Source organism: Mycena indigotica (assembly GCF_014461135.1).
Source record: "Mycena indigotica strain 171206Taipei chromosome Unknown Mind.scaff0018, whole genome shotgun sequence".
Lineage (NCBI taxonomy): Eukaryota > Fungi > Basidiomycota > Agaricomycetes > Agaricales > Mycenaceae > Mycena > Mycena indigotica.
In genome coordinates, this window is record NW_023503017.1 from 188,753 (window position 1) to 328,716 (window position 139,964).

The 139,964-nt window shown below is 51.8% G+C and overlaps 22 protein-coding genes across 22 annotated transcripts; 12 read left to right on the top strand and 10 right to left on the bottom strand.

Annotated features, from left to right (window-relative positions):
* Window positions 1–3,217: 3,217 nt before the first annotated feature.
* MIND_01404100 (MYND-type domain-containing protein) lies at window positions 3,218–4,535 on the top strand (the record flags this gene model as incomplete). The annotated part of the gene is made up of 3 exons (XM_037370442.1): window positions 3,218–3,796; window positions 3,854–3,977; window positions 4,027–4,535. Exons 1-3 carry the CDS (start codon window positions 3,254–3,256, stop codon window positions 4,533–4,535), a joined length of 1,176 nt encoding a protein of 391 aa, XP_037213034.1. The 5' UTR covers window positions 3,218–3,253.
* Window positions 4,536–7,050: 2,515 nt separating this feature from the next.
* On the top strand, window positions 7,051–8,460 carry MIND_01404200 (uncharacterized protein; the record flags this gene model as incomplete). The annotated part of the gene is made up of 9 exons (XM_037370443.1): window positions 7,051–7,107; window positions 7,155–7,306; window positions 7,353–7,437; window positions 7,493–7,624; window positions 7,674–7,737; window positions 7,788–7,814; window positions 7,865–8,000; window positions 8,057–8,336; window positions 8,392–8,460. The coding sequence occupies 9 exons, from the start codon at window positions 7,051–7,053 to the stop codon at window positions 8,458–8,460; spliced, it is 1,002 nt and encodes a 333-aa protein (XP_037213035.1).
* A 319-nt stretch (window positions 8,461–8,779) lies between these two features.
* MIND_01404300 (F-box domain-containing protein) lies at window positions 8,780–10,732 on the top strand (the record flags this gene model as incomplete). Its single annotated transcript, XM_037370444.1, has 4 exons — window positions 8,780–9,303; window positions 9,352–9,616; window positions 9,670–10,647; window positions 10,700–10,732. The coding sequence occupies exons 1-4, from the start codon at window positions 8,798–8,800 to the stop codon at window positions 10,730–10,732; spliced, it is 1,782 nt and encodes a 593-aa protein (XP_037213036.1). The 5' UTR covers window positions 8,780–8,797.
* A 4,236-nt stretch (window positions 10,733–14,968) lies between these two features.
* On the bottom strand, window positions 14,969–16,284 carry MIND_01404400 (uncharacterized protein; the record flags this gene model as incomplete). The annotated part of the gene is made up of 5 exons (XM_037370445.1): window positions 14,969–15,301; window positions 15,357–15,507; window positions 15,554–15,752; window positions 15,805–15,869; window positions 15,917–16,284. The coding sequence occupies 5 exons, from the start codon at window positions 16,282–16,284 to the stop codon at window positions 14,969–14,971; spliced, it is 1,116 nt and encodes a 371-aa protein (XP_037213037.1).
* Window positions 16,285–17,211: 927 nt separating this feature from the next.
* Window positions 17,212–18,140, bottom strand: MIND_01404500 (uncharacterized protein; the record flags this gene model as incomplete). Its single annotated transcript, XM_037370446.1, has 3 exons — window positions 17,212–17,623; window positions 17,841–17,913; window positions 17,966–18,140. The coding sequence occupies 3 exons, from the start codon at window positions 18,138–18,140 to the stop codon at window positions 17,212–17,214; spliced, it is 660 nt and encodes a 219-aa protein (XP_037213038.1).
* A 687-nt stretch (window positions 18,141–18,827) lies between these two features.
* Window positions 18,828–21,236, top strand: MIND_01404600 (uncharacterized protein; the record flags this gene model as incomplete). Its single annotated transcript, XM_037370447.1, has 12 exons — window positions 18,828–18,962; window positions 19,011–19,125; window positions 19,175–19,356; window positions 19,406–19,469; window positions 19,536–19,611; window positions 19,662–19,869; window positions 19,918–20,056; window positions 20,103–20,315; window positions 20,370–20,561; window positions 20,608–20,871; window positions 20,933–21,002; window positions 21,050–21,236. The coding sequence occupies 12 exons, from the start codon at window positions 18,828–18,830 to the stop codon at window positions 21,234–21,236; spliced, it is 1,845 nt and encodes a 614-aa protein (XP_037213039.1).
* A 16,431-nt stretch (window positions 21,237–37,667) lies between these two features.
* Window positions 37,668–39,035, bottom strand: MIND_01404800 (uncharacterized protein; the record flags this gene model as incomplete). Its single annotated transcript, XM_037370448.1, has 5 exons — window positions 37,668–37,699; window positions 37,753–37,869; window positions 37,923–38,828; window positions 38,872–38,920; window positions 38,964–39,035. The coding sequence occupies 5 exons, from the start codon at window positions 39,033–39,035 to the stop codon at window positions 37,668–37,670; spliced, it is 1,176 nt and encodes a 391-aa protein (XP_037213040.1).
* A 552-nt stretch (window positions 39,036–39,587) lies between these two features.
* On the bottom strand, window positions 39,588–41,162 carry MIND_01404900 (F-box domain-containing protein; the record flags this gene model as incomplete). Its single annotated transcript, XM_037370449.1, has 4 exons — window positions 39,588–40,256; window positions 40,302–40,533; window positions 40,581–41,017; window positions 41,073–41,162. 4 exons carry the CDS (start codon window positions 41,160–41,162, stop codon window positions 39,588–39,590), a joined length of 1,428 nt encoding a protein of 475 aa, XP_037213041.1.
* Window positions 41,163–41,802: 640 nt separating this feature from the next.
* Window positions 41,803–43,951, bottom strand: MIND_01405000 (uncharacterized protein; the record flags this gene model as incomplete). Its single annotated transcript, XM_037370450.1, has 3 exons — window positions 41,803–42,483; window positions 42,539–43,846; window positions 43,895–43,951. The coding sequence occupies 3 exons, from the start codon at window positions 43,949–43,951 to the stop codon at window positions 41,803–41,805; spliced, it is 2,046 nt and encodes a 681-aa protein (XP_037213042.1).
* A 131-nt stretch (window positions 43,952–44,082) lies between these two features.
* Window positions 44,083–46,061, bottom strand: MIND_01405100 (uncharacterized protein; the record flags this gene model as incomplete). Its single annotated transcript, XM_037370451.1, has 2 exons — window positions 44,083–44,739; window positions 44,790–46,061. 2 exons carry the CDS (start codon window positions 46,059–46,061, stop codon window positions 44,083–44,085), a joined length of 1,929 nt encoding a protein of 642 aa, XP_037213043.1.
* A 345-nt stretch (window positions 46,062–46,406) lies between these two features.
* On the bottom strand, window positions 46,407–48,435 carry MIND_01405200 (uncharacterized protein; the record flags this gene model as incomplete). The annotated part of the gene is made up of 4 exons (XM_037370452.1): window positions 46,407–46,978; window positions 47,035–47,787; window positions 47,835–48,245; window positions 48,294–48,435. The coding sequence occupies 4 exons, from the start codon at window positions 48,433–48,435 to the stop codon at window positions 46,407–46,409; spliced, it is 1,878 nt and encodes a 625-aa protein (XP_037213044.1).
* A 1,786-nt stretch (window positions 48,436–50,221) lies between these two features.
* MIND_01405300 (uncharacterized protein) lies at window positions 50,222–50,700 on the top strand (the record flags this gene model as incomplete). Its single annotated transcript, XM_037370453.1, has 3 exons — window positions 50,222–50,300; window positions 50,358–50,483; window positions 50,552–50,700. The coding sequence occupies 3 exons, from the start codon at window positions 50,222–50,224 to the stop codon at window positions 50,698–50,700; spliced, it is 354 nt and encodes a 117-aa protein (XP_037213045.1).
* A 450-nt stretch (window positions 50,701–51,150) lies between these two features.
* Window positions 51,151–51,660, top strand: MIND_01405400 (Hydrophobin 2). The gene is made up of 3 exons (XM_037370454.1): window positions 51,151–51,260; window positions 51,318–51,505; window positions 51,566–51,660. The coding sequence occupies exons 1-3, from the start codon at window positions 51,225–51,227 to the stop codon at window positions 51,645–51,647; spliced, it is 306 nt and encodes a 101-aa protein (XP_037213046.1). The 5' UTR covers window positions 51,151–51,224; the 3' UTR covers window positions 51,648–51,660.
* Window positions 51,661–74,072: 22,412 nt separating this feature from the next.
* MIND_01405500 (Fe2OG dioxygenase domain-containing protein) lies at window positions 74,073–75,562 on the top strand (the record flags this gene model as incomplete). The annotated part of the gene is made up of 3 exons (XM_037370455.1): window positions 74,073–74,120; window positions 74,181–74,514; window positions 74,565–75,562. 3 exons carry the CDS (start codon window positions 74,073–74,075, stop codon window positions 75,560–75,562), a joined length of 1,380 nt encoding a protein of 459 aa, XP_037213047.1.
* A 4,936-nt stretch (window positions 75,563–80,498) lies between these two features.
* On the bottom strand, window positions 80,499–81,518 carry MIND_01405600 (Glycolipid transfer protein; the record flags this gene model as incomplete). The annotated part of the gene is made up of 6 exons (XM_037370456.1): window positions 80,499–80,666; window positions 80,720–80,855; window positions 80,909–81,030; window positions 81,081–81,139; window positions 81,193–81,277; window positions 81,330–81,518. The coding sequence occupies 6 exons, from the start codon at window positions 81,516–81,518 to the stop codon at window positions 80,499–80,501; spliced, it is 759 nt and encodes a 252-aa protein (XP_037213048.1).
* Window positions 81,519–91,093: 9,575 nt separating this feature from the next.
* Window positions 91,094–92,497, top strand: MIND_01405700 (Glycolipid transfer protein; the record flags this gene model as incomplete). Its single annotated transcript, XM_037370457.1, has 3 exons — window positions 91,094–91,312; window positions 91,362–91,488; window positions 91,539–92,497. 3 exons carry the CDS (start codon window positions 91,094–91,096, stop codon window positions 92,495–92,497), a joined length of 1,305 nt encoding a protein of 434 aa, XP_037213049.1.
* A 395-nt stretch (window positions 92,498–92,892) lies between these two features.
* MIND_01405800 (uncharacterized protein) lies at window positions 92,893–94,178 on the top strand (the record flags this gene model as incomplete). The annotated part of the gene is made up of 5 exons (XM_037370458.1): window positions 92,893–93,098; window positions 93,154–93,432; window positions 93,486–93,728; window positions 93,782–94,024; window positions 94,082–94,178. 5 exons carry the CDS (start codon window positions 92,893–92,895, stop codon window positions 94,176–94,178), a joined length of 1,068 nt encoding a protein of 355 aa, XP_037213050.1.
* An 8,406-nt stretch (window positions 94,179–102,584) lies between these two features.
* MIND_01405900 (uncharacterized protein) lies at window positions 102,585–106,181 on the top strand (the record flags this gene model as incomplete). Its single annotated transcript, XM_037370459.1, has 4 exons — window positions 102,585–103,046; window positions 103,099–103,485; window positions 103,538–105,328; window positions 105,378–106,181. The coding sequence occupies 4 exons, from the start codon at window positions 102,585–102,587 to the stop codon at window positions 106,179–106,181; spliced, it is 3,444 nt and encodes a 1,147-aa protein (XP_037213051.1).
* Window positions 106,182–112,992: 6,811 nt separating this feature from the next.
* On the bottom strand, window positions 112,993–117,079 carry MIND_01406000 (uncharacterized protein; the record flags this gene model as incomplete). The annotated part of the gene is made up of 9 exons (XM_037370460.1): window positions 112,993–113,422; window positions 113,480–113,714; window positions 113,761–114,360; window positions 114,405–114,828; window positions 114,871–115,281; window positions 115,326–115,405; window positions 115,708–116,452; window positions 116,490–116,674; window positions 116,725–117,079. The coding sequence occupies 9 exons, from the start codon at window positions 117,077–117,079 to the stop codon at window positions 112,993–112,995; spliced, it is 3,465 nt and encodes a 1,154-aa protein (XP_037213052.1).
* A 4,495-nt stretch (window positions 117,080–121,574) lies between these two features.
* On the bottom strand, window positions 121,575–124,420 carry MIND_01406100 (uncharacterized protein; the record flags this gene model as incomplete). The annotated part of the gene is made up of 8 exons (XM_037370461.1): window positions 121,575–121,865; window positions 122,350–122,614; window positions 122,663–122,885; window positions 122,930–123,292; window positions 123,595–123,818; window positions 123,865–124,069; window positions 124,120–124,329; window positions 124,387–124,420. 8 exons carry the CDS (start codon window positions 124,418–124,420, stop codon window positions 121,575–121,577), a joined length of 1,815 nt encoding a protein of 604 aa, XP_037213053.1.
* Window positions 124,421–132,572: 8,152 nt separating this feature from the next.
* On the top strand, window positions 132,573–133,308 carry MIND_01406200 (CxC2 domain-containing protein; the record flags this gene model as incomplete). The annotated part of the gene is made up of 3 exons (XM_037370462.1): window positions 132,573–132,601; window positions 132,646–132,969; window positions 133,029–133,308. The coding sequence occupies 3 exons, from the start codon at window positions 132,573–132,575 to the stop codon at window positions 133,306–133,308; spliced, it is 633 nt and encodes a 210-aa protein (XP_037213054.1).
* A 4,869-nt stretch (window positions 133,309–138,177) lies between these two features.
* MIND_01406300 (uncharacterized protein) lies at window positions 138,178–139,801 on the top strand (the record flags this gene model as incomplete). Its single annotated transcript, XM_037370463.1, has 6 exons — window positions 138,178–138,253; window positions 138,301–138,477; window positions 138,523–138,658; window positions 138,715–138,884; window positions 138,940–139,446; window positions 139,491–139,801. The coding sequence occupies 6 exons, from the start codon at window positions 138,178–138,180 to the stop codon at window positions 139,799–139,801; spliced, it is 1,377 nt and encodes a 458-aa protein (XP_037213055.1).
* Window positions 139,802–139,964: the final 163 nt, after the last annotated feature.

A 139,964-nucleotide genomic window follows, 5' to 3' on the forward strand; every position in this document is an offset into this window, starting at 1 on the left:
AACAGCTGGTTCAACCTCAGAGCGGCTAGTGATAAATATGGAGGCATATTGTGAGAGTGTTAAAAGGGATTTGGCAATAACAGCAGGATCAATAAATTCATCAAGAGCATCAACCAAGATATATGCATGCTCTGTGCTTTTCAAAAGCTTAATAATCAAGCTTTCCAGATTCTTATAGCTGAGATGGGATAAGTTAGGAGTGTCTTTCATCCAGGTATTGCTGACAAGCTTGAGGATTTCTGGGTTATACATAAGTTGGTCCAAGATTGCAGCAAGTAGATTGTGAATATGCTGTTTTGTGTGATCATTGTACTCTCCAAAAAAGAATATAACTGGGATCTCTGGATTATTTTGATGCTGATTTTGAAGTGTGTGAATGATTACTGAGCTGTCTCAAATACATATTAGTATAGTGAGTCATATATAATATTACCAAAGGGTTGTTTTCCCTACACCAGCTAAAGAAAAATATTGAGTACAACTTGAGATCTTGCGTTAGTCTTACACACGTTTGGAATGACACCATAATATACCATGTTCTTGCTTTTCCCATGCTTGAAAAACAGAATTTCCTAAGATCCAGCAGTAAGGCTCTTGATAGGCAGCCAGAGCAGTTTGATATTTTTCCCAACAATTTGGAGCATCAAGTAGCTTCCGAAATCTTTCAATCTTTGTATCTAGTCAATATAAAAATAAGTGCTGAATCATCAAGAGGAGAAAGATTTACAAAAAGATATTTCACTAGCTCGATGCTCTTCCTCTTCCAGTTTCTGGGCTAGTTGGGCATACATTTCTCTATCTTGCTTCATAGTCAATCTATCCTCATGCTTGACCTGCATCTCAACCTGGACACGGTGCTTCTCTAGGTGTGCAGTAATTGTAGTAAGCTTGGTTTGAAAGCCTCTCAAAGATATTGCTAATGATGCTAAGTAAATAATCTTTAATTTGCCAAGATCTTTTACCACTGAAGGAGGCTACTCACATCTTTGGTGACCTGTTGAGTCAATAAATGTATCATGCACTATCAGAAAGATAGATAAGATATCTTGCAAAACCTGTGTCACTGCCTTGAGATACAAGAATCAGTATGATCTTCATGATGAAAAGCTAATAGAAGCCTGCCTTGTAAACCTTGTCAGATGTAGAATAAATATTGATCATATAGTCCTGGAAAATAGGCAGCTCAATGGAGATTGTCTCTAGTGTATCTGATATGAGTGTGAAATAATCTGTGTATTTGTGAGAAACCTAATTAAAGCTTTTAGCCATGTAGATTAAAATGAACAAAGCTACAGACTGCCAGAACCAGCTTGAGTGCTCCCCAGATTGATGCAATTAGCATTCCATCAGATGAAAAAATTGGGTCCATGGCATTCAAGAATGGATTTAAGGCATCAGCAAAGTGCCGCACCCGTGTAAATAGTTTGCGAAGATGGCTGCTTTCTCGATGCTGCAAGTTCAGTGCTTCCAACTCAGATACAACTGCTGCCCAGCAAGTATCTGAGTCCTTAGTTGTGGCAAGGCTCTGCAGCCAGGTGGCCTGCTGTGAGCTGAGAGTGGCCAAGAATTGTTCCAAGATGGCATCGATGCTAGAGGGAGGCATGCTTGGAATGGAGGGCGTGTGCAGGAGATGAATAGAGGGATGTGGCAGAAGCGGCTTTCGTGTGAACCTCCTTATAAATACATACACTATCTGCTGATGGTCGTAGCATGCATCATTCAGTTTCCCGACTCGGAACTTCTTTGCCCATGGAGAAACTAAAGACCCGATGAACTATGATTTTTTTTGAGCACAGGCCAGGACCGCCAGGTAGCAGCATCCGACGATTCTGACCTCAGGTTCTGAGTTATGGACTGAGTCAGTGCTGATTAAGACCGATCACTGTGACTAAGAAGTTCTAGTCACATCTTCGTGTCACATCTTCGTGTCACATCTTCGTCAACGATGACTACTGTAGTATTTTACTCAGTTCGCATGTCACGCGTCACACTTGCTATAAAATTCGAATTTTTTTCGCATGTCACACCGTTTTGCTCAAATTTGTGTCCCAAAAAGGCAATTTATGACGTTTCCGGGCGCCTCCGGCGCCAAGAACTTCCTAATTAGGCAATAATTCGAATTCAAAATTTCGTATCAAATGTCACGCCATTTTTGGCATTCGAATTGAGTAAAATACTACAGTAGTCAACAGCGCCGTTGGATTTCCTCGACCGTCAAGGCGGGATACCGCCACTCCCTAGTCTGTGAACGACCTAGAGCGCAATGCGCCCGCTCCTCAGTATCCATGCCCTTGCAAGTCTTTCGAGCCCTGCCCGTGGGCCGTCTTTCCAACAAGTGCTTCGCTCGGATGGCTGCTTTCGCTAGCGGTGAGTTAAATGTCTACTTTACACAGTCCATTACTTACCTTTCTCAGCTTCTTTTGCACTTTGGGCTCCTCGACTCCATGCCTACTACGTCGACTATAACCAGAGATTAACCGGCTGCCCACCGGCGTGTGCGTTGACTACTTGCGCGTTTCGGATGAATCGGATCTGCAACTTGAATTTAACACTAACTTTAAGTAACTTAGCATCACGCAGTCGACGCGGCAAGTGTGTCGCGCGATGCTTGGGATGTACTACACGCGAAACTTAAGCTTCAGAAGCTGGATGCGGATAGTAGATATGTTGCAGAAACCTCCCTGTTGTTCACGACAACCTTGGCCCCGCTCGCATCCCTGACGACGTCGACCAAGCATTGGAGGGGAGGTGCATGCGGAGAACACCTATGAAATCGGCGTACGAATCTCTCCGAATTCTCGCCGGCTCCAGCAAGTTTCCAATGTGGCCAGTGCACTGGACTTATGGTCGGGTGCCTGGCAGTGGATAGAGTTTATGCAACGAGCGCGTCGTTGGAAGTAGGAAGCCCCATAACGGAAGCATTTGCGACGCTTCTGTTCCGCCTCTTTCACTTCGGCGCGTTGGCGACACGTACGCAGTACAAAGCCGCGCCTAGTCTCCACGGGGTCTTCGCCCGAATCTGGACTCGGATGGCTTTGACTTCGATGCCAAATAACCGCTGGGGTAACATAGCACCGATGGATTATGTTTCGTCCTCGCGTATTACTACAGCGACTGCGACAGCGTGGACCAGCTCATCGACAACTTCGAGTCCCTGGGTACATTCGGCTCCATCGTGCTCAAGCACCTTTCGCAAGTCATTGAGGGCTGTGCCGACACAGCTACTGCCTCTAAGGTCAACGCTCATGCGCACATGGCCAAACATCTCGCGGAAAGGCCTTCCGGGGCGCGAGTGTTAGCGGAGACTGGCGGCGTCCCTATTCTAATTCGCGCACTCCATGCAGCATCTACCAAGTTTCTCGACCTATTTGAGGGGGAGAATACTATATACGACATCCTCTCCTGCCTTGTCTTGATCTTCTCCTCTCGACCATTCTACCCCGACGTTGCTGTCGCTTTTGAGAACAACCTTATCCCCGCAATAATGGCTTGCGCGAGGTCGCAACGGATGCGACCACTGTCCCGAGACGCATTGAACCAACTCAAACTTTTACTAACCAGAACACTGCCCGCGGCAATGGTCTACTCCTCCGTTGTACGTGCCCTGGCTCAAGGCGAGAAAGCGATGCTCAGCACAGCGGACTACTGGGAGCCAATTGGGACCGATGAACTTCTGGGTACTCCACTACACGAGGAATATAAAGGATTCATGGTGTTACTTGCCACCCGTCTGTGCGACTATGACATATTCCGGTCGGGGGCGCATTCGGATCTTAGGGCTTGCGATAACCACCTTGTAAGATCGGTCACATTCGCTTGCTTTCCCAGTGGTGACTAATATTGAAAATGATAGTGTAACATCATTCAACCTACCGCCAAATTCAAACGATGTGCCCAATGCGTTGAGTCATATTATTGCTCTTCCATTTGCCAAAAGGTAGCATGGCGTCAAAACGGACATCGCACACGATGCACCCGTAAGTTTTCCGTTCGACCTTCCGTGTTATCTAATTTTTTCTCGAATAGCATTATCACATACTCCCCAAAAGTTTCCTGGCAGTTCTGACACCTTGCTGCACAAGCGGGACGACCGCTTCCTGCGGCTGATCATCCAGCAACATTACATGCGCTCTTCATTTGAGCTCCTCCAGCAACAACTGGCGTATATTCGCGAAACCCGGCGGACGGACTTTGTGCTGGAGTTCATCTTTACCGCCGGTCACCCGGTCGAAGTGCAGGTGACGCATTTGCCGTTCAGACAGGAGGACGGCTTCGATCGTTGGCCAGCGGATGCGCCGCCGCTGACGCGTTGTCTTGTTGCGCTCGACGCGGGCGGCGGGCACGGTAAAAAAACGGAGATGGTTGTGCGGACATATCTGCTCCGGCGGGCCCCGGGTGCTTCAGAGGAGCTAGCGCGCCGGATGGTGAAGCTTGCATCGGAGATGCAGAACGGGGACATCTGCGAGGAAGGCAGTGTAGTGTATAGGAAGTTGCAGCAGATCAGTGTGTTGGATGTGGTGGAGGTTGTTTGCTGATATGTATGTTTCAGTCTGTTGAATCTTTTTCAATCGCATGCGAGGAATACTAATTGCCCCTTTCGATTCTCAATTGTACTATATGGTACATTGTCGTGAATCCATTAATATTGCGCGCAAACTTCCCAGTGGTCGCAATCTGCTGTCCACAAAGTTGACTCCATGTAATGCGGGAGGAAAACTTACGCAGGCGTTGTCAAGAGTGCATAGCCCTGCGACTTGGATTCGAACTAAGTATAAGTCTGTGAAAGATCGGGAGAAGCGGATGGTTGATGGAGATGGGCAAGTTGGTGATTATATTTATAGCTCTCGTCTCAGACTCCCAGGTCTGGACTGTGGACCACGCAAAACAAATCGCAAATGCAATAGTGGGAGCTGCCCAGAAAGTATCAGCCGGATCCAGCCCGAGGACTTGCTGAGGAGTGGCATCTGCCAAACATCATTTTCTGGTGACGGATAAAATTGGACTGGGCGTCGTCATGCAACTGCCTGCGCAGAGCAACGCCGAACACGATCAACCGCCGACATCTCAGCTCGGCCCATCTTGTCTTCGCAGATGCTTAAGCGTGGGTGCCGTACGAGTTCGTTGCGATGTACGGAGACGAGTAGATTGCCCGAAAAAAAGCACCAGACTACTCATGATTCCAAGCCTGTGTTGCATCCAGCCCCTATCGCGCTGTCGATCGATCGTCCAATGCCAAGCCACTGAGTGGGCGGACTTTCGGCGCATCAACCCGAGCCGGCGGGCATCACTGGTTGCTCACTGCCGCGGATCATCTTGGTGACCCACTCCCATGACGCCGGTTGACGGTCGCAAGCTTATAAACGCCAGCCGATTGTTTCGCGAGGCTTGGCTCCCTTCACGTTCTTGGCCCTCGGTTGCCTGCGTTTTTCCCACCTCTTCTCCTCCCACCACATTCCCTTTTTGATTTGTTTGCGGCGAGCCTGAGGCAGCCCCCGCGCTAGACGCCAGACGCCCTCCACCGGTTGGACGCCTTCCGTTCCTCGACTTCTTTTTCCCTGTTCTTGATCCTGTCGCCATCGACATTCGCTCGTTTCTGCCAATTGTCATAGCGTCGAAGATGGCAGTCCGCCTGTCCACCATTGTGCTTGCACTCTGTCTCCCTCTCCCCCGCCCTTGCCGCGCCCCACCGCGCTCGCGCAGAGCTAGACTCCACTGTCAAATGCGCCAGCGTCGATGATGATGGCTCCGCGCTTGTCTCGTCAGGCGTTTCTGATGCCTCCCTCCAATTTTCGGTCTGCGAGTACAAGGATGCGGGAATATGCCAATACTTTGCTGCAGTACGTATCCTCGAGATGTTTGCGATGAGGGGAGGCTAAATTGGTCTAGGACGGGTCGTTTTCCTCTGGATCAAGCACTTGTCCGCAAGGGGAGCCCCAAGATTTGAATGTCTTTGGCAAGAAACAGCAGCAGAAAGCTCCTCCGCCCCCGCCACCACCTCCGCCACCACCAAAGACCACGACAACGTACGTGCAAGTGGGAAATATCTTGATGTGTGACTAATTCATCTTCAGTAAGAAGGTCGAGACAACGAAGCCCCCGCCACCACCACCTCCCAAGACAACCAGCACAACGTCGACCAAGGCGAAGATGACCACTTCGCCCCCTCCACCGCCTCCTCCGATGACAAAGGAGAACAAGATGACGAAGGAGAATCAGATGACGAAGGACAAGGGGATGATGACCACCAAGGGGATGATGACCACCAAGGAGATGATGACCAAGGACAAGGGCATGATGACCACCAAGGAGAAGCAGATGATGACGACCACAAAGGAGAAGGACATGATGCCGACCAAGGCACCTATGCCCGACCCTGCCCCTCCCCCTCCCCCTCCCCCGCCACCACAGCCAAAAACAATGACCATGCAAGACAAGTCTCAAAGCAGTAGCGCCCCAGCTGCTGCTCCGATATCAACTGGTGCACTCACCCTTATTGACCGGCCTGCTGAGACCGCGGATGCTAATGGTGATGGAGCGGGCGCGGCTGCGTCGGGTGCTTCATCGCCAGGAGGGACACCAGCTGCGGCCGTCGCTGGCGCGCCAGATCCAAATGCGAGCGGGAAAACGAGCGGCGCTGTCAGGGCCGGTGGGGTTTCGTGGGCCGTGGGCGGTGTTGCGCTTGCGCTGGGTGCTGTAGTGCTCCTGTGAGCAATGTAGGGAAAACAGGGAGCAGAGAAGTGGGCGGACTGGTCTCCGCTGTGTCCGATACGGTATACCCGCCTTTTTTGGTCTTGTATGTCGTTGTCGTTTTGCTTTCGGACTTTCATGGCTTTTGTCGTTCTTTTTGTAGCATAACAATACTAGCATTTTGCGCATTGGACATTATTGCTGAGTTGGGTGGAAGAGAAAGGCAAAGCTGATAAGAACATTGTACTTGGTTAAGGGTGGACTGCTGAGTCATGCTGACGTACACACTCCCTGTTTCGCTCTTTCCGCCGCTGCGGATGTTCCACCTGAGGACCAGAGGCGACCCCTTCTCCTTCCTCTGCCATGGATGGCTTGCCAATCTTCTCGAGTGAGTCCGCAGCGTATGTCATTGGACCACAAGTGAGTCCATCCATTCAATGATTTCGTATTCTGCTGAGCGGCGTCAGCTTGTGGGTTGGTCCCTCGGCGCAGTTTTAACAGGCGTCGTCGGGTACCAATTCGTCAAGTATCTCAGCACCTTCCCGGAGGAGCCGCTACACCTCCGCGCCTACGTCGTCTTTCTCATCATCGCGACCCTCGCCACGGCAATACTAGACTTGTCGGTGTGCTCTTCTGACTCCGCTGCGATGCTCAAGCGGTTGTAGCATGCAGAACTGGTACAAGCTCATACTTGGGGAAGGGTTCTTTGGACACCCCGACCTGCCTATCGCAGCTTCGCACTCCATTATCGTGCGTGGTTGCTTGACTTTCGGCGCCAACTGGTGACTACTAAGGACGCCCACAGATCGCTTTTATCACCTTTTATGTGCAGGCCTTCTACCTCCACCGGCTCTATCTCCTCTCGAAACACAACTGGCCCCTCGTCGGGCTTTTAGCGACCCTACTTTTTGCGGCATTCGCCTTGAGTCTCACCGCCGTATGCAGTCTAGCTGAGTAGCTTCTTTGTCGTTGATGTATTTCCGCAGGTAAGCCGACGACTGCTCCCCACGGCCACGGACGAAGACGACAACGCCAAGAGTTTGCTCCTCTGTGCGTAGCTTTTCCCTTACTTGTTTATGGCTCTCGGCTTATTCTCCTAGATAACATTCACATCGCGTTCATTCTCGGTTGGTCTACTAGTACATGCAGACCGCTATCTTTCACTGATTTCTGGTAGTCGGGGACATCCTGCTGACACTCACAACAGTCGGGTACCTCGTGTACTACCGAAAACAGGTACTCCCGCTCAGCGCCGGGCTCTTCACGGCGCTCATCCGGGCGACATTCCAGTCCGCCGCACCCGCAACCTTGTGGTCTGTTTATCATTTTTCGACACAGTTACAAGGGGGTAGCTAACCGGTGGATGTAGCATCATCATACAATTTGCACTCTCGTTGACCTACCCGAACCCGCCGTTTGCGCCATTCGCCCGCGTCTCGGCGGGGATCGGGCTGAACATGGTGCTGTCAAAGCTGTGGGCGATGTCCCTCCTGGGAACGCTCAACTCGCGTGCGGAGGAGAAGACGCGCAAGACGCCCCACGGCACATCGCAGTCTTCGCGGCGGGAGCTGGCGCAGAGCGTGTATGTCAACCCGGCCAGCACGCGGCCCGGGAATAGCGTCGAGAATGAGACGCACAGTACTTCCTTGGTGTGTGTTTTTGTTTTTACCGAACCGGAAGGGACTGATGGGAATGCAATGTTAGCAGGCGGAGGCAGGGAGGCGGCGGGACCGCAAGTCGATGATGTTGCCCCGCCGCGTTAAACAAGGTTGAGTAGTGAGGTCGATTCTGAGGAGTAGATCCAGTTAGGTTTTGTATGCTGTACCAGTACTTGTATTATTGCTTTGATTCCGGAAACCTTGGTAAAATTCTAAGTTTTCCAGCGGGCTTCGCCACGTGGCAGGGACGAATACTAGTAGTAGTTTAAATTATGGGTTTATCATTCCAAGAAGATCAACTTGAGGCCGAATTTTTCGTGGGTTCCTCGGCACTTGAATCCTTATAATGCTTTCAAATTTAAAACAGAGACATCCAGGATAATGACCATTCATAATTTGGCATCAAATTCAATGATGAACACGTGGTGTGCGATCCCTTGCATCTCACCGCCATGGAACGTCTCAATTTTTTCGACATCCCGCCCGACATACTTGAAGCAACCCTTCTATTACTCGCACTACCCTCTCTCCTCACGCTGAGGGCCACCAATCGCTTTCTCAACGAGTTCATCCATTCGTCTATCCGGCTGCGATACCATTATCACCTTGAATGCTTCGGTTTGGAGGAGCAGCACGGGGACAGGGCGATTTCGATTCAGGAGCGCATGACGGCACTCATCGAGCGCGAGCGGCGCTGGCTCAACCTTCTGCCTTGTCAGAGTGTCAAGTTGGATGTTACGGGTCAAACGTCGCTGTACATTACCGACCGGGTCATGCTGGCCATCTTCAACACAACGAATTCAGACCCGCGGAAGACCTTCGCCAGTGCGGAGACCATGCCAGGACCGGAGACTAAGAGTGTCGTTGCGCAGCCAAAGTGGAGGCCATCTGGGAGTGCACGGAACTTGCGGGAAGTCCACGCATGTGAGGCCAACGACTTGCTCGTCGTCCTGGAATAGTGTGTCTCTGTGTCAACGCCTTTTGCCGTACTCTAACCGTGTGCTAGCGATGCCGTTGCGCCAAACTCCGAAATCTATGCGGCGGACCTTCGCTTTCTGCAGCTTTCAACAGGCTTGCCTCATCCTCACGCCTCGCAGCCTACCATGCGACTAGTGGAGTACGACTTGAGTAACATAGCCGACCACAGTCTTCCAGCAATGCTCCAGAGTGCGGGCTCAAACTTGGCGATAATTCTAGACACTACGGACCACGAGACTGAAGATCTATTCCTATTATATATGGTAGATTGGCGGCGCGGAGCTCACCTTACGGTGCGTTGGATACCCTTTACATTGCTTGTCCATACAAACACTAGTTGTTATAGGTGCCATTTGCCTGCTCAACATCTGCGCTCGCTTTTCTTAGCCCAGATACATTTGTTCTTGCGAACGCAGTGGATCTTTCCCTCGACGTCTTCCGCATTCCCCCCTGGGAAATTGACCTCGTCGAACTCGAGAGGTTTGCTTCACTGTCCCTCCCTCCGATGCCTCGGAATACCCGAGATCTGTCGACCCTTGGCAGTGTTTTTCGGTGCAGTTCGACCATGTCATGGGATGACCCCCAGAATTCCGCGCGTAGTGCATCTTTCCCCCAGCCCCGTTTCCATTTCAGCCCCAAGAAGCAGCATACTGTTTTTTTGTTCATATACCTCATCGCCTCCGCCCACCCCTCGCTTGCCGACACCAGAATCAACTTCGTCGTCCGGAGCCATGATTTGCTCGCGCTGCTGGGCCTCCCTACCTCAAATCAATCATCGCACCGATCTTATACGCCAGAGGACTGGGTTCCGCGATGTGCCCGTTGGCTCGCTCCCGTCCCGTGGCCCGACGCCAACGACAATTTGTTTCTGATGTCGTCAAATGCTAGCGTTGCCAATTCGGGGGCCCGCATCATTGGATTCCGCGAGCGCGAAGGCCGCGGCGCCATATCTCATCCGCGTCAGGTCGTCGTCCTTGACACAAACCCATGGACGGTCGAAATAGTGCGGCGCGCAGCAGCAGCAGCAGCGGCCACCACCGACTATGACAACGCAGACGGCGACAACGTCCCGATCTGGAAGCAGCTCGGAATCCTCCCAGGCGTCGCGGCCGACGGCACCCTCCGCACGGAGAGCGGTGCCGTCCTCCGCTTGATGTCGTCACAGTCCGGGTCCTCTGCCGGGAGCTATGCCTCTGCGGGGACTCTTCCACACGCGTGGGCGTCCAACCTGGCGTATGTCGAAATAACCTCGGCCACCACACACGACTACTTGATCCTGCGCATCAACAACGAGAGCATCGTCGGTTATAGCGGCGGCGACCCGGTATGGACTAGGGAGTGTTTTCTGTGCGGACATGGAATTGACTTTCGTTCAGGATCATTCTTCGGAACTCTTGTTTTTTGGGTGACACTTCGAAGACCTGGGTTTTAGATGGAGATAACTGTATCCTTTCAATCAATCCAAATGCCACTGTGAGTGCCAGTGTGATATTTGAAGTCTTTGTGGCAAGAGGATGCCAAGATGTGTATAGTGAGAGAGTCCTAAGGATCATAAACCTCTGCAACACACTGGCATATAAACATGGATAAATTTTCACCTTTGTACATTTGGATTTCCTCCCCAGGGGTACTAGTACAGTCGAGTTCCTCATATGGAATCACCCCATGTGGAATATCCTCAATATGGAATGAGTTTTGGCCTTCCACTCGGATACGCGGGGGCATCGTAGCGGTATGCTTGGGAGAAGTAAATATTCCACAATTTGTGTTCTGGAATATGGAATGGCCTGATTGTGCAATTATTCCATCTAAATTTGGGTGGAGAAGCAGTTAAAGCACCAAAATTATGACCATAAATACAAATGTATGACATCTTCTAGCCATCTTTAATCCCACCAATTATTATCTATACTACATTAAGTAAAGAACACTCTTTAGAAAGGTGATTATGCTTGAACCAAAGGCTAGAGAGACTCAGAGAAACATTCCATCATACTTTACTGTGTACACAGATCATGTTTATATGCTGAGCATGCTAAAACTAACAGAAAAAGAAAATATAAAATAAAAATACAATAAATGAATATAAGACATAAAATCAAGATAAATTTCATATGGAATATCCGCAATATGGAATAGGGGTAGGGTTTCCACCAACATTATTCCATATGAGGAACTCAACTGTACATGGGACTATATTCTTCAAATGGAGTATATTATATAGCTTTATAAATATACTAACATTCACACCGGTGGCAATGTCAAAGGCGGCCGGCAGATGGCGGCTGGCTGACAGGTCCACTGACAGCGTGGCTGGCAGCCCTTATGGCAGAGCCAACGGCGGTTCGACTGGGGGCCAGTAACAAAGAGAAGTTCTTTGTAACAATATTTCATTTATTTTACTGGCAATCAGGCATGCATATGAGGCATGCACATGTAAGTAATTGAGAGCCTGTCAGCGTCAGGCCGCGTTAGTGTGGGTCACGGTGGGTCCCCGGTGGTGTCAGGCTGGTTGATCTACACTTCCGCGCCAGCTGCCAGTGCAGAGTTGTGCTTGGGACGACACTCGAGGTGCTAATGCCCGCATGCAGCCCTGAGCCATTCATCGCCACAAACACGGTCTACGCGAAAATCACAGTCTTCGTCACTGCCCGTGACGATCCATATCTCTCTCTGCTGCCAACCACCATCTCTGATGACACACCAGCTCTCCTCCGCCCAATCCTTCTCCCTTTGACTGGAAACTTGCTAGGCAATGCCATGTCACCATATCCCATCGTCCTTGAGAACACTGACCCATTTCGATCAATTCAGTGGGCCTGTGACCCGTGACCATTTGGCCGAAATGTCCAATTCGGCCGCAGGCCGAATTTCGCGTGACCTACTACCCGATTAGGAAGTTCGGCGCACCGCAGGCGCCGAAAATTTGAAAATCTTCCCGATTGGGACAGTTTGGGACCAAAAGATTTGGCTGTGACCTGTGACCCGCCGAAATATTTCGGCCAAAAAAACCGATGTGACCGTGACCCGCCTAATTGAATGAAATAGGTCAGCACTCGGCAATGAGTCGGCATTCTGACTCGGAAGGCTGCGCTGTGCTGCGCGCGAGGCACTCGACGTCAAGCCTATCACTCGCGGTCAAGCCTATTCTGGCAAAGATTCAACGCAGCGCGCTATGGAGGGGCTCACTTGGCACAGAAATATGCAAACAGCATCTTCTCCACACTGGCTCCGTGGCTACTAGAGGTTTCGGGGTCGCGGACTGCTGCCCCGAAGCATTGCGGTGGACCCTTGGGGCGATCTGCATGTTGTATTCGGGCCAGCGCAAGGCACGACTTTGGCCTAGTCTTCCCGGAAGTCGCCCGTGGACGCGTTCTAAACATCTGGGGCCGACTCTGGGCAGACCCGAATACACCACAGTCTCTGGAAGCCGTTGTCACCGTTGTCCGCGTTGTGCGCGAGATCAGTGAGCGCCGAGCGCATTAGTTACCCGTTCTGGCTGAAATCTTCAGCGCAGGTAGCGTCAGTCTCGCGCCCTTGTTACTGACATTTTTCAAGACGAACAGCGAAGCGGCTGGGTCTGCACGCAGTGGACGCTGTTGGGCAAAACCCGAGGACGGCGGGCCGAGTTCTTGTTTATTCCGCCTGGGATTCTCAGGGAGGAGAGCACAAATATCTCCCTCCGCCTTCTCAAAATACCAAGCAGAACGGGCCAGCGACTGGCTCTGCGCAGCCCGGCCGGCATTTTCCGAAGGGAGCCGCGTCCCAGCCCGCCTCGCGCGCGTTTGGTCTGGAAAGGAGGCCGCGGGCAGCGCGCTATATGCGTCCATCTCCAGCAAATCCTAAGCGAAAGGATCCAGTCATCGTGCTGCATCGCGCCGTCTCGTCTAGGTGAGTAAACTCAGTCTTTTGCTGAATTCAAAGGCTAAATTCAAACAACCATAAGTCCAAAGCCATCCTTGGCGCAAAATGGGGCCCCTCCTGCCCACTTCCCTTCCCTCATCACGGCCGTGGCCCCGGACGACTGCGGCTTACTCAACTTGATCTAGCTTTACGATGTCCAGGGTTGAGTTCGAAGCGGCGGGCGGCGGCAAGGGCCGGCGAAACCTAATTACAAACATATCCGCCTGGTGTAGCGAGCAATGTCGCAGGGCAGCAGCAAGTTCATACCTGAACTACGTGAACAGGACAGCCGAACCCATCTGCAGTGTACAGGCTTCATGTCTTGTCCTTGATGGCATTAAGTACTGAGGACATCGAGAGCAGCAACAAAGCCAGTTTTTTTCGCTGCACCGCTTCTGACCAGTATGCCTTCGTCTTGCCCACCACCGACCTTGCCCCGCGCCCCTGGCCCGCTGATTTCGCCCGCTCTTCCGCGGGCCCCGACTTTCGCCCCCGCGGCCACTATCTCGATGTTCCCGCTGAATAACGGCCTCTCCACCGTCCCTGGGCTGCCCGGTGTGGTGCTACGGACTTGGCGCCGTCTACGCGATCACCACAGTCCACTCCATCCGCTCATTTGGGCTGCCACACAGCTCCCAAACGGGCCAAGACCTCTAGGATGCGTTGTACTAGCATAAATGAAATGCTTTTCTTTGATGTACTCTATTCTAGACAAAGAGTTTAGACAAAGAGTTTAGACAAAGGAACCCTGACTCCCGTTGAAACCGCCGTTGGGTCTGCCTTGTGGTCTGCCTCATGGGGTGTCAGTCAAACTGCCATCTGCCAACTGCCATTGACATTGTGCCCGGTGTCAGAGCTGGGGTGGAGCCTGTCTAGTGTACTTATAGTCACATTTGAGTGGAATATAAGGTTCAATTATGCACCAAGTATATGCTTATGAGGATACTAAATCACTTTTGTAACTTACCTGTACACGGGGGGTTTTTTTTTTTTAATAAAGCCTTCTCATTACCAGTGTGAATGTTTTTAAAAAATGCCTCTAATTTATGCCCCTGCCAAAAGGCGGGTTTTATATAGGGAAATGAGAGATCAAAAAAAGGTTTAAAAAGTTGAAAGGCCATGTCAGGGTGGGCAGTGTGGTAGCTATAAGGCCCCAGACCTGACGAGTGGAAAATTCCTTAAGTATGGGGAAAATACTGAGTAGGGGAAAGGCCAAAAAAAGATGAAAAAAAATGTTGATGGCAAGGTGCCAAGAAAGATACGGAGTTTGACAGCGTGGATTTTATTAAAATAAGGGGACAACTTGTAAATCACTGATGTTTTTTAAAAATGTTAATATTCTAATTACAAGGGATCTTTTTTTAAAAAAACCCCATATATGCCTGTGTAACTTTCTAGAAGGTTCACACAGCTTATGACCTGATTTACTTGCTTGCTACTCCACTGCCCAAGACTGAGCTGGTGACTGGTAACAAAAAGCAGCAAAGAACCTCTCTAAAAACAACAAATCAGGGTTGGAATCCTTCTCGTTTGAAATCGTTTCTGAATCATAAGAAGTCAGACAGTATATACCGACGAGCCAAGTAACGACAGTGTTACTATACGTTGTGAAAATAGATACAATGAGCAGCACTGAAGCTGGGGATGGATACACGGGGTAATACGTAGTGCAAGAAGTCTAGTACATGAGCTCAAGGTTACCAAGGCGGCTGTCAACAGCATCTGTTCGGCGGCCAAGAGTCCTAAGCCGCCACGGGTCTGTTCGCGAAGCTGTACCGCACAACCGCTAACGCGTTCCTCCATTCTACGATGCTCAGCACGCTCAACACATGCCAAATCGCATGGGACCCGAGGCCAATCGAATTGAAAGCGCGAGCGACCTTGCCACTAGGGTCGAGGAAGCGCTCGGGAAGGTGGTTGGAGTAGAACACGATGCCGAGCGTGCTGAGGAGGATGGACCGCAAGAAGGGGGAGAGGAATTCCTTCATGCCTTGGAGGCCAAAAAGCAGCCAGATGCCGGCGATGGGCGTGATGGCGAGGACTTCGAGGCTCATGAAGAACAAAATTCGCCAGCGCTGGAGGGTGCATATGAGTGGGGCAAGGGAATGTGGGACAGGAGACGTGACTGACGCGGTACTCGTGCGCATTAAACCAGGACATCATGGGAAGCGTGCTGCCCGCCACCGCCATGAGGAGAGACACCCCCAGTGACGGATAGGCGATGCTAGGGTACGACGCATAGCCGTAGAAGACGAGCGACGCGTTGCATGCACAGATGAGCCTACGAACAGGGTGAGATGCAACATAATATACGCTGGTTGACTCACCACACAATTCCAATGTAGTCTATCCGACCACACATTTGCATCGTCCCTTGATGCGCGCAACCGGACATCAGGTGGCCGATAACACTTGCAGCAAGACAAAAGAGCACTGCGACGAAGACGATGGTCTCGCCAAGGTCTTTAGTGGGGTAAACGTTCCAGCACGTCCAGACAAATGTGGCCACATGGGTGTGAATGTTGACTAAGTAGATAGTGAGGACTCGAAAACGAAAGACTATATCAGACCGACGTACGAAACTCGTTATGAAGGGCAAACATGGAGAGTAGGAGGGCGGCCAAGCGTTCTCGTGGAATGAATCTGAAGTTTTTGTGAGCGTGAAGAGCCCATGATACACGACAACGCACCGATAGCCTGAGGTAATGAGCGGAGTGGCGCGCCATGGAGCAGGGAGATCGTCGTAAGAGATGAGACGGTGTCCATTGCACGATTTGTGGAGAGCCGACTCCACAGTTGGCTCAACGAACTCAGGCTGCTTCTCCATTTGAGCTGGAGCCTCTTGCTGATGCTTCTGTTGAGCAGCCCTAACGCGGGAAAACACGGCGGCAAAACGAGAAAAGACAGAGGAGTTGTTGGCAAAGAGCGCTGGGGCTACAGAGTGCTGCACATGCTGAGACATGGCGATTTGTCGGCGTTGGGCGGACGCGCTGGCCTTGGTGTTCATACTGTTGGACCGTTTGCGGGCGGTACGACGGCGGTTAGCGCGCGATGCCATAGACGGGGAACGACGCAAAGGATCGAGGAGGGCCGAAACTGCGCAATTTCGAGGCGGACTCCATATATACCATGTGGAAGATAAGCGCGTGGAGAACACATGGCGTCGAGTGTATTAGGCTTTTTGAATTTCGTTGATCACCCCGAGATCTGCGTTGTTTTGATTGTAAAGCCGGGGTCGCGGCGTCGCGCGGCCAGCTCGCTTCGGTCCCTGGGTTATAGACTTTTTCCGTCAACTTGAGGTGAGACGACGTCAGGGCGACGTGAAAATGCTGGGCAGCGAGTGTCTATATGTACTCGGAGTTCTTTCAGTTCTGGCCCGGTTCTTGCCATGTTTGCAGTGGTCTCTCTGTGAATTGCCACCCTACGTGTTGCCTCGACGATGACGATATACTATAAGCGAGTTCCCTTCTCGATGCCCATGTAGGCAAACACCCGATAGCATCCCTACAAGTCAGGCGAATGTGTTTCGTTTCGGTCAGCGCCAGGGTGTAACGACTGCAGACCACGGCGAGCTCGAGTGTCAGTCGTCTGGCGCAGGGTCATGACCTACGCACCGAGACACCAGCCGAGGAGCATCCAAACACCGGTGATTGTGCAGCTGCGATCATCTTGTGGGCCAAGCAGACAACGTGGTCAAGAGGAGGTTTGTAGCCCAAACAATGACGGATCATTCACGGCTTTCGCGCTAATGTTTGCCTAATATGGAACACTTGACGTCGTCATACGGTAGGCGAGATCGATCAGGATGAATTTTGACCGTTCGGTTGCCGGTCGGCCGGTGTCGGCCGGTGTCGTCCGGTGTCTACTGACGAATCTGCCTAAATTTTGGCGGACTTTCGAGGGCACATGACCACTCCGCCAGAATTTAGGCAGGATGGTATTTCTCATTCGAGCCTGCCTTGTGCAACAATGAATTCAGTACAAACTACTCCTTCAAGTTCTCTGGCCAATGCTCGTGTCCCAGCGCTTCCATCTTTGATGCCATGTCCGAGAAGACTTTCCAGCTGTTCTCCAACGTTAACAAGGGCTTGCCAATGGAATTGTAGACCAGAGTTGCAAACACATCAAACGATGGGCTTACCCACTCAAGATGCTGCTCTCTTGGGCCCACTTCTTCCGACAGTGTCTCACGAAGCTCATTGACCGTCGCTCTCGGCACTTGAATGAAGCAATCAATTCCGCCGTAAGCTTCGGGGTGTTCACGAGCGTCAGAGGGGACATGGCCGGATGGCATTAGCTTCTCCTTTTGGAATCGGACAGTGTGGCTGTTCCAGTACTGCTGAAATTCGTCGAGCTCAGCCTGGATAAGGGGCGGGAAGGTCCAGTTAAAAAGATGCCTAAGAAATGGATGTCTCAGTAATGAATGAGTGTAGAGCATAAGGAACACTATGTACCTATGAAGGGTCGACGCCTCATTGAATATCCGCTCATGCTTGCCCCGGAGAATATGTTCTCGAAGTCACACACGCGTGCGAAGGGTATACATCTGGATCATGAATGCACTGAAGGGGAAATTAACATCATACATTTAAATTTTGTCAGTGTTGGACACACCGTAAAGAATCTTGGATAGCCAACATCCAACCGATCTCTGAGCCCTTGTCGACAGTAATCTGCAATCCTATTCCTGCCAGTTCTTACATTAGAGGAGAGAGGTGATAAGTAGATACCATACTGACCGCCTTTTTCGGCTACAAAATCCAAGAACAAGTGCCCAATGGCAGCATTTGTTCTATCATTTGGGATAACATTGATTTTGAGTAGCTCCGTTGTCCATTTATCCTTGAAGGCATAAATAGGAAGCCCCACTCCACCCATCTGTAATGCTTGAGCCCCCGAGTTTCTCGTGTCCATCTGAGGAGATCTCGTGGAATGGTCCCAATGCTGTCAAAGGCGTCCGTGGAATCGTTGACTTGTTCCGGCCCGGATAACGGGTTGGGCTCCGAGGGGATACTCACGATGCATTATCGCTCGAATGCTGTCACTGTCAAAGAACTCATGTTTACCTGTTACTCACAAAGAACGCAGACACGACTCACCGTGGTACCATGACCAGCTTGTTCTTCAACTGTGTATACACATAATTGGGTCCGTTATTCAGTCCCAAGTCCTTTTCAGCTTCGTCAATGACAGCTTGGGCAGCAGCTTCTCCAGTAATTTTTGATCTCTTCATCGACGGTATCTCGAGCCGCCTCTCGATTCGATTCAAAGTTGCAATGCTACTCGATGACCGGTTAAGGGAAGAAGATAACATGAACAAGACACTAGACCTGATCTTCAACTTGTGGTCCTCAATGAGACGAAGCAGTTTGGTTTCTTGGCTGAGGTTTCGCTGCACATACCGGAGGAGCGTTTCCCTTAGAATGTCATCCGGTGGGTCTGAAGGGTATATGAGATTTTATTTGGACTAAAGAATATACTTGCAGGCCTTTGATTCATGCCCATTGTTGCCTGTCTTGTTTACCATGAAACTATTAAAAACGCGACTGGAGTCGACGAGTTACAAGTCACTGGAATTTGTGACCCACTTTTTTACGCACCATGACGGACAGTCCTAAGACACCTTGCGATGACTGTGGTGGCGAATTCCCCACTCGACAAGGCACTGGCCCTTGTCTCAAGTGCTCAAAGCTCTCAAAACACGCTCGCGACTCTGACCAGTACAAGGACATTTCAGTTTGTCCATTCATATTTCCTCTCACCTTCCCGCTCACTCGAGTTTAGCAATGGCCTCAGTGTGAGATGTGTGGTATTACTCGACGCAATATGCCTTCAACTGGGCCTACTCAGACCTGTAATGCACCAGCATGCAATCGTAACCCACTTGGGCCAGCCGCAGGTATATTTTATCCTCATTGATTCATGATGTGGAGCCAAAACTCTTCCAGGAGGAAAAGAGAATCTTCCCGACATTCAACGTGACCGTAATGCCATATTCTTTGCCCGTCTCCAAAAAAATTCGCCCATTACTGGTCCAAATCCCGGAACTGCCCTCACGACTGAAGAGCTTTTGAATCGGGAACATGGTGGTGGAATGCCCGGCGAACGTCAAATTCATATCGGCTGCCAGGTACGTTGACCTGAGGAGACCACACCTCATCTTACCGACAATTCAATAGATTCGTGTTGCAAAGGGCAACACTGCCAGAATCAATGAAGGCCTTGGATGGGTGCGCAAGGCTGGTCCGTGAATATGTCGATGCTTGGTTAGCTTTTTGTTCTGGTGATATCTTCCGGGTCGCTTATCAGCCAAAGATGTCAAGTCCCAGCTGCTCGACAATCTCAACACCAAATGGACTAAGACTCACAGTCACAAAATTCTCGAGTAAGTGGTGGCTTACTTTTAGAAAGTTTATAACGACAAAGTATTTTTAGCGAAGAAGTGGAACTACGGTTCCAGGGTGGACAAGATCTCCTTGGGGATACTGAAGCCTTGACGGTCGACCAGTTTTACCTCAAGTACTCCTCTCCAGCTCACCGGGGTGACTATCTGGACAACATTAGCAAACCTTGGGACAAGAATAGCTACGTGAAAGCGAAACGACCATTTTTGCCTATGGAATTACTCTTCCATCAAGAAATTGTGAGTCATTCCTCGGAAAATAGAGCAATGATTGATATTTTTACCTAGCATGAAGCCCGAATCAAGAAATCAGACAATGGAGATGATCTGACCTCCACCCACGTCCACCGACGAAAGCGGGAGCGTACCATGTCTGGAACTACCAGCACCACCAGTTTCAAAAAGCCCCGTGGATATTCCCACTTCCGTACGTTGATGTGTGTGACGGTCTGATCCTACTAACTCGACATAAGCTTCGATGGCTCCGGTTTCGCTTTTTGGCCTCCCTTCACGTAAAGATGTGACGGTCATCTCCAAACAGAGCTCGATTTCTTTCATCAAGGTTTCCGCCGTTACGGGCGGTCAGAATGGGGTCACGAAGCTCATCAATACCGGTAAATCATACCAAGGCACTATTGCAGACGAAGCCTTCAATCGTGGCCAGATGAAGCAAGCTCATGATGCAAGTGAACTTGTTTTTCACACTTTCCAATCTTACACTCTCTAGCTTACTATCTCAGGTATCAAGGACTCGTTTGTAGCTAAGAGGTTCTACCAGCTGGACGAGCATGGGTTGGAGGTGGATATCGCAGACAACAATGTCGAGATCCGGCTGGAAGCGACTCGTCAAAGTCAACTCAATTGGTTCTTGGAGTCATTCTATAGGTTTACGGGTACCCATGCTCAAGGTCAAGACGTGTCTGTTGATCAAAGTATGTCAATCTTCTTGCTCAGGAAGCGGAACTGACTAGGTTCTAGATATCACTGCAGCCGAAGTCTTCATTGCAAAGGAAGTCGAACAAGCTTCTCGTGCCTCGGGAATGCTACTTTCTGAGCTCAAGGAAGACGACGAAGCCATCGAGTGGCTCGTCGAAGAACGTCGGGCTCAGGCGGTCAAAAAAATTTCTGGCACTCTTTCGCACAAGCAGCTTGCAAATGACTTGGTATCTAGCACAGTCTCAGCCTTTGCACACTTTGCATTTGGATTCAGCAACCGTCAACTTGTATTTGCAGATCTTCAAGGTTTGTCTTCCTTGCATGTCCGGTATTGATCTCAGGCTCTCTCTGACCTGCAATCATGTAGGAACTCGAGCTATCGTCAAAGATCATGTTGGGCTGGTTCTCTTTGATGTTATGACTCACACTTTGGCTGGGTATGCGGTATACGCACATCTGAACATATGGCTGATTCCATTTTCAGTGATTCCGGCGTCGGAGACTTCGGAGAGAAAGGTATCAGGTCTTTCGTGGAGCAACACCAGTGCAGCCCAGTGTGCACTGGCTTTCAACTGGACCAGATGTATCCCTTGGAGCCTGCTGACTCGGACAAAGAAGACTCGGACGAGCTCACAGACTCCAATAATCTAGTTGGTTACGGGTCAGAATAGAAGATTGGGTAGATACGCCTTCCTTTGCCAGTTTCTGTAATTTTTGAGAAAAAAAAATGGGAATTTGTTGGCATATAGGTCAAGAGGCTTTGAATAAAGCGCTAGATACTCATTCAAAATGAGTTAATCAGCGGCCGTGGTAATTCAAGTTATCTCTAATGTGAGACACTCATGAAAAGCTTGACGGGTAGAAGTGGAAGAGGGCACGATGGTGTAACACCATATAGTGGCAATTCAGTGTAACACTTACTGTCCACACATGTGCCTGTCCACTGGATGGCAAGGAATGTCATGAGACGCTCACAAAGAGCTTGACAGGAGGAGCTGCCTGGATAGAGCATGATGGTGTAACACCATATAGTGGCATTTCAGTGTAACACTTACTATCCACAAATGTGCCTGTCCACTGGGTGGCAAGAGCATATACATCTCTGTTTGTCCAGAGAGTGGCCTCTCTCCATTCAAGACAGAGTGAATCGCCTATCTAGACTTTCTATGACTTAAGAAACAGTGAGGCCACACTGTATCCCAAGCCAACAGAAGGACTAAGCTGCCTGAGCCTCCCGACAGCAGTCAGAAGGCTGGGGAGTCCATGGCCGGAGCAGCCACTTATATAGGTTGCTGGAGCAGAGCTTTGACCGCTCCCCTTTGTCCAAAAAGGTGTGGTGGCACATTGTTTGAGAACAAGGCCACAGTGCCACTAAGACAAAGCACAACAACGCGTTATTGCGTCGAGCACGACGCGTCAATTTGATCATAATCTAGTCACATGGGCGAGCTTAGGCCCGGGCTGCCCGGTCTAAAGTGCTACCGAGCACAGCACTCAGTCTCCAAGTCTCGAGCTAGGATTGCAGAACCAAGGCCCTGGTCCAGTTGAAAGCCAGTGCACACTGGGCTGCACTGGTGTTGCTCCACGAAAGACCTGATACCTTTCTCTCCGAAGTCTCCGACGCCGGAATCACTGAAAATGGAATCAGCCATATGTTCAGATGTGCGTATACCGCATACCCAGCCAAAGTGTGAGTCATAACATCAAAGAGAACCAGCCCAACATGATCTTTGACGATAGCTCGAGTTCCTACATGATTGCAGGTCAGAGAGAGCCTGAGATCAATACCGGACATGCAAGGAAGACAAACCTTGAAGATCTGCAAATACAAGTTGACGGTTGCTGAATCCAAATGCAAAGTGTGCAAAGGCTGAGACTGTGCTAGATACCAAGTCATTTGCAAGCTGCTTGTGCGAAAGAGTGCCGGAAATTTTTTTGACCGCCTGAGCCCGACGTTCTTCGACGAGCCACTCGATGGCTTCGTCGTCTTCCTTGAGCTCAGAAAGTAGCATTCCCGAGGCACGAGAAGCTTGTTCGACTTCCTTTGCAATGAAGACTTCGGCTGCAGTGATATCTAGAACCTAGTCAGTTCCGCTTCCTGAGCAAGAAGATTGACATACTTTGATCAACAGACACGTCTTGACCTTGAGCATGGGTACCCGTAAACCTATAGAATGACTCCAAGAACCAATTGAGTTGACTTTGACGAGTCGCTTCCAGCCGGATCTCGACATTGTTGTCTGCGATATCCACCTCCAACCCATGCTCGTCCAGCTGGTAGAACCTCTTAGCTACGAACGAGTCCTTGATACCTGAGATAGTAAGCTAGAGAGTGTAAGATTGGAAAGTGTGAAAAACAAGTTCACTTGCATCATGAGCTTGCTTCATCTGGCCACGATTGAAGGCTTCGTCTGCAATAGTGCCTTGGTATGATTTACCGGTATTGATGAGCTTCGTGACCCCATTCTGACCGCCCGTAACGGCGGAAACCTTGATGAAAGAAATCGAGCTCTGTTTGGAGATGACCGTCACATCTTTACGTGAAGGGAGGCCAAAAAGCGAAACCGGAGCCATCGAAGCTTATGTCGAGTTAGTAGGATCAGACCGTCACACACATCAACGCACGGAAGTGGGAATATCCACGGGGCTTTTTGAAACTGGTGGTGCTGGTAGTTCCAGACATGGTACGCTCCCGCTTTCGTCGGTGGACGTGGGTGGAGGTCAGATCATCTCCATTGTCTGATTTCTTGATTCGGGCTTCATGCTAGGTAAAAATATCAATCATTGCTCTATTTTCCGAGGAATGACTCACAATTTCTTGATGGAAGAGTAATTCCATAGGCAAAAATGGTCGTTTCGCTTTCACGTAGCTATTCTTGTCCCAAGGTTTGCTAATGTTGTCCAGATAGTCACCCCGGTGAGCTGGAGAGGAGTACTTGAGGTAAAACTGGTCGACCGTCAAGGCTTCAGTATCCCCAAGGAGATCTTGTCCACCCTGGAACCGTAGTTCCACTTCTTCGCTAAAAATACTTTGTCGTTATAAACTTTCTAAAAGTAAGCCACCACTTACTCGAGAATTTTGTGACTGTGAGTCTTAGTCCATTTGGTGTTGAGATTGTCGAGCAGCTGGGACTTGACATCTTTGGCTGATAAGCGACCCGGAAGATATCACCAGAACAAAAAGCTAACCAAGCATCGACATATTCACGGACCAGCCTTGCGCACCCCATCCAAGGCCTTCATTGATTCTGGCAGTGTTGCCCTTTGCAACACGAATCTATTGAATTGTCGGTAAGATGAGGTGTGGTCTCCTCAGGTCAACGTACCTGGCAGCCGATATGAATTTGACGTTCGCCGGGCATTCCACCACCATGTTCCCGATTCAAAAGCTCTTCAGTCGTGAGGGCAGTTCCGGGATTTGGACCAGTAATGGGCGAATTTTTTTGGAGACGGGCAAAGAATATGGCATTACGGTCACGTTGAATGTCGGGAAGATTCTCTTTTCCTCCTGGAAGAGTTTTGGCTCCACATCATGAATCAATGAGGATAAAATATACCTGCGGCTGGCCCAAGTGGGTTACGATTGCATGCTGGTGCATTACAGGTCTGAGTAGGCCCAGTTGAAGGCATATTGCGTCGAGTAATACCACACATCTCACACTGAGGCCATTGCTAAACTCGAGTGAGCGGGAAGGTGAGAGGAAATATGAATGGACAAACTGAAATGTCCTTGTACTGGTCAGAGTCGCGAGCGTGTTTTGAGAGCTTTGAGCACTTGAGACAAGGGCCAGTGCCTTGTCGAGTGGGGAATTCGCCACCACAGTCATCGCAAGGTGTCTTAGGACTGTCCGTCATGGTGCGTAAAAAAGTGGGTCACAAATTCCAGTGACTTGTAACTCGTCGACTCCAGTCGCGTTTTTAATAGTTTCATGGTAAACAAGACAGGCAACAATGGGCATGAATCAAAGGCCTGCAAGTATATTCTTTAGTCCAAATAAAATCTCATATACCCTTCAGACCCACCGGATGACATTCTAAGGGAAACGCTCCTCCGGTATGTGCAGCGAAACCTCAGCCAAGAAACCAAACTGCTTCGTCTCATTGAGGACCACAAGTTGAAGATCAGGTCTAGTGTCTTGTTCATGTTATCTTCTTCCCTTAACCGGTCATCGAGTAGCATTGCAACTTTGAATCGAATCGAGAGGCGGCTCGAGATACCGTCGATGAAGAGATCAAAAATTACTGGAGAAGCTGCTGCCCAAGCTGTCATTGACGAAGCTGAAAAGGACTTGGGACTGAATAACGGACCCAATTATGTGTATACACAGTTGAAGAACAAGCTGGTCATGGTACCACGGTGAGTCGTGTCTGCGTTCTTTGTGAGTAACAGGTAAACATGAGTTCTTTGACAGTGACAGCATTCGAGCGATAATGCATCGTGAGTATCCCCTCGGAGCCCAACTTCGTTATCCGGGCCGGAACAAGTCAACGATTCCACGGACGCCTTTGACAGCATTGGGACCATTCCACGAGATCTCCTCAGATGGACACGAGAAACTCGGGGCTCAAGCATTACAGATGGGTGGAGTGGGGCTTCCTATTTATGCCTTCAAGGATAAATGGACAACGGAGCTACTCAAAATCAATGTTATCCCAAATGATAGAACAAATGCTGCCATTGGGCACTTGTTCTTGGATTTTGTAGCCGAAAAAGGCGGTCAGTATGGTATCTACTTATCACCTCTCTCCTCTAATGTAAGAACTGGCAGGAATAGGATTGCAGATTACTGTCGACAAGGGCTCAGAGATCGGTTGGATGTTGGCTATCCAAGATTCTTTACGGTGTGTCCAACACTGACAAAATTTAAATGTATGATGTTAATTTCCCCTTCAGTGCATTCATGATCCAGATGTATACCCTTCGCACGCGTGTGTGAAGAGCGTTCACAATACAATCATCGAGGCCTTTTGGCGCTGGCTGAAGACTAAACGCGGTCTCTCACTTCGAGAACATATTCTCCGGGGCAAGCATGAGCGGATATTCAATGAGGCGTCGACCCTTCATAGGTACATAGTGTTCCTTATGCTCTACACTCATTCATTACTGAGACATCCATTTCTTAGGCATCTTTTTTAACTGGACCTTCCCGCCCCTTATCCAGGCTGAGCTCGACGAATTTCAGCAGTACTGGAACAGCCACACTGTCCGATTCCAAAAGGAGAAGCTAATGCCATCCGGCCATGTCCCCTCTGACGCTCGTGAACACCCCGAAGCTTACGGCGGAATTGATTGCTTCATTCAAGTGCCGAGAGCGACGGTCAATGAGCTTCGTGAGACACTGTCGGAAGAAGTGGGCCCAAGAGAGCAGCATCTTGAGTGGGTAAGCCCATCGTTTGATGTGTTTGCAACTCTGGTCTACAATTCCATTGGCAAGCCCTTGTTAACGTTGGAGAACAGCTGGAAAGTCTTCTCGGACATGGCATCAAAGATGGAAGCGCTGGGACACGAGCATTGGCCAGAGAACTTGAAGGAGTAGTTTGTACTGAATTCATTGTTGCACAAGGCAGGCTCGAATGAGAAATACCATCCTGCCTAAATTCTGGCGGAGTGGTCATGTGCCCTCGAAAGTCCGCCAAAATTTAGGCAGATTCGTCAGTAGACACCGGACGACACCGGCCGACACCGGCCGACCGGCAACCGAACGGTCAAAATTCATCCTGATCGATCTCGCCTACCGTAGTCGTCAGCCGTCCTACGAATCCGGAAAGACCAGTACGGTCTTCCATCTCCTGTGATCTTCTTGGCCTTGATCAACTCTTCTATCGATACTTGGACAACAATACACGGAAGCTTTGTAGTATCAAGGGCTCGTGTCCAGAATTGAGACCCAGCTCAATAGCTCTTTCAACTTTTTCAATTTCAATGCCGCCTTAATCTGGCAGTCTTTTAGCATAGCAAAGTGTCTCCGCAACGGAGCGGGGCCCAGCTCGGGAGCGGCCTTGTTTTCTCTAACCCAACTGCACTTAGGAAATAGCACAGATAGGGGCAATCTGGATACATGGATTTTATCTGTATGGATACAGATACAGATAGAACTTTCCATATCCATGATACCCATGGATAAGTGAACACTTGAAGGTATGAGGGTAAATAGTGGGGATAATATAGTCCAGCAGCCTAAAACAGATATTGTTACATATTGGCTTGATGGTACATACTTAGGCATACAAGCATTTTTGTACTATCTTGATAGAATTACTATCTAAATATCTTCTGTTTCTATCCATATCCATGGATATGAGTACACAGTGTTGTGCCTCTAGCGCCGCTGACCACGGAAACCGCCATCCCGAGGCGGATCAAATGCTACAAATCTGAACTACGTCAGCATCCCGCTCCATCACCGGCATCAAACGCGTCTTGGCGTCTAGGCGTCTTACGGCGATGCGACGCCGCCTCCCGGACTCGTCGGGGGCGGTCCTGGAACAGTCTCCGACTGCGGGATTTGTGCCTCTACTGTAGTATATAAACCTGTAGCTATTTCCTTGCAACTCAGATCATTCTCCCCGCAGTTTCTATCTAGTTTCTGTGTGCTCTCGAGCCCGTATCTACTTCGTCTTTGCCCGCGCTTAGTCAGCCTCCGTCCCCGCTCTCACCGCGTGCCGGTCCGAACCTTAGTCGGAACCCTCGCACTTTCTTTTGTTTGTGTCAGCTGCCAAGCCCGACGCAAGCACATCATATTTTGGAGCCCACCACGAGGGTCTCCGTAGCACCATTGATTCATACTCGGCACGCAACCTTCGCGACAACGAGCTCCGAACTCTCCGACTTGAGTTGATTCGCGCTGGTCAAAATCCAAACAACCTTACCGACACCTCGACACATAGTCAAAACTCGAGTCCCGACGAGTTCTTGGTCCCAGTCCCCGTCTCCATCGCCCAGCACTCATACCTTCCCCCACTCTCGCCCTCTGATCCCTACTTCGCTTATTTCCTGCCGCTCCCGCCCTCGCGCCCGACATCTCCGACCATGGCAACAATTCCCATGCCCGCCCGAGGCGACCGAAACGCCCCCCGCTTTGACTCTGCCAAATAGTGTTGCTGCGGTGTAAGTCGAGCCGAGCCGGTGTGGCCAACTTCGTTTCAACTCTGTCAGTCGAGTTGATGCGAGTTCCACACCGGTGTGAACCAAGTTGACTGCCGCCGCTCACGTGGACTCGGCAAGATACCGTAGAATCTGAATACAAGTCCTTCGCAGCCCGCTTGTGGGTCAGTTGAGGTCGTTGATGGAATTTAAAGTGACGATACATGTAGCTACGATGAATCTACTCTATCAGGGAAAATATTCTTAACCAACTCAGCCAGTTCCTGGCCATGATTTGTTTCCAGCAGTTCTTGAATGGCATACTCAGTTAATGGACCCTCAATGGTGTAGTCCTCTGGTTTTGCGAGGAAGCGTGACATGAAGTCAAGACGCTCCTGTCGATAGATGAACTTGAGGAATTGGAGAGCCTCGAGCAGCTCTGGCGATATCCGGCTGCGTCGCATAGTACAGGTCTCTTTGCTTGAAGAGAACACGCGCTCGCAGGGCACTGAGGTGGCTTGGATGGGTAATATATCCATCGCAACCTTGAAGAGAATCGGAAATCGATGCTCGTTTAACTGAAAGATGTCACATGAATCTATGGAGAGAAATATGAAGTGGCGTACATCCCAGTATTTGACGAGGCGGAAAGTTTTTGAGGCGGGTTCAAGCCCTTCTCCTTTGTAGGCAGCAAGCTGGCGGATGGCTGATTGACGGTCCTCCTCAAGCAGTAGCGCTTCGCTTGCTTCTCGTTCTTCCCGTGACATGGAGGGTTCGCGCGTCAGTGACACTGGTGTTGATGGACTTGCGAGGCCAAGTAGTTCGGCATATTCCTCGGGCTGGTTGACAGGATCTGGGGCATTCTCTTGAGTCAGTGGGGCAGTCGGGTTTTCTTGAAGCTCCTTTAACATGGTCTGCGCCGCGATATTGATGATATGACCAACGCAGCTAAGAACAATAGTAAGTTAAAAGAATATAATAAGGCGGACCCCGCACCGGACACGATTTCCGTCTTCATCAAAGCGCAGAGAAGAGGTTATATCATTGTTGACAAGCTCTTCAAGTTCGCGCATGGCCGTATCGTTGTTTGAGGCATTGTCAAGTGTGATGGAGCCAAGCTGAAGGATGATTAGTGACAGAGTTAGCCAGACAAATAATATACCTTCGGAATGATTCCGGCATGTTTCGCAATGTCATACATGTATTTTGCAATGTTCTTGCCATCATGGGCACCTTCGACGAGCCGGAAACAAAGCAGTCGATTAACAATGACAAAATCACCCTTCTCATCGCGTGTACAGTAGTGAGACGAGAGTGCCTGGAATGACCGCAAATTTGGATCACTCCAAATATCTCCTGTCAGCGAAATTCGTCCATAAGCTCGCTAAACTACTTAGTCAATTTGCCAGCTGCGTTAAAGAATAATACCTTGAAGTCAGCAACGAGCGCCTCATACTCGCTTTTGTATTCTGCGATAACCATTTCCGTCAAAGCCGTACGATGAGGAAGGTCCTTGTCCGACATGTTCTCGCGCCCAAATAACGAATATGCACGAAACTCAGGGCAATCGACCAGGTTAAGAGCCTGGAACAATTTGAGTACATAGTTGTAACGGGCATAGTTCCCATACCTCGTCGTTGGCGGCGACCAACCGAATAAGGAGCTTTACATAGCCCTCGACCGTGAATGGTTCTGTGTTGTAATCCATTGTGGGTTGCATATCGGGGCGGTGTACCCCGGCCAGGGCTGTTACGGCTTCATAAACATCCTTATGTTTGTTCTTGAGATGTGTTCGGCCAGTGGTTACAAAACCATCTTGATTGGCATATGTTTTCCAGTCCCTGTTTTCAATCAGTGCGACGTCGGGAAAGGATTCGGGCTACCTACGAACAAAGACGGCATCGCAAGCCACAGAAGTGTCACGGATAAGACCCGGCCCGTCCGCTCCGGCGCTGGTGTCGGGCCATTGCGGGCCCGTAACACGCAGCACGTGACGACGGGGAACATGCGCCCCAGTAGGAGGAACGCACACGTGGGAAGCACGTGACCGAGAACGACGCGTCGAGCCGTCGCCGAGCCCAACTCGACACCAGGGGAATGGGGAGGAGTGCTAGGAGGTCAGGAGTAGCGCCTGGCCCGCAAGGGATGTGCGATCGTCCCCTCTGCGGCCAGGAACGGGAGCGAGGAGGAGGAGGAGAGGCCAGGGTGTCCGATCACCCCCTTTGCGGGCCCGCGTATATAATGCGCGATAGTGTACCCTGTACTCTATCGCTTAGATCGTCTGAAGAACTACCTTACTCCGTGCGAGAAGACGCTATCGACTCATCGGGCCCGACACGACCCGATTCGAACCTTCGACCACCGACTACGGCAAGGGACCGAGTTCACGGGCCCTTTCGGTTTCGATCTACCCCGCCCGCCATACTTGCGGGCCCGACTATCCGTCTGTTCTGTTCCGGGCGCGCGCTCTGAGGAGAAGTCCTCGCACGGCCCGACCCGCAGTCTGACAGAATCTAAGCGATCCCCCTACACCCGCAACAGAATGGACACTACCACCGTCATCGCACTCCCGGCGTGGGCTACGATAGTAGCTATCGTCATCGCCTCCCTTGCCTACCTATACGGACGCACTCTCGAAGCCCAACCCGTGGTCTTCAACCGCGTCCTCTACGGAAGAAAGGAGCCCGCCCTGAAGTGGGGCACCCCTAGGCGGGTCTCCTTGGACGAACACCATCGGCACATGGAACACGCTTGCCCGGCCCACGGTGCCGGGCCCGCCGCAAAGCGCCCGACGCCTCAACAACTCCCCGCCCCTCCCCACGTACGGCCGAACCCCGATCCGGATCGTCTCTGGACCGCCCGGGCCACCGGCACACTCGGCCTGATGAAATGGGACGCACCTCCCTCCGCACGAAGGCCCTGGGGGCCGTTCTTATCTCTCTCGTAATCTGCTCTACTTAATCTGTGGCGGGGCCTCTGTCCCCTAATAATAAATCTCTTTCTTCACCCATCACACTGGCACAACGGACGAGCGCAAGACAAATCGATCGATTACAGACAGCAGAAAAAATACAAAAAAGGGGAAAATACGCAGACAAAAACACGATACGATCCGAACCACCACGGGGGGCGCCCTACGGGAGAGGGCCGACTTGACAAGGCGCGCGAACGATGACAGCAAACCAGAGGGCGGGGATACCCGAACGCCGAGGCCCGAGTAGACGGGGAATCCCGGCTGATGTCGCGAAGAACGACCAGCGAGTCGCCGAAGCCTAATCCAGGTCCATCATGTCGAAGCTCAGGCCATCCTGACGGCACACGTTCGCATACACCTCTCGTTCAGCGGCCCGACGCTCTAAACCCTCCGGCGTTTCCCAGAATCCCGACCTCTCTCCTTCGGACCGGTGGATAGCCAGAAGAATGGCGCCCAGATAGCGGCACACGCCGGGCGACGTCCCGCGAGGCGGTCAAGGACTCCAGCGAGTTCACCAACCGGAGGTCTGCGTCCAGGGAACGATCGACGACAACTCCGCGAGTGCGCGGGTCCGAGCATCCGGGAAGCCCCCCGTCGGCCGAATGAACCGCCCGACTGTTGCAGCAACAGCACGCCCAACGGCGACAAGCGCTGATCGGCGGGTACCGACGGGTCCCCATGCAACCGGCGAGACTTGGCAATGGCCCGATCCAAGTCCCAACCCCTCCCGAACCACAGGGAGACTCGAGGGAACGAAGGCACCTGGAAACCCATGGTGGGATAAGAAGGAGGGTGGGTCTTACCCGCAGGAACGGATGGCCGGGACGATGCCTCTCCTAATGAGCGATCCGCGACAGGGGAGGCCGGCCGGCGGAAAGTGGGGCGAGGCCTCGGCGGGGGGCCGACTTGACGATGGTGGGGGAGACGGCGGCGGGTGCGAACTCGTTTCGCACGGGGACGGGGAGGAGTCCCGAGAAGACGCTGACGAAAGGACGACCGGGCGGCGACGACGGCCCGAAGAAGGCCCGACCGTCGGGGTCGGGCTCCCCCGAACCGATCCTCGTTTGATCGGGGCAAATAGGAGAACAAGAAGGATCGGTACGGGACCGATGCGGACAGCCCGACTAGATCAGCGAAGCGGGGATCGGGACGTAGCAGCGCAAACTCGCCATCCTCGACTTGACGCTCCCAAAACTCGAAGGAAAAATCATGCAGATCCGCGGAGCGAGCCTTGTACGCATCTGCAAAAGACCGCCAACGCAGACAGGCACGATGGAGCGGGCTGCACGCGTCACAAGCCCGACGCACGGGACCAGGGAGTTTCTGGGGAGAACTATCTGGGACGCCCCACACGGTGCACAAACGATCATGAGCGATGCAATACTCGCAGCGAGGGGAAAGGGATCGGATCACTGTTCCCGGTTGACGAGGGGGCTCCCCTCGGAAAAGCGCCAGCTGTCCAGTAGATTCAAGACGAGGGGCCAAGGGGGTGCCGAAATCCCGTTGCAACGGGGCAGGCGACACGGCTGGGGAGAAGGAAGGGTCGAGGGCATCCGTAGCCGACTCGTGTTCAGAGGCGTCGATCCCCACCGAAGACAAACGACGAGGGCCGGCGATCACCTCCACATCCGAATCCGAACCCGAGTCGGAAGGTAGGAAAAGCAGGGTCGAAACCGGCGGGGCACCATCCCGTTCCACGTCAACCTCCATCGAAGACGAAGACCGCGCCCGAACCACCGGAGTAGGGGGAACGCGCTTCATAACCGGGGCCGTCGACTCGGAACCCTCCGGATCACTCTCGGGGCTCGGAAATTGATCATCCAACCAGGCCGCCAACGGGAGGAAGCTGAACGAAACACCCGCTTCCGCCTCATCCAACGAGGGGCCGCCCGAGAAGGCAAACTCCTCCCGAGGATCAGGCAAGGAAACCACCCGGATGAAGGACGACCACCGGTCGGCATGAAGGAACGGCGGCACGAGAGATGGAGGGAGAGGACCCAGTAGTCGGGCCAGCGTATCGGGCCGAGCTACGTTCTCTTCGGGAAACACGCGAAAAGCGGCCACGTGGGCTAGGACGAGGAATCGGTCTGAGACGAAGGAGGGGAGGCCGACGGAAGCGGCGCAAGACAAGGCGTGAAGGATGAGGCGCTGAACGGAGCCAGTCAGCACGCGGCCGAAAGCGCACAGAGAAGGAGACATACCACCCAACGCCACAGATGGGGAAAAAACGAATCACTGGGCGAAGCAGTGTCGGCAGCGAGGAGGTGCGCAAGGAGGCCACGGCCCAGTTGTCCAAACAAAGGGCGAACATCCTGAAGAGAGCCGTCCTCGCGACGCCAGACGAAGGAGGAGGGGAACGCATCGAATAGAACACCGAAATAGAGGTGATGGGGCCCGAAGACAAGCGGCTGCCACAGACCGGCCTTCATTAGGCGGTCGAGTCGCACTGCCACAAGATTCGGCGGGGAAGACGACGGCCGCGGGGCGCTCGGGGGGACTGGGAGAGCGGGAGCTCGATGTGAACGGACTACGGGGGCCAACAGAGGGAGCAGCTTGGAGGAATAGTCGTCGGCTTGAGATGGGGGCAAGTCCTCCAACAGGCGCAGGGGCTCGAACGACTCCCGGTGCACGACGGGTCTCGCCCTTGCGCGATGGGCCAGGAAGCAGGAAACTCGACGAGAGACATAGAGGCGAAGCGGACGAACAGACGACCCGGCTCTGAGGATGGGGGAACCATCTGAGAGCTGAAAGGGGGCAACAACCCGGAGCGGTACAAGTTGGGGGACGACATAAAGAGGATTAGAAGGGGAAGCCCCGGCTTATATGGGGGAACGAACGCGTTCTATATCGAACTCGACCGAGGCGCGCAGCACAGCCTACTCGCAAGCAATACGAACAAAGGACGCGCAACTGAATTGAAAAAGACCTACGCTATGCCGCACGTGACCGCGGTGAAACACTTGATGGACAGGAAGGATCGATCTGCGGACGCCACGAGGCGTCAGAAGCCGCGGGAGATTAAAATGCGCAGCCGAAGCTTAGCTTAAGCTTATGGGCTGGATGGAATTTGCGATTGGAAGGACGAGCTAGAGTCAAAATTAAACCCGAGAAACCGGGGCGACCGAGCCACGCCGACTCGAGACGAGTTGTTCCTAGGGAGGGGGTGATGTCACGGATAAGACCCGGCCCGTCCGCTCCGGCGCTGGTGTCGGGCCATTGCGGGCCCGTAACACGCAGCACGTGATGACGGGGAACATGCGCCCCAGTAGGAGGAGGAACGCACACGTGGGAAGCACGTGACCGAGAACGACGCGTCGAGCCGTCGCCAAGCCCAACTTCGACACCAGGGGAATGGGGAGGAGTGCTAGGAGGTCAGGAGTAGCGCCTGGCCCGCAAGGGATGTGCGATCGTCCCCTCTGCGGCCAGGAACGGGAGCGAGGAGGAGGAGGAGAGGCCAGGGTGTCCGATCACCCCCTTTGCGGGGGCCCACGTATATAATGCGCGATAGTGTACCCTGTACTCTATCGCTTAGATCGTCTGAAGAACTACCTTACTCCGTGCGAGAAGACGCTATCGACTCATCGGGCCCGACACGACCCGATTCGAACCTTCGACCACCGACTACGGCAAGGGACCGAGTTCACGGGCCCTTTCGGTTTCGATCTACCCCGCCCGCCATACTTGCGGGCCCGACTATCCGTCTGTTCTGTTCCGGGCGCGCGCTCTGAGGAGAAGTCCTCGCACGGCCCGACCCGCAGTCTGACACAATTGAAGCCATTCACAGAGTAGTTCTGCCTAGACTTCATTTATGCTTACAAACCCAATCCTTCTTCCCTTATAACATATTGATTGATAGTCTCTTAATATTTAACCACTTATGCAAGCTGATAAGTCAAGGAGATAAATATCAAACCATAGTACTGAATAGTAGGGTCCCCTCATGAGTCATTTATTATGATTAATGAAATACTCCCAAAGTTATAGGATAGTTATATATGATCACTAAGTATTTGGCTACATATATCCCCAAGGAGTCTCAGGAGAACATCTATAAATACATTGCTAGATGAGATATTTCATTACATACTTCATTCATTTGGATTGATGCAGCGGTTCCTGAGTTACAATGTGTTTAATTGTTGTCTACTAACTTCAGGGTATTAGGTATATATGATTGTTAAAGACCTGTGACATGCATTTGGACTATTGAGTAGCTAATAAAATGGTCTCCTAAGTTATTCAACTTGGTCAGATAATTGGTAATGAACGTATAGCAGTAGGAACTATGCATTCTGCAAGGCCCTGGAGTAAGTTTACTGCCCTAGTTATTGCCAGCTATAGCATGCATGCAAAACATGCTAGTAGATATTCCATAGCCTACCATGTCACATATTTCTGCCCCAGATTCTCCTTGACTAGAGTAGTGGATTAGGACTACTAACTTCCATGCATTTATGGATATGGCATGTATATTATCTTCAATGAATCCCTTGAAAAAGGTGGAAGGGACCTAGTAGACTCTCTATGACATTGAAACATACATTAGTATGCTCTGGCCAGAAAGTGATGTCTACTAACTTTTGTGCAGTGGACATTGCATTAGTTCAAAGGGCCTTAGCTGTATAAAAGACATACCAGTAGACTTCCTATGGCCTGCATATCCTCCTAGCTACCTTGTCAACCAACCCAGGGGAAGACATCTACTAATCTCTACTCCAGGGGAGTTAGTAGACATCCTGGATCGCAAAGGGGGGCCTTGCAAACTGAAGGTGTCCACTAACTTCCAACAATGTAACTATTATAAATTTATAGCATAGAAGAGATCCAAGTGAGCTTTCCATTGCCAGACATGACACATGTCCTCCCCTCAGCCCAGCTGCTTTATCAACTAAAGGGTTGGAGGATATCTACTAACTTCCTGTCTACTAACTTCTGTGCCAGAGAAGTTAGTGGACATGGTCAACTACACTATCACAAATGCAGGACTTCAGCAGGATAAACTGCATTCCAGAAGACCTCCTATGGCCTTGCACGACACATGTCTCCCCCCTGTCTGCTTTTTCAACCAGTGGTGAAAGATGTCTACTAACTTCCATGACACAGAAATTGGTAGACATGCTTACCTATATTATTATGTGGACTTCAATGGTATAGGAAATATGCCAGTAGACCTTCCATAACTTGTCATGTCACGTGCCTCTCCAGCTGCTGCTTTCTCAATTCAAGTAGTGGAAGATGTCTACTAACTTCGGTGTAGGGAAGCTAGTAGACATGGTCAACTAAACTATCATCAATTTGGGACTTCAGTAGCATAAAAGAGACGCCAATGAACCTGTCATGTCATATATCCCTCCACTAGCTGCTTTCTCAACTAAAGTGGCTGAAGATGTCTACTAACTTCACAGGCACAGAAGTTAGTAGACATGCTCACCTATATTATAATGAATTTGGAACTTCTGCAGGATAAAAGTACTCCAAGTAGACCCTCCATAGCCTGACATCTCACACTTGTGCATTTTCAGCTGCTTCCTCAACCAAAGTTATAAAATATGTCTACTAACTTCTGTGCACAGAAGTTAGTGGACATGGTCAACTAAACTATTATTAATCCAGGACCTTAGTGCCATGAAAATATGCCAGTAGACCTTCTAGTCTGTAGTGGCAATATTATTCCTCTACCAGCTCCATCCTTAACCAAAGTGGTGAAAGATGTCCACTAACTTCTGTGCTAGGGAAGTTAGTAGACATGATTAACTATATTATCATAAGTGGAGGACTCCAGCAGGATGAAAGACATTCTATGGCCTGTCTGTCAACCCCCCCTCCCCTCCCCCCAGATGCCCTCCCAACCAAGGTTAGTGCACATCATAAATTGTAAGCACCCCCCTTGCTAACTATGTCTCAGATCCTCTACTGACAGTCCCAACACCTTCTATAGAGACTTACATATTGATACCCAAATAATAAATTGTCCTACATGCTCATACCATATTAAAATCCTCCAAATATCCCATATAAAAGATGTCTACTAACTTCAGACTCATCCATCACTAGATCAAAAGGCTTATATCTCCTTAACTACTTAAGCTATTGATAAACGGTTTGTACATTTAGTATCAGCAGAGCATTCTGCACAACTTTCGTTTTTTGATGCGCCATCAGATCGGGACGGCGGGCGGGACCATGGGCGACCCCAAGATCAACAGCCATCAGCAACTTTGATGGCAGTGATGGGATGAGGGCGGGGGAGGGCGGGCAGAGGGCGGGACTTGACAGCAGACAGCGATGATGACCTTCACTGTCATCGTGTCATCCAGTGATCATCCATTGATGCTCCGGCCAGCCCGCTCCCCAGCCCGCTCCCCCCAGCTGGCCTCCCCCCTTCCCCCCCAAAGACTCCCTGTCCACTAACATCCTGTCCACTAACATCCAGAAGGGAGTTTAAGGAAACACAGCGGATATTCATTATCCCCTCTAGTTAGAGCTTCACCCCCTGAGGCTCTAACTAGAGGGGATAAGTGGGCAGGTTAGGTGATTTTCTCTCAGAAAAAATCCATTCAAAAGTTTCAAACTTTTTGGGGCTAACCTTTCAGAGGGAGAAATTATAGAAACAGTCAGTGACTAGTATGGAGCATGACCTTGTCAAGTGACCCAGACTCCGGAGGCCAGTTTTGGCCAATGAACTGTCAATATGACTACACAATTAGACGACTCAACTTTTGTCAGACTAATTATACTAGTAGAACCTGGTATGTACCTGAGCAAGACTTATAGATCACATGTCTTAATCTTAAAAGCAAATTCTTTTCACTGACATTCTAGTAATTATTGACCCAGATTACTAGTAGTATTAAACCCTCTTGTTCAAATCGTACTCAGTGATGACCCCTTATTATCCTTATATATCTTGAAGGAAAGACCCTTTTGAACAATGCTAGGCTCTCCAAATAAGTGAATTCATGGCTACATACAGTAATAAATAATATGCCTGCGTGTCTCTGTATCAAAAAACTCTGATAAAAGGAATGTGGGAAGAGACTGGAATCATAGTAGAACGAGATAGTTAGATGGGACGACTGTGGAAGCACGTCAGCAATACAAACCACCCAGAATGTGGAGAAATACACACCTCCAAAAGTTCCATCGGCCTTCTTGGCTTGCCACCACTTGCCCTGCTGGTCCTCAATCTCAAGAATTTCACCTTTGGCGAAGGTGAGTTCGTCTGGGTCATCAGGCGAGCCTTGGTCTGGTGTATCGTCAGTCCCTTGAAGAATAAGGAAGTGTAAACGGCGGGCTTACAGGCATGCAACGCGCGTGCCCGGGGCAGAGGCACGGATCCGTTGTCGTCGACTTCCACCACGCTATTTGAAGCGGCCTTTATCGTTGACGACGACGGCGAGCGGGCGTGGTCGGGTACTTTGGGAACTGCGGGAATGGTGACACCGATGCTGCTACTGATGATAGATGGGACGGGGATGTTAATGCCAGACGAGACTCGCGCAGGGGACGACGAGTACGGGTAGGAGTGTTCAGGGATGTGGACGGAGGAGAGGGAGTGGAGCGGCATTGGAGGGATGTAGCCGGGGCTGGAAGGCGGTAAAGGGAGGTCCTCCTTGAGCGAAACGACGCTTTTGCGGCTCGACAGCGAGCGTGTGCCTGTGTTGCTCCGCTTGAGCACGGATGGGCCGGGAACAGCTGGGACCGGAGGCACGGATATGGGCGCGCTTGCCGTGTGGGTTGACATCATACTCCGCGCAATGCTCGCTCGGCGCACAATATCTGACGAGCTGATGCCCGCTCCCAACACATAATTGTCCAGGTTTGCCTCCTTGTCCATCCCGTTTCCTCTTCTTCTCCGCGTCAGACTCAGGCCGCCTCCCGCACCACCCTTTGTCATCTTGTTGAAGAGGTACATTGCCAATGAATCTTCCTCTGACGTGAAGTAGAGCACCCAGAGCAGGTCGATGATTGTGCAGAGGAGGTAGCCCACCCCCATAGCGTCAAGCGCGGACTCAGCCTTGAGCGGCGCGAATATCCCAGCATGTATTCCCTGGACCGAGAGCACTATAGCAATGCTGCCGAATACTGAGACCTGGAGACGCATAGCAGGGACAGAGTCCGTCGCGATGGCGAGAATGACACCAATATCGAGAAACGCTTGAAGGAAGATAGCGAACCATAACACGCCCACGGTGCGGTTCCCGACTGTCCACAGGTTAGCGCTGCGCGACAAGAGGTGGACGCGTACATTGAGCAGTTGCGAGTGCTTGTGAGACGAGTGTCAGAAACCAGACAACCTGACGGGTGTCAATGTCGTCGGCAAGAATTACGTCTACTCACGATCGACAGCACCACCGTCGTCAGAAAGAAATAGTGCGTCCTGAACGGCGAGAAAGAGAGGCGGGGTGCCATGGGCGGGGTGCCAGTGGTGGGGGTAGGAAACGAGTGGGAAGCGAAGAATCGCCAACCTCTACAGGAGTCTACCCACGGAATGACGCGGATCCTGAATTAACTACACTGATTGTTCGTCGCCTCCCGTTCGCGTGTGTGGGACTGTCAGCGTACATACGATAAGCTGGTGCTCCATAAATCACGCTCGTTCGTCGCTACGTGGCACGATGCTTGTGTTGTTATTGCTCGACGCTGGTTGCCTGCTGTCCAGCCCACCGGAGGCCATGATCGGGCAACAGTTGAGATGAGCTGGCGATTGTAGAAGTCAAGCAGAAGTCAAGATGCAGATATGATTGAGATGGAAAGAATCAATGGAGTGTGCGAACAGTCAATCTCGGAATCTGCTCCGAGTCACATGCGGTCACGGTCCATCAAATTAATTTAAGAACTTGAAAACACAGCGCGAAAGCTGCGATGACTTGCGCCTGTTCAGAGTCAACCGTAAACAAATGATGTCAACAGCAGCCAGCTTGAAGTACATTTAAGTTGATTTAACTTGCAGCGAACTTGAAATCATGTCCGCGCATACGAAATAGCCATCAGCATGCCCTTATGGTCCAGCAAGACCACCAAGCCCAGCGTGTCATCCAATGCGGCGAGAACAACCGAGCCTAGCATGATGTCGCCCACATCGAGACGCCTGAACTCGAAGGACTCCGCGTCCGGGGGAAGATGGAGCAGCGCGAGGTAGTCTGTTGCCTCGGTCGTGTCGCCGTCAACATCGCCATATCCGAGCAACAGCGCGTACCGCCCGCTCGAGCCGACTGCACACTGACGGACCTTGCTCACGTGTTGGAAGCATTTCGGTGCGTGTCTCCCCAGAACCAAGCGCGCATCCTCGCCGATGTCCGAGGGCCAGAAAAGAACGCAGGAGCGCGTGAGGTGGTCCTCATACGTGAGGCAGGTTATCGAGAAGACCCCGTAGCACGGCGCAGCGAGGGGCGCAATCGGCGGCTTGACGTAGGTGCCGAACAGCCCATCGGGCGGGTCGGGGAAGTCGAGCGGGGGCAGGATGACGCGGGAGCAGGTTAATATTTGCTCCAAGCGCAGGATTTCCCCTGGAGAGCCGTGGTCTGAGAGGTGGGACAAGTCGATAACGTCGAGCATCGGCCCGCGCTCGCTTGTCCCACCGTCAGAGACGTACAAATAATCTCCGTGACGAAAATGGGCTAGGATGACGCTCTACAAATATGTAATCCCTGCTTTTTCTCAGAGTATAGAGCGCACCTGTTGAGCCAGAGGATGGTCGTGAGGCTGTACAATGACAGCATCGGTCTCAAAGACCCAATAAATCAAGTGTGAGGTCGTGACCAGTCCGATACCTTCTTTAGAAGCGAAGAGGTATCTCCACGGATAGGAAACGTTGCTCACATCAGGGGAAATGTCGATTGTAAGCGTCACATTAGAACGGTCGGTGAAATCCAGCCAGATAGCTGCAAGATGTTGGATATTTTTCAGTCTAGAGAAATGTTACTTGATAAAATAAGCTGGAAATTCAACGCTCACCGAGGCTGCACACAGCCGATGACGAGTGCCTTCCCGGGAGTATCCATGCATACGCTGGAGGAAGCCGGTAAGAGACCCACGTTAGCCTGCTTTGGCAAGCTCGCGACACTTTGCGAGGTGAGCAGATCCCAGCAACTGATACCGGAGTAGCTCTCGACCAGCGCGAGGTAGGTGCCTGGAATGCAAATGACCCGTTTGATGAGCCACCCCGCGTGGAACTGCGTTGTAAACACAGGCACTGGCCCCTCTGGCGAGTGCAGATTCTGTAGCAGACGATGGGCGACCTTTACAGCGTCCACGAGCTGTTCAAGGCTTAAAGCAGCAAGATCTTGTGCATGTTGGAGCGGCAGTGGGTGTAGTTGGACAGTGCGCAACCGCCAGATGGCGTATATCCACAGCGCCTTGTGCCACTGAAGGTTGCGAATCACGCTGCATGTCTGACCACGCAAAGTCGGATGAGCGCGAGGCCACGGTTGGAAAGGTGCAACGTACGGACAGGAGACTGAACAAGTCACGTATATCAAGCCATTTCGCAAGCTCGAGTAAGAGGTCTTGCGGAAGCCCAGCTAAACGACTTTCCATCGGTGACCGAGGATGTGACTCTACGTCACATGTCACACTGCCTATAAAGGGCAGCGGAAAATTTTCGCAAGCCTTCGAACAAACCATGAGGACGTATGTCGCCGTTCTTCTCCCCGTGTCGCCGTGGCTTATGCTGACTCCTTGCCCTCACAGATAAAAGTTCGGGCCCGGTAACAAGCTCTTCCGCCTCCGGGCCCGCGTTCCCGTCTTCTAGAGCGATGACCGCCACTTGTTGGTGGCGGGCCTCGTACCTCCGTACTGTCATTCATCGAATTCTGGCCAGGATGAAGAGGCTGCCGCCCTGGCTGGCTGGCCCAGGACTCGTTCTCGCTGGATGGAGGATGTGGTATGGACGGTGTGTGACCTACATTTCCCTTCCCCCAATCGCCATCCCCTACGTTATCTATATGTCGTCCTCCCTGCTCCATCTTTTCCGTCTATCACAACCCCCTCCGTCCTATGTCAACCCATCTTATCCTCCCGTGTCCCTGTTTGTCTACACCCTACTGCGTGCTTGGTAATTGCATCTCCACCCAACTCACTATGCCCACGTAATCCCTCAATATACCACTCATCTTGGACCTTCTCGTCGCACTATGTCGGACCTAATAATACATTACATATAAACCAGTTAATATAGTTAGAAGGTCCAGTCCTCTGCTGCCTTGAGCACATCCTCAACCGTTTGCTTGACGTCCTCTGCCTCTTCCTCTGACCACGGCTGGGGATGTGCTGTGGCCAATTCGCACAAGCCATCGAAGAGTGCCGTTGTTGGGAAATGAAGAAACACTGGCCGTGGGTGCACATCTCCCCCTTCTTCAAAATGAACCACATGGAGCTGCAGTTTGCCGCGGCTACGAATCGCACGTCGCAGCCAAGGGCCATAGCGCAGACTCACAATGTCTGCAGGGTACAGGGTACCTTGTGAGAATCCTGCCCACTCCTTGACGGTATAGTCCCAGCTGACGACAGGAAATGTTCCTGTCTGTTCAATGTCAGTGTTGCTGAGTGCTTCCACGAGTTTTAAAGATAAGTCCAGCCGTTCATAAGTGTAGTCGTTGGCAAGAATGACACGCTGGAAGTCTCGATCCGAGGTGCTGATGAGGCGAGTTGTGTTCACCTGGAATCCATCTGTGGCCAGCGCGTCCCGTTGGCCCGCCGAGCAGACTGACGTTGGACCAAACAGTGCAAACGCAGCACACTCTGTTCGATGCCCGCTTTTCCAATCGGCTCGCTGGCATGTCTTGGAGCAGTAGAACGTGGACTGGCACCCACTACACCTTTTGAGCTTCGCGCTGTGTTCGTGAGGGAGCACTTTGCACTGAAAAAAATATGGATGAACTCGGCCTGAGAGATCCGATAGGGTGAATGCTTACCTCAAAATTCCCACATGCACTGCGAATGTGGTGCATCCCGGTCCACGTTCCTTCCCGAAACTCGGTATAAGTACGAAGCCGCCCATACGCAATGTCGATAAGTAGCGACCATGGGTCATTGGCCTCTATGGGGAAGAGAAGAGGCGGTGCCATGTCGTACCCTTCACGGAACTGGTTCGACGACTCCTCGAATTGGCGTAAGAAGGATGGATAGACCGTCATGGACATCATCCAGTCGATCATATCCACAACAGTTGTTGTTTTCATTTGGCGGTTACTGCTCTTTCCATAGGAAAAAAGCAACGGAATGAGGCCCGCTTCGAGCGCCTCCACCATGTAGCGTTGGGGCTCTTGAGCCTTCAACAGAGTCCCCAGCGCCACCAAGAAAAGCTCCATCAGCCGGACGTGTTCGGGAGGGAGCGGATGCGCAACGAGTATATGCAGGGTATTAACGAGATCCCCAACAAATCCGCCACGCACCAGCGCTTGGCGGAAGGCAAAGGTCTTATCAATGCCCACGAGTGAATAATATGCCGCATTGATGGATATGAGCTGCCTTATGCCCAGCGGCTCCGAGAATTCATGGTCTTCGATGACTTGTCGTATATGGCGCACCAAAGCATCCGCTGAGCGCTCCCAGGTTCCGCCACAGCCCAGCCGCAGGGCATTGGTAAGCCTCGCCACGTCTCCGCGACCCCAGCGCTCGATCAGTGTCGAGAAAGCAGCCATAGCTTGAGCGCCAAGCATCCAATCAACGTCTTCTCCAAGCTCCAAACGAACGAGAATGTGGCTCCATGCGCGAGCTGCCAAATAAATAATACGATGGCCGATGTCAAGTCCCGACATATTTTCCACTTTTGCATCGTTTAGCGGGCATCCCAGCCCCAGCGCGATGATGTACAACAGATAGCGTGACGGCGAATTCTCTTCGTTGTCTTCAAGTCCGTTTGGCAGCCTGAGTGGAATGGGCAGGCTTTCATCAAATTGGTCCAGGAATTCCACCCAAGCTAGTATTCTGACCCAGAATATCTCGATTATGTCCGCTGGCGTGGTTTCGTCAATCCCCACCCAGACAAAGCCATGGAGCGCCAGATGGACGCGCAGAATGCGTTCGCGAGCGGCATCGATCTCGAGCTTGTCCAAGGTGTCGAGATTTTTCAGATGATCGATGTCGTCAGAGGCAAGCGCGTCGTAGAATAGGGGGAGTAGCAGGAAACATTGTGCTCGTGGGATACCCTGATGCTTGGTCATTCCTGCGAGCCAACCAAGAGCTGCAGCAGAGCCATTGCGCGCTCTCATAGCAAACATCTATACAGAGTTTGGTCAGCCGTGCGTGGTATGACATGAAGCGGTTACTCGGAGTCCAAGAGGAAGGCGCTGCAGGTTGGAGAGCTGAAGTGCAGGGTGTGTCATGACAAGTACTGAGGGAAGAGAAGATGACACGTGCTGCTCGAATGATCATTGATCACTGTCAGTCGAGTGATCAAGCTCGAAGTAGGAACATAGTATTAAACTAGTAGGCAGCTAATGCTACTAGTAGTGTACTAGAAGGTCCAGTTATGCTTCTTGAGGAGCAGCTCTTTCACCCTCGGTTGTAGTCTGGCCTTCTCCGCCTCCGTCCACGCAGACGCCTTCCCCTCTGCCAACGTTTTCATACCGTCGAACAGCTCCGTTGTCGCAAAATGCACGAAAACCGCACGTGAAAGATAAATGCCGCCCTCATCACGCCGCACGAGATGAAGCTGCACCCTTCCTGCACTTCTCTTGACACGGGCTAGGTACACTGACCACTCCTCGGCGAGGACCTGCTGGGAAATCGTGTGGATTTCCGGCTTCCCCGAGCTATAGTCCCAGATAGCGATGGGGAAGTCACCCGTGGCTGCGTCGTAGCCTTCCAGCATCGTTATCCACATCAACGCCTGTGACTCCAAGCCCTCATATTGGGCGGAGAGCATGGCACGTTGAAATCGGCTATCTTGGGCCGTGAATGGCCGCCGCCGTATTATATCAAAGCCATGTCTGGCAAGCGACCCTGCGTTGATCGGAGGACAGACCGACGTGGGGCGGAATTCAGCGAAAGTGGGACACTCGTGACGATGTCCCTCAACCCAATCTGCGCGTTGGCACTCGGTTGAACAGTAAAAAGTCGCGATACATTCGCTGCATCTCTTGAGCAGCTTGCGGTTCACAATCGCTGCGCACTATTGATGTGTCACGAATGCATAGTACGAGTAGCTTGTACAAGGCTTACTTTAAAGTTATCACATGCTCCTGTGGTGATCCAAGGGAAGACTCCCTCGTCAAGATCGTGTAATGCTAGAGAATGTCGATGTGTCTTCTCAAGCAATTCTTCCCATTGTTCTACAGCGGCAAAGGGTTGCAAATAGACACGAGAATCGAGGTTTTTGACCTCCCCAAGCGACACCTGCAGTTGGCGAAGTACCGAGGGGTAGTATGTGAGGGGCATAATGTTAGCGATAACGCGAGCGTGTGTTTGTGTTTGGTTTTCTCGAGTGAATGCACCTACATTCGGGCCGTGACTGTAGGAGAACAGAAGCGAGAGGTATCCGGCTTTGAGCGCTTGTACCATGTACTTCTGCGCATTTTGCACCCTCAACATCTGCGCAGATAGCCTCAGAAAATCACGAGGGATCGTTTTCAAACTGTCAGGCAATGTCTGTCTTGCGAGGATGCGGTTTATGGTGACGAGACAAGGAATGACACCCGCACGCGCGAGAGCGTGGCGGAGAGCGGGAGCGCCGGATTCCGATGCGGCGCGATCGAGAGGGGGGTGGAGCCCCGCAATGGACATAAGCTGCCATGTGTCGAAGGGTTTTTCTGGATTGTGACCCTTGAGGCAGTATTGGAACTGCTGCACGATGACCCTCGCCAAACGATCCCACAATCCACCGACGCCAGCGAGCAGAGGAGCCATGAACGCCTCCGGCCTGTGCCGGGCAACCTCCTCCATAATGAACGTGATGGCCCTCAGCGCTTGTCTAGTTCGGCTTGTTGGACGAGCAACATGTGTATGAAGGGAATTCGAGTGCTCGACATGTGCCCCTTGCAGAATATGGGGCCATGAGCGCCCAACGAGGTACAGGAGACGATCTGCCACATCATCCGGGTAAGGTTTTGAGAGGGAAGGGTCACGGTTATCGATGAGAGCAGCCACCAAGGCGTTCAGGTAGATTTCGTATGGCAGAAGTCCGAGAGCCACAGAGTTTTTGAGGATGGGTTGGAGCTGCTCGTGGAATTCGTCAAGGAAGTCGACCCATGCAATGATTCGTGGCCAGAGAACGGCGCCGGGGAAGACTGCACCAGGGGTAACACTCTTTGCCGAGTCAACGCCGTCAAGTGCCACGATAACACGCAAAATGCGTTCCAGCGTTTCAGCATACGACTCCCTTGACTCCGACGGCTCTTCCAAGGCAGACGCGCGCGTTTTCACGGTGTCAATGTCTTCGATAGAAAGCGCTTCATAGTAAAGCGGAAGTAAAAGTGCCCTATGCCCGTCGGCCATGGTACCGGTATCAGAAAGGAAGCGCAAGGCAATTGAAGAACCATTGAGAGCTCTCGTCACCTGGGTCTTTTTTTTGCTCATTAGAGGTGGGCATTGACAATCTGAAGCGTGGACTTACGCGGAATCTTTGAGGTAGTTTCCGTAGATTCGAGCGATCGAGAGCCGGATGCGACATCAAGGTAAAAAAAGAGTGTGATTTTATGGTGTCACACTAGTATCAAGTAAGGAAAATCGGATCGAAAACAGAATGAATGCATACTAAAGACAACAACTAGAAGCTACCAACAGTACCACAACAAACGAATAAAGAAAATAGATAAGGATAACAAATACTATGCACGCCCATCAAGGCTTAAAGTCCGGGCGATCCCATTCGTCATCGGACACATACTGCGAGTTGCGTATATTGATACCCTCGTCCTCGTATATCTTGCCTGAACCATAGCCATAACCATCGACGGGGCTGTGGCCGCCGCGAGTATCTTCTTCCCATTCGTCCACTTTCTCGTCGCCATAAGCGGCAGCGGCAGCAGGAGCACCGACGACAACGCCGGGGACGTTGGTGAGTGTGGCTTGTGAGTCTCGAACGAGGCTACGGTAGTTGGGCGGGACGGCCAGGTTGGCATTGGTGTCGAGAGTGGTGGTAATTGGGGTGGAATTGGAGGTAGGTCCGGCGACAACATACGAATTCGCCATGTTGGTGTGGATTGTGGGCTGGGTATCAATGGCCTGGCCGGCATAGTCGGTATAATGTCCTTGATAAGTCGCGCTGACGGGCCCAGCATCTGGCACAGTCATTATCATCTGCGTTCCCGAATGCGGAGTGGGCGGGACGGTATTGGCCATCATGGTAGCGGGAACGGTTCCAGAAACGGATCTCGATGCAGGTTGGGGTGTGTAAAAGCTGAAGGCGGAGTCTAAAACACACACATATCAGCACGAAGATATTTAGGAAAAGAGAGAGTAAATATACCGATCCGTTTGCGACGACGCGCTTGTGCTCGTCTCCGCAAACAAAAAACTCCAAGGAGGAGTAACAAAAGGCCCACTACTCCACAGACAATACCGATGATGAGGCCAAGATTCGGACCATGCTGGCTTGCGGCATTCTGTGGGTTGGCGGAGCCAGAAAGTCCCGGACCGACTGAGGACGAGCCATCAGAACCGGATTTGCCGCTACCGGTACCAGTCTGCACTGGACCTAGAGCGCTGAAAACATTGCCGTTTGAGTCGGTGATAACTGCGCCACCAAGAGAAGGTAGTGGCCCATTCGACCGTGTAGGTCCAGTCAAGGAGCCGGATGGGTTTGCGAGGGCGGCGCCGCTGGAGGCTGGACCGTTTGGTAGTGCGGAGGACCCAGATGGGTTTGTGCCTGGCCCATTTGGTGTCGATGATGATCCGGGGTCGCCCGGCTTGGTGGGCGGTGGGGGTGGGGGAGGTGGTGGAGGATTTGGCTGATGCGAGTCATCTGGTGGGCTGTTTCCACCCTGGACGAGGAAATAATCAACACCAAGGGCAGTACCACCAGAGTAGGTAAAGCGGAACGTATGCTGGCCTCCGCGGAGGGAGGGAGACGTGTAAAGGTTGTTGTTGTATGAGGTGGAACCAGGAGATGGCGCGTTTTTCGAAGGAATCGAGACTGGAGAGCCGCCGTCGATGGAGACGGTAGCAGCAAGAGGGCTTTGACTATCGCCGCGGAGAGGCCCACGAAGAGATAAAGTGTCGCCTACAAACCAATGAGATGTGCATTCTGAGCTTATAACGTTGACGCACCGTCCAAGAAGTTGTACTTGACCTCGACCCATTCGCCCCTTGTCGAAGTATGGTGGCTGGTTTGCAAAAAGTAGTCAAAGTTATTATCCTGCCCCCATGTTCCGGAGAAGGAGACCTTCCCCCAATCTGCGTCGTCAATCATAACGCTCTGGCCCGAGCCACGACTAGGAGCGGTGTATGTGATGTAATCCAGCAGGAACGTCGAGATGATGGCGTCGGTGTTGGTAATCGTGAGCGTGTGTTGTCCGGCGGGAAGATTGGAGTACGAAAAGATGCGCTGGTGATGCATGATGTTTCCGGGAGCGACGGTGGGGAGATAGAGCTGGTTGGTTGCGCCGTCGATGTTGACGGCTAACGTTGTCTGGTGGGAGGGGTTGCCGGTAATGGAGCCATAGACAGACACCTCAGTACCTGTCATAAAGTTCTGTACCGAAGAAAACAGGTCCAGGTGAGACGCACCAGTAAAGGTAAAAACAGCCTTCGCATTTTGATTCGGTGGCATGGACGTTGTCCCGCCAAACTCAAGGGAGGAGCTATCCTGTTTCCATGATGGGCTGTACGAAATGAGTGAATCGCGGTCGTCGACGATAACGCTTGTCATGACGCCGACGGGGGGCGGGAAAAGAGTGGAAGGTGCTCTGAAAAAGAGCGGACGCGACGGGGCGCAGATGGACGTCGGGGATGAGTAGGTCGCGGGCGCCGACCGAGCACATTGACTTGAGCCTCACTTGAGCGATCGACGAAACGGCTGATTGGATCGCATCTCTGATGGACCACCTATCCAATACAAGCCATACGGTCGGATCAGGCGGTTCCGTCGTTTTATAGATTAACCATGCTATTCTGTCATGGAATTTGTTGCAAATTCGCTGGCGCTGAGCCAGCGTGCCTGGTCGTTGCAGTGAGTTTACACTGTTTTCGGAACAAGATGTGCGACCAACTAGAGCAGTATTACGTCTACATGGCGGCGCTCGAGGTGCAGCACTCGACAAACGAGTTGGAGTTGAGAGAGTGGTTGGGAAGAGGGAAGAGAAGAAAGTCACGTCATCGATCAATCAGCCCGCTGACAACGAAGATCAACCGATGATCTTTGCAGCGCCAAACAGTGCCAAAGAATGAGTCAGCCAATCCTTTCCATCGTCCACAACAGTGTGGTCACCACGCCACGTACATGGTCTGCGCCGGTACATACGAAAAATAATGTGCCTCTTCACCCTCCCTCCCCCCTTAATCCCGGCTTAATTTTCAACCCGCTGACAACTCACTTCAAATCGTCCACATCCCTCGTCCGATATCTCGGGCTCAACAGTCAACTAGGCAAACGATCGTGATGGGCTAGGCTTCCGATTTTGGTCGCCGACCCTTGCGCCGACCACCATCCAATGCGGCATCCTCCATTTTCGATTCGAGTCGGGGTGCACTGTACGCGTCATGGCCGTTTGGGACCGTGCCCGCTCGGCGAGACCATTTACGGCCACCACGCAAATAGAACAGCGCAGCAAGAGCATCTCCCAAGGGATAAATACGCTACCATCCGACAAAACACCGAAGTCGCGCCGCGCCGTCTACTAAGCAAGTTAATAAGTATTATGACTTCTTAGTACCGCCGCTCGTCCTTTGTACTCTCCTGAGAGCACTACCAGTATGCAAGCTGATCCTTGCCCTCAGGTGTCAACCAGCTTCCTGGTGAAATTTCGTATTGCCTTAGAATCGGCGCCTCTTCATGCTGTATCCGAGTCCTGGACTGGAGTCTGGACCCGAAAAGTCCTAGTCGGACTGAATTCATCATCATCCAAGGACGGCATCCCGCGCCACATAGGAGAATGGAACTGCTTATTAATGCCACAACTATTTTCCGCGTCGTGGACCATGGTAACTTGAAGCCTTGCTAGTTGCCAGCTCGCGTCAAACAAGCTCGACTTCACCCTTCGTGAGTCCATACCCACAAACATTGACATATATTGACTCGTCGTCTGCGTATCATAGATGTTGCAACTCCGAGTCTTCGTCTTCTGGGCCTTGCGCGCACAGTAACAACATTTCCGGGTCGGTGATGTCGTCCTCATTGGGAGACCCGAACGGCTCGACGTTTACGTCTACATTTTTCATCCCGCCATTTGAAACTTGTCGTTCAAGCAATATCCAACACCAATTCTACCACTCGGTGCTCGGGCTAAGTCGGTCTGGGACGGCCAGCGTCATTGTAATCCTGCTACGCTGAGTATGCTCCAACACTACGCCCTTTCTCCATGGGCGTCCCTTACCCAGAATGAGCATGGTAAGCACAGTCTCTGAACCGTATAAATGCTCAGCTTATTCTCAGAGCTACCTCAGCACATTTGCTTCCTTCGCTCCCAGTCTCATCCCCTCAGTAAACAAACAACAAGATGTTCTCCAAGCAAACTCTCCTTGCTTATATTAGCTTGGCCTCGACTTTAGGGCTCGTCAACGCGTTCAACGGCACCGGTTCGTTCGTCCCACTGCTATCATATCGATCCCAAGGCTGACATATCCACATTGAAGCTTACCTTGGCTTTGCCAACGTCGAGGGCTGCAGCTGCCCGGCCTTCAACGGGCCATACGGTGTCGCCGTCCCGCGCGCGCTCGTCGGGAGTCATACCTGCTGCAACGAAGGTGTCACTCTCAGCTGTATGTCTCCTGCACTTTTCCTTCGTTCAAGTTGTCTTTCAGGTTTTTACTCACGCATCGATTCACAGACAAGGGCAACTCCGTGACCGCAGTATTCAGTGGATTCTTCGACGCCGAAGGGGCGCAGGACGTAGCGCTTAGTCCACGGGCTTTCAGCGACCTTGCGCCGAGCACCTGGACTGGCCCGGTCGAGGGTGTTGTTTGGCAATTCGCTTGAGCGCGGCGCTCAGGCTCCCGGTGACACTGGCGCTATTTGCGACACCAGGAATAACTTGTTACTTACCCGATCTGTTCTTCCATGGCCCCGGTCGAGTGGGCATACGTCGCAGAATAAATTGGTGTTAATGTCTTCAAACTTGACGAGCCGAAGAGAACGCAGAGAGCTGGTCCGGACATCTCAGCGACTCCAAAAAAAGTGAGTGGCAGAATGAACGCGCGCCGGATAACGATTAGGATACGTTCATTGGGCTTCCACTGATTAACGATCTTTGCTAACGTTAACAAACGCTTCGATTCCAAGAAGCCACGACAGCGCGACGCCTGCTCCAACATCCCGTCTGCCAAATGCGCGACCGTTCTTCGGTTCAGGCTCTTGTGACTTTGACATTCGCAATGTCGGAAAGGATTATAAAAGGTTCCCCCATTTTTCTGTTTCTTTACTCGAACAGCCAGTTCAAGTTCTTTACTCCTCTCTACTACTCGAACACCCAGTTCAACCCCCACACACTCCTTCACAGAACAATGTTCGCTCACATCATCGCTCTTTTCACTCTCGCTGTCAGTACCGCTCACTTTGCGGGCCCTGTCACCGCGTTTTACTAACGATTTATGCAGACCCTTGCCGCCGCCGCACCCAGCGGCCTCGCTGCCCGTACTGAGGCCACCTGTTGCGCGAGCATCGTCTCCTCGACCAGCCACGTCTGCTCCGAAGTCGCTGCCCTTGTTGGCCTCGACCTTTCCGGCCTTGGAGACATCCCCGTTGGTCTCAGCTGCTCTCCAATCACTGTTATTGGCAATAACTGGTGGGTGTTCAAAGCTTTTTCAAATCGAGAATTGTTTTTACTAAAACATATATCTTTTAGCGGTGGAACCACTGTCACTTGCTCAGGCCCCTCGTCCGCAGGAGGACTCATCTCCGTCAACTGCATCCCCATCACTCTCTAAATATGTGCAGTGATCAGAGCCTGGCCACGTACTATATCTTCTCGTTGTAAAAATTGAGCGAGAATAATACCCATTTGCATTTTGACTCCAAGTTGCGCGAAGTCCATCATCCCAAAAACAGTAACTCTGACCGATGACGACGCTAAATTCAGATGAACATTGGTTCGGTGCAGCCACACACGACGTACTGGTTCATAATCTTGGGCGCTATAGCCAAGATACTTTCAGTATTGATGAGTACAACCCTAGATACTTACTGTAGTTGCATTTGTGAGGCGCCGTTACATCAGGGAAAATTCAAACTTCCCTATAAAAGCCTATAAATCAACTGCATATCCCAAAGTATTCCATAATTTTCTAACATTATGACATTTCTTGGAATTTCCAAAATTTCCCGAAATAACCTTCTACCAATCTAAGTTAGGCAAGATTTTGATAGTATTTCGACATACGTCAGGTTTGAAGGCCAAGCATGTAGGGGTTCACTCTCATCGAAAGCCTGAGCATTGAACTGCTGTGGAACCAGAGTATATACGAAAAGAGTAGGAGTAGGACTGGCCTGATAGGACTCAATCCTATTGGATGGGACTCAGTCCTATTAAACAGGACTCAGTCATGTCAATCTGCACAGTACTTTAACACAAACTGTCATTACCTATCAAATTACCTATACACCATTACTTTACTCTTATATTAAGCAGATGTCGTGTGAATGTATGTGCATGATTGGGATTGGCTTTAACAATTGATTTGCTCCACACTCCCATTTTTGGGGCCACGGAGGCTGTTAAAGTTCTAAATTGGTAAGAGAGCTGTAAAATGATCGAGCAAGCCACCCGCGCCTTCCCCAGCGCCCGCAGACCACGAGAGCCCCTAACCTTCTATGTCAGCAAGACAGAGCTAGTGGACCGTGATCTGGAACCCCGACTGGGAGTGGGCATTGCCTGTGACACTGACCCCACTCTGGATCGATGCTGCTGGCCCGAGAGGGAAGTGGCCCCAGCCCCAGCAGCTGGAGAGTTCCTGGCTGCTCTGCTCTGCCTGCTAGTGCGCTTAGTTCACCCTGTGACCCCGCTTGACATCTATCCCGGACGGCCACCCTAACCAAGGAGGTGGGCAACATGGCGAGAAACTAAACCACCGGGTGGATAGGGCTCGATTTTAAGCCCGTCCGACGTGCTTTGGCAGCTGCCCTGCAAGAGCGAACTGCCACAACGACTTTCCACTGTCTAAAGGCACTGAGTCAGTCTGAGGGGCGCCTTTTCACTAGGGCACACTTACAGGCAGACGGTGGCGCCCAGAGGCCAATGCCCGACCCATGTCAGGGGAAACCCTGATGCCGTCATGCGACCAGAGCGCAAGCAGGCGCACACCGAAGCTGCGCAAAGGTGTAGTTGCACCATCTCTCGGAGAGGCGCTGGAACCGCAGGTCTCCGGGGCATCTCCGAATATGGGAGCTCAACCACTGGAGAACGCAAGTACTCCACAGGTTGACCTTGGCAGCGGCGATCATCGGAGCAATGCCAAGGTAATATCACACTGGCTCTTGGAGATGGACAGTCTCTGGACATCGACAGAGACAGGAGCTTGGCCACTGGAGGACAAGGGACTCTGGAGGATGAGCTCAGTGACCCCCCGATTTTTTTTCCTGCATTGGGGCGATGCAGCTTGAAGGGGGGATGATGTCAGGGGAAACCCTGATGCTGTCACTTGATCCCATCAAGCGCCGCGTCTCCGCTCACGTCTCCGCATCTCCACTCGCGTCTCCGTGTGTCCACCCGAGTCTCTGTATTCCTGCACCCTGATGCTCCTCCTCCACTTCTCCCACCACATCCCGCATCCAGTGGTCCCCAGCCTCTGACTCCCATGGCCACCCCTTTCCAGGAGTCTTCCCAGAGTCACCATCAGGGATCACTAATGCCATCGGAGACCCCTCCGGATGTGGACGCACCACTTTCCTCTGAGACCTCGAGCCTATGGCCTTATAGCCTCTCTGGGCTGTCGCTCATTGAGGTCTCCCTGCAACCTCTACCCGTTGGACCTCTTGGGTGTCCCCAACCTACGTCAGCATTTGGGCTTATGTTCGGATGGCTGAGCCTCGCCATGGCTCCGATCCCCACTCCACCACCACAGCCCCCGTCATTGGGCCTTCCTTTGGGTGAGGCCTACTGCCGTTAAGGCTCGTGCCTATTGCAGCGCCCCAAGCTGCACGCCCTCACACCTCCACCTCTCTGGAGACGTCCGGGGACGTCTCCGAGTGACCCTCGCTACCCTCCAGTGGTCATGGCTGGCCGCCATTCCCATTGGTCCTCTCCGACACTCCCCGGCCCTTAGGCTAGACCGACTCCTTCCCTCTCCGCTCCATGCCCTCCCTCTCTGTTTCTGGCCGTCACGTCACGGTCACACACCCGGAATCGATTCCGATTCCGATTTCGATTCCGGTTGTCACAGTCACGGTCACAAGCGGAGACGCCAGAGGCAGTCTGGACCCCCCGAAGCCCTTCCTGGGCCTTCTAAGGATGCCTGGGCTCTTCCCTTGGCATCACGGTGATAAGCCGCAGTCTGGGACAGACCAGGAAACGACTATTTTTGTTGATTTTGTTGCTCAGCGCACGTCTCAGAGTTGACATGAGTCCCGAATGGTCAACTAGGGAGTTACCTGCACAAGAACCAGTCAAACTCCAGTCAAAATCTATCAAATCGCTCTCAGTGATTCCAAAATCTTGACTACGAAAAGTTCGCAGAGCCCGTTTCTCGCTAGAATCTATCCAATTCTATGCAAAATACCCAAAGGGAGTGTATTCTAAAAGGCATATTCGGTTTGGCGCTCAGTGGGGACTCGAGATCGACTTCTCCTAGATAAGGGACACCCCTATCTCTGTTGGTATCGACGACTGACATCATTGGAACGTGGTTTCGGATCATGCTGGAGGATCGAGAGTGCCAAGGGACGGTTAAACGGCGAAAACCTACTCAATTGATTGGGGCCTGGACCTGTGATCAACGGCGACTCTAAAACACTGTCGAGGAACTGATCATCTGAACATTGGAAATGCGCCAGGAGAGTTGGGACAACCACCGCTGAGGCCATACGCACAAGATACGAGTTATGGGTGTCAATCGAAAGCTGGGAAGCAGAGCTATCCACTTATCCTACTCAAGATCGAGGGATTCTTCACAAGACAAACTAGATGGTCGTGAACACGGAAGATTTACACAGGTCATTGACTCCAATACACGCGATACCAGTCATCTGGACCTGGATTTTCGACTCTGGGCCGTATGGCGAAACGATACCTATACAATTATGCACATGGACAACTTTTCTTACTCGAGATTTTCCCTGATTCTATCAATTTCTGTTTAGTATTTATATCTCTGTTTTGTATTTGGCAGGTTCACGGATTGCCCCGCTTTACTAGGTGCATCTGGGGATCTAGCTCGTCAATCTATCTTGCTAGCTCTTTCGAAATAGTATCATCGTGTCGGAAGGATTATTGGTTGAGGGTTTCGGTTGCTGAATACAAGAGTTCCGGTTGCTGTTTATTGGGTTTCGGTTGCTGGTCGAGAGTTTAAGGCAGTTAGTTCCTGACTCGAGACAACTCAGAGGGTTTAAGGCAGTTAGTCCTGATCCAACGAGTATAAACTCTCCGGGCATCGTATTGGCGCTTCTCTATTGCTGAGTTTCGTCGATAGTACGCTTTGGGGCACAACAAATCAACGTTTTTCGCAAGAAACTCGTATCTACCCTACAACCTTACACATCTGTGCCAAGGCTCTGTTCACAGGGGCCTGTACTCGCACAAGGAGTTGACGATTTTGGGTTTTGTGACTTTTCCTACTCGACATTATACATCTTTCTCTCTACAAAAAGTGGAGTTTTGGTTGTTTTTGTTGGTTTGGTTAGTTAGAGAGCTCATTTGCTGTCCCCACTCCGCACTCATCAACGGTCCCAAACCTGCCTCTCCGGAGCTTTGAGGGCTACTTGACACTCACCTAGGGTCCATTAGCGACACCTGACTTCTCCCATGCATCGTTTGTCACTATGCAGTCACTCTATTATTACTCCGGTCACTAGTATATAGTAGTGCACCTGAGCAGAGGGCTCCTTGGCTTGTTCTCTAAGGATTCCCCCTCTGCTCAGGTGAGTCTGTAGCGTCCCTTCCTGTTGTAGTAGTTTCACTAAGGATTCCCCCTCTGCTCAGGACTCTGATTTCGAGCCTTGCAAGGTTGCCCTTACAACCCAATCGATGTCCGCATACGAAGGGGCACCTTCCCACAAGGCGCCAGATTGTGCGATATGACATTGGCCCTGGTCACGCTGGCCATCCGGGAGCACGCAAAGCCTCACTTCAGGGCATCCACTGAAGTTAATATTAAGGCTGCCCAGTCCTTCATCGCTCAGCGAACAGGGAAGAGACCATTGAGGAAGAAGATTTTCCTGTCGATAAGATCCAGAGATGTACACCGCCAATGATTTCCCAGCTGCGACATAGCTGGGAAATCCGCGGCAGATACATGTCACACCCAGCTGGATCCATGATTGACACCAGCTGTCATCCATGTTTGGATGCAAATGGGTCCATGCTGGATCCAGAGTGCCTGGAAACCAGCTGGAGACCCAGGTAGCTGCCTTGTAGTCTACCTGCTAATAGACACAGTAGGCAGATAGGTGAAATGCCCAAAAAAATCACAAAAATTGCAGAGAAAAATTTTAGATTGCAACGGTAAGCAAATACACAAGTACTACTCAAACCCCACCACCAGCATCACCATATAAGCTGGGATGCCACCAGCCCGCGTGCGAATCCACTGCTCACATACCATCTGCAATGTGCCGAGCACGATGGCCCACAGGCCACTGGTCAACCACCATGGCTCTCCTCCAACAACGACAGATAAGGCGGCGGAGCTAGTGAACACCTGCCATTTTTGGGCATGAAATGTGCGAAGGCAGCGGCACATCCCCAGGCCCTATCAAACCCATGAGCACTGCAGACTGTGGAGATGAATGCCTGTGAGCGTCACACACCTTGGGTCCGGGAAGCCCAGCCAGTCCGCCACTGTGAGGCGCAACTACTCCACTAGCGGCGCCGCATATGACAACGGTGGTACCCCCGGGCCTGATCTCTGGGCTCTGTGGCGAATGCAAAATCTGGAACTTCAAGTGTCAGTAACGCAGTGCTGAGGGAGGTGGCACCCACATTTGCATGTCACCATTGTTTGGTGGCAGCGCCCGAGCAATACCGCTCCCACAGCTGGTAGTGTAGTGGGAATGGGTGGGCCAGTGGCCTGGCGCCATCGTTGTGGCTGAAGGAGTGCTTGGAGGGGAAGAGAAAGAGAAGGATTGTCTGTGACAGTAACGAAAATTTGCATATATCCAGATCAAAATTCAGCATGGGTGACATTGGGCGCCTGATTACTGATTGCAACTGTTAAGTCGCCCAAGTCAGCGGTTGGCCAAGTCCTGTCCAGCCCTAAAGCTGCATTTTACCTAAGTACTTACATTGTCTGATTCCGAGTTAGCAGGTTGCCGTTTGGATACTGTTAGTTGTGTGTATTGACTATTGTGTTGGCATATTAATAAATGAACCCACAGAAGACTTATCTTTCTATTATTATAAAGCAAAAATGAATTAATTTGATCTACATAATAATTGTGCTGGTATCTAGACAAAGATGTCATCTGGATTCCAGCTGGAATTTCCAGCTGAGCATATTTGCTGGATATCAGGTGGAATCCAGCTAGACCCAGATGTCAGATTATATGGAAACCAGCTGGGGAGTCTGGCTTTGTCCCAGCTGTTGACACTTTAGTGGTGTAGCGGGTAAGCACTGCAATTTCCTCTACAAACTGTTACATGACGTGCTACGGGTCGGACATTTCTGGACGCACATTCCAGGCTACGAGGACCGTGCCATGTGCCAGTCCTGTGGTGTGGAGGAAACAATGCCACATATCCTCTTTGAATGCGGGAAGGCCGGCCAGAGCAAAATCTGGACCCTAGCAAAGGAGATGTGGGAGAAGGGCCACCGACAGGCATGGCACCCTCAGTCCGTGGGTGGCCTCATAGGCTGCGGCCTGGTGGATTTCCCTGGAAGAGGGACGTGGCAGCTGCATGCTTCTACCAAATCCTGATCACTGAGTCAGCGTACCAAATTCAGGTGATGAGAAATGATCTGTCATCTGAAATGATGGACGGGGAGCCACAGTGGTAGTATTTAGGCTAAAACCAGTAGGTGTACTTAGAAAATGCATTGCCTAGCCCCCCTACACGGCGGACAACATCAAGTCCTTTGGCTGATGTGTCGATGCTGTCCCTTTCCAATCCCTTTCTGCTTTGATCAGGCTTTGATTGCACAAAGCCCATTAAAGTCATTTTAGTCTTTTGTTGTTTGTACTTACTTACTGAAAAGACACTTTTTGTACTTATGTATCAATGTGACGGAGTCACGGTGACTATGACAGCCTGACAGGTCTGGCGGCGGCGGGCGGCCAAGCGCCGCCCGACACCATCGGCTCAAAGTCTGCGCCAAGCTGCGTTGTGTTGCCCGATCAGTGCGGAGTGCCGACTCGGAGGTGCATTGTACTAGTACTGACTTGCTTGTGTCCTCTCGCTAACTGGGCGCCAGTTGTTGCCGCAACCAACTCCGCCCTCCCTTTCCGCCCTGCTTTCCCGCCCCCGACTGTCCCTCATTGCTGCCAGACGGCTTTGCGTCGTTGTGCCTGTTCCCCCGCTCACCATCAGCATTGGCCGCGGGGACCTGCAACACTTGTCTGCTGATTCATTCAACAAATCCTCCAGGTATGTGTTCAAGGTTGCCTCTCGCGCGAACGCCGTATCACGTATGGCCTTGGCATCGCCGCCGGCTATCCGCGAGGCAGCCATCCCCCGCTGCCGATGTGGCCGAAGTTGAGTCAAGTTTAGAGTCGGAGGGGCCGCCAGAAGAGATGAGTAGCTGGTACAAAGAAGGATGGGGGATGGGGGCTCGTGGTTTTGAGGGAGCGGCGCCGCGACAGGTATGTGCAGATTGTTCGAGCTGGTTCTGCGAGATGAATCAGACAATATCAGTGGAGAAGGCCACTGAGGACGCACCTGATCACCAGCCCCTCGTCTCGACAATCTCCCCGACCCAAATGCTTTCGCTCCCAGGCGTAGCGGCGATCGCCGATGCAGTTGCGGATGGCGGGAACTGAGGGGTCCCGGTGCTCGAAGTGGCGTGGAGAGAGTCCGGGCGAAGTATAACTATGTGAGGCAGCAGCCGTATCTGCACTGTTTCAGCTTACGGCGGTAAGCGGGACGCGCTCCAGCCTCTCCCGGCCCCGGGGCCGGCCGCCCGGCCCAGCCGCGGCTCCGGCGACCGATGATGATGGGAATATTAACCTTGGCCCTTGTTTTATCTACATGTTTTAAATTTTCTTTCTTTCAGAAATAAAATTTGATACATGAAAAACGATGATGTCAAAGCATTGTGTCAAAGGACAGCCAAGGGACACATGGCGACCTTTTGCCAAAGGACTTAGTGTTGCCCGCCGTGCTAGCTACAGCCAGCAGGCTGCATATACCTAGTTATTTAGCCTAGTGCTCCTCCTTGGGTTGAAGCATTATTTTTAGAGAAAATATATTATTATTCTGTATCTGGTGCCTTGTGACTGATAGTAACACACCCTTTTAATTGATGTTTTTAATGTGGAACCATTTTGATTGCCATCAGTACTTTTGATGGCTATATCAGGATACATCATTTTTGTCTAAATTAGGATTGTTATTGATACAGGCTATCCCAACTACATACCGGGTCATCAGCCTGAAGAAAAGGAGTTGAAAGTATTATATATACATAATCACTAAATAATATGCATTGTATAACAATATGTCCCATCATTGATGCTATTGATCCAGAGACTCTCTGTATAGGATTAGGCTAGATAGCTAGGTGCACCTAGGCTAGGTACAGCTAGTGGGCTAGACAATGGATATCCTGGGCACCTTAGAGGCTAGGCTAAATCTTACAGCTATGGGTGGGATGGCCCCCGGCCGGCCCCGAAGTGCGAAACAGGTAGATCGCCGCCCTGAACAAGCGGCTGAAGATAGACCGGGCCCTTGCAAATTCAAAGTGGAGAGGGAGAGCGAGGCTAGACCCAAACCTTGTCCTCAGCACATGGACTAGGAGCCTCCAAAATGAGAGGTCGCTACCAGCGGACTGGACCAAGACGGCCGGGGTTTTAGTGGCCACCACCTCTCCCTCCAGAGGCCCATTGCTGAGCCCCACACTACGGCGCTCTGCTGTGTGCATAACAGAATTACCCTAGGGCAACTCTCCCCTTCCTCCCTCCGCGAAGCAACCTTCCCTCCCCCCTCTTTTCTCCTGTCTTACATCTCTTACTCCTTATATATTAAGGGCCATGCTGCCCTGCCACCTTACACATGTCTATTGGAGCATGACATTGTCAAGTGTCCCTTTAGGCTAGTTTCGGCTTGTGTACCACCAAAAAAAAAAAAAAAAAAAAAGCTGTAAAATGTAACCAATCACTAGGACTCACCCGTTGCTTCCGCTCAACATTCCCAAGGCCACATATCTCCTCCTGCCACCTGAATCCATCTTATCTTATCCACCACTGATCTCATTGCTTGATGTTCCATTTCCCTCTAAAAGCGCTGTGATCACTTCTCCCAGCTCCACTCCGACGTCTACACGACTCACCTCCGTGCTGCTCGCCATTTTGAGCTTGAACATGCTGCAATTATATACAACATTGACTTCCAGCATGGCATGCTAGTACTGATGCACAAACAATGCCATTGAGAAGTCACTAAATTGAAAAAATGAGAGCATGGTACCTTGGCCCATTTATCATCATCTCCTGCAATTGTGGTTAGTGTTTCATTGGCCTTGGCTTGGCCCGAAAGCCATGGCTTTGGCCTGGCTTTTGGTAGCTTTGGCTTCTGCTGTAGGGAATCCAAGCCACAGGGAGTGGCCTTGGCCTGGCTTTGGCTTGGCTTTTAGCGCAAGCCATGGCTTTACTTCAGGGATCAGAATCATTGATGTTTATAGGAGTCATGAATAAACAAATTTATGCTACAGACTCATAGCTCTCGGGAGCGTTGTCAATGAAGCAGTCCCAGCCCTCTACATTCAAATCCTCGTCATTGTCTGTCATGAAATTTCGGAAGAGCAACATGGAGCGATGGAGCGACTTGAGAATTTGTAGCGCGTCGACGATGTCACTTTTCAAATGATTGCATTGCTTGCTGATAGTGATGCCGCCAGCTAAGAATGCCCGTTTGCTGGATACAGAGGAAGCTTGAACCACAAGGCGCTCCCGAGCAAGAGACCTCCAGGTTGGAAACCGTCCCAGAGTGGACTGACAAAGCATTCAGTTCGAGTTGGCTATCCAAAATCAGAGATATTACTTACTCCCCACCATTCTGTTAACTCGGTCCTTGGGGGGATGATTTCTGGTCATGAATCGTAGTAGTTGTTGAATTCGTCCAACCACAGCTGCTTGGGATCTTCATACATGGAGTCGGTGTCGTCGTCGTTGATATCCTCAACTGCAGAGTCCAGCTCACGATACAGTACGGCAAGGCGGCCTGGGCCAGAGGCATCTATGCATCTATAGCAACCTTTGCTGGGTTCATGGGCTGTATGGTAGCTTTCACTGGCCCGTTGAGCTTCTCCCAATGCTCCTTGAACTGTTCATCGTCTGTTATAAAGTGGACAAATGACACAAAGCACAAACCATCTTCTCTGCCGTTTTTCATGCCTCTGCTGCTAGTTCTTTGCCCCAGTGCTTGAGAAAGTATTGTCCTTTTTAACTCGGATCCAATACTAGTCAAGTACATGTGAGTTTGGAAGTATAAATACAAACTATACCACACCGAGAGCAATAACATGTGCGGAAGACTTGGCCGTTTTGATGTAATACTCATTGATTTTTGCTGCGCCAGCTTCGAGTGCTGGCCGGAAAAGTTTGAAGGTTTCCAGTCCGGCGTGCTTAGTCCATGCAGCATGAAGTGCTTCTAGCATGGAAGTCGCATTGTGAAGAGTTGGTGTTGTTCCAGATGAGAACAACTGCTGTGCAATATTGGAATGCTGGTAAAATTGAGCAAGACTCGGAATGAATTCAACCATAGGCGTCCGTACCTCAAGCAGGCTCGCAAAATTGATTGCCCACTCCCATTCACTTTCAGTCAAGTGTAGGGCCCGCAGTTTTGTCCGTTCATCAGCCCTACTAGCCGAGTCTATACCAGATTAGGCCCGCACGCCTATTTAGGAAATACTGCACATAGCGTGAAAATCCTGCACTCACCACAAAATCCGGCACGTCCGAGTTAGGAAGCAGAAAACTCGGCACTTCCTCATTTGGCTCGCCGAACCACGTGTGAGCAAGCTCTGTTGACGTGACGTCTCGGCAAAAACTGTGACACCCCTTCTCTTCCGCAAACCACCACCATCCCCCCACCTCGTCCCCATTCAAAGTTTTGGCCTCGCCGGTCTCGACAACCTCAATGCCTGCTCATTAGCCGACCCTCAGTCGTTGCTTCGGTCTGCCCTCGGTGACAACAACCCGGTGCCAGGTGGATGCCAAACCAAGTTCTGCGGAATACGATGGTGGAAGGGCAGGGTGTCAAGGTGCGTCGACCACGCCCCGAATCACGACTCATGTACTGACACTTCTGTAACTCTCGACGGCATAGCGAAAGCCCCGAGCAAGAGTTATTCCTTCTCTCGGACCCGTGCGCTCACACCCGGATTCGCAGCAGCCTCCCCTACTCCCATTCTCACCCGATCCCCCGACCACACCCTCGTGTGCTGCATAATCTCGTCCACCCACCCCTTGCGCCGCCGCCCCTGCTGTCGCGTGGTTCCCGATACCCTGAGCCCGCGCGCCGATTCCGTCCGATGCCAGCGAGTCTGACGCAGCGCGAAGACGACTGCGAGTTCAGGACCTTCAGGTCGCGGGCCGTGGGCTAGTCGCTCAAGCCGCAGCAGATGCTGCGCAAATTGCTCGACAATAACTTCGGGTGGGAGGCAGGGAGGGGAAGTTTTCTGGTGATGAAGGGTGCTCGTTTCATGAAGAGCGGTCGGTCGCGTTGTGCATGGGAGCCGCGTTTGCGGCGGCTCGGACTGAGTGTACGGCGTAGACAAAGTATATAGATGTACGCAGTACAGAGCATCAAATAAACTTGAAATGAACCTTCATGTGCGAACTGAACTTGTCCGGACTCGGATGCAAGCTGAGAAGCAGCACAAATAGTGCAGTATTTTGCGATGCAGAGTGCAGTGTTTTGAGCGATGTGCCGTATATTGTGGGCATGTGCAGTATTTCCCGATTAGGCGTGCGGGCCTAATCTGGTCGGTCCCGCTACTAGCCTGAATGGTGAGTAGTTCAGGGATGAACTGAGAACGGCAATTATCAAACTCAGCTCAGGTCAGTGAAGATCATGCTCACCTTGCACTTCTCAAGTGCTTGTATAATCATGTTCCACATTGAGGTCCATCGAACTTTCATGTTGAGTATGAGTTGCTGTGGCGTTCCAGGATCCGGTGGTATGACGGACTCAGCCAGTGTCATATCACCAGAACGAAGTGTTTTTTGGAACTCAACCACATGCTTCCGCCGATCAACAGCATCTGCTTGAATCTGGAGAAAGAGCTCTTTCCGCTTGGATGAAGAGCGTTCCTACAGGTCAGAAGTTCATGAGCAAGTGCTGGTGTCAAGTCCAGTTAAACCATTACCTTCACAGCAATCGCGCATATCAGCCCGACTTCATCACGAATATCTGCGCCCATATTTAGGAGGTGGTTTTCGGGATTTTTGGGGTCAAAATGAGGTGACTTGCTGTACATAGAGATGAACGCTGGCATTTCCAGATTAATAACATTTATGAATCAAAACATATTGGCTTTTGGCCTGGCTTTGGCTGGCCCAAGCCGTAGTGGTAGTATTTTTGGGGGTGCTGGCCCGAGTGTCTGGCCAGGCCAAAAGGCACCATAGGCCATAAGTTTTGGCTTGGCTTGGCCTTGGTATCAACACCAAAAAGCCATGGCTTTTTGGCCCAAAGCCAAAGCCATTCCATCCCCGTCTATCCTCCCTATGCATTTATATGCCTCCATGCTTCCCACCTCTCCCCCATCCCCTCTCCCCCTCCCTTCCTGTGGAGCCTTATGAGGGACACGCCTACTCCTCCCCACCCCAAGCTCTTACCTACACTCACGGCCACTTTAGCTACAAGATTAGTTAGCTTCATTGCACACCCTACTTACCTACATTCTACTTACCTGTACGATACGGAAAGGTGCGCAAAGTAGCCACATAGGCCCTAAAGGGCCTGAGCGCTATGATAAATATATTGATATCTCTCCCAAAGCCAAAGCCAATGAAACACTAATTGTGGTGGTGCCTACATCCTCGCCAAGCTTGATGGCTCTGTCCTTGACTGTCCCATTGCTGCCTTCCATGTCATCCCTACTTTGCCTGTGAATTGATCCCACTCCCGCCCATCGACCAGCTCATTGATATCTCAACATCCCACCTTCGAGAACTTGAAGATTCTGTACTTGCAGACCCAGAGCAGGACAAGTTATAAAGGGAGGTGCCGATGTGGAAATGGATAGAGGCACGGAAGATGACAATGAAACACGTGAAATGAAAGTGATAGAATGTCCAAAGTTCAAACAAATTGGCTTGAGAGGGTCAAAAAATGTAGCCAATGGCATTCATGCTCAATAAGAAGGTTTAAACACTCTCAAGTCAACATGGCTCTGCTCCTGTAAGGCAGCTGGTCCTCCAACCCAAAGCATTCAAGGTTGTACTGGTATTGCAGCTAAAGAGAAAATAGATGAAGTGACGGAGAAATCGGTTGGTTGCGCCGACACCTGTTTAGCCCACAAAACACCGTGAGTTATCAGTGGTAACCCACCGGGGTGCCATTGACAAGGCTCAGTATTTTCAGAACATCCCCTGAGGTGAATAATTGCTGGAGAGAGGGGTGAATAAAGTTGAGCTCTTAGGCAAAATTCATACTAAGTCTAGTATATAACGGGTGAATAAAGGTGAATAATACAATGACCAAGTCCCCAGAAGTCCTGTTATGTGACATGTGTGACACATGGTCCCAGAAGGAAATTTTATTGATAGGCAATGGAACTGATGTTTCAGTGGCTGCGCAATGCCTTTTCACAGTCATATAGAGTGACAAGTATGTCAGATTTCCAAAAAAAAGGAAAATTTCACTATTTAATAGTACAATCATCAGAGAATGTCACAAATCGTCACAAAATGACGGTTCAGCCAATCACTAGCTGATCTACAACTAATGAAATGATATCTCAATAACTAGAGTAGCTACAGAGCTAATTGAAGTATTACTAAGGATACTTGAATGGGAGGGTCAATATCCCTATCAATACCATGTCATCAGCATACCCATACTGCCTCATGATTATCTATCACACATTTTGATCTGGCTATATCTCTAGCAGTTCTTTATGGATTCAGATTATTATTTCACTAATAGGTAGGTGGTAATATTGTCTTAATATGATCTGAGATAACTATAGTCCCATGCCTTTAAAATATACTGTTATACCACTTTTCTATAGTTTTTCTATCTCAAATTTGACCAGGCATAATGATGACCTGATATCTGGGTGAGAAATGCATGGATAACCATGGGGTCAGTTTTTCTATGGTCAGATGAACATCCCTGATAGCTCTACAAGTCACCTATATTTTTAGGCACCTTATATACCTCTCTATACGGCTCATATCCTATTATTTTAATCTCCCAATAACTCACTCAGAGGTAAGGAATCTCCAATGAGATGAAGGTAGGAAGTGGAAGAGGGGTTGCCCTGAGAGATGTTATGCCTCCCATGATGTTTTATCCTTGAAATCTCTTGTTATTCTCTAATCTACGTATTACTGCTATATCACAAGATATTAACAATACAGCCATGATCTGCTAGTTGATTGTGGATTAAAATAAGTCAAGTTCAGTCAATGAGATATATACACATACCCACCTACTCTGATTGATGATTGTACATACCTGGATGGCGAAATGAGGCAGACATTCAACTGCAGGTTAGATGCAAAACTAGTTTACATGAATAGTGGGGTCTATAGACTGAGTATTGGACATTGATATGCATGTATTGGGGTAATGGGATATCTACTAGGACCCTGTACTGAAATTGGTTAGGGTTATGGCATGTGTTACAGAAGGTAGCTAAAGAGAGGGTAGGTACCTATAGAGCAGAAGAGGGTGTCTTCGCTATTACAACTGGTCAGAAAATAATTTCAAGTATGATCCAAGACTTGATCATAGGATAGTATACACCTTCAAACTAACCTGTCCAGCACTTGAATCAACCTCATAGCTATAATGGATCTCTCACAGTAGCATTATCAGTGTTATCTATTCCAAAAATGATGGGTTCACCATGGTATGACCTGTGGAAGTCTGAGAGATTTCAGTATATTCAATGGTAGGGGTATGATCTACCTCCCATAAGGTGGTGCCCCTGCCTCTCTGGCATATCTCCATCCTGGGTTATGTGGCACCTAAGGTCTCCAACAATTGACTCACCCTAACACATGCTACAGCATCACTAATGGGTGGGATTATAATATACTATTCTGTGATATCATATCAATTTAGATCATGAGATTCCATACATAGGGACCCAAGATATCAGCAAAATACTCCTTAACTTAGTGTTTACACATGCTTAGCACTAAATAGATCAAGGTAATAGGTTACAGATGATATGGAACATTGGGCTAGATAGGAGTAGAATGATATACCTTTCAAATGAGCCTTTCTCCAGCTTTATCCACTGAGGCCAGCAGGAGATCTAAGCCTATCTTCCAAAGTTAATAGAAATCAAATGCCACTGATGAGGGAATGCCTTGCATTTTCAGGGCCCAATTCAGTTGGGATTGGAAGTAGACATAGTCAAGCATTGGCTTAGGGTATCTGAAGGTTTAAGTCAGCAGTCTTATCACTTTGATCACCCACATATCCTCTTTCATGTGGATAAATGGTCAGTAGAGTGATTATATCATATGATAGTGAGTAAATGCCATGTTCAAGTAATGATACTCTGAAAGGCCAAATCATGTATTTGCATCAAGTGGTTATGGAAATAGAAGCCCATCAGTTGAACATCAGCTCATGATTGGACAATTCTGATACTACTATTCAGCTGCCACTATGCATCACTTAATGAAAGTTGTTTGTATAGTCAAAATAGAGAACTGTCATTTTATGACAATTTGTGACATTCTGTGATGATTGTGGAAATTTTCTTTTTTGGAAATTTCTTATATGTATCACTCTATGTTACAGTATATAACCATATGATATAGTCACTAAAACTACCAACTCCAATCTCTATTGACGAAAGTTCCTTTTTGGGACGCTGTGTCACCTGTCACATAATGTGACTCCAGGAGACTTGGTCTGGATGACCTATATTGTATTATTTACCTTTATTCACCCCTTACATACTAGACTTAGTACGAATTTTGCCTTAGAGCTCAACTTTATTCACCCCTCTCCCCAGCAATTATTGACCTCAGGGGATGTTCTGAAAATACTGAGCCTTGTCAATGGCACCCCGGCGGGTTACCACTGATAACTCACAGTGTTTTGTGGGCTAAACAGGTGTGCGCCGAGTGCCATGAGGGAGGGTAAAGGTAAAGTGACTATGTAGTAAGAAGGTAGAGAGAGAGAAGAAACTCTAAGGGTCCGCCTGCTAGGGCGCCAACTATATACTGGTCGTCTGTAACTGCCGCCGTAGAGTGCAGAAGGCCTGAGCGGCGTCGCAGGCTCTGTCCCAAGATGACCGTTGGGAGGGTTTTGACAGATCGGTGATTGTGCAGGTGAAGGAGGCTGAGGACGAGGGTTGGGGTGGGTCAGAGCATCCGAGGGGGCGCCGGTCAGATGCGCCTCAGATGTGCTCGGATGGTCCAAAGGAGGCCGAAGCAGGGGTTCCCCTGACAACAATATAAATCTTTAGGGTGCTGAGATATTCAGAGGGTGAATTTCATTTGACTTCAAGCTTGACCAGTTCTAATGGGGTATGTACTGGAAGTTTGGATATTCTGATAGCTCTAAGTATTCTTTTTCAAATGATGCCTATTTTTAGTTACTACAAGTATTGTTTGCACATTTGAATGACCAACAAGGAGGTATGGTCACATGATATTCATGTGCATTGGTTTGTCATCCGCGCGGCAACCAAAATGGCTGGCAGGGGTAAATTTTAAAGCTAGACTACAGGACCTGTACCGTAGATACTCAACTCTAAATTAATACTGCGCGAGCTACCCCGCTGACAGCAGATTCCTAGTATAATCGAATATTTATCATATACATATAAGTGAACATTTTTTGGTAAAAATGGTGTATGAAATTGTCTTTTTTCCTTGGTACATTGATTTTAGGTATATAATTAATCGAAACAGGTGCCGTTTATTCCCAAACTCCCACAGTGAATGAAGCCCTACCAGAGACTGACCATGAATGGCGTGAGAAAGACAGTCCCGTGGCTGTGTCTGTGCTCGTGGGCATATCGGCGGCTGCGCGTTTCACCAATCAAGTCATCGTGAGTGTTTCCGATCATCGTCGGCCGATTGGATTCGGTGATCACGACAAACATCGGGTGAAACATCCCTCTTAACTCTCGCTTAACTCTGTCGCCCCACTCGGAACCGCCGCCAAAAAATATGCTGCTCTTCAACGATCTCCCGCCCGAAATAATTGCGAGGATGCTGGGTTGTGTGCACCCACGCGAGCTGGTGGGGTGTCGTCGTGTGCGTGTTATGTTTTGCCCTTGCTGTTGCCTTTTGACTGTATGTTAGGTCTCCCGCCTGTGGAAGGCGGTTATTGACACGACGGTGGCGCTGCAGTATACGCTGGAGCTGTGGATGGATGGTCTTCTGGCAGGCAACTCCCATGGACTGCCGCCGCATGAGTGCATTGCGCGAGTGCGCATCCGGCGGGAGGCGTGGGCGTCGCTGCGCTGGTCAGAGTCGCATTTGCTGGCGACCGAGAGCCCGGACGACGCGGTCGGGTACGACATGGCGGGAGGGGTGTTTGCGCTGCATGAGAGCGAGGAGGCGGGGGGGAGGATGAGGGTGGTGAAGATGGCAGAGCTGACAAAGGTGCCGTATAACTATGCGGACGGGCACGACAGCGACAAGGTGTGGAACGGGTCAGTGCAGCGCGAGGGGAGCGAGGTGAAGGACTTTACGATGGATCCGGGCCAGGATTTACTCGCAGTGCTCTACACTGATGGCCAAGAAGCCGAAGGAACGCTCGCTATCCGCTCGCTGGCACAGCCTACAGCTGCCCATCCGAACGCAAATGCGCCAGAAATCACGTTTTCATGCGCTCCCGATGAGCTTGATGAAAGTTGGATCACCGTTGCCGACGACGTCGTTGCGCTGTCCCTCCAGGGTGGCCGGCGTCTTGTGCTCTTCGACTGGCGTAAGGGCATGTGTGTCTTGGATTGGAATTCTGCCTCCCTGGAAGTTCTCGAATGCCGAATGCTCTCCCCGCGCCTCTTCCTTCTCGCTTTCGCCGAACCCCTTGACGGCGGGTCCATCAAGGTATATGTGCTCCCCGACGAACTCCAGTCGGGCATCTCGGCGCCAGTCTGTGCCGCCACGCTCCTCCTCCCCCAGCTCAGCACGAATAGTGTCCGGCTCGTTTCGGCGTCCTTTGTCTCCGGAGCTTACATGGCCCGTCCACCACCTGACGCACCATTCTACCAGGCAAATGACCGCCGAGTGATCTCGCTCGGAATACGCTACGACCCTGGCGGGTGGGTGTGGTTTGTGTTCCATATTCGGACGGTGCTCCGGCTGGTCGAAGCGTGGAAAGCAAATAAGCAAGAGCTCGAACTTAAATGGGAAGAGTGGGGTCCAAGAGAGGCGAGGATGTCGGTGGAGAATGACATGTATTTGTGGAGGTACGCCAGGTTCTTCTTACAAATGTCTCGCTAATGGCAGTCAGGCACGTTCATGGCGAGCGCATTCTAATTCCCAGCCGCCTCAGTCGTGCGGTGCGGATGCTGGACTTTAATGTGGCGCATGTGGAGGGGCCGTTGCTGCCTCCGGCCCGTAACTCCGCTTTTGCCAACTTCGGGCCGGTTCTGTCGGTTATGGACCTCCCGGATAGCCCGCAGGAGCCCGACACCGAGCGGGATGTGCTACACGCCAAATCGAGCTCCGTCATGCCGCTGATTTCCGCGACTGTGTCCCTCGCTCCCGACTCCATCGACGAGCTTACACACCCGGTGGGCATCTTTGCATACGCAATGGAGACCACACTGCCGTGTCACGAGGTGCTGCGCCGCTTCCGCCCACGGACGACTCGTCTTCCGGGAGAGCAGCGAGTCTTGAATCAGGGCGACGAGGAGCGTGACGACCACATGCAGAACTTTTTTTGGGTCAACGACGACGATGACGGGACGTATGATGTCGTAGTTTGTGATGAGCGATGGGTCGTCGTGGCGGATTCGGACGAGGGCGAGCTGGCGTTTCTATGGATGGGTGGCTGGGCAGAGTGGGAGGAGCCGAGGTGGTGGCAGACGGCAGGCGTGTCGTATTAGACAAGTGCTAGTTGAAATTATATCATATCTCAAAGCACGCGCGACGTCTGTCTACCTCAGAAATCCCGCAGTCTTCAGCCACAAGCTAGCAGCTGAAATATCCGGTGAGCACGGCGACGTCAATGGACAAGGCATAGCTTATTACTACTAGTACCTTCTTCTTCTAGTTCCACAACGACGCTTGTTACTGGCCATTTTTGAGCGCGGGTTTATTAGCTGGGACAACTGCTAAATCCTACGCAGGCTCCGGGAGGGGGCGGAAAGAAATACTTCGCACCACGCGGCTCAAGATTAGCGCGCTAACCTGCGCTTCAAGTTTCTGGGTGAGTACAAGTCTTATTTGAAGCATACCACTCACCACCATCGCCTAGAGCACATACCGGGCCGCCCGGGAGTGTCTGCCTCCATCCACCCTTACCCCTCCGGACTGGCCTTAAGCGACGGTCGACGGGCAGCGGTGGAGAAGAACAGAGAAGGAGCGTGAGACTGCAACCGGACGTTCGGGCTTGGAAGCCCGAAACACGTGCCGCTTATCAAATAGGACACCGGGTATGGGGTGCTTGGTGCGTGGGTATGGAATCGAATCGAATCGAATCGCTCATGATGGTGCACTGCTGGCTCAGGGCATGCATTGCCATGAAATTTCAAAAGCCTGCCGCAACATGGGACAAAGTGACAATGATTCTGAAGAAATGAACAGCGCCGCACGATGTGAGTAAAGTTTAAACTGCAGTGGCTAATTACTACTCTCATGCGCTCCACAAATGCATTAAAGAGAAACTTTGCCGTGCTCATTGAACTGTTTGCAACACACGTCAATGAAAATCATTCGATGACGATGTAACAAGAGAACTCACTTGTCGTGCTCTTCACTTGCGGTGTGGGGGGCACTCCGTAGGGTAGCCGGGAGGAGGGGGATAGGTAGGGTAATCGCCGGGGCCGGAAGGAGGGGGATATGTAGGGTAATCGCCGGGGCCGGGGCCGGGGCCGGGCGGCGGCTCGGTAGGGTAGCCGTCCCCGTCGCCGGGCTGGGGGTCGTCGTCCTGGCGGGCCATCAGGTGGACGGAAGACAGGGCGAGGTTGTCGGGTGCCCGGCGCGCAACACCGGTCTCGTCGACGTTGCGAACTGCACCGGGGACTGCAGCGGCGAAGACCGCAGGGAGGAGAAGCGCGGAGAGGAGGAATGTGGGGAGCATGTTGTCGTTGTTTGGGGATCCGATGTGGTGGATAAAGAGAGACACACAGTCGCTCGCCAGCGTCTATATACGCCCTCAGGAACCACGTCCCCGCTTCTCAGCGCACTCCAGACTCAACAGTCATGGTTGAGATAATTGGATCAAAACGCCCCAGCATCAAGCGGACTCCCGCATCACGCAGCGGCAGAACAATAAGTACTGACACTCCGAGCTCCCCGTCCACCCGGTGCAACCGGGGTTGCGATCTTGAACTTCCACGCTCGCGTTTGTCCTCGTGCGGCTGCAATTGAGGTGTTCGCCAGCGTGAGCTATCGGCTTGTGACAGAAGAGCAGGAGAACGGGCGAGTTCGAGTTACCTAATACCTATGGCCCATTCTGTGGTTTTGTTACCATGCTATCAGTATCCTCAGCAACAAGAATTCACAACTGTGGCGCGTACCACAATGCGTCGCACTGCCGTCGCGACGAACAGCTATGAACATTGTTATGTGCTGTCAGTGCTGAGTTGGTGACGAAGACTAGCCCGGTACCAATGATCGGAGGATCTGCACCCCTGTTGCCCTGCACTCGCAAGGAACCAGATAATGCCGGCATGCGCACGACGGCGGACTCGGGGTGTGGCGTTTCGCGACCATCTCGGCGTTTGCGGAAGCGCTGTCAGTGCCAGTGGCGGTCGGTGACGAAATCGACTCATCTTTCGGGAACACGCCGGACGGTGGAAGTCGAGCAGCCGGAGGCACATTGGTCCTGCCAAGGATCCTGCACGTCCCAGGCTCAGGCTCGAGCGGACGAGGGCCTGAAAAGTTATGATAATGCGCACAACGCTAGCGCCTCGTGCGAAATAATGCCAAGAAGGAAAGCGAAAGGTTAAAAGTTAAAGTGAAACTGACGGGCTGTCGTTGATCCGGAGGAGGGCGGACGCTGCGCATAAGCATACCGCGGGTGCTTTTGTTCGATTTTCCGGCGCGCGCATGTGGCCTGTGGCGCGCTCCATGACACATCGCCATTACCCCACTGATGAGTTTGTGGTGCGTCCGATGTATCAAGTCTGGGGTGGGAAGGCCTGGGCTGTGGGTAGCGGGTAATAGGGTCCTGGGCACGTAGGCTTGAACTCGGGAATGAGCCGTTGAATGTGACAAGTTGCGAAAGAAGACGACAAGAGAAAAAAACTTTTTCCGAATGGCCCAACGAGGGCTCCCGGGGCGTATATAAACGCTGGAAACATGGCGTCTGTCCTCATCCACACTACCATGTTCCCCAAAATCCTCCTCACCGCGCTTCTCCTCCCCGTTGTGATTGCCGGTGCAGTCCCCGGGGCAGCCCGGATGCGGCGCCAAGACGACTCCGAAACCAACACTGCGCTGCCCCCGCCGGAGGAGACCCAGGTCGACCCTCCTCCCGACGATATTCCTCCCCCCGATGAGACAACAGTTTTTCCTCCCGACGAGACCACCTACGGCACCTGGGAACCAGCCCGCAGGCGGCGCCAGGATGACGAATGCACCAGGATTACGCTGCCTCCCCCGGAGCCGACCGACTTGGGCACCTTCGAACGTCGCGGAGTTCGCGCCGACGACTAGACTGGAGCCGTTGACCCCAAGTAAGTCCATCGCCTTCAGAGTATTCAAACAGTCCTGAGGCATCCTGCAAGGAAGCCACGTTTCTGTCGATAAATTATTAGTATTGAATAGCTGCTGGCACAAGCGTATTTTACTCACGTTGTCCTGTACTATTGAAACATCATCGCGGTTTATGTGTTTTCCCAGTTGGCATTGCCGCATCGCCCCGTTTCTGTGTCTGAAGGGCTTGAGTGTCGTGCCACTTATTTACTCCGTGTGGCTGGGTGACCGGAACACTGCCTGCGAAGGCGAAGACTTGAAGAAAGAGGGCTAGTCAACGCACCAAATGTGCCAGGGCCGAGCGCGGTTGCGAAGAGAAGCGCCATAGTCGTTCAGGTGGGTATTTTCGCCAACCCATTGTTGATGCTGACTTGACTTGTTCAGTCCAAGCCATCACCTGGGGGAGACGCATTTTGAGAAGGGGAAGGGTGTTGCAGGTATTGCACCAACGCTGGCCGGTGGCCCGAGCCTTGCTCATTGACGACGTCCCAGACAGCACGGTCGGTGTTTTTGCCGTTTAGCCACATTTGACCTTGCTGATATCGGTCTGCAGCCTTCGCGATAGACGACAGTTGTTGGGCGTCTGAATCGATGCGCGCTGATAGTGGAGGGCCATCAAAGTGCGGGAGGCGGGTTCGTTGTGGAGGGATAGTAGATAGACGCGGTTTGCCCTATCCAGGCCTGACACGTGATACCGGCGAGTCCCGGGCAGGCGGAGAGTGAGGCGGGTGCGCGGGCGGGGGAGGAGAAGAAGCGTGGTTGATAAGCGGCACGTGTTTCGGGCGTCGCATCCGAGTGTCCGATTCTTGTCCCACGCTCGTCGCTCTCCCTTGACGTCCATCGCATGCTCGTTCTCGCTGGCTGGCGCTGCCCGCCGAAGACCCGACGCGTGTGGGTGCGTGTGCATGCTACTTTCTGTCCCTGACAACCTTTATCTAGAAATAAACAATAATTACTTCTTTTGTACTCTGACTCCGATGGTGACGCGTCCCCACTGCTGGACCCACACATATATTAAGCCAGTGGTACGCGTGTCACTCACTACACCACTGTTGTTTCCACCCAGCATGACCTCTCACATCCAGGACACTCTTCAGCACCTTGAGCAAGCGCTCACTCGGCCAGTGCTCCACACGTCCGGCCTCGTCGCCGTCAAGGGCCCCGACCTGGAGCTGGCACACAAGAACACGAGAGGCTGGCACGCCATGAACTTCCTCCACCACTCTTACGTCGACCTCGGGTATCTGGCGGAACACTCGCTTGATGACCCCCCACACCGAACGCTGGACCGCAGCCACTTCTCGCATGGGCTCGACCTCGCTGTCTTGCAGGACATCGTCGCAGACATCACACCCAACATGCTGCAGGCAGAGCCACACGCAGTGGTTCGCGCTGTGCTTGACCGGCTCGATGTTTACGGTGCGTCAAGCGCTAGCCTACTTGACTGTCCCTCACTTCAGATTACATAGTTCCCGGAACTCCACCAATCCATTGGGGCCCCTCCGACATCGTCGACGCACACATCGGGACGCTAGTCATTGTCTTTCCAACCCACCACAGCGGCGGGGCGCTGACATTCACACGGGGAACGGAAGCGGAGACTGTCTCCCCCGCGGGCGGCCTGGTCACTGGCGGTGCAATGGCCCATATTGCGTATGCTGCATACCGCAACGACACGGCGATGACGCAGGACCACATCGACAGCGGGCATCGTGTGACAATGAGCTACAAGCTGTTTGCCGTCCAGCGGGGCGAGAGAGCGATGTGCGGCCCTGGGCTCAGCTCCGCGGAAGACGACATGGCGCTTGCGATGAGACGGCTCGCTGCCGCCCTCTTCCCCCCGAATTCAGACGGCATGCTCTGCTTTGGGCTGGCCCATGCCTATCCAATACCGTGCACGCCGACTGACGAGAGGTCCCTCCGCGACGTTGTGCCGCTGCTGCGGGGCGTGGACAAGCGCATTGCGACGGCGGCCCGGGCGGCCGGCATGGAGGTGGTTGTCCGGCTCGTGTACGAGGTCGAACCCGAAGAGCTGTTGGCAAATGACGACGACTGCGCAACTGAGCTGTATCACGTGGCGGTCGACCGCGTGATTGCGATGAGCGACGTCGACGATAACTTCGAGCCTGTGGATGGGCAGCGCGCTGCGTGGAAGATTTTCTCGGCTGGGGAGATCCTGTGCCCGGTCAGTGTGACGCCCCCGACGCTGAAGCGCAGCCGGTCCGAGTCGCGTCAGCCCAGCCGGTCCGACGATTTCTCGAAGGTGCTGAATGGCAAGCGGGCCACGTGTGTGGATGCGCACTGGGTCACGCCACTCACGCAGATCAACTGCGCCAAGTCGTCGTTTCTGTACGCAGACAATGAGCGTCCAGAGATTGAGGATCGGGAGGCATATGCAGCGTTGTTCGTGCATATCCCGCGTGCTGAATCGGAGGAGAAGGGTATATTAAGTACTCGATTGGTTTGAGCTCTCAGTAATGACATGGATTGTGGATGACTACTTATCGGCCTCACAACTAGGGAGTGGCACGGATATACCCTTTGGTATGTGGGACTCTATCTGTATCTGTATCTGTGGTGGCTGTGTACCCATATCCATGGATACGGATATGGATATAACCATGGATTGAAGAAGATATTTCCAGTCACAGCAAAAATATAGTAGGCTTCCAAATCGGGTATCTGTGATTCCCACCCAAAATGCCATCAAAATGAGCGCTATTTCGCATTTTTATACCAAGATACTACGGTACAGCCAAGAAAGTATGTAGGGTACATTAGGAAAGGTACAAGAAATTATTCTCCTTTAGGGCTTGCAAGCAACGGGGAAATGAGTGATAGCAATGAATAGCGTACTGAACAAAACAAGGAGATTTCCACACCTCCTGGGCAATGGAGAAGAGGTCATCGTGTGTTTTGGCAGTGGTATCGCAGCAGTGCTTCCTGACTTCGCACTTGAGTTGGGCCCAACAGTTCTCTATGGGGGAGAGGTTGGGTGATTTTCGCGGCCATTGCATTGTGTCGGTGAGCCGTAGTGGTAATATTTAGGCTAAATAGCTCTAGGAATAGCTAGAATAGCGGTAGCCTAGAAATCTAGGTATTCCTAGTCCCTAAAATTAGGATAATCCTGAACACAGGCCTTCCCTACTATATACCGGGTCATCGGCCTGAAGAAAAGGAGTTAGCATTGCTATATATAGTATTTTTAGCATCAAATCTATCAATTTGATGTATTAATAACCCATTTCTAAAGTCTTTCTTGGCTGGGAAAAGTCTTCCTAGAGTTTTAGGCTACCGCTATTCTAGCTATTCCTAGACCCTAGGCTAAATCTTACACCTACGGGTGGATGAGCTCTGTTACCCCCTCTGGATGGATACCACCCCACAGCATAATGCTTGTCCCATACTTGCCATGCCGCTCCTCTTGCTGAACAAAGTTGGGGTTGAGTACATTCTCGCCAAGATGTCGCCGACACCATCGATTTCCATCTCCCACAGTGAGAAACAACTGTGTTTCATTCGTGTTGATCATGACAACGGACTGCTTGAAGTATCCCTCGTTAGCCCAAGACTGATACTTAGCATAGAAGCAGCCATGTTTCTGGATGTGGATGTCCGACAGAGGCAGCTTTTGACCCTGTGCAAAGCCTCTGAGTCCGACCTGGGACAGATTCTCTCAAACCTTGTAGCTGAGATTTAGCAGAATGAATAGAATAGTCCACTGTTATGCACCGTGCGTGCAGCAACATCAGGAAAGAACATGCATCGGACATCCTCCCCATTCACCACCTCTCCGTTCTCCAGTGCCATCTCCACACCATGCAGCTCGTCCTCCGTGATCAGTCTCTTCCTCCCGCACTGTCCCTTCCGCCCGTTATATGCAAAGTCCCCGCCATGCGCAGCCACTCTCTTGAGATTGACACTGATGGTGTGTGGCTTTGCGCCACCCATGCATGGGTCAGCAGCAATGGTCTTGAGGGTCTCACCATACTTGAGCGATGCAACACTATAGGTGTGAGTCTGGCCCGGTGTCATGGGGGGCATGGCTCAACAACGCGCATACACGTCAACAAACACGGTGGAGGCATAAATGAAGGTTATCGCGCTCAGTCACACAATTGGAGTACTAAGTCACATATCTACCCGATTTGGAAGCCTACTATATTTTCGTTGTGACTGTATATAGAAGTTCTATCCAGAAAATGTTTCTATGCCTATGTATGTTGAGCACAATGAGCAGAGGTCAGCGCGAAAGAAGGGAAGGAGCGCGGGGGCGGGACGCAGGATCAGCGAACACACAAGTGGATGAGGGTCCGGGAAGAGCAGCAAAGAATGATTGATGTAAGTCTTAATATTGAGGATCAAATGGTTACCTCTTTCAAATTTTGTCTCTGGGTCATACATATTTCACTAATGTCCTTTCCCAAATAAATAAATAAATTTCAATTGTTCAACAAATTTGAAATAAAGAAATTATGGGTCATATGCTAGCACTAATATATTCACATAGATATATATTCATATAGATATATGTTCATATGTTCTGATATATATGTTTAGACTAAACAGGCTGGGGCTATGCCATAATAACAAGGGTACCATGCAAAAAAAGAGAAAAAATTAATCTCGCCTCCAGATCTTCTTGGGGTGAGCCGGCTGTGCCGGCGATGGTATCAGTGATTTGGGGATGTCCTGTCACCCAAATCACTCCGACACATCACCCCTAGAAGATCTGGTGCAATTCGTTCGGCTAGGTGACATGTCACCGCCATGTCGGTGTCATGATGTAGATCGATGATATGTAGATAGTAATCATATCTTGCCTTGCTGTCGACCATGCGCGACCTTGCATTCCTGCTGGACAATAAGTCGGGCTCTGACCCTGAGGACTCAGAGGATGATTGGGAAACTGATTTAGTGATGCCAGAGCTACTTGATGACCACATTGGTGCCCAAAATATTGCTAATCAGCAACAGGAAACACAGATGCACGACACACAGATTTCTCTAGATGGAATGCTTCCCCTAGTCCTAGCAGTGCTTGATACACTCACAGAGCTAGGTCTTGATATGCCAATCTTCCTCAATGCTCTCTGTTGGGGTGATGACAGCTGTACTGCCAATAATTTGGTGCAAAATGCAAGAACAATTCTAGTCACTTCACCCATGCTATATGAATACAGAAGAAGTCCGCAACATGCCTGGTCAGCCTCGAGTGCGTTGAGAGGGGAGATGACGACTATGATTTTTGTCGTGTCCACCAGCGCAGGAATTATAAATGGGAGGCTCTTCCCCACTCCAGTCGCTGCAATGACCGTGTAGTCCAGCCCGAGTATCAGCACTTCTCCCACGTCGAGCTGTCAGGCATGGGGAGACAGTCCCGTTCGTGTCTGAATCTCAGTGGTGATTTTGTCTCGTGTGGCTGTCGAGTTATAAGCGCGAGTTTTTACCGCAGCTTGATGGGCACCTTCCAGCTGCTGAGTTGCGTGTGCAGCCGCGTGAAGGTGCCTATCAAGCCGCGATTCAACAGCAGGCATTGTGAGATGTGGACCACTGAGTACTGGCGCTGCAAAGATGGGAGCTGTCAGAAGCGCGTGGAGTCACGGCGGGTAACGCGTTCTTGGCAGATTGATATGTTGAGACGGACAACAACTGTATCTAGCCGAACAAAATGCACCAGACGTTAGGTGGGCACGAGACTAAGAAAAAATAGATATTGGGTGAAAAAAGTAACCATTTGTTCTCCTTCACATCAGACAAGTTGTAGGTGCACCAATGCAAGCACCATAGTTCAAGCTGTTACCCCAGGAGTGTACCCTCCTTGGATGAGCTTGGTGATGCCCTTACAGACCTCTCATTCTATAATAATTTGTAATTAGGAATGAAGCACTGCGTAAATGGAAGTCCTTATATGGTCTAACAAGCTTGGTAAGCTCTCAGAAAGTAGTTAGGTCAACTAAATCTCATTAGAAAATAGGGCAGCTGACATGTATCCGAAGAATCTAATAGGCTTATATTACCTAATTGAGTCCGCTATGTGGTTGACTTGAATTTTGGTCCTTGGGCGGGAGTTGGTAGGCCGGTCATGTGACCACCATCATAGAGATCAAAATTTCCAAACCAGGCTAAAATTGCTCAGAATACATAAAATTGATGCTGATTAGGTTGCGGCCCCTACCATCCAAGCCGTACACGGGCCCAAAAGGCGGCTCGAACATTTGCCGGTATACCACAACCGCGGTCAGGGTCGAACCGGCGGCGGCGGCAACGGAGAGCATCTGGGCGTCACCGTCACACGCCGTCACGGGTGACTGCTCTCGGTGACTGCTCTTTTGCGCTGCCTTCGATGAGGCCAGGAGGAAGCAACGCGCGGCGTATGGCGGCGCGGCTCTCTATACACGTGCAGTGTACGACACGACACTAGGGCAAAAAAGGCTCAACGGTAGTGGCTCGCTGTGAGGAATCAGGATGGGAGAGGCGCTTGGTGCGTGGGTGTTGAGTCCGCGGAATCGAACTGCTCATGGCGCTCGCTCAGGGCGTGCGGTATCCAACCACGACTTCAAGCCGAGTCGTCTCTAGTGCTCCGCCGGGCCGGGCTGCCCGAGCCCAGCCCGATTTCGGGCCCGGCCTGGGCCGTGGAATTCCCAAGCCCGAGCCCAGGGCCCTTGACAGGCCCGGCCCGAGCCCTCAGGCTTTAAGCCCGGGCCCGGCATGGGTACAACAGAAGCCCAAGGTCGGGCCTTGGGATTTCCCAGGCCCGAGCCTCAGGCCCGCCGAAGCCCGAGCCCTGATCCGTGCTCTGCGCTGCCCTGAACTGCCACAAGAAAATAGGACAAAGTATACGATGGTTGGGAAGAAAGAGATATGCAGCGGACGACGTGGATACACTAGGTAATTACTATCTTCTGCGCGCGACAAGGGTATTAAAGAGAAATTAGAGGTACCGTGCACCGCGGCGGGGTGGGGGGCACTGCTTATCATTGCCGCCGCCGTTTTCGGGGGTTCCGGGGTTGGGGTCCTGCTCACCGCCGCCGTTCCCGAGGTTGGGGTCTTGCTCGCCGCCAACGTTGCCCGGGCCCCGGGTCTGGGTCTTGCTCGCCCCCGCCGCCGTTGCCCGGGTCGGGGTCTTGTTCACCGCCACCGCCGTTGCCGGGGTCGATGGATTCCAGCAAACCTTGAGGTGAATTGGAGGCCCGCACGTCTGCAGAAAGTCAGCCACAAATGGCATCTGCAGAAATCGGGTACACAGCTGCGGCAGGAGTAAGAGGTCGAAGGTGGAGCGGAATGGCAAGATAACTCGATTGGACGGTGCGAGCCGCAGAGCAGAAGAGCAAGCGGGAAGTAATAGGGCTTGGATGTATATGTTGTGCAGGAAATCGTCCCAGTTCACTTACACAGCTACACTACACCTTCCCATACCCCCCCTCCGCCAAAAACGCCTTCATGTGGCAGACGAGCGCGTCCAGCCCCGCGAGCCAGCGCGCCAACGCGTCGTCAAAGTTCGCGGAGTCGCCGCCTTGCCGCAGTTGACCGAAAAAGTGGTCGCGGCGGGGCACAGCTCGTATGGCCACCTGCACCAGACAGCTTTGAGCTCTACCCCGGATTTTCAACAAGCGGGACTCACTTGCACGACCGACCGAACGACAAAGGTGTGGTGGTGTCGAAGGACAACGTCATACGCTCGGCGGAAGCACGCGTGGAGAGCGGTAGTATGCTCGGCTTGCGCGGTTTGCAGAGCGAGTTGGGTAAACCATAAACCGCTAGGGAGGGACATTGAGCTACTACTGGACTGTGACGGGGGATATGGACACACCGTATAAGCCTCACTAAGCACTGCGTGGCGTGTTTCCCCGCCCCTTCTTCCCGCTCGTACTCCACCAGCTTTTCCAGCGACGTCGATTGTGTGTAGTGCCCCACGAAGCGCTCGCGAACACCCTTAAGGCGGTCAGCGGGAAGCGCGGGAAGGAGTGGAACGGGGTGGGCACCGCGATGTTGCTCTTCAAGTCTGCTTGCACAAAAGAAAAAACCCCAGCTCCAAGAAGATCTGCAGTGGGCGAAAGGGATGAGTAGCGACAGAGCTATGAGCGCTCGCCACACCGAACATGGCGACAAGACCATCGGATGCGAGAAGGAAGTCATCCGTGTCGATGCCCTTTGGCTGTATCGGGACGTCCGCAAACGACTAACGATTCATGTGAGGCTCGTTCTCGCCGGGAAGAAGGGGATAGACATACCTTGACGGTCTCGAAGTGTGGAGCCATAATTCGGAGCAACGTGGAAGACGAAGCAAAGGCTCCTAGTGCTGCCGTCTGCGCACAGCTGCCGCGTGGTGTGGAGCATGCGTTGTGGTCGTGGCCAAGCGTGGCACGGGAGAACGCGGAAGAGAGTCGTAGCAAATCGGGTGTTGAAGGGACTTCTGCCATTGGCTCTTTTGCAAATCACTGATCCGAAAATTGTTACCGCAAACCCTCACCAGCAAACTTGGATCCTTCGCCGTCTTTCGAGGAGCATATCCGGGAGAAGGGGAAGGGACGCCCGGCAACGACTCTTCGCCTCTACGAACACTTCGACTTCTGGCCTAGATGCAGTTCATTTCTAACGTCATGCATATGCTGCATGCTGCTCACCTTCCCAACACGCACGCCGTCTTTCCAGCTACTAGAATAGATTAACCTACGCCCGAAAAGTCGTCATGGGCACCACGGACTCTTCCTTCCCAACGTCAAAAGCAACGTCAATGCCCTGTGGCAGCCTGGGTGGCCAGCCTTCAATCCTCGATCGATGTGCAGCCCGGTCCCTCCTTCACTCACCGGCGGGCAACGTATTTCCTGTGCATCAACGTCGACTGTCGCGGTCGGGGAACAACTTTCTGATGGCCAGCACCAATGCGTAGTATTCCAAGCGCAGATTTGGGCGACAGTTGTGCGTGCGGCCAGTCGAGACTGTTGTCAGTGACTTTCAGAGTTTTTGGATTGGTCTTCGGGCGCTGTAATCTGTCAATCCTTCAAGCCCTCTCCCGAAATAGAGGCAGCGCAGCGGTCCGGGTCGAGAATCCAGTCGCGATTCTCCGTCTAGCCGCCACTGCACGACTTTGACGACAAACCCTACTAGTAGCGACTCTGACCTCCGCGTCCAACGTTCCAAGTATTTCGGCTGCAGCTATCCCTCACCCTTCGGCCGGTCAATGAAAAACACCCCGCGCAGGACAATCATCTCGACCGCCCCCACATATTCCGCGTCCACGATGCTCTTGTTCGCCGCACTGGAACCGATAAATGACGCTCTTCCGTGACGTCCGACTGCGCTTCGGACTGCAATTTCCGCTTGGCCATCACGGTCTATGATACCACCAACCTATCGCCCTCCGTGTCGCGAGGGGTCTCGGCCGTTGCTCCCGCCCACGGACTCCACCCTGGGCCAATTCCACGGGAAATGTATGAATGGGACCGCAATGAACTGCTATTCAGCCGCGCGCGGCAGTCAAGCAAATAGCCTTTCCAGGAAATATCTCCGACCATCAGCCTCGTACGATCGTGCTCCCGTGGGAGGCGTGGACGTCCTCCGGCTGTCACTTGGAAGATATGTTTGGCGTCAAGAGGAGGCGAGACAGCGCGACCCTGCTCGTGCGAGCTCCGTGAAGCGTGTCCATCGGAGAGGATAAATAGCCCGTGCGGGCGACCCTCTGAAGCCAAGCCCCCCACGTCGATGCCCACCCCCAATCCCGCAGCAGTGTCTCTCTCACTTGTAGGTCGATTACTGCCCGCGATACGCGTCTTACCGATCTCAAAAGTTCCTTGCGGACGCCTGCCCCAACGCTACTGTCTTGTGGCCCGCGCTAGCGCATGTCGGCGCAATGGTGCGTTGCTACCTTCAGACCGAGTCGCAGTTCACAGTCTCAACTTCATCCAGAAGTGACGAATGTCTCTCTTCGCATATGTTTACTCCACTTTCGTCCCTGCGCGATGTAATATCTCTTCGAAACGTGGACTTTTCCCAATGTGTTCGTGATGTATGGACGTCGACTGCGCTGTGAGGCCGTCTAAGACACGCTTGAGACGGGCTTTGAATTCCTGTTATAGAGATGCTAACGAATAAGTGTTGAGGGGTCGGAATCGCTGCGCATACGGCCCGATACGGCCCCCCGTTATAACCACGGCCGCCGCCGCTTCGAGCTAGGAACACAACCACTAAGTGCGGATCGTAACGTTGCGGCTTTAATGCTCAGTCTTCTACGTAGAAGAAATCACACTTGGAGGGCCCTTCTCCGTGGTGGGAGTCATGGGGATGGGACTTAGGAACAGGCCCATAGAATTAATCAATTTAATTGAACAACATTCAGAAAAAGAGATATCACGATCATGAAATAAGTAACTTGTCTTCATACAATTGGCTATGGGGTTTCAGGCTTTTAAATTGCTGGATTTTTTTGTCTGATCCTCCAGATCCTACCAATATGTTCCCATGATAAGATAAGAGAAGCCCTCATTTGGTAAGAAAAGCTGTAAAATTGGGATACAAAGCTGTAAAACTAAGGTTTTGCATCAAGTACCATAGACAAGCCTAATCTAAGACTATTTGTGACACTGTTCTTAGTTAATCCACTGTATAGTGCTGTCCACAATTATATTATGCCAGATTATATTTTGAGTATAATCAATTAAATATGATTATAATATGCCTCCTCCATAATTATACATGAAAATATGATTATGGATAACTATGATTATAATTACATTATGCCAGGGTCATATTTATATCATATTTTTGATGGTATCAGGCACATCAGCTGCTCACAAATCAATGATCTTATATATGTTTCACCTATTATAGAAATTTAAGATGTGAGAATGAAAACTGTTGCTATTCTCCAGTCAATTAGAAGCAGTTAGAAGCAAATTTGGTCAAGTTGGCAGGATTTAACCAGATCATGTGATTAATATAGCTTGATCGCACCTTGGTTTATATGAACCATCTATGAATACCACTCATTCTAGATACCATCTATAGGTAAAAAGTCTAATCTCAGCTAATTGACATGCATTTAGAGCATTATAAGTGGGCCCAAAATAATCAATTATATTCTGAGTATAGTGTACTATTTTAATTAATTGTCCATGACATGTAATGCGTAATGCGAACTGTCCGCCGTACAAGGTGTCCGGATTACTATAAAAGGCAAGTCCGGCATCAGCCAGAACAAAAATTGCCTTTTTAGGCGCTTAGGGCCCAGTGGTTACCGAAATAACCCTCAATACTTCTCCTCAGTAGTGTGAATAAGTAACGTCAAAGTAACGTTCCAAGTCTTCGGCTTCGCAGGTGTTCTGGTCCCTGTCTTTTATCGCCGCTTCCTACTCAGGCTAGTGTCTAGTTGACCAGCCACACGGAGTACATAAAGCGGTCTAATGATAAGGTACCTGTGTGACTTCGTGTGACCAATGTGATGGAGGCAGCCATCAACTGTTGTTGGGCTGCACTGACAGAGGGTGGGTGTTTAATAGAGCTTCTGTAGGCCAAGCATAGTCATAAGGAGCCAGATGCTGGTGCTCTTGCACGCTCTGGTGACAATTTTGATAAATAAATAGTTGAAATTAAGTTTTTTTTTTTGAGGAAATAACCCTTAGAAAAACCCTTAGAATCACACGTAAATAAGTATCTAAGACCCTTTAATTCAGAAGTGACCCTTATCTTGGGTCTTATAAACAACACTGACTTAGCGGCATGACACTAAAGCCCTCCGGACACAGGAACTGCCAAATGGGAAAGCATAGTGGTCAAAATAAACAACAATGATTTGACCATAGTACACAACACTGTGAGTACTACACTTGTCCGATTTAATATCATTTATGTACAGAACCGCGGCTTCCTTGCAGCATGCTTCAGAACTTTGAATACTTTGAAGGCGATGGACTTACTGCAAGTTAGGGTTAACGGCTCCAGCCTAGTCGTCGGCGTGGACCGCGCGACGTTCGAAGTCAGTGTCGTCGGGGAGACGGGGCACTTCGGTCGACTCGGGGAACGGCACGGCATCCGACGTCTGCTCCGGGGGTAGGGCGATGTTGGTGTCCTCGGAGGGAGGGGGCAGCGCGGTCGGCTCGGGCGGGGGCGGGAGGGCATCCGAGGTCTGCTCGGGGGGCAGCGCGATGTTGGTGTCCTCGGGGGGCGGGAGCAAGTCGGTCGGCTCAGGCGGGGGAGGCAGGGCATCGGACGTCTCCTCCGGGGGCGGCGCGATGTTGGTGCATTCGTCGTTCTGGCGCCGCAGGCGGCCGGCCCCGGGGACGGCCCCGGCGATCACGGCGGGGAGGAGAAGCGCGGCGAGGAAGATCTTGGGGAACATAGCCTGAGTAGTGGTGATGGGAACCAAACAACGCCATGCCTCCAGCGCTTATATACGCCCGGGGAGCCCGCGCTGGCCCATTCGGGGAAAGCTTTTTTTTCTTTCTTCGCAACTTGTCACGGTTCGCGAACTTACGCGCACGGCTCGTTCAAGTTGACGCCAACACCCTGCTACCCGCTGATACCCACAGCCCCAGCCACCCCAGACTCAATACCAACTCAATACCCGCTTGCTCAACGCTTGCTTCATCGGATCCAGAATCGGACGCATCATTGGGTAATGGTGATGTGTCATGACGCGCTGCCGGAAAATCGACCAAAAGCTCCCGCGGTGCGCAGCGTCCGCCCTCCTCCGGATCAACGACAGCGTGTCGGTTCCACTTGGACCACTTCCAATCACAGGTTTACATAACTTTTTAACTTTTCCGTTTCGCGCTTGGCGTTCTTGCGCACGCCGCGTTGTGCGGGTTATGTCCGGGGGAGAAAGCTCGTTGGTGTCCCGGCGCGCGTCCTTTCCCTGGGCCGTGCACAGTGTCCCTCCCGGTGCCAGACTGCTACAGGAGTCCGTGACTCCGTTGTGTTCCCGAATGATTGATTTAGCCACCGCCACCGGCCGCCACTAGGGTTGACAGTGCGAGTGCCGTGCAACAGGGGTACAGATCCTTCGATCCTTGGCGCCGGGCCGGGGCTGGGCACCAACTCGCACATAGGAATGTTGATAGTTGTTGCGGTGCGTACGTCGCGACGGCAGTGACAATTGCGGGGGACCCATGGGCCGTTGTGGCCACTGGTGGCATTGTACCAAAACGGCGGGGTCACGGTGGATAACTGGACGCAGCTCACCACTCAAGGGTAATATGTGTCAGGTAACTCGGAGGCGCCCGTGCTGTTATGGAACAAGCCGATAACGCACGCTGGCGACAGCGTTGCACTAGCGAACAGTTCAAGATCACAACCCCGGTTGCACCGGTGAACGGGGAGCTCGGCGTTGGCTCGGCGTGTCCATTGTTCCCCCGCTCCGTGATGCGCGAGGCCGCTTGATGCCGTGGCTTCCTGATTCGATTATCGCAACGGGTGTTGTTTGCAGAGTGCTGCGAAGCGTGGACGCCCGCGGTTCCTGGGGGTGCATATAAGCGCGGGCGAATGTGTACCAACAGCAACATGCGCCCCACGCCTGCTCTCCGCGCGTCTGCTCCCGGCGGTCCCCGCTGCAGTTCGCATGCCATTGCCAGTGCTGTTAGTATGTAGTAAGCCGACAACTTACGCTGGCGAGCACCCGAATTGCAGCCGGACGCGCACAGACGTGAGCGTCGGTATGGCGGCCGTTTAAGATCACAACCCCATTGATAGCGGTTGCCCGGACGTATATTCTGTTGCAATAGTATTGTGTTGCGCGAGTCCGCTTGATGCCGCAGCGTCCTGATCCGACTATGTGGTCGTCGGGAGGGTATATCGTTCCGCCGCTGCGTGATGCGAGCGTCCGCTTGATGTCGCGCTGTCTTGATCCGCTTATGTGGTCGATGGCGACCTCATCGGAGTCATCCGTGACACGATCAGTGTCGTTGTCGAGTCTGGAGTGCGTGGACGTACCCGGCCATGTCGACAAGACGCAAACAGACGACTTGGGTCTGTCTGCGTTACGGTTCCTGGGGGGCGTGACGCATATAAACGCTGGGGAATATCATGATCCCCGCGTTTGCTTAACCCACAGCGCCTCCCAAAACAACAACAACATGCGCCCCACCCTCCTCCTCTCCACGCTTCTCCTCCCTGGGGCCTTCGCGGCTGCAATCCCCGGTGCAGTTCGGCGGCGCGACGACGACGAGACCGGCCTTGCGCGCCGGGCGCCCGACAGCCGCGCCCTGTATTCCGCCCATGTGATGGCCCGCCAGGAGGACGACCCCCAGCCCGGCGGCGGCGGCGGGGACGATGGGCAAGACCCGGACCCCGGCAACGGCGGCGGTGGCGAACAAGACCCCGATCCGGGCAATGGTGGTGGCGGTGAGCAAGACCCCGACCCGGGTAACGGCGGTGGGGGTGGCGAGCAAGACCCCGATCCGGGCAACGGCGGCGGTGGCGGCGAGCAAGATCCCGATCCCGGCAATGGCGGTGGTGGTGGCGAACAAGATCCCGACCCAGGCAATGGCGGAGGCGGCGGCGAGCAAGATCCCGATCCTGGCAATGGCGGTGGTGGGGGCGAGCAAGACCCCGACCCGGGCAATGGCGGTGGTGGAGGCGAGCAAGACCCCGACCCCGGCAACGGTGGAGGCGGCGGTGAACAAGACCCAGACCCCGGCAACGGTGGTGGTGGAGAGCAGGACCCCGATCCGGGCAACGGTGGTGGTGGAGAGCAGGACCCGGACCCCGGTAACGGCGGCGGAGGGGGTGAGCAGGACCCGGACCCCGGTAACGGCGGCGGAGGGGGTGAGCAGGACCCCGATCCGGGCAACGGCGGCGGCGGTGAGCAAGATCCCAACCCCGGGAACGGCGGTGGCGGTGAGCAAGATCCCAACCCCGGTAACGGTGGCGGCGAGCAAGATCCCAACCCCGGCCCGGAAAACGGCGGTGACGACGATGACCAGTGCCCCCCACCCCGCACCCAACCCCTAATCTCCAACTAATTTCTCTTTAATACGTTTGTCGAGCGCGTAAGAGTGGTAATTCGGCAGTACTAGTTTACTCACATCGTCTGTGTACATTTCTTCACAATCATCGTATCGTTACTTTGTCCCCTTTTCGTGAGACGAGTCGGCTTGAAGTCTTTGGTACTGCACGCCCTGAGCGCGCACCATGAGCAGTTCGCACCAAGCACCCCATACACCTCCGACGTCCTCCTCATGTCTCCCATCCTCACAGCGAGCCACTACCGGTACCGTTGGGCCTTTTCCTGGCCTAATGTCGTGTCGTGCACTGTACGTGCATAGAGAGTCGCGCCGCCATACGCCACGCATTTCTTCCTCCTGGCCTCATCGAAGGCAGCGCAAAAGAGCAGTCACTCGTGACGGTGACGCCCTGATGCTCCCCGTTGCCGCCGCCGCCGGTTCGACCCTGGCCGCGGTTGTGGGATGTCGGCAATTGTTTGAGCCGTCTTTTTGTGTACGGCCTGCTATCTATTTCTAGTCTGGGGTTTCTCATTGTTAATGAGCCCTTCAGGTTGCTGGTGAAACTCCATAACACCAGGGGCAATGCTTGTGCAGATGGCAAACAGCAGTTTGCATTTGCAAGCTCCTGGAAGGCCTCCAGGACCTTCATAATCCAATTATAGATAGATTTCATCAGTGTCTGCATGCTGCCACTCAGTCTTGTGGGCCATTGGACCAGCAGCAGAGGTGGCAAGAGGTAGTACTAGTGCTGGCCAAATATTATAATCATATTATATTCAGAGCTCCAACACAATAATATATTTGTAGTATAGTACAATCATATTCAGCTGCAAAATATGAATATGTTATAAATAAATATATTCAACTATAACCTAGTATGCATATGGCATATTTGCTGCTAGAAAACGGAAATTAAAAACATAAGATACATGCTGGATTGTCAGGGCAACTTCCTTTTGGGCCTCTCTAATTCCAGCCTTGGATATATAGGACTCTCAAAATACAATCAGGGGCATTGCCACTAGTATTAGGTTTTGATTAGGTTTGTCAGGGGAACTCCCCATTCAGATCCATCAACACCCTCCCAACGGTCACCTTGGGACAAGGCCTGTGACACCGCACAGGCCTTCTGCTCAGAGCAATGATCATCCTTGGCACATCAGACGCACAGTATATAGTCAGCTACCTAGCAGACAAACCCTTAGAGTTTCTTCTCTTTGGATCCTCCCCTGCTAGGACTCTGATCTCCAGGCCTCCAGGGTTGCCCTTACAAGGTTGGCCAGTAGACACTTGATCAGGGGTTCTACACTACGTTTAGTAGGTCAACCCAAGGTGATCACTCCTGACACTTGTTCCTACTCACACGGGAAATTCAAAAAATTTCTTTTCCCATTTAAACATGTATTGAATGTACATATTTAGATACATGTTTCCTCAACCAAGAAATATGATATATTAATTATTTCATAAATGACTCTTCTTTATCAAGCTTTCTGTGAGAACAAAAAGAATGTCTTTCACAGGGATGGAAAAGTTATTGAAAAGCTAACCTCTCCATATGGCTTTGAATACCCCTTTCTGTGTACTATAAAGAATATATTTTCACTCATTTCAAAAAAATATGTGGTTTATATTTCTTTTTATTTGTGGTATAAAAGACGATATTTCTGCCATTTTTAGAAAGGTCTTCTTTATATGCACCTTTGTTAGCAGATAGAAAGAATATCTTTCAAGACAAAGAGAAAGGTGTGCTTTTTGATTGCATGAAAGGGGTAAGGAAACATCATCTTTCTGACTTTTTCAGAAAGATGCTCTTTGTTCTTGTATGAAAGGGGAAACAAATGATGTCCTTTCTGCAAAAGATATAAAGATGTTATTTTCATTGATATGAAAACATGAATATAAATAGCTTCTTTGTGAAAAAAAAATGAAAATATTTCCTTTCTGCAACAAAGAAATAGGTATACAAATCTGTATTGAAAAGATGAACTTTCAATTGACATTTCAGTTTTTTCCTGAAACAGGTTCTTTCTATACAAGGGAAATATCTTTTCTGTCTTACTATATTTGAATATTCTGTGACTATGATATAGTAAAGTCATAATATAATATATTCAAACATAATCATATTCAAGTAATCTACCAAGGGCATACTATATTCATAATATTCTGAAGATATTCAATATTTAATCACCCATAATATAATTCTGGCCAGCACTAGCAAGAGGCAAGAGAGATAGATCAGATTGACAAGATAGACAGACACACTTTGGGGCATAGATCATGGTGTAATATATTTAATTTAATCTGCCCTGCCTTGCTATGAACACCCTGGGGCAAGATTTTGCAAGCAATAATATACTGACCCAGTTCAATCAATTCAGTGGCCTGTGACCCGTGACCATTAAATATATATTCAATTCAGAGGCCAAATTTGTGTGACCTATTACCTGATTAGGAAATTCAGCACACCACAGAAAATTTGAAAATCTTCCCGATTAAGATGCTTTGGGACTAAAAGAAATTGGCTACAACCATGACTGGCAGAATTGAATGAAATGGGTCAGTATTCACTTGCATAAAGTCTTGCCCAACCAGTTACCATTTGCCCAGTGTTTTCCCTACTGCCCTATTGAGCCATGTTGAGTAACTTGAGTCGGAATATGATCTTATAGTGCAGGTGGGTCATATATACCAGAGCTTGAACAAGATGCATATGGCCACAAAGGGTCTCAACCCAAGGTATATTTATGTCGCGTCAGGACTCAGGAATCAGGATGCCTAACCCTATTGGCAGCAGATCATCTCCCGCACCTTGATGTTTGGCAAAAGAAGAAACCACATAACATCAGTATGATAACCGCAATCCTTACAACTTGGAGATGGATCAACCACATACCCGCCATAGTAAATTTGTAACCCGCAAGGACACGTGTAATCGATGACGCGCTTAGTGCGGCATTCGGCACGGTCGATCAAGCGCGTTTTGTTGGCTTCGCTCCACGTTTTTCCCTCTTCCCTCGCTTCTTTCCTCCCTCCCGGGTCTGCATTCGGTCCACATGTCCCGCTCGACCTCACGTTCCCGGGCGCTGACGCTCCATTCGTCTGCTCTCAGCGATGCTGAGCACGCCCTATTCTCTGCAAGCTTCTGCGAGGTCGCAGACTTACCGCAAAACACGATCGATTGGGAGGCGACGAGGGTGGAGGTGAGCTTGCGGGAGGCTCGTGCGTGGCTGTGTGGGCGGTATCCAGAGATTGGGAGCGGAGTCGTTGACGAGGTGTGTCTTTTTTCCCGCTCGATTGACCATTCTTGACGAACCGAGCAAGATACTTCGATTATTCGCGCCAGCGACGAGGCTCACACCGGGGGCCTTTTCCGCTGCCTTGAGACTGGCATTACACGCACGAGAACAGCCGGGAATGAGCGTAGACAGAAGTATGGCCTTCTTGCAAGGTGCGTTTGCAGTTCTCTTTGCGTTGCTCGGGATTCTGATCATATTGTAGCGCCTGTCCCGCCGTCGTTGCCCAGGGTCAACACTACCAACCCATTCTTTAGCCTACCAACTCCCGCGCCGTCGCCAGAGGCTTCTACTCGACCCATGCTGCCCTCACGCTCATCTTCCCGACCTACCGGTTCTGATAGCGCTTCGACCTCTTCTGGCGCATCTAGCATTGGCTCTCGTGCCTCGTCAGCCTCTACACCAGCGCGTCGGACATCAGGACATGCTTACTCGGTGTCGCTGTCCGCGTTGGCTATCACAGATAGCAATAATAGCGCCACTCCTCCCCCAGTGCATCCCCTGCGCAGAGCTGTTACCCAAACGGAGCCAAAAACACCCCCTCCTTCGGTTGACGCAACTATTCGCCGCTCCCCTTCAAATCCGTTCAAACAGCGGCCCAATCCGAGTCCGCCAGCAAGACCACCACCGCTCCCGCCCCGAAGAGCGTCTACTTCAGGCCCTGTGCCTATTCTATCGCCGTTTGATACGGGCTCCTTCCCACCACCGCCTCCAATTCCCACATCGGCATATCCCTACCCATCTTCGAACTCCAACTCGGCTGGCTTTCGGCCAGCACCGCCTCCATTGGCTCCACGCACCGCACCCGCCGGAAAATCGGCCTTTTCGCCAATATCTCCACCAAAAACGCGGTGGACATCCAGCGCGCGGCCCGCTTTCGACTTAGAGGGCTTCAAAGCGTCTGTGCAGCCACCGACGCCCGCAGATAGTGGTAGTGACCCGTATTCGTTTGTGACGGGCCGGCGGGTAGTGTCGGATGGCTCGCCCACTAGCGCTCCTCCCAATACACGTCGCGAACGGACGACAAGTACTTCGCCGTCGCGAGCAGCACCTCGAGAAGATGCAGGTGCAATTGTCCTCCCGCGAGCGTTAAGGCGGACGTTGGCTGGCGCGGGGTGGGTCGGTGCGGAAAGGGGCGAGCGAGACGGTTTGTTGGGTACTTAGGATTGTGGCTATCAGTGTGGAGGTAATAAAAACGATTAGAAGTGCTTACTTGTGGTGTATTATTTAGACGTGGATAGACGATATTAGTTGGCAACTTGCAGATTCCTAACTATGTAGTGTTTTCAGAGAAAGTACCATGGGCAATACTGAAATTATTGCCCATGAGGGAATAGTTGTAGCTTAACCCTTAGACTTGACTGAATCGTATGTACTTCAAAATCACATGATGGCCCCTCACCTTGGCACTCCGCCTCATCCACAAACAACGGAAAGAAAGATTCGATGGGCCTCAGAAGCTCCCAGGACGCTCCCATCGCGAGATGCGATGTTGACAGCTGGCAGTGGCGTAAGGCAGTGAGTCGGTAGCCATCTTCAAGTTCCCAGCTCCAACTCCCATGCCTCCGCTGGCGCGGTCAGCGACGATCCCGAGCATCCACAGCAACTGGAGCGCTGCTGGCGGGGGTGCGAGCATCAACATCCATGCCATAGCGAAGCCGTTAATGCGCTTCATGTACGACCGCGAGGTGAAGAAGCTCATTGCTGCTCATGGGGACCACGACCTGACGCGGGACATGCTGGACGCGTTTCTGAGCTATCTCGGGTGCACCTTGCGGCCCACTGTCTTATTTCTTTCAGATACTAACATGATGATGTAGCTCACCCCAGGTTACGTCCCCCACGAAGACCTTGATTGTCCAGGAGCTGATTCGAAGGCTGGGTTGGCACGATTCCGTGAAGAGCAGTACAATGGCGCTTCTTGCCGAGTCAGTTCGCTCCCCCGAAGACTGTCTGGTCTTTGAGGACCTATTGCGCCGGCAGGATGAAGCGCAAATGCCCGCTTTTATGCTGGTGGGGCGAATGTGTGACGAGGGCGTGGCGCCGCCGCGCGAATTTTTACGCGCGTGTGTTGACGCTCTACGCACTCAGAACGATGTGTGAGTCACTGCCACCCTCGTTCCGTGTTCTCAGCTGAGTCAGCCCCTCGTAGACCCAATGACCAGTGGTTCGTCCTGGAAACTTTTTGCGAATCACGCTGCATTCCTGTTATCGACCTTATTGCGGAGAATATCGATGCCTTCCGCGAAATCGTTGGAGTTGCGAGCCGCCTTTCACGGCTTACGCATTTGGCCATCGACGCTTACCTGGACCAGTGGGATTTCAAATTACTGTGCGACTGTATCGCAGTCACTGGTGTGGAGGTCGAGGATAAGCGACGGTTGCCGGATCTGTAGTGCGTGTTGTCCACCAATCCAGATCTTAAATTTCTCATTGTCATTTTGATAGCGTCTACGCCCAAGGAGTTGCTCTTGAAGCACTCCGCGAAACACTACAGTCGTCATCCATGGAATACGCCTACGTTCTCAGGAGGACACCACACATACTGAATGTCTGGAGTACTAGTGCCGACACCGATCGTTCTGTCCGCCGTGAATTTGCATGTCATTTCGTCAGAATCGTCGCCAGCGAGGGCGGGTGGGGGGTGACATGCCTGGCGCCCCTTCGTCAGTGCCTCGCCCATCTGACACGGTGTGCTGTCTTAGTTGTTGAGCTGTCAAATGCGCTGACGCGGTGTCTTTGCCTCAGTGAAAATGGGCTTGACCAACGGATAAGACACGCGGCCACATTTGCGTTGCAGACAGTGATTGGAAGCATGGACCACTGGTTTGTTCGACCCCGTTGAAGTCTAAGTCCCAGTCGTTCCTTTCCACCGCTTGGCATACCAGTTCGGCCACACATTAACCAACACAAGTCGTGTTGGGTAATGTGTGTCCGAAACTTGAATACAGTCTTGGAGTGTACAATTTCTGTTTGACAAACTTAATAAAGGGTTTTAACCCTGTTTTATTTCCTATTTATTTGTGGGGTTGAGGAAATGGTAAATAAAAGAAAACAAAAGGTTCAAAAAGTTACTTGATAACAATGATGATAATAATGATAATGATGATTATAATGTAATTAGAAAATATTTAAGACATATGGTTATCACACCGGGGTTTCTGCCAAAAAATGGTCCCCTAAGCAGAATTTCTATATAAGAAATAATGGTCCAAAACAATGGCCTTTTTCGCTCCTTTGATTGATATGCAATAAATATTAAAAGCTGCAAAAATTGTATCTGATTTACAAGAAATCAAGTTCTATATTGTCAGACTTCGGGTTGGGCCGTGCAAGGACTCCTCCTAAGAACGCACGCCCGGAACAGAACAGACGGATAGTCGGGCCCGCAAATACGGCGGGCGGGGTAGATCGAAACCGAAAGGGCCCGTGAACTCGGTCCCTTGTCGCTGTCGGTGGTCGAAGGTTTGAATCGGGTCGTGTCGGGCCCGATGAGTCGGTACTGCCTCCTTGCACGGAGTAAGGTAGTTCTTTAGACGATCTAAGCAATAGAGTACAGGGTACACTATCGCGCCTTATATACGCGGGCCCGCAAAGGGGGTGATCGGACACCCTGGCCTCTCCTGCTTCTCCTCGCCCCCCGTTCCTGGCCGCAGAGGGGACGATCGTACATCCCTTGCGGGCCAGACGCTACTCCTAACCTCCTAGCACTCCTCCCCAGTCCCCTTGTGTCGAGTTGGGCTCGGCAACGGCTCGACGCGTCATTCTCGGTCACGTGCTTCCCACGTGTGCGTTCCTCCTACTGGGGCGCCTGTTCCCCGTCGTCACGTGCTGCGTGCTACGGGCCTGCGATGGCCCGACACCAGCGCCGGAGCGGACGGGCCGGGTCTTATCCGTGACATATATTATAGTATTAAATATCACATACATAATACCTACCCCATTCCAGACCATGTTTTGTAAACAATAAGTGCACATGATTCAAGCCCAAATATTTGTCAAAGAAATAGTGTCACATTATTATTACCTCAATTTGTCATATATAAGGGTGATTTGTTATATATTTTGGCAATTTGCCACTTATTTTGGATATATTAGGTACATGAATCATTGTCTCTGACAAGAGAACTGGAATGATGAATCAAGGTCTGTGGCTTAGACCTGCCTTTAATGCATCATTCCATCTCTAAATCTCTCGGCAAGTAGAGTGACATCAACGATGTGATGGCAGCATGACATACCGCTTGACGACACCTATCATAACAATCAGTACTTGTTGTTGCTGTCCTCAACAACCGGCAAAGGCATTTTTAAATGATTTTCAAAGATTCTGAAAATATTCAGGTGTGTACATCAAGTAGCCTTGATGAACAACTGATATTCAGATTTGTGATATGCAGTTGCAACTGCCTGTATTTCAGCAAAATCAATGCCCTGTGCCAGAGAAGAGCAACAGACAGAGGACCATGTACAAGGTGAACTGCTATGTGAATTCCACTACAGAACAGGTGCTATGATATCTCCAAACTTCGGAGTTTCAGGCTGATCGGCCTGTGAACCAATCTGCATGCAACAACCCGGCATAGCTGTTGATCTACTGCACCACCCGACCCTGAGCCATATGTGCCAGAAATGGTGTGAACCAGGCCCAGATCTTCAACATTCGCTTTAAGATCTTGTCGGGCGCGTCAGGGGGATGTGCATGTTTTGGCAGAGAATGGCCCAGTGGCCATCTCAGCGCGGATGACTGGCTGTTCAGGCCATGTGGTGCATTTTGAGCCTAGCACTGAATGAGCAGGTCGACAATACTGCAATGGAACTCCACGTCTAAGCATTGCAATAGCCCAGTCTCTGGCTTAGGCCTTCTGAAGCAACTAATTGGGCAACCTTGATTGGTGGGTACAGTCTACTCATTGTAGCAGCATTCAGGCTAAGAATTGGTGACAGAGAGTAGATCATATAGTACTCCCAACCTGCCAGATTTCACATGGAACGAATCACTATCTGATGCATGGTACACAATCCTTGTTCGATGAGTATTTCCATTTTAAGCACCCTCTGCACCAGAGGCCAGGGAAGTGATGCATCACCACTGAAAATCTCCCAACTCAAGCTATCATGAAGCTTTGCGGTTGATGATTGCTGATGCCCTGGGTGAAGCTTTGTTGATCAGAGAACTGTCAAGAACTTTTAACTGTTAGTCAACTCGGACTTAAAATATACTGTTTTTACTTGGTTAGGGTTCGCTTAGGGTTTGGGTGAGGGGAAAGGTATGTTTGATATGCTGTTGATGCACCCAGGTGTGTTTTATCAGCCACTCCCCGCACTACTACTCTAACATTGGTTACCAGCCTCCGGGAAACAGTTCCTGAGCATGTGCAGGAATGTTTCATGGCGCATTTCTGCATTTCACGCCCAGGTATAAAGGCCTATGCGGCTCGACATCGACTTACGGCTGCTGGATGGACTTGTTTGAGCGCCGTGCTTGCGGCTGCCCCACCGGTGGACTGTGTTTTTGCTTTCAAGGGGCAGAGCCCGCTTCAATATCGGGTGGAGCTATAGATGGGAGTACACCTTGGGCAAACTACGGTGTGTCTCGATCATTCTTTGTGGACTGACTACTGACCTTGTATGATAGCGCATCCACCAGCAACTCCGGATCCGAATTCACGATACCCACCCCCTCACTATGGTCTACATGTGCCACCACCAGCACAATCCTATGCGCCGCAACTGTCGTCACCGTCGCTGTTTTCAGTCAACCCATCTTACTGGCAATCCGTCCAATCCAGCTCCTTGCCATTCGCTGCACTCACCAATTTAGGGACACATGCCGCTTTCCGAATCAACAACTACACCCCCATGCCCCACTCTCCGGCTCCGACTCAGAATTCTACCAGTCAGGCAACACGAACGCGTGCAGCACCAGCCTCAGCCAACTCACGAAAGCGCGTGCGCCAGGAAAACGTGCCAACCACAGCACCAACTGCAGCGTCTCTATTAACTGCTGTTGGACCAAGCTCTGCTCCCAAGACACCACTTCCAGCAGGGTTTTCGACTGCCTTTGGGTCAGCAGTGGAGAATGACAAGGTTTCTCAAGACGGAACAAGTGCGACCGATGTCTGGTTTTGCGTTGATGGGATGAATATTTCCGCAACCATTCCCGGTGCAGTCGAACCAGCAGCAGAGAGCACTCCATCGAGGGAGCCTCCATCGCGCAAGAAGTTCTCGCGGCTACGATGTCGTTTCTGGTTCGTGTTTCAATCTATTCATGGGCCCCAACTGACGACAACTAGTGCCAGTGCTGGCAAACTTCAGACATGGAAAAACGACGCAAGCAGCACAACCGGGAATATTCGAAGTCATTTCAAGCTTCATCACGAGCAGGATTGGAAGAACATTGTCATCCAGCACAAACTAAAAGGGTGGGAAGCCGTGCTGTGTCAGCCTCCGCCACTTCCCAAGCGGATTCAAGAGCCTTTCACTATTGATGGGTTAATCTTGTGACTGCTGCGATGGATGGCGGTTGATGATCAGGTCTGCCATCTCTCTCTCATGCTTATGTTGTTAACTTATTTGCTGTAGTCTCTGCGCATTGTAGATTGCCCTGAGTTTCGTGAGCTGTTGTTGTACTTGGGCCAAGAGCTCGATGACAGCGATATTCCACACCGAACAAAGGTCACGGAGGCAATGGAGGAGCTGTTTCGTAGCGAGTACAAGCAACTAATTGAAGAACTGAAGGTATCATTTAGATGTTTTCAGGTTTTATTGTCTAATTTGTCATAGAATGCGGTTGGGCGTGTCTCGTTTACATCCGACATCTGGTGGAGTCGCAATCTTACCGGCTTTATGGCAGTCACGGCCCACTGGCTCACATGGGTTAACGGCCACCTTGTGCTACGCTCTTTGCTTGTGGCTTTCCGCGCAGTCGAGGGTGACCACTCAGGCATTAACATCGCGTCGTATTTGCGGCAAATTATCACAGACATTGGTAGGCTGACAAAAATATCGACGATTACGCTGGATAACGCATCCAACAATAATACGTGCATGGAGGAACTGGAGCGGGAGCTAGTCTCACTGGGAATCCCGTTTGAACGAGACGAGAATCGGATTCGGTTTGTTTCTACGTGCTCTTACCATATGTCCACTTATTGAAGCCAGCTGTTTCCCTCATGTTGTCAACCTTATCATCAAGACATTCTTGCGCCATCTGAATATCTTCAGACATGGCCGCTGCTAAGGCATCCACTTGGTTTCCGCCATCAGATGAGCTGCTGGCCGACTTCGACTACTACGATGCGCTGCAAAGTGATCTGATCAAGATCGTGAAGAGTGCCATCAACACTACTCGTGCATCTGGAGAACGACGAGCAAGCTTTGCGGCAATTATTCGGAGTGGAAATGCCGCGGGCGGTTTCATTCCGCATGACCGAGATGGCCTACCCCTGAGCCCGGTCAAGCTTCGTGAGGTTTTGCTGCTCACCGACGTCGAGACACGTTGGTCAGCGACATTCCTCATGATAGATAGATTTCTAGAACTGTTTCTGGCAATTGCAGCGTTCTTCGAGGTGCACCACTTTGAACATCACCGACCTTCCGACCATCAACTCGCCGTTTTGAGGGATGTCCGCCATGTGCTGTCATCTGCGCATATTCTTCAAGAGATTGCCTCATCCGAGAAGACACCAACACTATCCATTGTGGTCCCGCTTTACAAAAACCTTCAACAACTGCTTGCTGAGGACCTCCACCGTGTCTATCCCAAGTTATCCCATGCATTAGACCCTGCTGTGGAGAAACTTGACGAGTATCTCCTCAGGGCGCGCGGTACAAAAGTATACAGCCTTGCGATGGGTAAGTATCTTTTGAGCTGTCTTCATGTTCTCTAATCACTGCATAGCTATCAATCCAACCATGAAGTTCGTTAAAATGGCTGAATTTGGATGAACAACATCGGATATCGCTAGCGCCAAAGCAGTGCTACGGGAAGCAGTATGTAATCAGCGGCATTACTGGGTCCGCACTCAAATTATCACAGATGCTTGCCTTCCGGAAGGACGAGCGCCATCATGAAGAGGCTGCCAAAAGCCCATCTCCTCCCACTACATCCCCAGAGCCCTCCCATTACCAGACTCCAGCTGCGCGATCACTTGCAAGTGGGTTAGCGCGTCTACGACAATATAAAGCCGACCTCTTGCGCACATCAAGTTTGTCATCGGAGTTGTCTCAGGAAAGTCAGGCGCCCGAAATTGAGGATAGCGAGGAGCAGGAACACCTTGCAAGTCAGAAGGATGCCGAGCTAGTTGACACCGAAATCAATCACTGGGAGGAGGAGGGTATTATCAAGGATGCCAAGGTTCTCGACAGCTTTGATCTTGTGGGGTACTACAATTCTCAGGTATTTACTCAGCTCTCAGTCTTATCTGCACTAACAAAACTAACAGCGCATTCGGGAGCATTATCCACTTTTATCGAAGGTGGCTTTTGATCTCATGCCGTGTCAAGCATCGGCTGTGCCATGCGAGCGCGTTTTTTCCTCCAGTAAAGAAACAGATTCTCTGAAGCGGAATCAGCTATCGAATCACACTATGGAGTACTTACAGATCCTCAAGTACCGAATTCGCAGTGAGCGAGAGAAGCCCGAGCACTTCATGAATGATCTGCACGACGATGATGTTGTTGCCATGCTGGCACTGTCGAATGAAGAAACTGAGAGTCTGGAGGTGAACGGAGGGGTCGATACACTACGAGAGGGGCTTCGGCCTCTCAAAGCATCATAATGACTTAGAACTAATCTACTACGACATATCTAATCTGTGTACTTAATCTATCATGTGTGACTGCTAAATCAAGGAAGCCAAGCCGAGTCAACTCGCGAGTTGTCTGATGAGCCATCAACTCAAGTCGAACTCGAACTCGACTCGCGGCAACACTAGATGGCCAGAGAATAGCCACACATAGTTATATCATCTACATCATGTCAGCACAATGCAGGCGGGCGGGCGGGAAAGCGTGGGCGGGAAAGCGTGGGCGGGAAGCAGGCAGGAAGCAAGGCAGGCGGGGTGGCTGATTACCTCCAGAGAGGTGCCATGATGCATCACGGTGGGTCTGAGCTACACCCCCAATCCTGGGTGACATCAGGAGAATATCAGTGAAAAATATTATAGGATGTTAGTTCATAATATCAGTCTAAGTACATGGTGATATCAGGACTAAATTTAAACAGTAAATCATCTGATGATCAATTGATGCGAGACTTGACATTCCTTTGACTTTATGGATGATATACCATGAGTCTCATCATGGTCTCAGAGAGACATTCACAACTAAGTTGAGTTGAGGTTTCAAGAGAAGTAATCAAGCAGGTGTAGGACAAAAGCTGTGTTTATTTTATATTTTATATTTTATATTTTATATATATATTTTTTTTTTTTCAAAAAGCTATTAAAAACTTCTATATATGGACATACTCAGCACTATTATTCAACAATCGGGTCGAGGTCAGTCTCTGTACACTTCCTTTTCTGCGCCTTCCTCCCCTTTGCCTTCGCCGGGTTCACAATTCTCGGACAGTCTACCTTCGGCGCCATCTTGCTGATCCGCTGAAGCCAGGCAGGACTTTGCGGTCCAATGTCAGCTGCAAGCTGGACCTCGTTCGGGATACCCCCAAAACGCTCGATGTCAGTCTTGAAGGTCTCTTGAAGTGCACTAAAGAAGGATGAGCATGACCTATAAGGAAAATAACGAAAAACAGACAAGACAAGTGTCCCTGCCGCATCCTTTCGGCACGAATGTAATGCAGCGTCGATGCCTTCCCAAAAGTCGTCTGGAGTCCCGGGCTCCTCGATAAGCTGACGGCGCTAACAAATTGATCAGTACCAGGCAATCTCTGGATGAGGAGCACACACAATAAGGGCCATTCGCCAAAGTAGCGGAAGGGTCAGTGGCATATCGATACGCCAACTGGCGATCAGACTACTCGCGACAGTGGCGAGATCAGTCTCTTCTGCATCGGGTTCGAGAGTAGCCGCAAGCTTGAATTGGTTCAGCACAATACCATCTTGAAGAAATAACAACATACCGTCTCTTTAATCTTGTTTCGATCAACTGAGATCTGGTGCCCGACCGCAGCCTCGAACTTCTTCTTGATGGCATTGGAAGAGTTGATTGGTGGCAAACCAGCCACTCCTTCCTTATGCATCGCACCCTGGAAATGAGGTTAATTGTTTCCCAGTGAACATGAGCAGCGAAGACAAACAATGACATCGACTTTGAGTGTGCTATCGGCACCATAGAAAGCGAGATCAGGATTGAGGAGGAATCCGCGGCTGAAATTGCGAATTTCGGCCTATGATAGTCGTGTCAGTTGCCAAAAGACCCATGATAAGATGGACACGCACGCTGACTTCAGAGTTTTTCTCGTATTCTTGCGCTTTCGAGGCCTTGTAATTTTCGTTCATTTCGTTGACTTTGTCGAGGAGTTGGAAGACGGCGAGAGCGTGAAGGTTTTGACGCTCATGTGCGTTCGTTGTCTGACAGAGATGAGACCTTCAATTGATGTTAAGTATTCAAGAATGCTCACCGCAGACAAAAGCCTGTAGTCGCGCTCCGTGTCATGGCTCAACTTGATACGCTTCAGCTGGTGTTCGGCAAAGCCAGTCAAGTCAGGAACACGACTCGCGGAAAGACTTGCCACCACCAGTTGGGATGGCACTGGCAAGTCGTCGGAATCAACGTGACCAGGCGACGAGGAGTGAAAGACTGGCGGGCTGGAAGGTGGCAGCTCTCCTCTGTTATCATCGGATGGCGGGATAAGGCTCTGTTCTTCGGAGCGCTGTGCAGCAGCAGCAGCTGCTGCGCGCTGCTTTTGGCGGCCAATTTCGAGAAGTGTCGGCATGGAGAGTGGAAAGGATGATGGAAGAGTGACGGTGTCACACCACCGAAACCCTTTTATTGAACGCGTGCCGAGTCGTGTCACGTCGCGTCACCCTTCGTCACATCTGCACTGAAAGAATCAACAAATAACTGAACATAATGCCACGAAAGCAAACCTGGTTTGTGCCAGAAAGTGAGAGGATCGTGATTCTGAAAGCACTGTACTTACATATCTCAATTTTTAGACGAAAAACAATATCTGGAGGACCATGCCACCGACGCAGATTACGTCTCTTGCAGGGTTTGTCTCTCTTCTGGGAAATCAAGGGGGTCCATCTTGCGACGTAACTTGAAGCAGCATCTTGAAGGACCCATGCATCGTGCATGTGTAGAAGCCGCAGAGGCTCGGAAACGAGAGAAGGCCCAGCAGTTTGAGGATATTGAGGAAGCCCACCTTGCCGCTCGCATCGAATACAACAGCGAATTCGACACCCAGCCCATACGTCCCCATCCGCCACCGATGATACCTCCCTCACCTCCCCTGCACGACAAGAACCCACCATTGCGAGACTTCCAGCACATTGCTGACACATTGGCGAACCAGGAGGTCGAGAAAGAACGCCTTCGTTCGTCAATATCACCAGAGGAACGACGACTGTTGCTGGATCAAGAGTTCGAGCGAATTCTGGCGAAAGAACTGGAACGCGAGTGGATAAATGACTCAGAAGTTGACGACGTCGACCAGGAGGATTTTGAACAGCAGATGGAGCCGGACGACATCGGGACAACAGTGCCGCAGAAAGACTCGGGCTTCTTCCCTTGGCCAAACGAAACGGTAAGCAGTGGAGTAAAGTCAAAGGCCCTTCATTGACGTGCATCGATAACAGATACTTCTGCTAGACGTCATGGATAATCTGCCACGGTGTCGATTTACTGGCGCACAAATGACTCTCGTGCTCCACATGATGAAGCGGCTCGGTGTGCAGAATATCCCATCTCTCAAAACCTTGCGGAAAATTCAAAAGCAGGTCCACGAGGGTTTCGGGAACACACCTGTCAAGGTCCAAACGCCGCAGGGCAACGTCTTTTACACCAGCAACCTCCGTCAGGCCATCGCTCGCGACTTTGCCAACCCTCTTATTGCCCCACATTTGAACCTGTATCCCGAAGACGTTGGAAGCGGACCAATGTCGGAGCGCTGGCAGGCGGAGCGCGCATTCGATTATGACGCCCGACCAGCTCACACCCATGTTTTCGAATGGGCAATGTCGCTGGTGGATCAATGAGCTCGCGCGGCTGCATGATGGGCGGTTCGTTATTCCAAAGACGTGGATCCGACGGAACGGAAATCTCACCTCCGACGTGTATATCGTCGCCCGAGACGCAGAGGGTGTTTGGGACTGTGGTGGCGAGGAGCAAGAGGTGATGGCCACGTCATTCGAAGCTGATTTTGATCGGCTTCGCACGGAGTTCGGATCCGACTTCCACTTGACATGGACAGACCGTTCGAGGGAGTTCATTGCCGCAATGCCAACCCCATTTCGCGAAATAAGTGGCGACCGTGATCTGTATGTGCTTGGCATCAGTGTTTGGATCGACGATGTTTCCGGCAACAAATCGAAACAATACAACAAATTCCTCGTCATGGTAATGCAAAACACCGCACTTCCTGGTCAGCTACTCAAACAGGAGTTTCACGTCCACTTCTCGGGTGCCTCCCAGCATGTCACAACCGCAGAGTTGTCCGCGGTTTTGCGAGATTTCGTGCAGGGAACCGAGATAAGCCCTATCATCTGTTACAATGCCAACACACGACGGGAAGCTGCAGTGGTCGTACGCGTTCATGACGACGATGCTGACAATCCCCAACAATCTGAGGAGGCAAGCCACATTGGCTGCAACGGCTTGTTTCCTTGCCGAAAGTGCAAGTGGGGAGGACCAAAGGCCGACCAGGTGGGATCCGACACATATCATGCTTGCCATGAGCCAGGAATTTCCCGAACAGCGGCGGACATTCGGTCCGAACTTGAGCAGCAGTTAGCGCTTGCAATGACTGGCAGCGCAGCTGCGATAGAAAAACGTCAACGAGAAACCGGCACCAAGGACAAGCTCACCCAGTACTGGATCGAGCGTGTCCTTGTCCAGGTCGCCAAGCTGAAGCAAGAGAATCCCCGTATATCGGCCACAGATGCGAAGAGAGAGGCACAAATGTGGTTGGATCAGCAACCTGGCGACAAGATGAACCCTCTTTTGGATATTACTGGTCTTGATCCGGCTCGGGACACTCCTGTCGAAATTCTGCACACGATTCTTCTGGGCGTCATCAAGTATATCTGGCATCATCTCAACACTCAACAATGGTCAGATGTTGACAGGCAACTACTTGCCATCCGTTTACAATCAACTGATATTAGCGGCATGAATGTTCCCCCAGTCCGTGGTGCATACATGATGCAGTATCGGAATAACTTGATCGGGAAGCACTTCAAGGTTATAATGCAAGCGCTCACCTTCCACACGCACGAAATCTGTACGCCCGTTCAATTTCAGCTTGTTAAAGCTGCGGCGGATCTTGGTGCCCGCGTGTGGATCTCGGTAATTGATGACATTGAGGCATATATTGTTGATTTGAAGATCGCAATCGCAAATGTCTTAGATGCGTGGGACGCCGTTGAGCCGCTGAGAATCCTTGTCAAAATCAAGTTGCATCTCTTGCCTCATCTTCCTGAGGACATTCGACGATTCGGGCCGGCTGTGAGGTTTTCTACAGAGACCCAGGAATCATACAACGCTGTTTTTCGGATGTGCTCCATCAATGGGAACCATCAAGCGCCGAGTCGTGACATTGCTGTCAAGTTTTCGACCATGAATAACATCAAGCATGCGCTATGTGGCGGTTTCTGGGAATCTACCTCCAGTCGTGAGCGCTCAGGCATGCAAGGGGCTCCTGAATGGCACCGAGAATGGCTGCAACCCGGTGAAGCGGTCCGACGGATTTTGGCAGATGATCTTAACCTGCAGCGGCATCTTGGATGGGTGACACATGCCAAGGCTGTTCCTGGTCTCACCCGTCTTCTTGCCGCGGACAAATTCCCTCCGATTCCGTGGGACTCCACTGTAGCTGCTAAGCACTGGCAAGGGTGCCATCCCAATCAAGTCCAACCAGAGGGCGAATGGCGCCAAGGAAACTCTGTCACCACCAAAACTGGAGACCAAGCACAAATTGGCACTTGGGTTTTTCGTCCGAAATCCAAATAATAAGTTGGTTCTGGGGAGGGTTGCCGAAATCCTTTCGCGGGATACTCGCCGCTCCTGGGTGACTCTCGAACAGTTTGTCTGTACTACCCAGCGTCATCCCGAGTTCGATTGGCCGGTTGTCCGACGTCCGACAGGAACTGAAATCACAGAAGACCTACTCACCTCCTACCTTGTGGTTCCTGGGTCTCAACTGGAGTTCAGCTGCTCGGTTCAACATGATTGTCGCCTTGGAGGCTGTCAGCCGGCGGTGATGGGCAAGGAGCGCCAAGAGCGCCAAGAAACAGTCCGAGATATCTCCCTCATCAAGCATATTGATGACGACAAATTTGTGCTGAACATGGGTTCCACTCACAATTTTGTTGAGCTTCTCCGGGTCCTACCTCCCGCACTTTGCAACCTTCGACCGCTTCAGCTCAATCGTCGTCAATTCCATCATGAAATGGCTCAAAAAGCAAAGTCAGCACGCTCAACTGCACGCGAAAAGGCAACAGCAAAGCAACGAGAGACAGCAGCTAAGAAAAAGAAACAAAAGGCTGCAAAACCTGTGGAGGAGGAGGAGGAGCAGGACTTGCCAGAGTCAGAATCAGAGTCAGACACGACTGATGACAGTGATGACAATGATTATATTCCCAAGGATAAAGGTGGAAAGCGGGGTAGGGCAATACAGGAGAGCAGGCAGAGAAATCCGAAGAGACACAAAGCTAATCCATAGATATATACTTTTCTTTTCAGAGCCATCAGCTTTGTGCTATAATATCATTATGACTTTTGCATAATCTCAAGCCCAACATCACAAAAATGTTTCTTTTAACTTCAGACTGAGAGTGTTGCATGCCTCAGCCTGATATCAGCCAGGAAATATCAGTCAGATTTCTATATAAAGTCATTGTGATTTTTAATACTGATATTATACTGATCTCATTGGGTTACATCAGACTGATATAACCTGGTGTTGGGGGTGTAGAGACCTTGATGCATCATGGCATCTCTCTCACAACTGTCATTTGATCCATGGGATCCAGGTATGCCTGTATACATTAGACCTTTATACTGAGATACAAGGTTAATGACTTAGTCATCAGAAATTTACCTGCTCTTCCAGCTGTTGGCGAAATCCTAGGCCATTCCAGAATTTTTACTGGCCTGCAAAAGGGGGGCATTCAAGATTCTTATAAGATACTCTATGGTTCACAACCCCCATACTTATATCTATATACTTTCAGGCCCATGAGCTTGGATAGCACACCTGTCACAGGCCTAGTATCAGGTATATAAAGTGAACATATTAAACTGCCATGTGTGTTTGAGGGTTCCAGGTACTGTTGCATTTTAATCAATTCATCATGGCCCAAAGGCTGTGACATGCCTGACAAACTTGGCAATTTGTCAGGCTGTCCCCATTAGGCAATTCTGGCGCCAACAGAACGAAAATTTCCTTATTTGGACATCTCTGGGGTAAAATTTTGGTAGATAAGCATGACTGAAAAAATTCGTCAGATTAAGGTGCGTGTGATATGTGATTGATGAACTAAATAAAATGACACAGTAGATACCTACACACATACATATACCAATACTAGACCAGGCTGGGTGTAAGGGCAACCTCGCGAGGCTCGAAATCAGAGTCCTGAGCAGAGGGGGAATCCTTAGTGAACTACTACAACAGGAAGGGACGCTACAGACTCACCTGAGCAGAGGGGGAATCCTTAGAGAACAAGCCAAGGAGCCCTCTGCTCAGGTGCACTACTATATACTAGTGACCGGAGTAATGATAGAGTGACTGCATAGCGACGAACGACGCATGGGAGAAGTCAGGTGTCGCTAATGGACCCTAGGTGAGTGTCGAGTAGCCCTCGAAGCTCCGGAGAGGCAGGTTTGGGACCGTGATGCCAAGGGAGGAGCCCAGGCATCCTTAGAAGGCCTAAGAAGGGCTTCGGGAGGTCCAGGCTGCCTCTGAGCGTCTCCGCTTGTGACCGTGACCGTGACAACCGGAATCGGAACCGGAATCGGAATCGACTCCGGGCGTGTGACCGTGACGTGACGGCCGGAAACGGAGAGGAAAGGCGTGGAGCGGAAAGGGAAGGAGTCTGGTCTAGCCTAAGGGCCGGGGAGTGTCGGAGAGGACCAATGGGAATGGCGGCCAGCCATGACCACTGGAGGGTAGCGACAGGAGGGTCACTCGGAGACGTCCCCGGACGTCTCCAGAGAGGTGGAGGTGTGAGGGCGTGCAGCCTGGGGCGCTGCAGTAGGCACGAGCCTTAACGGCAGTAGGCCTCACCCAGGGGAAGGCCCGATGACGGGGGCCGTGGTGGCGGAGTGGAGAGCGGAGCCATGGCAAGGCTCAGCCATCCGAACATAAGCCCGAACGCTGACATGGGTTGGGGACACCCAAGAGGTCCAGCAGGTAGAGATCGTAGGGAGACCTTGATAAGTGACAGCCCAGAGAGGCTAGAAGGCCATAGGCTCAAGGTCTCGGAGAGGAAGTGGTGCGTCCACATCCGGAGAGGTCTCCGATGGCATTAGTGATCCCTGATGGTGACTCCGCCGGCGGAGAGACTCCCGGAAAGGGGTGGCCAGGGAAGTCGAAGACTGAGGATCACTGGATGTGGGATGTGGTGCGGCAGTGGAGGGAGAGCGTCAGGGTGCGGAGACGCGGAGACACGAGCGGAGACGCGGAGACGCGAGCGGAGACGCGGCGCTTGATGGGATCAAGTGACGGCATCAGGGTTTCCCCTGACATCATCCCCCTTCAAGCTGCGTCGCCCCGATGCAGGAAAAAAATCGGGGGTCACTGAGCTCGTCCTCCGGAGTCCCTTGTCCTCCAGTGGCCAAGCTCCTGTCTCTGTCGATGTCCAGAGACTGTCCATCTCCAAGAGCCAGTGTGACGGTACCTTGGCGTTGCTCCAGTGATTGCTGTTGCCAAGGTCAACCCATGGAGTACTTGCGTTCTCCACTGGTTTCGCGCCCATACTCGGAGACGCCCCGGAGACCTGCGGTCCCGGTGCCTCTCCGAGAGATGGTGCAACTACACCTTTGCGTAGCTTCGGTGTGCGCCCGCTTGCGCTCTGGTCGCATGTTGCTCCAGGAGGGTCCTCTGCGAGTCCCCTCCTATACCTCCTCCATCCCCCCTTCAAGAGTGCGGCGCCCCCGACGCACCACAGAAAAAAAAAAAGGGGGGGGTCTGCGCTTAGCCAAGGCACCAAGTACACCTCCGGAAACGTCTCCGTTTGTGCCCGGAAACGTCTCCGAGCGTGACCGGAAACGCCTGTGACGTCACAGGGCGATTCCGACCATCTCTACTGGTTGTTGGAGATCGTTGGGCGGCAAATGACTTGCCATGGGGTGATAGCATAGCGAGTGGCGAGCTCACTTTTACTGCACCCAGATGTCAGGTTTGGGGGAAAGGAATTGCAGTGTGACTCCGGACACTGCGCTGTCAGCCGGGGCACTAAGCCTAGTGTTGCGGACTGGGTGGCAACAGCTCGACCCATCCTAGTTGTGCGGCAGAGGCGGGTTGACGTAGGCATTCCAGAAGCGATTCCATTGTTCGGGGTCCGGCTGTACAATGGGACCCTTTGAGCATCTCCGCTGGTGGCGTGACCGTGACGTGACGACCGGAAACGGAAACGCGATTCCGAGCGTGTGACTGTGACGTGACGGGCGGAAAGCGGAGAGGGGTCCCATGAGCGGAAGGGGCACCTGCAGAGCCCTGAACTGCAGTGACTGCCTAGGTAACACCATGGTGGATCCTCTAAGGCAAGGGTACCCTCCGGGGCAGCTATGTTGACACCAGAGACGTATGAGACGTCTCCGGGAGGGTGTGCTAAATGAACTCCAATGCCATGTGAATGACATTGTGGGGTGGAGTCCGTCTCCGGAGGGTGAGGGGGAAAGTCGGCACTCCGACTCAGCACCTGCCACTTGTGGCCTAGTAGGGCGGCCCCAGGCGAGCGGACTCGTCGTCTCGCATCTGGCACGGGCCTATACGGCAGTAGGCCACGCCCAGAACCTAGCGGGGCGGCAACGAGTGGTGTCATGCCAAGGTGTCGCAAGCCGATCAAAGGGATCAGCCATCTCGTGGTTATCCCAAGGTCCAGAGTCGAACTGGACGCGTCGAGCCGGACACGTAGGGAAGGTCACCCAGCTAGTCCGATGAGAATCGGGGCCGGGTTGTGAAGCCCGCGGAGACACGTGCGTAGGGGAACACGGGTGATGGAGTGTGGGAGACTTGCCTCCCAAGGGGGCCGAGCCTTTGCTCGGGGTGTGAGCGGTCTCATGTCAAAGGCACGATGACAGCATCAGCGGAAAGGTCTCCGGAGGTGCCCCCCGGAATCGCTCCAGGGATCATGTGCCGCCCAAATTCTGGTGGAGTTGTCACATGTCTGCCAAAATCTGGGTGGTCACATAATGTCGTGGTGGGGGGTGCGGTTTGAGCAAGAGACAGAGGCGAGGTGTGTGGTGATGGCAGAAGGTGCAGAAGGGAAGGTCATCGCACCAGCAAAGACACTATGGTCAGCATCTTTGGCAGTAAGAGTGGGGAGCATGCAGAGGTAATGGCCATCGCAGCGACAACCGCGGGAAAGCGGAATCGGAATCGGAATCGGAATCCGGAGTCGTTTTGATGCCATCAGGGCGCTCCGCATGGCAGGGGAAGCCCATTCCGACAGGTGGCTGGCAGCAGGAACGGCTAGGGACAGACGAGCGGTGGCCGGAGAGGCCAGCATTAGCCATGGGTGGAGGGAAGGAAGGCGGGGCCACGGTCGGAATCGGGGGGGAAGGGGGTCCGGAAGTGGTTCAGGACAGCCCGGGGCCATAGGGCGCGGGGCATGGGAAAGCTAAACCACGGCCGGAGGAGAACACCAAGGGCCAGGCAGGAGGAAGTATTGAGGCCTCACGAGGACCAAAGTGTTCGAAGGGGGCTGGGGCTGTGCAGCGCAAGGTCGGGTGGGGCCGGGACGGAGCCATCTGTCGCAATCCACCAAGAATCCTCCTGCATGCAGCCCCTCCGGAGGCCACCTCCAGGTTACCGGCAGGGGGGCGTCAGAGACTGCGGGCCCTGGCAGGGAGTTGGGAGGTGAGGTCCGTATTGGTAGGCTTGTTCTGCTGTAAGGGCAACCTCGCGAGGCTCGAAATCAGAGTCCTGAGCAGAGGGGGAATCCTTAGTGAACTACTACAACAGGAAGGGACGCTACAGACTCACCTGAGCAGAGGGGGAATCCTTAGAGAACAAGCCAAGGAGCCCTCTGCTCAGGTGCACTACTATATACTAGTGACCGGAGTAATGATAGAGTGACTGCATAGCGAACGACGCATGGGAGAAGTCAGGTGTCGCTAATGGACCCTAGGTGAGTGTCGAGTAGCCCTCGAAGCTCCGGAGAGGCAGGTTTGGGACCGTGATGCCAAGGGAGGAGCCCAGGCATCCTTAGAAGGCCTAAGAAGGGCTTCGGGAGGTCCAGGCTGCCTCTGAGCGTCTCCGCTTGTGACCGTGACCGTGACAACCGGAATCGGAATCGACTCCGGGCGTGTGACCGTGACGTGACGGCCGGAAACGGAGAGGAAAGGCGTGGAGCGGAAAGGGAAGGAGTCTGGTCTAGCCTAAGGGCCGGGGAGTGTCGGAGAGGACCAATGGGAATGGCGGCCAGCCATGACCACTGGAGGGTAGCGACAGGAGGGTCACTCGGAGACGTCCCCGGACGTCTCCAGAGAGGTGGAGGTGTGAGGGCGTGCAGCCTGGGGCGCTGCAGTAGGCACGAGCCTTAACGGCAGTAGGCCTCACCCAGGGGAAGGCCCGATGACGGGGGCCGTGGTGGCGGAGTGGAGAGCGGAGCCATGGCAAGGCTCAGCCATCCGAACATAAGCCCGAACGCTGACATGGGTTGGGGACACCCAAGAGGTCCAGCAGGTAGAGATCGTAGGGAGACCTTGATAAGTGACAGCCCAGAGAGGCTAGAAGGCCATAGGCTCAAGGTCTCGGAGGGAAGTGGTGCGTCCACATCCGGAGAGGTCTCCGATGGCATTAGTGATCCCTGATGGTGACTCCGCCGGCGGAGAGACTCCCGGAAAGGGGTGGCCAGGGAAGTCGAAGACTGAGGATCACTGGATATGGGATGTGGTGCGGGCAGTGGAGGGGAGAGCGTCAGGGTGCGGAGACGCGGAGACACGAGCGGAGACGCGGAGACGCGAGCGGAGACGCGGCGCTTGATGGGATCAAGTGACGGCATCAGGGTTTCCCCTGACACTGGGGCTACACCCCAGCTTTGAATATTACTTGTATAAAGTAAATTCCTAATTGTAAAAGAAATCCCACTAATTACAGATTATAGATTGCAACCCAAGTCAGCAAACTTTATATACTTACCTTTTAATTTGTGTGGAAATTGAGAGTACTTAGTACATACTTATGTGTCAGCATAGTAGATAGCCCTGGATATAATGTGTTTCTGGTACTGGGTATAAGATATAATATACAGCTTTGTATCTCAATAAGGAGTGGTCACATCTTACAGCTTTTGATACCAATTTGGGACATTAACAGCAGTGACCCCAAAAATGGAAATGTGGAGCAAATGAATTGCTAAGGCCAGTGCCAAACATGTGCATACATTCACATGACATCTCCTTAATATAAGAGTAACATAAATTCTTTCGAAAAAAAAAGTTTCACAAAGAGTTGATCTCCAATGAGTAGTAAGTGGTAAAAAGTGTAAAGGATTGCCTTGGACCGCCAGGATGGCACCAGACTGGGGATCGAACCGGCGCTAGTGCATTTGCTCCCTCCCATCATATCTGGTGGCCGACGTGTAGATTCGCAGCCAAGGGGTCTGTGCGCGCCTTTCATAGGCATACAGACAACCTGTACAAGACGCCGGAGGTTATGCAAGAGCCTAGCTCCCGGTGTTCAGCGGACTCGGAGTCGACTCGAATGCATCATGAGTCGTTGCTTGCAGAAGACAGTTCAAGACGAGCACTAGTGTGAGGCACTGGAATCTATGGGCCGCCGTACTTTCAAAACTGGGCCGCTATAACGGCTGAGTTCCACCCTTCAATGCCGCAACTCAAGCAGAAGACAACAAAAAAATATGATGTGAGTGACCGTAGTTATACTGTAGTATTTTACTCAATTCGCATGTCACATGTCACACCTGTCAATTTATGTGAAATTTTTTCGTATGTCATAGCAAATCTTCCAAAATCCCTTCCCAAAATGGTAATTTATCCCAATTTTCCGCGCCTGCGGCGCCGAAAGTTGCCTAATTAGGCAATTTGATGCCATTATACGAATTGCGAACTTCGTATGTGATGTCATGCCGAAAATGGCATTCGGATTGAGTAAAATACTACAGTATTGTTCAGTTACTACTTATGCTCTCCGCAGACATCTTTGAAAAATGAAACTTTCCCTCCATTTCTTGCCTACACGCGGGCCAGCACGCGGCAGGCGTGGGCCAAAGTGGCTTTCCTTGATTGCGTCTGAGTTCAAGTGTGCTGTCCAATGGTGGCAAGGAACTCACCTCTTGTGCACCTTACGCCTTGCGGCCCCCGGGGCCTTCTTCGCCTTCACCTGGGTTCGGGTCCTCCTCGCCTTCACCGGGGTTCGTGTCCTCCTCGCCGCCCTGGCCGGGGTCCTCCTCTTGCCTGCGCACGACGGCAGCGCGACGGCCTTGCTGGGGGTCTTCGGGAGGCGGGCCGGGCGGCGCGAGGTCGGTCTGCTCCGGAGGGGGCGGAGCGAGGTCGGTCTCATCTGCACGGCCCAGGAAGGCAAAGGCGCGACGGCCTTGCTGGGGGTCTTCTCGTGCGGGCACCGGGGACAGCGCTAGCGCCAGCGAGGGCAGCAGGAAGGAGCAGTGCAAAGAGAGGGAGAGTTGGAAGCATTGTTTTGGTTGGTTTAAACCGGTGCGTGGGTTCGACGACGGTGGGATGAAGGACGGTGGACCGTTCCACCACTTACATACACTACCAAAGACACAAATAAAATTACGAGAAACAAGAAACACACTCAGTCAATCTCACCGCTTCGCCTTTTTCCTCGCGGGCTCCTTTTCCTTGCCTTTCTCCTTCCCCTTGGCCTTCTCCTCACCCTTCCCATCCTCCTTTTCATAGGCCGCAAACACCCTCGCGCGCTCGAACGGCCTCCCCCACTTCCGCGTCGGCAAATGGCCCTCAAACGGCGGCTGCCCGGGGCCCATCCACCGCCCCGGCCGGCGTCCTTTCCCCACTGCATAGTTATGGTACTTCGCAACGGCCGCTGTCATGCTTCAGATTCAACCTCGAGAGACACAAGATAAACCCACCAGCATACTGATGCGGCTCCGCGTCCTCCATCACCCTGCACATCGGCTTATAGTCCTCTACCAGCAGCCTCGATGGCCGATATATCGCGCAGAGAACACAACTGCCTCCACGCGGTGCAGCGGCAGGATCGTGCAGCCGGAGGCACGGAACATCGAGCTGAACACACTGTCGACAGGGCCGTGGCGCGACAGCGACATACCCATAGTTGGTCACGCCGATTTTGATCCGGTCGTCACCGAGGTCCGGACGCGCCTCCGCCGTTGCAAGCTTCGGCATACTGCCTGAAGCATAGAGTGCAGGCCAGGACTTGACGCCCGCGGGAGGGGATGGGAAGTCAGAGTCGGCGGGGTCGTCTACCTCTTCATGTGGCCGCTTACGCAGCCGTGAGGTCGTAGCCTGTGGGGTGTCTGTAGTGGGGGCTGCCCGGGCTGGTAGCCGGGGCTTAGTGTCTATCTTGGGCGATGCGGCAGGTTCCATTTTGACTGGCGCTGTCTCTGGCTCCGTTTCTGGGAGCTCCAGTGGCGGCTCATCCTCGCCCATCCATACGCCAGGCTGCTCCCCGCGCGCAATGGCGTAGTTGTGCAAGTCCGCAACAGCATCTATCCAGTGAGACAAATATATAGAAGCAAAATGAACAACTTACCAGCCAGTTTATGCAGCTTCGCGGCCTTCCCCCCCGCAATGCATACGACATGGGCACCCTTGGTCTTGTCATGGCACGCAATGCAGCTTTTGTTTCCCCGCGCGTCGACAACGAGACATGGAATGTCTAGCTGGGAACACCGCGCGCAAGGGACAAGCGGGACCGTTACGTGCCCGCTGCTGGCCTGGGGCCATGTCTTGAGGTCTGCCCGTGCCTGTGCCTTCGCAACCACGTGCATTTGTGGGACCGCGTATACCGCTGTCCACGTATCGAACCCTTCCGGTAGTGGTGGGGCTACTGTGTCAGACGTCGGCGACACAACAGGTGTGGCCACGGCGCCCGCTTTGCGTGGCCTGAGCGTTGGGGGTATAGGTGGTTCGGCCCGAGGGCGTAGCTTGGTTGGCTTTTTCGGGGGTAAAACCGTCTGGCGAGGTCAGTTTGAGACTGCAGCAAAGCGGCCACGTACATTCATCAGCGCCTCCCTGGTAATGTTGGCCCTTGTGCCTTTCTTTTTAGGCTTCGCCTTCACCGGCGCTTTGGCCTTTGCCGGGGTTGGAGCCTCTTCTTTCTCTTTCCAGCTTGGCTTCGGGTTCTCTTTTTCCTTCCCTTTCCCCTTCACCACAGTCTCCTCTCGGTGCTTTTCTTCCCTGTCCCCATCCGCTTTGCCTTCACCGTTCTCGACCACACCCGCCGTCTCTGCCCTCTCTCTCTGCTCCGTTATCCAGTCCTGGACCTCCTTCTCGCCAACATCCCCAACCACTCGTTCCTGCATGGCATAATGTGCCGCCTGCAGCTCGCCCAAGTCCCGCATCGTGTCGTCGATGGCAGCCAGCGCGCGCAACGGGTTCTTGCCGCCCACGTCAAACGTGTCGAGTGTCTGTGGTAGTGAGTGCCACCGAGAAAGAAGAGCGGACGACGCACGTATCCTATCGCTCTCGCATCCGAATTCACCGCGTCAATTCGCATGCGCAGTTCCGCCAGCTCACGCACAGCATCCGCATCTGCCGCGCGTGTCATTCCTCCCTCCTGCTATCGCGTGGGTGCTAGTTCCCGGTTGCTCGGTCGTGGACGGCGGATGGCGGAAGAAGAGAGGGTGGATGACGTGACATGAGGTGGTGTGGTTATATCCATATCCGTATCCATGGATATGGGTACACAGCCACCACAGATACAGATACAGATAGAGTCCCACATACCAAACGGTATATCCGTGCCACTCCCTAAGTAGTTGTGAGGCCGATAAGTAGTCATCCACAATCCATGTCATTACTGAGAGCTCAAACCAATCGAGTACTTAATATACCCTTCTCCTCCGATTCAGCATGCGGGATATGCACGAACAACGCTGCATATGCCTCCCGATTCTTAATCCCTGGGCGCTTATTATCCGCGTACAGAAACGACGACTTGGCGCAGTTGATCTGCGTGAGTGGCGTGACCCAGTGCGCATCCACAAATGTGGCCCGCTTGCCATCCAGCACCTTCGAGAAATCGTCGGACCGGCTTGGCTGACGCGAGCGGCTGCGCTTCAGCGTCGGGGGCGTCACACTGACCGGGCACAGGATCTCGCCCGCCGACAAAATCCTCCACGCAGCGCGCTGCCCGTCCACAGGCTCAAAGTCATGGTCGACGCCGCTCATCGCAAGCACGCGGTCGACCGCCACGTGATACAGCTCAGTTGCGCAGTCGTCGTCATTTGCCAACAGCTCTTCGGGTTCGACCTCGTACACGAGCCGGACGAGCACCTCCATGCCGGCCGCCCGGGCCGCCGTCGCAATGCGCTTGTCCACGCCCCGCAGCAGCGGCACAACGTCGCGGAGCGACCTCTCGTCAGTGGGCGTGCACGGTATTGGATAGGCGTGGACCAGCCCAAAGCAGAGCATGCCGTCTGAATTCGGGGGGAAGAGGGCGGCAGCGAGGCGTCTCATCGCGAGCGACATTTCGTCTTCCGCGGAGCTGAGCCCAGGGCCGCACATCGCTCTCTCGCCCCGCTGGACGGCAAACAGCTTGTAGCTCATTGTCACACGATACCCGCTGTCGATGTGGTCCTGCGTCATCGCCGTGTCGTTGCGGTATGCAGCATACGCAATATGGGCCATTGCACCGCCAGTGACCAGGCCGCCCGCGGGGGAGACAGTCTCCGCTTCCGTTCCCCCGTGTGAATGTCAGCGCCCCGCCGCTGTGGTGAGTTGGAAAGACAATGACTAGCGTCCCGATGTGTGCGTCGACGATGTCGGAGGGGCCCCAATGGATTGGTGGAGTTCCGGGAACTATGTAATCTGAAGTGAGGGACAGTCAAGTAGGCTAGCGCTTGACGCACCGTAAACATCGAGCCGGTCAAGCACAGCGCGAACCACTGCGTGTGGCTCTGCCTGCAGCATGTTGGGCGTGATGTCTGCGACGATGTCCTGCAAGACAGCGAGGTCGAGCCCATGCGAGAAGTGGCTGCGGTCCAGCGTTCGGTGTGGGGGGTCATCAAGCGAGTGTTCCGCCAGATACCCGAGGTCGACGTAAGAGTGGTGGAGGAAGTTCATGGCGTGCCAGCCTCTCGTGTTCTTGTGTGCCAGCTCCAGGTCGGGGCCCTTGACGGCGACGAGGCCGGACGTGTGGAGCACTGGCCGAGTGAGCGGCGCTTGCTCAAGGTGCTGAAGAGTGTCCTGGATGTGAGAGGTCATGCTGGGTGGAAACAACAGTGGTGTAGTGAGTGACACGCGTACCACTGGCTTAATATATGTGTGGGTCCAGCAGTGGGGACGCGTCACCATCGGAGTCAGAGTACAAAAGAAGTAATTATTGTTTATTTCTAGATAAAGGTTGTCAGGGACAGAAAGTAGCATGCACAAACACCCACACGCGTCGGGTCTTCGGCGCGCAGCGCCAGGCGAGAACGAGCATGCGATGGACGTCAAGGGAGAGCGACGAGCGTGGGACAAGAATCGGACACTCGGATGCGACGCCCGAAACACGTGCCGCTTATCAACCACGCTTCTTCTCCTCCCCCGCCCGCGCACCAGCCCTCCACAACGAACCCGCCTCCCGCACTTTGATGGCCCTCCACTATCAGCGCGCATCGATTCAGACGCCCAACAACTGTCGTCTATCGCGAAGGCTGCAGACCGACATCGGCAAGGTCTAAACGCCAAAAACACCGACCGTGCTGTCTGGGACGTCGTCAATGAGCAAGGCCCGGGCAACCGGCCAGCGTTGGTGCAATACCTGCAACACCCTTCCCCTTCTCAAAATGCGTCTCCCCCAGGTGATGGCTTGGACTGAACAAGTCAAGTCAGCATCGACAATGGGTTGGCGAAGATACCCACCTGAACGACTATGGCGCTTCTCTTCGCAACCGCGCTCGGCCCTGGCACATTCGGTGCGTTGACAAGTCTTCGCCTTCTCAGGCAGTGTTCCGGTCACCCAGCCACACGGAGTAAATAAGTGGCACGACACTCAAGCCCTTCAGACACAGAAACGGGACGATGCGGCAATGCCAACTGGGAAAATACATAAACCACGATGATGTTTCAATAGTACAGGACAACGTGAGTAGAATACGCTTGTGCCAGCAGCTATTCAGTACTAATAATTTATCGACAGAAACGTGGCTTCAAGTTCTTGCAGGATGCTTCAGGACTGTTTGAATACTCTGAAGGCGATCGACTTACTTGGGGTCAACGGCTCCAGTCTAGTCGTCGGCGCGAACTCCGCGACGTTCGAAGGTGCCCAAGTCGGTCGGCTCCGGGGGAGGCAGCGTAATCCTGGTGCATTCGTCATCCTGGCGCCGCCTGCGGGCTGGTTCCCAGGTGCCGTAGGTGGTCTCGTCGGGAGGAAAAACTGTTGTCTCATCGGGGGGCGGAATATCGTCGGGAGGAGGGTCGACCTGGGTCTCCTCCGGCGGGGGCAGCGCAGTGTTGGTTTCGGAGTCGTCCTGGCGCCGCATGCGGGCTGCCCCGGGGACTGCCCCGGCAATCACAACGGGGAGGAGAAGCGCGGTGAGGAGGATTTTGGGGAACATGGTAGTGTGGACGAGGACAGAAGCCATGTTTCCAGCGTTTATATACGCCCCGGGAGCCCTCGTTGGGCCATTCGGAAAAAGTTTTTTTCTCTTGTCGTCTTCTTTCGCAACTTGTCACATTCAACGGCTCATTCCCGAGTTCACGCCTGCGTGCCCAGGACCCTATTACCCGCTACCCACAGCCCAGGCCTTCCCACCCCAGACTTGACGCACCACAAATTCATCAGTGGGGTAATGGCGATGTGTCATGGAGCGCGCCACAGGCCACATGCGCGCGCCGGAAAATCGAACAAAAGCACCCGCGGTATGCGCAGCGTCCGCCCTCCTCCGGATCAACGACAGCCCGTCAGTTTCACTTTAACTTTTAACCTTTCGCTTTCGTTCTTGGCATTCTCTCGCACGAAGCGCTAGCGTTCAAGTTGTGCGCATTATCATGATGTTGAGGCCTTCTTCCGCTCGAGCCTGAGCCCTAGAACGTGCAGGACTCGGATCCTTGGCAGGATCAATGTGCCTCCGGTTGGCCTCCGGCTGCTCGACTTCCACCGTCCGGCGTGTTCCCGAAAGATGAGTCGATTTCGTCACCGACCGCCACTGGCACTGACAGCGCTTCCGCAAACGCCGAGATTGTAGCGAAACGCCGTACCCCGAGTCCGCCGTCGTGCGCATGCCGGCATTATCTGGTTCCTTGCGAGTGCAGGGCAACAGGGGTGCAGATCCTCTGATCATTGGTACCGGCCTAGTCTTCGTCACCAGCTCAGCACTGACAGCACATAAGAATGTTCATAGCTGTTCGTCGCGACGGCAGTGCGACGCATTGTGGTACGCGCCACAGTTGTGAATTCTTGTTGCTGAGGATACTGATAGCATGGTAACAAAACCACAGAATGGGCCATAGGTATTAGGTAACGCGAAGTCGCCCGTTCTCCTGCTCTTCTGTAACAAGCCGATAACTCACGCTGGCGAACACATCAATTGCAGCCGCACGAGGACAAACGCGAGCGTGGAAGTTCAACATCACAACCGTGGACGGGGACCTCGGAGTGTCAGTACTTATTGTTCTGCCGCTGCGTGATGCGGGAGTCCGCTTGATGCCGGGGCGTTTTGATCCAATTTTCTCCACTATGACTATTGAGTCTGGAGTGCGTTGAGAAGCGGGGACGTGGTTCCTGAGGGCGTATATAGACGCTGGCGAGCGACTGTGTGTCTCTCTTTATCCGCTACATCGGATCCCCAAACAACGACAACATGCTCCCCACACTCCTCCTCTCCGCGCTTCTCCTCCCTGCGGTCTTCGCCGCTGCAGTCCCCGGTGCAGTTCGCAACGTCGACGAGACCGGTGTTGCGCGCCGGGCACCCGACAACCTCGCCCTGTCTTCCGTCCACCTGATGGCCCGCCAGGACGACGACCCCCAGCCCGGCGACGGGGACGGCTACCCTACCGAGCCGCCGCCCGGCCCCGGCCCCGGCGATTACCCTACATATCCCCCTCCTTCCGGCCCCGGCGATTACCCTACCTATCCCCCTCCTCCCGGCTACCCTACGGAGTGCCCCCCACGCCGCAAGTGAAGAGCACGACAAGTGAGTTCTCTTGTTACATCGTCATCGAATGATTTTCATTGACGTGTGTTGCAAACAGTTCAATGAGCACGGCAAAGTTTCTCTTTAATGCATTTGTGGAGCGCATGAGAGTAGTAATTAGCCAGTTTAAACTTTACTCACATCGTGCGGCGCTGTTCATTTCTTCACAATCATTGTCACTTTGTCCCATGTTGCGGCAGGCTTTTGAAATTGTATGGCAATGCATGCCCTGAGCCAGCAGTGCACCATCATGAGCGATTCGATTCGATTCCATACCCACGCACCAAGCACCCCATACCCGGTGTCCTATTTGATAAGCGGCACGTGTTTCGGGCTTCCAAGCTCGAACGTCCGGTTGCAGTCTCACGCTCCTTCTCTGCTCTTCTCCACCGCTGCCCGTCGACCGTCGCTTAAGGCCAGTCCGGAGGTGCTCTAGGCGAAGGTGGTGAGTGGTATGCTTCAAACAAGACTTGTACTCACCCAGAAAGCGCAGGTTAGTATGACGGTTGTTATCATTGGAAACTCGGAGCTTGCCAAGGGTGCTTAGAGGTTGGAGCTTTGAGCTTGGATATGCATCTGGAGCTTGTAGCTTCAGGCTGAACAGCATTATTTTGGTCCTTGCTTGGTGCTTCCTCCGTACATAAGACTTTCCATATGTAGCCCAATATAGAATACAACCAACACACATAAGTACTGATTAGGACACTTCCTTTGATTTACACCAGTTTTATGTTCTTCCAAAATTTAAAAATACTTTGTAATGTCAAGAATATTAAGTAAATTCTGATTGAAGTTGATGTGTTTGGAAAATTCTCATCCATTCAAAACAAACAAGGACTAACCAATTAAGTTTATATAGTCTGCAAATAAATGAATAAAGGCAATGCAAAAGTTGTGGAAATTGCACAAAAATAAACATGGCATTGATCAACCACCTGTTAATTCCAAATATCCCCACATATAAGAAGTGTCGACCCATCTGGGTGACATCTCTAACATGAAGAGAAGACCTTCAGAAGCTTATTCTGTGATAATTAGGGGGATAATTCTGCAATAAAGTCAATAATTTTTGGACTTTGAACTTTTTCCAAGTCTTGGCTACTTGTCTGATGAGGTATCGACATAGTTTGATTCAATCAATGATATTACCATATAAGGAAGTCTTGACTTCTGCAATATTTTCTGGACTTGGGACTGTTTTCAAGTTATTGCTACATGTCTGATGAAGGATCACTATATCATGATCCCATCAATCAAATCAGTATTTAAGGAAATATTGGTAACATCCTAGTTCTTAACCAGAGCAATCAAATATTTTGATCTGATCAATATTATTCAGATGAGCTCCAGTATCCCATGGCCTACTATTTTGAATGCTCTAAAGCATAATATCACTCATCACTACACCCATCATCAGTCTAAGCGCACAAAAATACTATTGCTATAAAAGGAAGGTAACTTGACAAAATAGGAAATGTTCCTAGCCATCTAGTTCTCCTCGCTCCCCTTCATCAATTCCAAGTCCAGCAAGACTATAGATTAATTCAGACAGTTCAGCATCATGGGCATCATCACCCTCGTCATCTGAGTTCTAACTTCTCGCCATGTTCTTCATCGATTCTGTCCATATTGACGTCAAAATTGAAATCCGCCGGAGGTGGTGCATCCCCATCCCTCTCCCAATCATCAACAACCATAGGATCGGCACCTGACACTGCGCACGGAACAACAGCCTCGCCCAACACAAGAGACCCAGTAAAGCCCTCGAAATGAGTCAGTGATTGGAAGCGTTGGGGGTAGGTATCATCGAATCGATGGCGCCGCATTGCGTACTCCTCAATTTGAGCCGCCATGATGATGTCTTGTTCTGCCTTCTCCACCGACTTGCCCTCTGAGTTCCGCAATTCTGCTGCCTTTTGCTGCAAGAACTCGAGGTCGTCCCTCATCCATGTTAGTCGACGCCGAATCTCCACATTGAGGCGTTCGATCTCCTCGCGCGCGCGAATTATCTTGAAATACTGATGCATGATTTCTCAATATACTGGTTGAGCCCATCGCATCGTTCTGGATGTCCCCCGTACTATCTCGAAGGAGATCGAATTCGGAGAGGAAGGTTCGGGCGACGACCTCATCCCAGGAGATGTGAGCCCGTGGTGGGGTTTGCAAAACAGCGATGGCATTGTACGTTTCCAAGGCTTGCTTGATAGTTTGGGACCGAGTTTGAATAGATCTTGCCAAATGGGTTCGCAAGTGATATCCTAGATACCCCCATATTAGTGAATGCGATACAAAGGGGAAATTATACATACCCAGACCGGACTGATTCAATTTAGACAGCTCCAATAATCGTTGTACCAGCAAAAGTTCCAGCCGATTAAGTGCGCGTGTAAACTCCAAATGAAGAGCCTCTTTCTCCGCCTCTTGATACTCTACCTGCTCCGATTTCCACCGCTCTGCAATCCCAAGTTCGACCTCCAATTCTTGCACCAGTCTTTCATCTCGCTCTAAGTGCTCCTCGGCATGTCGAAGGTTGATATCCGCCTTCGTGCGGCCAGGTGTATATGTTGCATCGTCGTTCCGAGCCTGTCGAGCAGCAGCGCGACACTCGCGGACAGTTAACCTGGAATAAGCGTAAGTAAAAACAATGACATGCGACGACCATACGCACACAGTAGTCTCCATCTTCTTCAGAGCATGAATGTAGCGGATTCTGGAGGATTCAATCTCCGACGAAGCTGACTTGAGTGTAAGCAACCACTCTTTCTCCTCCTGCAGGGACCGGACAAAGTCCTCCCCATCTTCGATTCCCTCCTTGGCCATCACTCTTTGAACTGCGGGTTTGTTGTCGATTATCCGGATCGCTTGTCGGTAGTTATCACATATGAATTTGCCTGATTTGCGTCAGTACCCATAGAGGCAAACAACGAATACTTACTCAGACTAGGGTATGACTCGAAGGTGTCAACGTGTTTAAAGTAAGTCGTGATCTCTTGTTGTCGATGGAAGATACTGGCATTGCGACATGACCACGCGAGACCATTAGAGCGTGAAAAGAAACGCTCCAAGGTCTCCAAGTCCTCCAAGCCCAACCCCTCGATGTATGTAGTCAGGTACTCAAGTTGGCACAGGCGGTTGTGTGCATGCCCATGGAAGGCACCAACCAGGCAGTGAAATTGTCGTTCTTCAGCCAGTTTCCCCAAATTACTAGTTGCGATAGTTTTCTTCAAATTACATGCGACATCGTAACCGCCACCAGCATCGTCGTCGTCGGTGCATTCCAAAAAGGCATCCACAACCGCTAGCGCATACTTTGATCTATAGAAAGAATGAGCAATGAAAACAATTAAGAGAGAAAACAAACTTACAACTCGCCACTTTGCACCATGTCGGCAGCCACGATTACAAAGCTATGGCGGCAAAGCGCCAAAAAAATCCCCGTCTCGTCGAAGGTTCCCCACATTTTTGCAGTTACGTCGTTCTTGATGTTCTTCCAGCGACTGGCGCATGGATTTTCGCGCCCTTGACGAATAAGAGCTGCCGCAATGCCCCCCCGCCGTCGGGTCTAGCCAGACCTCTTGATTATGCCTTGTTTCTATTGACCATTAGACAGCGCGACAAAAGAAGAGAAGAATATACCAAACATCTCCACGACAGTTACAGGATACATGTCAGCCCCATTTGCACCTTCATGCTCGTTCGTTGAGGACGTTGGCGAAGAACAATAACGAAGGTAAGCTTGAAGAAGGTGAGGAAGTTGGATGGTAAAAGCATCGACGCGTCGTTGCGTGCGCTCTCGCCGTGTCCGCCAATCACGAGTTTGCGGACTGTACACAGTAAGAAAATGATTGGCCAAAGGGTAAAGCGACTGACCGTGAATGCATGCCGCTCTTGAGAGATTCTTCCAGCATGTCGAATTCTCCACCAGCATGGCTTATCACAGCCATTTGAGTTCCATCCAATACACCTCCCAGCGACATGATATTTTCGCATGCAAGTAAGTCGGTGGCGTCAAATTCGTCGTCATTAGCCAAGTTCTGAAGAGCAGCAAGATTGTCAAGTGCTTGGCTACTCATTGCTGCATGTGTAGTTAGCGGAAGCTGTTCTGCTGCAGATATTAAGTCTTACCTTGCTGGTCCTCATCCGCCATTCTGGCCACACCCAGTCGATACTTTTGAATTGCCGCTGTACTGAGTAGTTTGCGCTGCGTTGGCGTTGTTGAGAAGAGACCTAAGGCAGGGGTGGAGGTCCCAATGACGACAAGCTTTTTTGACCTTGCTTTCGACTTGTGCATTGCCCAGTATTGTGTATGTGTCGGTCTTCGTGTCGCACCCGTGTCTGTAGTCGTTAGTCTAATGTCCCCTCAATTGACATAAAACGTGAGTCTCTATTCACCTGAGTTGTCGCTGCTGTCAATTGAGCGGGACATTAGACTAAGTGTCTCGCCCCATTTGGGATGTCACGTTATCCATTGCCTGTTCTATGCACACACAACATCTGCTCTCACTCCGCTCCTCTCGCTGGTCCTTCCAAATATGGTCCCAAGGGGCCTCTTACCCTGATCTTGCTTCACATCATCCTTGAAAATACTCCATCAACATACAGCGCCTGCCAAAACAGGTAAACTTTGAGCCTGGCGCCACACCAGGCTCCTAAACCAACCCTCGTTGCAGAGCGCAATCCGAGGGTGTATTTCAGGCTAAATATGTATCAATTTAGTACAAAATCAAAATGTGACATGATGTTACGAAGAGTTTGGGCGAGCGCTCTGCAAGAGGGCTGGCCCAACTAACCCGGACCGACCACCGAAGCAGTGCACTTATCTCCGGTTGGTGCACCACTGTTCCAGCTCTCTCTCTCTCGTCTACGCCATTCCGCTGGCCAACACCATTGCTTGTTACCCCTTTGACCCCAGCAACACCAGTCGCAGCCACGCAAGTGCTGGGTGTACCTGGGACAGACACGGCCGCTGGCAAAAAACCTCTTGTCCAAGCGCATCGACCTTCTTAACTGTCCATCATTCATGGTAGTGGCGCCGGAGTAGGTTTTGGAGGTCTGTTGGTGGGTTTGGGGGCATGAGATGGGGTGGATGGGGGAGAAAGATGAGTGGAAGGGGCCAGCTATGCTGGTGGAGAAGCCAAGGAGAAGCTATTGACGAATTGATGCCAGCCCAATCGGAGATATTCGGTGGTCGGTCCGGGTTAGTTGGGCCAGCCCTCTTGCAGAGCGCTACCCCAACTCTTTTCGTCACATCATGTCACATTTTTGATTTTGAATAAATAAATAGCTTATAATAATCTCTCAGAATTGGCCTGACTAGCTCTGCAACGAGGGCTGGTTTAGGAGCCTGGCGCCACACCTTTTAAATGATTCAGCGAGGTTTCCCCCACCAACAGCCAATGCCTCTTACATCCCCCCAAAAAGGTCTTGCGACCGTTCAGTTGACCGCCTCGCCTCGCTCACACCTCAACCTGTTGAGTTACGAACTCTTTTTGCGTGTCCTCATGTTTGTCCTGCAACCGATGGGATGGAGATGGGATGCGCAACAACGAGGCAATATACGGAGTGTAAATCGAGTGTGGAAGAGCGTATTGGACAACAGTCCTACTCTTTGGGCTCGTCTCCACATATGCTCCGCGTTCGGTCCAACCTACCTTCATCGCCTCTTCGCTCATGCAAAAAACTCGTCCAAAACCATCGTCTTGACGCTACGTCAATATTACTACACTCCGACAGGACAACCACCACCCTCTCACTTCGAGTTGATGGAGGGTCATCCCGAGTTCATGCCCAATATCAGCAACCTTCTTGCGGCACACGCCGTCGTCTCTCGAACGGCTCGCTGTTACAGTCGACAGTGGCGCAATTTGGGAATCCCTTGTCCAAGCGCTTGGAACAGAAATCAGTTTTACCGGCCTCAAAGTCCTGGCACTCGCGTCCGTCGAAAATAGCGATGACCGCCTCGATATTCTTCCTCTTCATGGAGTGACATCGGCACTTCGGGAACTCGTTCTCGAAGACGTACCCCACCACTATGTTGCCGGACTGTCGTACAATCACCTCACCACCCTTGCCCTGAGTGGCTCGGTCGAACATCCTGGCCGAGAAAAATGCGACCTTGGCAAAAATCTTCTGGCTGTTCTCTCCGAATGCTCGCAATTATCTTCCTTGCGCCTCACTAGTGCAGACTGCGTGCAAGATGCCGACACGCAACTTTCCACTATTGTCCTTCCCCAACTGTCTTCCCTCGCATATTCATGCAAGTGGTATATTTGCGGCAGCCATGTTTGTGGCCAAGTCGTTGCTGCCATTGATGCACCAAACCTCAAATTTATGGCTCTCCATATCGGTCATCAGGATGGCGCCGCCATCTTCGCTGCGCTCAACCGCTCCAAGCTCAGACAGGTTTGGGTTTTGCATCTATCCGGCCACTGGTACCATTATGGACCATTGGAAGACCGTATGCTTTTTACCGGTCTTCTCAAAGCCGCGACCGAGGTCGACATCACGCATCTTGAACGAAACCCAATTCCGGAAGTAGGCGAGGACACCGAGCTTTTCCACGTTTTCGTTGCGCTCCTTCTGATGCTGCCAAAAATCCAACTCTTGCGGTTGCCCTACCAGAGAGGGGTCTTCTATAAACACGACATGCAGCAAATGAAGGATACAATGGACATGATTTCCAGAGATATGGAACGGCGGTACACCGTTTCCCTTGCGGAAACCGAGAGCCAATGCGACATGCGGGAGAACTTTACTTGTCCGGACGCCTTTATCGACGCATCATTCACTTCGACGTTTACATTCCATGCATTAGCGTGCACTCCTGTCTGTAAATGGGTCATTGAGTGCAAAAGAGATGTCCAGTAGTAATTCCAGACAGTAAAATAGAGATTGTAGTACATTACAAAAACAACTACCATCACATGCATCAGCCGGCGCGGCGCATCACGCCGTCACCGCCATCACTGGCGCGTCAATCGGCCGGCTCTGGATTTTGATGGTGGAAGCCCAGCACGGCACGGGCAGCCTTCCGCACATGAGTCAGCGCGTCAACCACCTCCCTCTCATCCTCCAGGCCGGCACCCCCCATCACTGCATCAACTTGTGATTGCCCACGACTGCTTTCCGCGCCGATCCCATGGCGCTGCCACTGCGACGGCCCTTTCTTAAGGGGCACCAACCAGTTCCGGTCGACCTGGAGGCGCATGTAACCGCCCGGATTGTCCGAGCTCAGGACATAGTGCCGCCATGGCCAGCTTGCCAACGCTTTGCCACCATTCACCCTCGCCTTTCGCATTCTGACTCTTCAAAATTTGATGGACGATCCCTTACTTAGTATCGACTTTCAATGCATTCCACCCACTCATTCGATCCGGACAGTTCGTGCGTCCATTTCCCTTTGCCCGTTGTCAGACTTTAATGGCTGTAGTGAGGAGCGGAAACGACAGCGGCGAAATCAAAAGGCAAAAGAGTACATGGCTTCGTATGGGTTGCATTATGAGTCTTGCTCACCACTTACTCATCCTACATTATAGCTGGCGCGCTCAACTTAAATTCCAGCCTTTTGAAGTGCAGCAACAGGTTGCTGAAAGGTCGCGCATGTATCGCAAGCGATACAAACGTAAACAACGACGGTATGACTTCTGCTTTACAGCTTTTCTTTCTCAGACGTTATAAGTCGTCGTGCTGAAGCAGATCGTGGAGGGGTCGATGAAGGCTTGCGATCACACCATCATAATGACGCTTATTCCCCATTCAACCCGCCCAACCCACACCTCTCAGGCAACGGGCGTTCAAGTTGTCATAACTATGGCGACGACTATTCTTCAGTTGGATTGCCGTCTCATGCATGTTTTGCGGATTCCTTCGAAGCCGTCAGTGCATCTCATATACTTCTTCCCCCATTCTCTACCTTTGATCAACTATCTACATCTCTTCTACCTCCCTTTTCCACCTTCGACCAACTCACGAAATCGTGGTAATTGTTGCTTAGTCGTCTGTAATGAGAAATGGATTCTAGGCTATGATGGCCAATCAGGGCTGGATGCGTTCTATGATCGGCTGTGTGCCAGCACGTGTCAGATTTGCCACTCGCCGAGACTGTCAAGACTGGACTGGATTGAATTCCAACAACAGTCCGAAGTACAACGAAAGACGGCAGCTAGTGCTAAACGACAATTCCTACTTCTTCCATCTTCTTGAATAGCTTTCCGCTCAATACTCCTCGGGTCTCTCGAGCTTTTGTCCAATCATGCAACAGGTCGATATACTTCTTCTCGCGTCGCGTCTTCGCCTGGAATTCGAGCTCGCTATCGGATAGTCCCCCCTTCTGAAGCCAGCGCACGACGGATGAGTGGAGGAACTGGGTAATGAAGAACTGGCGTTCATGTTTCCGAACTGGTGCGAAGCTATAGATGTGAGCTCCAGCCGGAAGTAGCATCGTGTCCCCAGGCTTCACGGAGACCATCTTCCCCTCGCTATGCATGAGCAAATAGCCGCCCGCCTCAGGCTTCCAATTGCCGACGACGGTCACCGCAAGCAAGTCGCCGAATCTCATCTCCCACACCTTTTGCGGTTGGAAAGACTTCGCCGTGTTGATGCGGAACTCCATTGTGGAAAAGACAGAGTGCGGATAGGGCACAACCAAGTGCTCGTGGTCGAATGCTCGCTCCAGTTCAGCTGCCATGGAGCTGCAAACTGCTGGGAAGAACTGTCGAGCGCAAGCTAGACCGCGAGGTAAGAAACATCAGATACCGAACGAGAGACGCACCTAATTGATACTCGGCAATGTGGTTGACACTGCGGCAACACGTTAGATCTCCGCCAGGGAAATTGACGAGCGCAGTGTGCTTTTCAATGGTTTTGGCCGCCTGACAAACTCAACGTTGGTGCTGATCCTTGACAATCAAATATAAAACTCACCGCGTAGGCTCCTGCCTCGAAGTCTAGCCCCCAGCGCAGAGGTTGGTCTTCCATGAGGCCGGCAAGAAGTTGAAGGGGGCCAACAATGCTGGTGCAAGTCAGCTCCCACCCTGATTCATCAGTCGTTGGGCCTCGGAGGACGACTGACATCAGCACGTCTTGTGAGTCGACGAATGGAGTCGGCAATTTCCTGAAGATACAGCTGTGAGTGGGTTCGGTTGGGCCGAGCCGCGACTTACGGGTGAATAGTTGCCTTGACAAGCTGGAATTCACGACGCAAATGACCTCGAATAATAGTAGGATTTGGTGCCATGGTCGTCGGTGTCGGAGCAACCTCTTCGACGATCGGCTCGTTGCGGCGTGTTCTCTCCGCCATCACCAATCGGGTCGAACGACGCAACTGAACTTGAAGGTCCCAGATGGGTACGGGTTGCGCATCATCGTCTTCGAGTTCATCAGCGCTCAGTGGCGTAGATTCACGGAGGGTCGTCCGATTTTCGCGACCTGCATAGGTCTTTTGGCGGCTAGGAGACAATGGCAGACCATCGAAGAGTTCGAGGAACGCCTCGGTGGGGCCAGACACCACTCTCAAGTCCGTGGTGGCAGAGAGCTTGTTGAGTATCTCTTTTTCTTGGTCCCGGAGTCAATGGAGCATAGTTCTTGGGCAACTCGATCTTGACAATACAGTGAGTAACAAGAACACGAAAAAATCCATACTAACCTCCCCACGATAGTACTCGTCACAGTCCTCCAGAAACATGGTTACCCGGTTCGCTATCTCCAACTTGTCTCGCAAGGCGATATTCGAGGAAGGCGGGATGGCATGCGAGGGCGGGTCGCTGCGTGAGGGAAACGGGCGACTGAAGAGCCTTGCCAGCCAAGGTGACTGGTGAGGGCGCAAACCCGACTTGCAAGGGCTAATGCGACGGCCCATCTGCTTTTTGTTACTTTGGGGGGAGTCGTGGGCTGGCATTTCGAAGGACAGTACTTATTTCTTTGGTTGCATACGGGCTCTTATAGGTTTTTTTCTAGCGTGCGACAGTCGTTTGCCATCAGTCGTTTGTCACCAACGTAGGCATCCTCTTTGCGGTACAAATTTTTTTTCCTTAGCGTCTGGTCACATCCTCCCGTTTGATTACTGCCATCCCTCATCTTCCCTCATGCAGGTACTTGTTCTGCCTCAAGTCGAGTTTTCGGTATGCTGACCTTCCATACATCACAGCTGTGGTGGGCTTATGTTGTCGTCACGTTCAAGCGCATCGTCTGTCCTTGCGGGCAGTCTCGACGTCTTCCTCCTCAAATATACCCACCAACGGGAGAGTGGGTCGAGCGGGCTTGGGCCAAGTGAGCATATCAACATCATGTCTTGTTCTTCTCCATGCGATCCTTTCGCAGTTCCGATGACCCTGGCTTTCATTAACCTCGTGTGTCTACTCCCATTTTCCAATCGCAATACTGATGTGATCCCAGGCCAAACAAAACGTGGTACCAGGTAATCTTTGGCCTTCATAAGTCGAGTCAAGGCTGACATTTGCCACACAAACAAGATAAGATAAAGTTCTGACAAGGGGGAGTTTTGGCGAGGCGAGTTTTGGCGGCGAGTTTTGACGACGGGAATTTTGACGATGGGATGCACCACTGATGCACCATGAACTAGGTACTATCTTGAAAGGGTTGTTAGGCGCACTACCGCCCATTTTATGATGTCATTTCCTGAACTATCTTATCCGCGGGATCATGTATAAGTTTAAGTTCTCGAGTTAGCCTGAACTACAACGACAAAAATGCCCGCAGTCAGGCGGGGTATGGCCAGCTTGCAGGACCCGACCCAGCCACGACACGAAGACCCGCCGTCTACTCCTCGAGGTTCGTGGTTTCTTTGCTTTCCGTATTCTCTGTCTCACCTCCACTTAGAACCTCCGCGACCCTACCTGACTCTGGGTACCAACTCTCGTGGTGGCGCCACCCTCTTAATCGTCGTACTTCTCGAGGTTCGTGGTTTCTTTGCTTTCCGTATTCTCTGTCTCACCTCCACTTAGAACCTCCGCGACCCTACCTGACTCTGGGTACCAACTCTCGTGGTGGCGCCACCCTCTTAATCGTAGACTCGGCTCCTCGTTCACAGCTGAGACTTGATCGTCCTAAAAAGAACACTCTACATGGCGGCTGGCATCGTTCTACGGCTCGTGGCGTCGTGCAAGATCGGCTTCTCCTCCCTGGGAGTCCACGCCCCCCGTATCTGGATCCAGTCAGACTCTCCCACCAGTGTTCCATTTGCTATGGTGTGAAAATGCATCCTGTTGTGTAAGTAAATCCATCGTTTTGCCGGTATCGTTATTCACGCTGCTCTCCTTAGCTCTGAGTGTGGGCATTCGCATTGTTATATGTGTCTACGCCTGTGGCTCCAACGCGACTGGAACTGTCCAATCTGTCGCACTACCGTCAGAAGTGCGCCGATTCGCAACTTCGACTTAGCAGCCGTACTCCAGGACGCCTACCCCCGAATTGCTGAAGACACTAGTCGCGTTACCTACTCTTGGAGTGGGCTGGTTTTCCCGACTGTATAACAACCTGAGCGCTCAAACTTTGTGAACTAACTAGTTATTTCTTGTTGCTGCAGTTCGTTAGTTTACTGGTATTCCTGGTAGCATACTTTGTGTTGTCTGCTCGCGCCCAAAACAAAATCAATCTGCGTATTCCTCACTCGGAGCTGGAAGCTGGCTGACGGGCTGCTGCCAGCCTAGCTTTGAACACTTGGCATCAGGACATTTCTCTCTTGAGCCAAACGGAGCCCTGGTCTTGTAACTCGAATACGCAACACGTTTCGAAGGTATGTGACGATATCAGAACTTTTGCCTCCTGCCTCCTTCAATTGACACATCAGCACTGTGCGTGGAGACAACAACAACGTAGATGAGCACAAAAACAGCAATGACCTGTGTCTCGACCCGTCTCTCGGCGGCGTTGACCCTCGCGCAAGCCCTGGATGGACTCACACTGCATGTGGACACTCGTTTCAGGTAAACTTTTAGCCTCCTTGACCGACTTGCTTGACTGACCAGCTTGACTAGACGATTCCCACTCCAACAGAAGGCAAAATGAGCTCGCGCAAGCGTAGAGAGAAGGATACCATCGAACTGGGCACATCTAGAGGCTACATCGCGAAGAATCGCACGACAGGTCGCAATTTCTTTCTGGCTGACGACGGTCGAAATCATCGAATATCATCCACTATACTGAACCCTACGAAGCGGGTTCGACTGGAACCAACTGAGGACGACTCATTCGCCGCCTTTGAGCCAATGCCAACCGATAATCTATTCGAAGAACACACACAAGCGGAGGTTGTGGAGGAGGAAGTGGGGCCGAGGACGAAAGACATATGCCAGTTCAGTGAGTTGAAAATATGCGCGCTGGCATGACCACTAATGTGTTGAAAAAGACGAATCCAATGTCTCAATGGCGGCCGCACAAGGGATATTTCCTTGATGAAATTCTTCGCCACGACGGTCTCGGAAATGACCTGCGAAATCCACGATGTGCCCACTGCAGCGAAGTACTTGGAGTGAAGCCAAACGATATCACTGCCCCACGTTGCTTTCGATGCGAAGATTGTGGCAGCCATCTCCAATGTCTTGCCTGCTGTCTATCGATTCATGAGCGTTTTCCGCTCCATCTTCTCGAGGTGTGCACTCAAAGGATCGAGTTCAATATACTAATATTAGATAGGAATTCAATGGGAATTATTGGTTCCCTCAAACGCTTCGACAACTGGGCCAAATCTATCAAGTTGGACATGGCGGCTTTTCTTTGCGGATTTCCCGACGTCACTGTCCACACGATGACTGTAATCGATATTCCCCACATCCATACCATCCGACTGCGGTACTGCAACTGCGCCAGAGCGAAAGAAGCCGATAATGTCACCCAGTTATTACGGAATGCCTGGTACCCAGCAACCGTGATCGAGCCAGCCACCTGCGTGACCTTCCGAACACTGAAAGCTTACCGACTTCTCAATGTTCAAGGAAATCTCAATGTGACGGACTTCATGTCAGCTCTCGAGCGAATGACGAATAGCTTGGGGGTCTCAGGCTTGATATCTATTCCAGTGTGTTTTATCTATTTTCCTTTGCGACCTTCTTCACTAAATTTCACTCCAGGAGCGTGCTCGACAATTCCATAGGATCTCTCGGCAGTGGGCCTTTCTCGCTCGCTGCAAGCATGCAGGACGTGGCCATGATCCAGCTGGAATCGAAGCCACACAACTTGGTGCATGCGCTGTCGCTTGCTGGGCTTGCCCCCACGATGGTCGAAATCTGCCAAACAATTGGCGGTCTGCGGATCCCCGTCTCCAGTTTGTCTCCTCATCGCATGCGCTTTAACACCTGATTAATGTATTGCCTCTAGATTTTTATACATGCTTATTCTAGCTATGGATGCAAACTTCCGTCTCAAGAACCGGATACGTGCAAACGAGATCAATGACGCGCCGCTGGGACCGGGATGGGGCTACTGGGTGGAGCCGACAGGATATGAAGAGCACGTGAAACGCTACGTCAGCGAGGCGGATGTAAGTGCAATTTGCTGCTACCAAAATCCTTTTGACACGTCCCTCGGTCATTAGATGAGTACGTGCATTGCATTCGCTGCACTGCTTCAGAAAGATACTCGTATGACCACGGGTCTACGAGTGTCTGGAGTTGGGGCCTGTGTTTGTGCGCGCCATGAATGCGTGCGGCCTAATGGGATGGGGAACCTACAAAAGGGAGAAAGGTTCACCTTTAGCTCTGCATTGAAAAACCAGTGCCTGACGCGACTTGAACAGATATTGTAATATGGATTGGATCCTGTTCTCGTCAATCATGGCTGTCATTCTACTCTGGCTCACGATATCGTACGATATCGCATGTCAATGGAAGATCAACTTTCAGGAGAGAATGTGCCGACTTCCTCCATCAATGCAGAAAAACCTGGACGAGCTCAACGTCCAATTTGGTCTGCCTGTTTGGCATGCCGAATCGCACAGAGGGAAGTGCAAAGACAAAAACAAGCTGTCTAATAAACGTGGGGTTGCAAAAACCGACGGGGAGGCGATTGAGCGACTTTGGTCTAGCTTGAATCCAGCGGCATTGGCAACGAAGAAGATGTTGAGAGCAATACTTCACGTACCGTCACACCGAGTAGGATAAGTCCTGTGTCGTGACGGTCACTGCCCTTTGGCATTGACCGCTCCGACGCAGGTATGTATCATGTCGTAGCTACACTGCCCTTTGGCATTGACCGCTCCGACGCAGCCGTCTCGTCCCGGACTCCCTCCGCGCTCAACAGGTTATGGGCCCCGAGCATGGAAGCCCCAGGACGCGCTCGTTCCTCATGACTCGGCCACGTGCCGTCATGGCCCAGCTTGCCAGACAAGCAACCAGACACCGCCCCGACTACGGAGCGATGGAATACGCAAGCGTCGCCGCTGGCAGACCCGGCCCGAACGCCACAAGCTCAGGCTCCCCGTGGATCATCGACACCGGCGCCACACGACACATGTCCCACTTGCGCGAATACTTCTTCAAATACAAACCATGCTGCATTCCCATACGACTCGCCGACGGCTCCGTAGTATATTCCGAAGGGTCCGGAAGTGTTATATTCCGACTACCTAGCGGCAGAGAAGTCGAAATAACTGAAGTCCTACACGTCCCAACATTATGCTGCAACCTCTTCGCGGCACTCTTTCTGGTGCAACAAAGGAACTTCAAACTTGAAGGCGACTCATCCGGGCTCAGATTCAAACACGGGGATCTCACATTGACGGCTGAATACACGAAGAACAATGAAGCCATCCTTGTCGGCACCACTGTAACCGTCTACGATAAACCAGGCAACGACAATGTTAACAGCAACTATGCAACGCAGAAAAGTACTCTGCCCGAAAACGAGACACTCTGGCACCGCCGCTTTGCGCACGTCAACACAAATCGCGTTCGAGATGCAATCGAGCACGGTCATGTGAACGGGCGCCAATATACAGGACAACCAAAAGGCTGATCCCATATGCGAGCCGTGCATCACCGGCAAACAGCATCGACACGTATCTCGCACCCCCCGCACACGCGCAACACGCCCCCTCGAAATCATTCACTCCGACTTGAAGGGCCCTCTACCAGTAACAAGTCGAGAAGGCTACCAATACTGGGTCACGTTTATTGACGACTATACGGAGCTGCGAGCGGTCTACTTCCTGAAGAGGAAGAATGAAATGGAGGGCAGATTCTGGGATTACAAAGCTCTCGCCGAAGCCCAGCACCCAGGCTACAAAGTCACCTACCTTCAAAACGATGGAGGAGGGGAATACATTGGCACCGCTTTCAAGACAAAGCTGGCAGCCCACGGAATCACTCCAAGAGAAACTGAGCCTGGGGAACCGCACCAAAACGGTGTCGCCGAACGTGCAAATCGTACATTGGAAGAAGGCGCAACTGCATTACTACACGAGGCCAAGCTTCCATCGAGTTTCTGGATCTACGCGGTTTCGACTATAAATTACGCCACGAATCGCCTCCCAACCGACAGCTCCTTAACGAAGTCACCATATATTGGCTGGTTCCAACGAGTACCAGACGTCGATCATATGCGCATCTTTGGTTGCCTCGCCTATGTCCTCATCCCAAAGAAAAAGCGAAAATCATTTCAGCCAAAAACACAACTTATGATCTTCATTGGGTATACAGCAAACTCGAAGGCCTGGCTGTTCTGGGATCCGAAACAGAAACGTACTATTGTTTCATCAAATGCGAGATTTGACGAACGTGTCCTGCCGGGGAACCACTGGCCGCTTCAGAACCCAAACGCGCTTCAGCCGCCACAACCGCATCCAACCCAGCCAAAGCACGAGAACCCTTCGGCAACTGCGAAGCCAGCTGACGACGCTCCACATCGAGGGGGAGTAGTACCTGGATTCGACGATATGAAGCGCTCTGGCGTCAGAAACACAAAGCCTCCCATACACACGCCTGACGGTAACAGCCCTGACCAGATGCCTCAAAACGAACCATCTGACACAAATACTCCCACAACCACCACCAGAATCGCCGCTGCTACCAGACATCCGCTCCCCGCTATTGTCACCCACTCGTCACTGACTGACCTACCATCCGATTTCGGAACTGAATCGGAGCGAGAGACAATAACACCGCTTCCGCCAGCACCACCCAAGAGGCTAGCACCACAACAATTTCAAGCAGCCGGCAAGCATGGGCTCTACCAAATGCCCCCAGGTCTTGGAAAAGGACAATGGTCCCGCAACACCGAACAAAACCAGAAAGCGCCATGGAACTATCAAGGCCACTGGGATGCGAATCAGGACGCCAGCGCTCGGACCACAAATGCCCACACGACTTACCTGACGGTTCAAGAGGCATTTCAAATCGCCTACGAGAAGGCACAACAAAGGGCCTTGTCGACCACTCTGGCCGGTCCAAAACACATACGAAGAGGCCATGAATCTGCCGAAGGAAGAAGCTGAAAAATGGCACGCTGCAGCCTCTCCGCGAGCTAGAGTCGCTGATCGAAATGGGCGTGTTTGAGCTGGTCGAGCTACCAAAAGGGCGAAGAGCTATTGGAAACCGCTGGGTCTTTCGCGTAAAGCTCAACGATGATGGATCTATCGAGCGCTTTAAAGCGCGCCTCGTTGCAAAAGGCTACTCGCAACGCCCTGGCTTTGACTTTTCGGAAACTTTTGCGCCAACACCAAAATGGGCCACGCTTCGGCTCATTCTAGCTCTGGCAGCCATGGAAGATCTAGAGCTCTGGAGTGTCGACATATCGTCTGCGTACCTCTATGGTGAACTGTCGGAAGACGTTTACATGGAGCTACCAGAGGGCTCAACATTCGTACCCGCTGGAAAAGCGCTCAAGCTGCTCAAGTCGCTCTACGGTCTCAGACAAGCCGGTCATCAATGGCATCTGAAGCTCCACGAAGTATTAACCTCAATGGGTTTCACACGTGTTCGATGCGAGCACAGTGTATGGGTCTACACCACCAACAAATCGGGCACACGCGCATCATAGTGCCAGTATTCATAGACGACATGACAATTGCTGCAAAATCCACCTCCGAGGCACGAGCATTCATTGATGAGCTCAGCAAACACTTCAAACTGCGCGATTTAGGACCGTCGAGCTGGCTACTCGGAGTCAAAATCGAGCGCAACCGAGAAAATCGGACTATTTCAATGTCCCAAGATCAATACATCCGCGACATCCTCGAACGAGCTGGGATGTCAGGCTGCAACTCAGTCACTACACCAATGGATGCGAAAACTAAGCTCACCGCCGACGATTGCCCAACGACGCCCGAAGATCAACAGGAAATGAAGAAGGTCCCTTACCTCCATATCCTCGGCGCCCTCGCTTACCTCGCTGTCGCCACCCGCCCTGACATAGCTTACGCTGTCGGTGTTCTCTCACGATTCTCGCACAACCCTGGCCGGGTGCACTGGCGGGCACTAAAACATGTACTGCGCTACCTGAAGGGTACAATAAATCACAAACTAACCTTTGGCGGAACACTCAACAAGCAAGACGAAATTTTCACGACGTACAGTGACGCCAGACCATGGCGGAAACCCCGACAACGGACGATCTACATCTGCCTATGTAGTAATGGTTGGGGCGGCGCAATCAGTTGGTCGAGCAAGCTCCAACCATTCGTCACACTATCAACGACGGAAGCTGAATATGTTGCAGCCGTCTCAGCAGGACAAGAGATACTCTGGCTACGAAATCTACTCACGGAGCTAGGATACAGCCACATCAGCACCTCGACTCTGTTTGTCGACAATCAATCCGCCATTTCCGTCGCACGAAACCCAGATCACCATGGGCGCGTGAAACATCTCGACCTGCGCTTCTACTGGCTTCGGGACACGGTAGCTGCCAAACACATCAGTATCGAACATTGCAGTACACTCAACATGGTTGCCGACGCGTTAACCAAGGCTCTGGGTCGCGAGAAAATGCAAAAGGCCTCCCTCATGCTTGGACTACGATGACAGAACGTGCCATATTGAGGGGGAGTGTTGAGAGCAATACTTCACGTACCGTCACACCGAGTAGGATAAGTCCTGTGTCGTGACGGTCACTGCCCTTTGGCATTGACCGCTCCGACGCAGGTATGTATCATGTCGTAGCTACACTGCCCTTTGGCATTGACCGCTCCGACGCAGCCGTCTCGTCCCGGACTCCCTCCGCGCTCAACAGAAGATGGGGCTGGGTAATCGGGCCGATGTGTTGGAGGATCACATCGATAATCACAATTTCATCAAAAACATGACTTTGGGTGCGTTTCCGTACTTACCTGTTTAAGCAGCTCCTGATTCATCCTAGGAGCAACATTACAGCGTCGCCTCGTCGTTGCTCGAGACGAAAGGGCCCGTCAGGTTGAAGCTTTCCACGCCGTCAGCGATGGCATTTCGCCGGAGCTTCAACAGCAATGGAAGCGTGAGATTCGTGAATGGGAAGATGATGACAAGCGTCCGAATCCATTTGAGTTGCCAACGAAAGGTATGACTTTTGGCTTTCTACACGTAGTATTCATTTGTGCCCCAGATTTCCCAACAGAAGCGCAAATCCGACTAGATCTCCAACGGGAGGAACGACAACAGGATGTCGAAGGGCGGGCATTTGTCAGCGGTGGTAGTGCTACTGCCTTCATCTCCGCTGGGATACAAATCGAGGACGCACAGTTAGTCATCACTGGTTATGACTTCTCTGGAGCACCAATACTCATTTTGTTGGCAGAGCTCGCATCAAAGAATTTACGCAACAACACTCAATTCTGACTACCGACCGCGAAGCAAAACTTGACGAGCTTCGCCTCTCTCTGCTCAGAAAGCTCGGGCGTTTTCGGGAACTGCAATTGGTATACATGCCCGGTGCCGCTGCGTTTCTCGCTGAAGCTGAAATGAGGCGTGACTCAAATGCCCCGCCGCCACTCCCTGAAGATATCACCCTATTTCTTCCAAGCCAAATGCCGACCCATCCTACTACCGGCGCTGTTCAAGGCTGTGTTGCTGGCTGTTGTCGACATCGAGGAGAGATTACGCGTCTCACAATGCCAAAATGCTCTCAGCGAACTACGCTTCAAGCTGCATGGGAAGCGGTGGTTGATCGCCTATCGCAACGCCAATGTTACGGGGCAAAACCAGACAACGAAAGCGGCCAAACTTTTGCAGTCCATCACTCAGAAAGCCGATGCGATTTCGTTGCGTTACAAACGTGGTCATTCGGCATTGGTAGGGTTGGGTGTTGCGCAAAAGTATCCGGCATTTCGTGCCCTGAAAGCGGAGGATGTCTGTTTGCCTGCAGATGGCGAAGAGAAAGACTTGGAGGCACAACAAAAGCTGGCCAGAATCAGTGTCACACGTGGCATGCGAGTCCCTCGTAATATGCCCAGTAGCTCGCGGCGCGTTATGTCGTGGATTTGGACTGCGCCGGGTGCTTTCGATGACCAGGAGGAGCAGCTTCATACCTGTAGGTCCCTTTGATGCCTCTGAAACCTCGCTGACAAAATACAGCAATGCGCGTTGAGTGGTGTCGGGCAATGGCACGAAAGACACGGTGGAATGAGGAGGTGATGCTTTTGGAAGAAGAAATGCGACGCACGCTTCGTTACCTCGAATGGCAAGCGAAATGGTGGCAACAACAGGCGGAGCGCCGGGAGGATGTGGAAGCGGAGCTGAAGAACGGTTTACAAGCATATGCTTACCGAGCTGCAGCCCAGTGCACCCAGGTGTTGACACACTTTAAGCTAAAGTGGGCCACGAGCGAACGACGAGTTTTAGATGAATTAGTGACTTTGGCTAGTATAGCGGAACTTGAAGCATGATATTCGAACGAATACATAAGTGTCGGGAACTGATGCATAAGTGTCGGGAACTGATGCATAAATGTCGGGAACTGATGCATAAGTATCGGGAACTGATGCATAAGTGTCGGGAACTGATGCATAAGTGTCGGGAACTGATGCATAAGTATCGGGAACTGATGAT

Coding starts and splice junctions, on each gene's coding strand:
- MIND_01405400 (XM_037370454.1), top strand. CDS start 51,225: ATGTTCGCTCACATCATCGCTCTTTTCACTCTCGCT. Junction 51,261..51,317: donor TCGCTCTTTTCACTCTCGCT/GTCAGTACCGCT, acceptor CGATTTATGCAG/ACCCTTGCCGCCGCCGCACC. Junction 51,506..51,565: donor ACTGTTATTGGCAATAACTG/GTGGGTGTTCAA, acceptor TATATCTTTTAG/CGGTGGAACCACTGTCACTT.